The sequence below is a fragment of the Stenella coeruleoalba genome (assembly GCF_951394435.1).
Source record: "Stenella coeruleoalba genome assembly, chromosome: 14".
Taxonomy (NCBI): domain Eukaryota; kingdom Metazoa; phylum Chordata; class Mammalia; order Artiodactyla; family Delphinidae; genus Stenella; species Stenella coeruleoalba.
Window position 1 is genome coordinate 27,405,862 of NC_137160.1, and position 121,896 is coordinate 27,527,757.

Below are 121,896 nucleotides of genomic sequence, written 5' to 3' on the forward strand. Positions count from 1 at the left end.
ACTCTGCCTTCTTGAGATCCCTTTAAAAAATGAAGTTGAGAACATTTTCTTCTCAGTGAAATTATTATAAAAAGGAAGCTCTACCACTTTTTCGATTCAACTCTGGATTAGTCAAGAGTATCAAGAGGAGATAACACACTTGCTGGATTTTCTACCATAAATTTTATATCCCAGACTGGCTACCAAGCACCCTTCTAGGTCATCTTTCCCTCCATGTTGCCATCTGGGATTTTCCTCAAGGAATACTAAATAATTTTAAGATTAATTTATGCCAATTATTCTTGGAGAAAGTAGATCTGCTGCTCAAAAAAGTGACTTAACAGATCCTAAAGTCAATTTGAATTATGGAGGTCCCAAAGTCCTGTCTCCTAAATGTGACATGACACAGTGCTTTGCATATACATAGTCAATATTTGTTGGATAAATTTACACACCAGTAAATTACTTGTGCATACACATACTCCTGATCCCCAGCATCTAATCTCTGGGGCTACAGGGACCTAAAGAAGGTCCAAAGCATCAAGAGGGATACCAGAGCTCTAGTAAGAAAGGGCAACAAAATATAACATGACTTTAAGTTGCACCATAGTTTATAAGTAAAAAAAAAAAAAATTCACATACATTTTGAAAATTATAAACAGGTTATTTGTAAAACACAGAAAAAAGAAACTGTATAAAGTAGAAGGTAAAAATATGTACTCAACCACTCCTACCTTCACCCAAGTCATTTTCTACTTAAAAAAACATTTTATCTTCCCATTTCCTAATGTGTTGTTTTAAATCATATCTATGGCCCAAACTAATGTCCTGTTACTGCCTTTATAATAAAAATTGTCACCACTTCCAACTCAATTACTTACTCTTGTAGACATTTTTCTAATACTAAAGTTGCAGTTAGATTTTTCTCAAGTTTTGCCAATTCAAGCTTGATTTCTTCGTTTTTGGATTTGGTGCAAAAAAGATCAGAGGTCAAATCATTCACTGCAGGGATAAAACTAAAAGAAGAATCTAGTCACGTAAATGGACATTAAAGACAATAATTACAATTATTCCTCATTTCTAAAACTGATTTTATTTCTATGTGGATTCTTCTTTAACCATGCTGTTTCATACCTCTATACTATTTTACACGCTGTTCTCACTGTCTGGAATAACCTTCTTCAGCTGGCAAATTTCCATTTGTCCTTCAAAACTCAAATAAGATTTACTCCCATTCTGGAATTTACTACTCCTTCCTCTGTGCTTCCTAGCTACAGCTTGTACATTACTGTAGTATTGCAGCTGTCATACTCTGTTATAATTTTACATGTCCATCTCTGTTAATTTACCATGAGCAGAGACCGTACTTGCTGACACTCATTATTCTATTCATTTCTGCTTCCCCAGTGCCTATATGTATAGCTATACATATATATATACACACACACACATATATATAGGGAGGGAGGAAGGGAGAGGGAGACAGGTAGTTACATAAAGAGTTATATAGATTATATGCCTAGGATATAATTAGTATTTGGTGAATTGACTTAATTGACTGCTGAATTGACTTAATTCAAGTCTAGATTTCTGCTGCCATACGGCCCACATGATCTTATATCTAAAACTCTACTATTTAAGTGTGTGTGTGTATATATATTTATATATATATATTTGCATATATTCCAAGCTCTTATATTAGCAGTTAAGCAGAATGGCCACATAATTCTCTGATTATAAGTTGTAGCAGTAGTCCTAGCTAAGATGCAGCCAACAGTGATAGTCCTATGGACTTTTGAGTCAGACCGGGTTTGAATCCCAACCCTGCCATTTACTAGCTCAGAGAAATTATTTAACTCACCTCTCCTGAGCCTCAGTTTCCTCTTAAGGTTGTTAGAAGGATAATGTCATTATATAGGTGAAATGCCTGTCACAAAGAACTGAAGGTCTTTAACCTACTCTATCCAATAGGGTAGGGACATAACCAAAAATCACTACTCTATGCTCAACAGATGATTTAGCCTACTGCTCTTTTTACTGTTTATACGGAATGATGTGATACCTAATCCCTTTTCAAATATACATGAGAACCAGCCTTCACAAACCTAATCCTGAAAGAAGAAAACACTAAAATTTAACCAATACCAAGTTTATCTGAAGTAATTATACATACTCACTAGCAATGATAAGGAGTTAACTAAATTCAGTATTTCTGCATACACTGCTAATTTCCTATACAGAATTACCCTGAGAAACAAAAGCTCCTTAGGTCAAGGCCTTACAGTGTATATGACTGCAGAAATTAAAATTGTCACAAGAATTACCTAGCTAGTGAGGTATCCTTTGTTTCAAGGGCCACAGCACTGTCAACCAAAGCATTCAGATACCTGGAACCAGTGCTAGAGAGATTGGCAGGGGAAAAATTCACACTCTCCAGGAGAAGGTCTTGAAGATGCTTAGCTGAAAAGATGTAAGAGTTTTATGGTGACTAAGATCTTTGTTTTGCTTTAATTTTTAACAGCTTTATTGTAATCTTTCACATAACATATAATCCACTCACCTAAAGTATTTTAGAACATTTTCATCACCCCAAAAAGAAATCCCACACTCCTCAGTCATTATTTTCCAGCTACCCAACCCATGAAGCCCTAGCAACCACTGACCTACATTCTATCTCTATTCATTTGCCTAATTTGGACATTTCATATAAATGTTATCATATAATATGTGATCCTCTGTGACTGGTTTCTCTCACTTAGCATAACGCTTCAAGGTTCATCCGTTCTGTATCAGTCAGTACTTCATCCTTTTTTAATGGAAGAATAATATTCCATTGTACAGATTTACCATATTTTATTTATCCATTCATCCATTGATGAACATTTGGATTGCTCCCACATTTTGGCTATTATGAATAATGCTGCTATAAACACTCACGTATGGGTTTTTACATAAACATATGTTTCCATTTCTCTTGGGTATATAACTAGGAGTGGAACTACTGGTCATATGGTAACTCTATGTTTAACTATTTGAAGAACTGCTAGACTGTTTTCCAAAGCTACTAATTTTTACATTCCTGTCAGAAATGTATGAAGGTTCCAATTTCTCCACAGTGTCATCTTCACCAACAGCTGTATTATTTATTTTTTTTGCACAGTGATCATTCATAGAACTGAATAATGATCAGTAAAATGATAATCCAAGACCTTGTCTTTTTGATTATAGCCATCCTTGTAGGTGTGAAGTGGAATGTGGTTTTGATTTGCATTTCCCTGATGGCTAATGATGCTGTGCTTGCTGGCCATTTGTATATCTTCTTGGGAGAAATGTATATTCATATCGCTTAACCTTTCTTTTTGGCCGCAGCTTATGGGATCCTAGTTCCTTGACCAGGGATAGAACCTGGGCCCCTGCAGTGGAAGCGTGGGGTCCTAACCACTGGACTGCCAGGGAATTCCCTCCCTTATCCATTTTTAACTGGGTTGTCTATTATTCAGTTGTAAGAATTCTTCATTTATTGTAGATATAAGTCCCTTATCAGATATACAATTTGCAAATATTTTCTCCCACTCTGTGGGCTGTCTTTTCATCTACTTGATGGTATCCTTTGAGGACAAAAGTTTTTAATTCTGATGATGTCCAATTTACCTACTTTTCTTTTGTTGCTTGTGTTTTTGGTATCATTGCTAAGAAACCATTGCCAAATCCAAAGTTATGAAGATATACACATATGCTGTCTTCTGAGTTTTAGATTCAGCTCTTACTTTTAGGTTTTTCATTCATTTTGAGTTAATTCTTATATATGTTATGAGGCAGGGTCCAATTTCATTCTTGGACCCTGCCTCATAACATATATATATATGTTATATATATATAACATGTGGATATCCACCTATCCCAGCACTGTTCACTGAAAAGGCTATTCTTTCCTCCATTAAATTGTCTTGTCATCTTTGCCAAAAATCAATCCACCAGGAGTCTGACTTCCAACATAACAGTGTGAGGAACTCTGCTCACCTACACTCCAGTGAAACTGGTGAAAATTGTAAAAAAAAAACCAAAAAGCAAAACAAAGATATACCCCCCAAAACAAAACACAACCATTTAAAGCTTCTGGAAATGCTCCTAAGGACAAACAGCAAATGAAGAAACATCTGTTCAAGAAAATCTATTAAAATTCAGTGAGGGGGCTTCCCTGGTGGCATAGTGGTTAAGAATCTGCCTGCAAATGCAGGGGACACGGGTTCGAGCCCTGGTCCAGGAAGATCCCACATGTCACGGAGCAACTAAGCTCGTGTGCCACAACTACTGAGCCTGCACTCTAGAGCCTGTGAGCCACAACTACTGAGCCCGTGTGCCACAACTACTGAAGCCTGCACGCGTAGTGCCCATGCTCCGCAACAAGAGAAGCCACTGCAATAAGAAGCCCGTGCACTGCAACGAAGACTAGCCCCTGCTCACCGCAACTAGAGAAAGCCCGTGTGCAGCAACAAAGAGCCAACACAGCCAAAAATAAATAAATAAATAAATTTATTAAAAAAAAAAAGACAAGGAGAAAATCTTGAAAACAGCAAAAGAAAAATGACATATACTAGGAAACCTCAGTAAGATTAACAGTCAACTTCTTGACAGAAACAACGGAGCCCAAACGGCAACAGGATAACATATTCAAAGTGCTCAAAGAGCAAACTGTCAAGCAAGAATCCTACAGGTAGCAAAGCTTTCTTTCAAAAATAAATGCAAAATGAAGACTCCCAGATAGACAAAAACTGAGAGAATTTCATTGTCACCAGACCTTAAAGGTAAATGCAGAATTATAAAGAGCATAAATGCATTTTTTTCTTCATTTTTCTCTTAACTGACTTAAAAAGCAATTGGATAAAATAATATTTATATAAGGTATTGTTGGGTTATAGAAATGTATCAGCACAAAGGATGTGGTGGTAGTAAAGGTGTAAAGGGCTAAGGAAATGACTACAGATGGTTAAGTAATAATATAACAGTATACTGTTGAGTCCATAATATTATTAGATGTAATATGTGTAACAATAATACCACAAAAGCGGGGAAAAGAGGAACAGAGCTACACAGGAGCAACATTTCTCTATCTCACTGGAATTAAGCTAGTACAAATATGAAGCTGAGCTGGTAAGATTTATTTGCAAACCTCAGAGCAACACTAAAAAGAACTGAAAAAAAAGAAGTAAAAAATCACTTTAGAAATTTATGTGTTACGTTAGAAAATATTTACTTAATGCAAAAGAAAGCGATAAGGGAAAAATAGCGAAACAAAAAAAGATGTAATATATAGAAAATGAAAAGTAAATTGGCAGATATAAATACAACTATATCAATAATAACATTAAATGGGAATGCATTAAACAATCCAACCCAAAGGCAGATATTATAAGACTGAAAAAAACAATAGGATCCCACTACATGCTGTCTATAGGAGACACACTTCACATTCAGAGATACAAATTCAGGCATAACTCAGAGATACTGGGGTTCCAGAACACTGCAATAAAGCAAATATTGCAATAAAGAGAGTCACGTGAATTTTTTAGTTTCCCAGGACATATAAAAGTTATGTTTATATTATACTGTAGTCTATTAAGTGTGCAATAGCATTATGCCTAAAAAACAATGTACATACCTTAATTTAAAAATACCTTATTGCTAAAAAATGATAACCACATCTGAGTCTTCAGTGAGTTATAATCTTTTTGCTGGTGGAGGGTCTTGCCTCGATGTTGATGGCTGCTGACTGATCAAGGTGATGGTTGCTGAAGGCTGGGCAATTCTGTGGCAATTTCTTAAAATAGGACAACAGAGTTCGCCACATTGATTTGACTTTTCCTTTCACAGATGATTTCCCTGTAGCATGCAATGCTGTTTGACAGCATTCTACCCAAGAACTTCTTTCAAAACTGGACTCAATCCTCTGAAACTCTGCCACTGCTTTAATCAAGTAAGTTATGTAATATACTAAATCTTTTGTTGTCATTTCAACGATCGTCACAGCATCTTCACCAGAGTAGATTCCTTCTCAAGAAACCACTTTCTTCGCTCATCCATCAGAAGCAACTCCACATCCATGAAAGTCTTATCATGAGATGGCAGCAATTCAGTCACATCTTTAGGCTGCACTTCTAAGTCTAGTTCTCTTGCTATTGCCACCACACCTGCAGTTACTTCCTCCACTGGAGTCTTGAACCCCTCAAAGTCATCCATGAGGGCTGGAATCAACTTCTTCCAAACTCCTGCTAATGCTGATATTTTCACCTCTTCTCACGAATCACGAATGTTTTCAGTGGCATCTAGAATGGTGAATTCTTTCCAGAGGTTTTCAATTTACTTTGCCCAGATCCATTAGAGGAATCACTATCTATGCCAGCTATAGCCTTATGAAATGTATTTATTAAAGAATGACTTGAAAGTGGAAATGACTCACTGGAGTAGCACTTTTAATATCCTTCAAGAACTTTTCTTTTGCTTTCACAACTTGGCTAACTGTCTGGCATAAGAGCCCTAGCTTTCAGCCTGTCTTGGTTTCCAACATGCCTTCCTCACTAAGCTTCATCATTTCTAGCTTTTGATTTAGAGTGAGAGGCATGTGACTTCCTTTCACCTGAACACTTAGAGGCCACTGTAGGGTTATTAATAGGACTATTTTCAATTTGTTATGTTTCAGGGAATATGGAGGCCCAAGGAGAGGAAGAGAGAAATGGAAAAGTCTGAAACATTGTGAGAATTACCCAAATGTAAGAGATACGAAGTGAGCAAATGCTATTGGAAAAATGATAGATTTGCTCAACACAGGGTTGCCACAAAACTTCAATTTGTAAAAAAAGACCCCTCAATATCTGTGAAGTGCAATAGAGCAACGTGCAATGAAAATAAAGGATGGAAAAAGATATATAATGCGAACAGCAACCACAAGAAAGCTGAAGTGGCTATACTAATATCAGATAAAATAGACTTTTTAACAAAAAATGTTACTAGAGATAAACAGGGACATTTTATAATGATAATACCGTCATATGATACAAAGTATTCCCCCATTACAACGGAATGAAATTAGAAATTAGAAAGAAATTTGGGAAACTCATAAACATGTGGAATTAAACAACATACTCCCAATAACCAATGCATCAAAAAGAAATCAAATCCTTTGAGGTGAATGAAAATGAAGACATAACATACCAAAACTTAGGGGATGCACTTAAACCAGTGCTTAGAGGGAAATTTATACTTGTAAATTCCTAGGTTAAAAAAGAAGAAAGATCTCAAATCAATAGCCTAAGCTTAAAACATTTAAAAAAGAAGAGCAGACTAAACCTAAAGCAAGCCAAATGAACGAAATAATAAAGAACAGAGTGGAAGTTAATAAAATAGATTTAAAAAGAAGAAAAAAATCATTAAAACCAAAGGCTAGTTCTTTGAAAAGCTCAACATACTTCAAAAACCTTCACCTAGATTTAAAAACAAAAATTTTTTTTGTATTGGAATATAGTTGATTAACAATGTTGTGTTAGTTTCAGATGTACAGCAAAGTGATTCAGTTATACATGTAGAGTAACTATTCTTTTTCAAATTCTTTTCCCATTTAGGTTATTACAGAATATTGAGCAGAGGGACTTTCCTGATGGCACAGTGGTTAAGACTCCATGCTCCCAATGAGGGGGCCTGGGTTCGATTCCTGACTGGGGAACTAGATCCTACATGCATGCTGCAACTAAGAGTTTGCATGCCACAACTAAGGAGCCGGCAAGTCGCAACTAAGGAGCCCACAAGCCGCAACTAAGGAGCCTGCCTGCTGCAACTAAGACTCAACATGACCAAATAAATAAATATTAAAAAAATTAAAACAATGGCAATAAAATAAACTATAAAGCACACCACTATGAATATCAGGTGACTGTTATTTCCTTAAATATATATATAGAGAGAGAGAGAGCAGACTTTCCTGTGCTATAACCTTCACCTAGATTGACTAAGAAGAAAAAAGACTCAAATTACTAGCATCAGAAGACAGTACATTCCACTGATCTACCTACTTAATAAAAAGGATTATAAAGGAATACTATGAACAATTGTACCCAGAAATTTAGATAGATGAAATGGACAAATTCCAAAAAGGACACTAACTACTGAATCTAATTCAAGAACAAGTAGATAATCTAATAGACTTACAGTAAGCAAAGAGACTGAATTAGTAATCAAAATCTACCCACAAAAAAAGCTCAGGTCCAGATGGTTTTACCATTGAGTTCTATAGATTACATAAAGAATTAATACCAATTCTTCATCAACTATTCCAAAAAATAGGAAGGACGGAATAATTCTCAACTGTTTCTGTGAGGCCAGTATTATCCTGACACTAAAACCAGAAAAAGACATATTAAAAGGAAAGAAAACTACGGACCACTATCTGTTATAAATATGGATGCAAAAATTCTCAACAAAATACTAGCAATTGAATCCAGCAACCTATTAAAAAATTATACACCATGAGGACGTGGATTTATCTTATGGATAAATGTTGGATTAACGTCTGAAAGCCAATTCATGTAACACATCATATCGACAGAATAAAAAACTAAAGTCATATGATCATCTCAATAGACAGAAAAAGCATCTGACAAAATCCAGCACTCTTTCGTGATATGGACACTCAACAAAGTAGGAATAGAAAGAAACTTCCTCAACCGGAAAAAGGGCATCTACAAAAAACCCACAACTCACATTGTGCTCAACAGTAAAGACTAGATGCTTTCCCTCTAAGATGAGGAACAAGATAAGGATGTCTACTCTAATAGATGTCTACATCTATTCAACATTTTATTGGAGGTTCTAGCTAGGGAAATTTCTTTTAATTTTCCTCCTCAACTGAAGAATTGGCGGTATAAAGAATGAATGTTTTCAATAGTTTCATCTGTATTTGTCACGATTAAAAAGTCTTCATACAGGGCTTCCCTAGTGGCGCAGTGGTTGAGAGTCCGCCTGCCGATGCAGGGGACACGGGTTCGTGCCCTGGTCCGGGAAGATCCCACATGCCGCGGATCGGCTGGGCCCATGAGCCATGGCCGCTGAGACTGTGCGTCCAGAGCCTGTGCTCCGCAACGGGAGAGGCCACAACAGTGAGAGGCCCGCGTAACGGAAAAAAAAAAAAAAAAAAGGCTTCATACAAAACTTTTACATCCTTTCCCAATTCCTGAAAATATTTCCAAAATGTTCCCATCTTACGTGCTGCAAAGAACTGTACTGTGCAGAAATAAAAACTAAATCAAAGAAATGATTTTTTGCTCAAAAGTCATTCAAGTCCTGGGGGCTATAGAGTATCACTACTCAAAATTTAGAAACTCTGGAAGCAGGAGTTCCTTAACAGTGTATATGAATCTATATTTGTTACAAGGTTCCATAAATTTTCTGTTCTCTGCTTGACAGCTTTGCTGTCTAAAAGGAGGAAAAACTTAGAAAAGAGGAGTAACAATTAAAGGACGTGGTGGGGGATACTTCCCTGGTGGCGCAGTGGTTAAGAATCCGCCTGCCAATGCAGGGGACATGGGTTCAATCCCTGGTCCAGGAAGGTCCCACATGCCTCAGAGCAACTAAGCCCGTGCGCCACAACTACTGAGCCTGTGCTCCGTGAGCCACAACTACTGAAGCCTGCATGCCACAACTACTGAAGCCCACATGCCTAGAGGCCGTGCTCCTCAACAAGAGAAGCCACCGCAATGAGAGGCCCACACACCGCAACGAAGAGTAGCCCCCGCTCGCCGCAACTAGAGAAAGCCAGCACTCAGCAACAAAGACCCAACGCAGCCAAAAATAAAAATTTTTTTTTAAATAATAAAAATAATCTTAATATCTTAAAAAAAAAGAAAAAATAAAGTACATGGGGGGTTGGACTTCCCTGGTGGCACAGTGGTTAAGAATCCTCCCACCAATGCAGGGGACACAGGTTTGAGCCCTGGCCCAGGAAGATCAACATACCGCGGAGCAACTAAGCCCGTGTGCCACAACTACCGAGCCTGCGCTCGGAGCCGCTTGTTGCTCCGCAATAAGAGAAGCCACAGCAATGAGAAGCCCACACACTGCAACAAAGAATAGCCCCCGCTCAACGCAACTAGAGAAAGCCTACCCGCAGCAACAAAGACCCAACGCAGCCAAAAATAAATAAATTAATTAATTAAAAAAAAATAAAGTACATGGGGACTTCTCTAGTGGTCCAGTGGGTAAGAATCTGCGCTCCCAATGCAGGGGGCCCAGGTTCAATCCCTGGTCAAGGAACTAGATCCCACATGCGTGCGACAACTAAGAGTATGTCGCAACTAAGAAGTCCACATTCCGCAACTAAGAGCCCACATGCCACAACTAAGACCCATCGCAACCTAAATAAATAAATATTTTAAGAAAAAAATAAAGCACATGAAGTGTAGAGTTAAGATATCAATGGTGGCAGGGCTCTTCTGGATACTTTAGTACAGAAAATAGTCAAAATTTTGTATGTATTACTAGAAACATTTGCTACTTAATATATGCCACTCTAAAAAGTACTCAAGGAAAAAAAAAGTACTCAAGGACAGCCATGAATAATCTTACTTTTAAAATCATTCGAATTTTCATTACATAATAGTATAGACAAAAAGAAAGCTCTTGCAAAATAAGATTTTTCTGGACTCAAAGCCCCTTTCTCCATACTTTATTTTAATAACTACTAAAACAAAATCATTTAAAATTTAAACAAGTTTAAAGGCATACGGGAGAGTATGACTACAAAGGAGCATCACAGGGGAGGTGTTTGGGGGTGACAGAACTGTTCTGCATCTTAGCTGTGGGGGTGGTTCTCAGAATCCATGTGTGTTAAAACAGTACACCAAACAAAAAGTCACTTTACTGCATATTAATGTTTTAAAAGAAAACTGGAAAAAAGCACATATGCAATAGATTTACAATATAAATTGCTCTACATTCAAAACAACATATGTAACATATGCCATACACCTGCTTAAGTGTAGGCAAACGTAGATCTCACTTCTTTCCTCTTTTGTATATTCCCAATCTTTATTTTTGTGGTTTGTGTTATAAAAACAATGGATGTGTTGAATACACTTTTTTAAACTACATATGCACAGCAGAAAATTCTCATGCAGTCCCATGAATACATGGCAACAGAGTGATTTGTTCAAGTCACAGTTCATGGCTGCCACCTCAGGTGTCATGATGGCTCATTATAACTAAAGCATGGAGACTGGAAAGAGACCAAAAGATATGTAAGTGAAAAACCACAGGTATCGTATATGTCAGGCTAATAAGTTTAGACTCTTATCTTTTAGGGGTTACTGTTTCACCATCAGAGTATCAATAAAATATATACTATAATGAAATTTATGATAGTTACTATAACAACACAGTGTAAGACAAATCTGGGTAAAATAAAGAAGCAAAACTGGCAAGTAGTCTACACTAAATCAATCTTGTATACTTCAGTGTTAAACAATTTGGTTACCTCTAGTTATTATCTCATTCAACACTCTGGAATTAATCTCACCTTCTGATTCATATTCCCTTGCTTTTTGTTTCAAGTCCTCTATTACCAGGTAGACATCCCTGTCCCGGACCCTGCTGCGTTCTGAAAGGTGATGCAAAATCTGCGTTGTCCGCGGATTCACCTCATATTGTGGAATGGGATGATCTCCAAATATTTTTTTCAACCAGGCAGCAACCTAACCATTACAAGGGATACAAATTTTGTAAGCCTTGTTTTTTGCAATAGCATGAAGAAAATATGGCCAAGAAGTGATGAGTAGCAAAGGAAATGCTTCCCATGAATATTCTGGCATCCTACTTACTTCACATCCTAATTTGTCTTTAGGGAGAGAGATACCAGATGTCAGGAAATAAAAAGTGAGCAAGCACAATAGATAAAACTACCAGAAAACAATCTATCCTTTCCCAAAGCTACGAAAGCAGTATAGGCTAATATTTTACATCACTCGAATAACTTTAAACCTCAATATGCAGGTGCTAAGGCATTATTACAGTTGCAAAGTCTGAAAAAAGGGTTGTCCTCAACACACCACAAGACTCGCAATGCCAGGAAACTCCTAGAGCTGGGATGCGAGACACTGAAGCAGGTCTGGTGTGAAAATTCTGGTAGGAAGCAGCAGTGAACGGCTAGGCTTGGCTGGAAGTTGACTTTGGGTTCAGAAGTCCCCCTCCAGTCTCCAGGGGTAGGTTTCGTACCAGGGGGCTCTCCTCAACCCCTCTCCAAGCTCGAATCCTGGCAGGGAAGGCCGGGAAGGAAGGGAAACTCCCTTTCCAAGGGTGGGGGTGGGGGGCGATGGTCTAAGGAGGGTGGGGCGGGGAGGCTCACAGATCTTGAAGGCGGGGCTAGATATGGACCAGCAGAAAAACAAAGTAAAAGTGGCGTGCCCAGGAGATCCGCCGGCAGGGTGGGTGTATGAAAGACGCGGTTTCCGGGATGCCGCAAAGCCCCGCTCCCGCCCCATCACCTGCGCCTCTTTCTCCTCCAGCGCTTCCATAGCCGCCACTCCCGCCACTTCTCGAGCAGCTTCTCGCGGGACAAGCGCCCCGCTTGCTCTGACGACCCCGCCCGCACACCGTTGGGCACGCCCCCTTTGGGGCCCGGGATTTCTGGGAGTTGTAGTTTTTACTAGGACTCCAGGCGCTGAGCCCTTGGACTAGGCTGGTCCAAGGCTTCAGCACTGCAAGGCTCTCCTCCGTTACCACCTCGCAGCTCTCTGCGCTCTCCATGGTATCACCTCCAGAACGAGAACTAAAGCTGCCTAGAGCCAGGCTGTTTTTTCTTTCTAAATGTGCTGGAGACTGTTTTAAAACGGCATACAACTGCTGGCACTGGCACTGCCACTCAGCCATTCTTGCATTCATTTCTTGCGTTTCCTAAAGTTCTCTCCTTCCATCACTCTGTAGTTAACGCCATGAGAGGTTCTTTATATTTCTACGGGAATGTATAGTTTTCTGTGTTTTCCTATTTTTGTTTCATTCTCACAGGAATCCTGTAAAATAGATGGACACACATTATTTTACCTATTTTCACATTAAAACCACACACTCGGAGTATATGACTTGACCAAGATGAGGTGGTAGAGCTGGAATCTGACCACAGTGTTCTGACTCCTATTGGGTGTTTCAGTCTCCTCAGGTTATACCATGCTGCTGTCCACAACCTCCTGTAGTATACTGTTACATTAGGAAACGTAGACCATGTACTTAACTTTCTGTGATATGTGGTTTAACATCAAATTGTGGATAACTTAGTACCAAATATCTTTTTCCTAAGTCATATGCCTATTTTAAATGATTAAACTTTTCAACGAAATTCAACTAACTAGCCAGCACCATACTGTATGGCTTTCTTATTCTTTTTTTGTTTGTTTTGGTTAAATATGTATCTGCTCATTAACTAAATTCCAGATAAGTGGTGGGGAAAGTTATCTTTTTGCCCTTTGTCCACTTTCATCACTACAAGTTTTACAAAATATTCCTGAACTTTGTTTTTACAAACCAAAATTTTACCTGTTCCTACACCTAATTTCCAGGAGGACTGTCGTATGTATCCATGGCTCATCTTGAAAAGAAAGTAGAATATTAGAGAAAGGGATTGATGGCCATATAGTATTTGCAAGCTGTTTTAGGAGATGACTGTTATAACCCATATTTATATGCCCCACCCAAATTAAGGTTTTGTGTAAACCAGGATTTGGTGGATGAAGCTGAAAGATCCTTCTTAGTACAGCCGCAAGTGAAGGCAACGTTAATAGTCTCCACTATCACAAAATACCCAACATCCCCCCACCCACGCCAAATTCTCTACATATCACAAAAATCTCAATATCACCAAAAAATCTGTAGGAGGAACAAAAGTCCCGCCCTGATTTCATTGGGTTGGTATAGAAAGTTATTTTCATCATTTCCCTTTTACTTCAAATGAAAAAGTAAAGTCCCTACTGTCATGAAACTAGTTGCTTGTAGAGGAAAAATTGAGCCCTAGCCCACTCTCGAATGAGACTTTTGATTCTGGACCATTCTTCTCAGGATTGGCAACCACTCTATTAGAATTTGTGCTTGTTATACTTTTTTTTTTTAACCTATTTTCTTTTATTTATTTATATTAATTAATTTTTGGCTGCGTTGGATCATCGTTGCTGCAGGCGGGCTTTCTTTGGTTGAGGTGAGTGGGGGCTACTCTTTATTGTCGTGCGCGGGTTTCTCACTGCAGTAGTTTCTGTTGTTGCGGAGCACGGGCTCTAGGCACGTGGGCTTCAGTATTTGCAGCACGCCGGCTCAGTAGTTGTGGCTTGTGGGCTCTACAGCGCAGGCTCGGTAGTCATGGTGCAGGGGCTTAGTTGTTCCGTGGCATGTGGGATCTTCCTGGACCAGGGCTGGAATCCATGTCTCCTGCATTGGCAGGCAGATTCTTAACCACTGCGCCACCAGGGAGGTCCCCATGCTCGTTATACTTTTTTTTTTAAAACAATTTGCTCTAATTCGCAAACAGGATTCTTTTAGATCGAATCTAAAAGAACTGCGATTCTCCAATTTGAGTGCTTATCAGATCATCTAGCATGGTGTGGATGCTTTTCAAAGATTCAGATTGCCCCCAGTTTTTGACTCAGAGGGTCTGGAGTGTTAGCCAGCGATCTGCGGATTAATCCGCGTTAATTCTCCCAGCAGGAAACGCTCTGCTGCCAAACCGCCCAGTTGAAATTACTGTTTACTGCACCTACATCACCAAGGTTTAATAGCTGTAGCTTCGGACCCGCCACAATCAACCCCCCTGACGGTCAAGCTAGCCGCGCCCCAGGACGGGGTGACGCCAGCATCATTTCCCTGCCGGGATGCGGTCTGGTAACTGCTTCTTGGCCGGTTCCGCTACCCATGTGGTCGCCCAGGGCAACCATAAGGTCGACGCGAAAGATCAAAGTAAATGGGTAACCAATGCCTGGGCCGAGGCTGGCAAAAGGTCTAATTAATCATTTGGAGGTTCAAATCTAAAAACGATACTTAAAAAAAGTAATTACCGGCAGATTCGCGTCCGGGGGAGGGGCGGTACTTCCGGGTCACGTGTGCTGCCGCCTTGACCTTCCTCGCAGCTCGGCCATTTTGTCCCAGTCAGTCCAGAGGCTGCGGCTGCGGAGGAAGCACCTGAGGAAGAGCAGCGAAGATGCTATCCGTGCGCGTCGCCGCGGCCGTGGCCCGCGCCCTCCCTCGGCGGGCCGGGCTGGTGAGCGCGGGGTCCCGGCGGCAGGGAGGGGGCTCGGCGGCAGTAGGTGGTGATGCACGGGCTCGGCCGCTCTTTCTGCGCGGAGGGTGAGGGGCTGTGGCGGCCCTCGCCATCTTGCTCCGCTGGCCACTCGGGCTGTCTTGGGCTGGCAGCGGAAGGGCCCTTTGGTCGCCCCGTGCGGGAGGGTGCCGAGTGCTGCAGGGGAGGCAGTGACCTTCGTGTTATCCAGAGATGGCGCCTCCGGAGGATTCCAGTCTTTGTCTGAGAGAGGCCTTGAATGAAGGTCAGGACTGGGGCGCTAGTTTTCCGAGGCCTGCTGCGAAACGGCGAGGTTCGGTCCCGCTGGTTCTCCGGGACTTCCTCGTTGAAGGTCAGAGCACTGTTGTCAGGCCTGGTTGAAGCGAGCTTGGGGAGCCTGACATTGTATTGAAGGTCAGCAGGCCCCAGGCTTCCACCTCTTCCCCGAGGTCGGTTCAGAGGACATCAATAAATGAAGGTGGCTTTCTGAATGCTTCAGTAGGCGGTCTCTTAGTGCTGAATAGTGAGACGATCATGAAAACACCGTACAGGTGCAATTATGCATTTCACTGCGGCCGATACCTTGACAGCAGAGGAGCTGGCTTCTAAATTGTCCTAGTCAGGCAGATTTTCCTTTGTGGTGCTTTGACGTGTTTTAAGATTCCTTGAGGAATCGTTAGTGTTTGAGAAATCAAGTAAAATAAAATGGAACATAGGTTGGAAAAAACCTGTGGAGGTCAGTGCCCTTCATTACTAATATCACTTGGAGTTACGGAAATAACTTTTAGGTCCCGTGTAAACACTTTTACTTGTTCTTTCATTTTAAGAGTAATCTCAGTTTGGGAGGTGAAATAAATATATTGGTCATTTTACTACCCTAACCACCTTTGGTACCGTTTTGGATTTCTGTTAGCAAAAAAAAAAAAAAAAAACATTTTTAATGATTTTCATCCAGGTCCTATAGAAGGAAGTGTCTTCAGAATTGACATTGACCAACCACAGTGTTTCAACTTGAAAGAGGAGGGGTCCAGATTACTGCAAGCTTTGTTGACATTTGTTGGCATTTTTTTTTTAAAAAGTGCATGTGCCATATCTCTTAGTTTCTAATCAAACTCTAACATTTACAGGCTTTTTATTTTTAAGGTTGAAATAGAAAATCTATTGAGATTTGCCCCTTTTAGGAAGCAGTTTATCAAATTGAGAATTTCCACAACTCAATTGAAATATATCTAAAGTCAAAATAATATTATCTGATGCCTTTAAAAAGAAAGATATTTTGTTAGCTGTTGCTTTTTAAAATATGCTCTGCTTTTTTTAGCATATTTATTGTGTACCAGGAGCTGCATAATAAATTTTCACATAGATCAAAAGTGCTTTCTCAGGTGGTTAATATTTACGCTGATAATTTGATCAGGCCAAGCCTGCGTTTGTTTAAGCTTGCTAGTTTTATAAAGGCTTTTTAAAAAATTAAATTAAAAAAAAAATCCTTGCACTAGGTCTCCAAAAATGCTTTGGGGTCATCCTTCATTGCTGTAAGGAACCTCCATGCCTCTAACTCTCGTCTTCAGAAGACTGGTAAGTTGTTAATTCTGTGTCTACACCACACTTACTACCTTGCGATTAAGTGAAAAATGAAGTTACGTAGGTTACATACCTATTGTGGATGTTTTGGGTTTTTTCCATTAGTTAGTGTTTTCTTTCAATTTTAGTTACTATGGAATCTCAGATTCTTAACCCATAATGAGCCATTTAGCCCTGTCTTGGTAGGGTCTCTTGTTCTAGTGAAATGAACTATAATTATGTATTTCTCTTTTGATGTTAGTACAGGTTCTTTTTTTTCTCATAATGAATGCTCCTTTGGTGGAAACAAAGTATATGTCAGGTGGTGGGCACCGTTTCTGATCTATGAATCTTTTCCTCTCCTAAAAAACACTGAAAAAAAACAGGTAATTTTTACCTCTGTGTTTTTCAAAGACAATAATTGGTAAGCTATACCTGGCAGTCTGAATTTGCACATTGTAAATGCAATAGAGAGGTGAGGAGGTAAGTTTAGGAAGATGCTGTAGGTTGGGGAATTTCTTTTGAGATGTGCATTTGAAATAAAGTTAGGTATCTCCCACATGCTGAGATGAAGAATAGTACCTGTATCCTTTTAAAGGAAAAGTTACAGGTTTTCCCCACTATTTGAAAGTGGAACATTCTAATGAAACCTTTCCTTAGCTGAAATGGCTAAAGTGTGAAGAAACGATTACCCTTTTTTGTAAAAGTGAAATGGCATAAATGGAACTTTCAAAAAGAGGGGGATACCTGTACTTACACTTTGTTAAACAGTTGCCCTTTTTTTTTGGCTGCGAGGCGGGAACTTAGTTCCAAGACCAGAGATTGAGCCTGCGCCTTCAGCAGTGAAAGCACAGAGTCCTAACCACTGGATCACCAGAGAACTCCCAAAGAGTTGCTTTTTAAAATACACTGCATTTTAAAAATATGCTTTTTATAGAGTTTAGTTTGAGTTATATTCAAATTTTAACATAAATACAGATTTCCTAGAGAGTAAACCAAAGAATTACAAGATAGGAAATGTTTATTTTAAGGGTATTGCTTAATTTGATTAGCTCCTTAATCTGGTTTACATTTGTCTTGTGAAGTTTTCTCTCAGTCACTTGGATTCATTTTCATAGTGGTAGGTATCAAGCTTTTTTGAAAAAAATGTTGGACATTATGTTTTAGAATGCAATTTAATTATTATGATCACAACTCTAGTTTATATATTGTTAGGGAAATGAGTTTTGAAAAGGTCTTTGGCCCAGGCTCTTTTTGTAATGGAATTGTCCTCTCTTAATAGGCACTGCTGAGGTGTCGTCTATTCTTGAAGAGCGTATTCTTGGAGCTGATACCTCTGTTGACCTTGAAGAGACTGGGCGTGTTTTAAGTATTGGTGATGGTATTGCCCGTGTACATGGGCTGAGAAATGTTCAAGCAGAAGAAATGGTAGAGTTTTCTTCAGGTTTAAAGGTGAATTATAAAATGAGATTTTGATGTTTTAACATTGGTGTCTCCTCAGTTAATTCATTTAGTAATTCAGAGGTTGTGTAAGATTTTTTTTTTAACTTTGAATCTGAATCTGCTTCACTGTTTGTGTTTGTCATTATTATAGATTGTGAAAAAAATAAATTTTTTGTTAATCAAACTTTTTACCCTAAGGACTGATTTACACATAAGTTGTAAACATTAGCATTGAAATATAAAACTGAGTAAATCTTCACCCAGATTTTGAGAAGTTCAAGTCATCCTATACGAAAGCATTTGATAATTTTAATTAAATTCATTTCCGGTGAAAAGTTGAAAGCCACTGACTTTGTATTTCTAGTAAGAGTGGATCTATTGTTGAAAAGTGAGCTAGTGATGTAGCTATCAAGCTCTCTAATGATACAAGTCTACTTTTTTCTATTAGATTGAGCCTAGTTGGGCAGTAAGGTGAGAAAAGTTGTAGGAGTCACGGGTTCTCTGATGAAAGCAGAGCATGATATCCAGGTGGACCAGGGGCAGTAGGATTATCCACTAATCACACAGGGGGAAAGATCTTCTTGGTCTGCTTGGTAGTGTCCAGTGTGGAAAAAGAGCCTGTTGGTGTGGAAGACTAATTATGGAGCCGAAAGTTTTATCAGTAGCTCTCAGACCTTGGCTAAGAATTTAACCTCTCATCTATAGTGTATATATCTTTGAGAGGTTAGGCTGAAATAGATGAACTGAATTTCCTTTTAGCTTTTTTTTTTGGCTGTGTTGGGTCTTCGTTGCTGCACATCACATGGGCTTTCTCTAGTTGTGGCGAGCAGGGGCTACTCTTCATTGCGGTGCACTGGCTTCTTATTGCAGTGGCTTCTCTTGTTGCAGAGCACAGGCTCTAGCTGCGTGGGCTCAGTAGTTGTGACCTGTGCAGGCTGAGTAGTTATGGCGCACAGGCTTAGTTGCTCCGCGGCATGTGGGATCTTCCTGGACCAGGGCTCAAACCCGTGTCCCCTGCACTGGCAGACGGATTCCTAACCACTGTACCACCAGGGAGGTCCCAACAGGGCAATTATTAATTTAAATTTTAAATAGTCACATGTGATTAGTGACTACTCTGTTGAACATCAGATATTCAGACTAAAGATTTTGTACCTGTGATGATATTCCATGATATTCCTCTGTATTTAGTGTAAGTAATTCTCCAGAGCTTCATTTATTGACCAGAGTCAGTTCCTGGACTAGCCTTTTTGCTTTGGTTGTGATTTAGGGACCTAAAGTCTTACCATTTTGAAATATGATTGTAATGATGAGAGATGACCCAGCACTGTCATATTATATAGATTTGTTCTTGATTAAGTAGCTTTTAATCTAACTTTTTACTAACCTGATGGGTACAGGTTCTGACTAGATAGTTTTTAAAAATTGTTCATGGAGTTCTCACAGATGTGAATCAAGCATGTCTTAAAATTCCCAGTTGACCTGCATCGCTTTATTTCATACTGGCACCCAGTTCAAAAACCATAGGCAAAGGAAATGCAGTAGAAAAAGCTTAAACTGTTCAATTTCTTTGCTGCTTTTAGTTCTTAGAGGATGTGATAAGGTGCTTCTTAGGCTTATAATTCTAACCTATAATTATTCAAGGGAACGTGTTGCTGTTTTAGAAGTCTTAACTAAGGAAGATTTTTAGTTGGAAAAATACTCACGAGTAAACCAGATCTGAAAAGTCAATATTACTCTTTTCCTCTATTTTCATATGTAGTGTAGGTATATGGGAAGAAGTGCCACTCAAGCTTCATGGGTATTCAATTGTGTCTTTTGTATAGGGTATGTCTCTGAACTTGGAACCTGACAATGTTGGTGTTGTTGTGTTTGGAAATGATAAACTAATTAAGGAAGGAGATATTGTGAAGAGAACTGGGGCTATTGTGGATGTTCCGGTCGGCGAGGAGCTGTTGGGTCGTGTAGTAGATGCCCTTGGTAATGCCATTGATGGAAAGGTAGGTTTAACATTTATTAGATGTGGTTGTAGCTTCTAACAAAGAGCCAAACTGATTGGTCTGGGGTTTCTTTTTATCGTTTAACAGGGTCCAATTGGTTCCAAGACCCGAAGGCGAGTTGGTCTGAAAGCCCCTGGGATCATTCCTCGAATCTCTGTGCGGGAACCAATGCAGACTGGCATTAAGGCTGTGGACAGCTTAGTGCCAATTGGTCGTGGTCAGCGTGAGCTGATTATTGGTGACCGACAGACTGGGTAAAGACTTGATAGCTTGTTGAAAAGTTCTAACTAAAATTTGCTCTGTGGAAAGATTACTTTTAGGCTTGGAATGGTAAATACTTTGGATATCCAGGAGAGAGTAGAATGTGATGTGAGGAGGAAGAGGAAGAGGAGTGAAATTTAAGTTGGGGGATCCTTTGAAGTGTTTAGTAATATTTATGTTTATTTTCTCTTTTCAAAGCAAAACGTCAATTGCTATTGACACAATCATTAACCAGAAACGATTCAATGATGGAACTGATGAAAAGAAGAAGCTATACTGTATCTACGTTGCTATTGGTCAAAAGAGATCCACTGTTGCCCAGTTGGTGAAGAGACTTACAGATGCAGGTATTAAGGAACTGTAGTCTCGTTGTTATCTGGGATGCTGCTAATCTTAGGATAGCTTATGCTTAATGTAGGCTGATTTTAATTACTCCTTAATGAGCTGAAGTTTCTAATATAAATCAATACAAAAGTAATATGTAAAAAACTAGTAAAAAACAGCAGCTAACTTAAGGTTCTGTCAGTTTCTTTGAAGTAGAAGCTATTTGGATAATTTTAATAGTAAGTCACAGTAGTAAAGCAGTTAGATAATTTTTATTCTAGTCTCTAATCTAAAATCACAGTATTGATAACCATATAAAACTTAAAATTTATTTTCTTCTCAGATGCCATGAAGTACACCATTGTGGTTTCAGCTACTGCTTCGGATGCTGCCCCACTTCAGTACCTGGCTCCTTATTCTGGATGTTCTATGGGAGAATATTTTAGGGATAATGGCAAACATGCTTTGATCATTTATGACGACTTATCCAAACAGGTCAAATGAAATGTATTTTTAGACTCTGTATGTTAGTGCCCCAGTGGTAGTTGACAATGTAGCTTCTGTCTAATAGGTGAACTTCACAACCCTTTTCTATACCATAGGCTGTTGCTTACCGTCAGATGTCTCTGCTGCTCCGCCGACCCCCTGGTCGTGAGGCCTATCCTGGTGATGTGTTCTACCTACACTCCCGTCTGCTAGAGAGAGCAGCCAAAATGAACGATGCTTTTGGTGGTGGCTCCTTGACTGCTTTACCAGTCATAGAAACACAAGCTGGTGATGTGTCTGCTTACATTCCAACGAATGTCATTTCCATCACTGACGGACAGGTATTGATTTTATGATTAAATAAGTGTGAAAGCTTCGGATGATTTGAAGGCATTGGTTGAGATTAGTAGTTTTGAACTAATTTGTTAAATGCTTTTTAGTTTTCATTATGGAAAATCTCAAACGTAAAGAGAATAGTATAATGAAAGCCCACATATCGCACCCATTTATCAATTCGTGGTATAGTGTACTTCATTCTTGCTTTCTTTTTACCCACTGTTCTCTTCCCTGTATAATTTTGAAGCAAATCCTGGAGAAATCACACCACTTCACCTGTATAAGATTCAATATAGATATGATACCTGTTCTTTTCTCATCTCACTCACATTTCCTAATCTCAGCAATAGAATATGCAGGTTGATTGGGTTGTGAAAGATTTGAGGAGCTCTTTACTATAAGACATTTAGCATTCTTCCTGGCTTCAGCATTTGCTACAGTGACTTAATTTTGAAAATAGTTGATTTCTTTAGGCCTGCTAATAAGCGTGAGTATTTTCCTTACATTGTAGATTTTCTTGGAAACAGAATTGTTCTACAAAGGTATCCGTCCTGCCATTAATGTTGGTTTGTCTGTATCCCGTGTTGGATCTGCTGCCCAAACCAGGGCCATGAAACAGGTAATTTGCATCACTTTGTCATTAGGTTAAAAATCAAAGTGTATGGTGGTCTGTGTCATTGAGGTAAGTATTTTTGTATCGTGTGAATTAACCATTTCTGTATTTTAGGTGGCAGGTACCATGAAACTGGAATTGGCTCAGTATCGTGAGGTTGCTGCTTTTGCCCAATTTGGTTCTGACCTCGATGCTGCCACTCAACAACTCTTGAGTCGTGGTGTGCGTTTGACTGAGTTGCTGAAGCAAGGACAGTATTGTGAGTTGTACTTTTCCATTTGGTCAAGTTCCTACTGTGTGTTAGGACCTGGGAATATCGCATAGCTCCTTATAAGAATATGTGCTGTTAATCTTTGATCAGAGATATTGTCTTTTGAATGTGATTGATACCTGTGTTAATTAAAGTACAGTCCTTACCATTTGAATGTAAATGTGAGGAAAGGTGTACTAATACCCTTCTTTTGGGAGTTAAGACATAGTAGATTCCATTCCTCCCCACCATCGCCCTCTTGGCTATATGATTGTGGAATTTGGCAGATTTAAAAGAATGTTAGTGTCGGGAATTCCCTGGCAGTCCAGTGGTTAGGACTCTGCCAAGGGCCTGGGTTCGATCCCTGGTCAGGGAACTAAGGTCCTGCAAGCTGTGCGGGTGCGGCCTAAAAAAAAAATTAAAAAAAAAAAAAAGAATGTTAGTGTGTACTACCTTGCTATAAAATTTCAGCAAGTTATTTATACCCAAAAGAATATAAATGCTGCTGGATGATATACAGTGCTCATGGAATATGCTCAGAGGTTACACTTCAAGGCTTACCATTATGAGGAAAAAACTGATTCAGGGCGGGGAGGTGGGAAGGAGTACTGATGTGGAGTTTCCACTTGTGAAAGTAGGCAATCTGTAGACACGTGTTAATAATTTGTGGAAAAAGTAAGTTTCTCTGACTTTGGAAACATGGCATTTATTTGTTGAGCAACTCACTTATTTCTTTTCAGCTCCCATGGCTATTGAAGAGCAAGTGGCTGTTATCTACGCTGGTGTCAGGGGGTATCTTGATAAGCTGGAGCCCAGCAAGATCACAAAGTTTGAGAATGCTTTCTTGTCTCATGTTATCAGCCAACATCAAACCCTGTTGGGCAAAATCAGGTATGAACACAACTGATGTCTTCTTTTTTGTAAGCTTTAAAATGTAAAGTCTTGTTAAAATTCTTTTGAATTCTGTAATTAAGCTAGTCATTGAATTTTTATCCAGGTCAGAACTGATCTGCTTTTGTTTTCAAAATAGGGCTGATGGAAAGATCTCAGAAGAGTCAGATGCAAAGATGAAAGAGGTTGTAACAAACTTCTTGGCTGGGTTTGAAGCTTAAACTCCTGTGGATTCACATCAAATGCCAGATTGGTTTTGTCATTGTTTCTTCTTGTTCCATTTATAAAAGGATTATTGCAATACTTCAGATGTACAGTAATCACATTAAAATGAAGGTTCCATTATTGCTTGGTGGCTTTCTATAGATTGTTTTTGCGGTACGCGGGCCTCTCACTGCTGTGGCCTCTCCCGTGGTGGAGCACAGGCTCCGGACGCGCAGGCCCAGCGGCCATGGCTCACGGGCCCAGCCGCTCCGCAGCATGTGGGATCCTCCCGGACCGGGGCAAGAACCCATGTCCCCTGCATCGGCAGGTGGACTCAACCACTGCGCCACCAGGGAAGCCCTATAGATTCTTTAAAAAGAATGGAGATTATACTTTGAGGAATTGGTAAACATGTTTCTTAGCTTTTTTTACTTGATTATTATAAAGTTAGCAGGCCCACATAATATTCGAGACTGAGTTCTTTGTAAGATTCTAGAGTGCTTTGTGATTGATTAAAAAGAAATTCACTAACTGTATATATGTGGCAAAGTTCATATTTGATAATGTTGAAAAGTCTGATTGACTTCTCTTCCCAGAAGACTAATTTGCATAAAGAGGTACTGTAGGCAGGAAAAGAACAGGGCAACTAAAATTGTCAAGGAAATAAAAAGCTAAGTGAAGAGTGAAAGATTAGGACAAAAATTGAGAAAGGAGGTATCAGAGTAAAATTGTGAACATGTCAATATTTTCTCATTGTGTGCTTTAACGTACCTTTTATAAGCTGCAGTTCTTAAGTGATCAAGTTTTCATGGTTAGTATTTTTGGTCTTATTTAGGAAATTTTTACAGTCAGAAAGATAACTATATTTTCTACTAAGAGTTCTAAAGATTTGCTTTGTCATCTGAGCTTAATTCAGTATTAGAGTTCTCCAGAGAAATAAAACATAAACATAGCTGTATAGAGAGATTATGGGATTGGCAAGTTTGAAAGGGTAGATGGGCAGGTTGAAGACCCAGGGAACAGTTGCATCTGGGGGTAGAATTCCTTCTTCCATGGTGGACCTCAGGTTTTTCAACTGGATGAGACCCACCCACGTGGAGAGTAATCTGCTTTACTCAAAGTCTACTGCTTTTTAAGTGTTAATCATCTAAAAAAATACCTTCACATGGGACTTCTCTGGCGGTCCAGTGGTTAAGATTCTGTGCTTCCAATGCAGGAGGAGCAGGTTCGATCCCTGGTTGGGGGGGGAACTGAGAGCCCATGTGCTGAGTGGCACGTGGCCAAAAAAGAAAACCTTCACGGCAATGTCTAAACTGGTGTTTGACCAAAAACTGGATACCATAGCCCAGCTGAGCTGACATAAGAGATTGACCATCATCATCCATTTGGAGTTGTATTTTTGTGTAGAGGTCAGAAGTCGTTTTTTATTCTTTTCCATATGTATATCCAGTTTTTTCAGCTCCATTTATTAAATGGTTCTTCCCCACTTAAACTGCCATATGTGTGTTGTATTTAAATTTCACCCATGCCTGTGACTTTCTGGGCTCTATTCATTTTTAAATTAACACAGGTATATAATTTAATGAATCAAAAACTCAAGACAGGGCTGTTGATGAAAAATGGCAATCTCTTGCTTGTCTACCCCCAACTTTCTGCTCTCTTAAAGCAACTAACTTCATTTATTTCTTTTGTCAGTTACCTCCATATTGCAGTTTTTATTATGCCGCTTTTATATTATATGTGTGATCTATTGATCTCACCAAATAGATAAGAATTTTTCATGTGGACACTCACATTACCCACCCTACCATAATCCTCTGTCATTACAATATAAGCAGATTATGACTTGAGATAAAGAAATTTTGCTTATGTGACTTATTAGCTGATGAAAGCCAAAATGTTTATGTTCTTCTCAGTCTCGGTAGGCTCTCTGTATAAATAGAAGTACTAGTTTAATTTGTCTAACGATAGACAGATGATACTGATACTAAAAGAGCAGATGTGCCCTATGAAAAGTTTGGTGAGTCTGGTCATTTAGATTTTAGTTTCTACTGTCAATAAGCTGTATGAATTTGGTAAGTCATTTAAGTTTTTGTTCATGTAAATAAAGAGTTGTGCTAGAACATGTCAAGAATTCTAAGCTGTATGGCCCTTTCCCTGATTTTACTGAGCTAAAGCCCAGCCCATTCTATTGCAGCAGTGAACCAGGAGCAACAAATTCTAAGATTCAAATGTATTTTTTTTTAACCACTCAGAGACTAATGTGATGGGGCACTTCACCTGGCTGTTCTGAACAGGCAGGCCTGAATACTCTGATTAATGGCCTTCTTGTGCGGCAGCCAAATGGCCTATCATAAAATGGTTTTTGTACAGCTTATAGAGGAATGGTGAACGTCTGAAAAGGTACTTGAGCTTTGAAATTTGAGGTTTTATGGCTTTCAGATATGTATTTTAAGGTCTCTTGATAATAAAGTCTGTAATTCTAGAAATATTAAGATAGGCATATTTTTTATAAATTTTAAAATTTTGTTTTTGTTTGCATTGGGTCTTCGTTGTGGTGCACAGGCTTCTCATTGCGGTGGCTTCTCTTGTGGAGCAGGGGCTCTAGGTGCATGGACTTCAGTAGTTGGTGCGCGGGCTCAGTAGCTGTGACTTGTGGGCTTTAGAGTGCAGGCTCAGTAGCTGTGGTACAGGGGTGCTTAGTTGCTCTGTGGCATGTGGGATCTTCCTGGACCAGGGCTCAAACCCACGTCATCTGCATTGGCAGGCGGATTCTTAACTGCTGCGCCACCAGGGAAGCCCAAGATAGGCATATTTTAAATAGTGCTTAGTTTATTGAGCATCAACTATGAGATGAACACTAAAGAAAGGTACAAAGTGAGCAAGGCAGAAGGATCCTTTCAGTAACTTATCTAGGGTTAGGGAGTGGGACAAAAGACGTTTAATACAATGATGACTTTGTAAATACTGTGCAGCTACTACCTAGAAATACAAATAAGATGCAGTAAGTAACCAGTACAAAATGCCATTTGAATTAAAAATGACTACCTACTGGTAGAGCTGGAAAAGAGCTCGTATTGGCATTTGGCCAGAGGAAGACTTAAATTTTATCTATTTATTTTTGGCTGCATTGGGTCTTTGTTGCTGTGTGCGGGCTTTCTCTAGTTGTGGTGAGTGGGGGCTACTCTTCGTCGTGGTGCATGGACTTCTTGCGGTGGCTTCTGTTGTGGAGCACAGGCTGTAGGCATGCGGGCTCAGCAGTTGTGGTTTGTGGGCCTAGAGTGTAGGCTCAGTAGTTGTGGTGCATGGGCCCAGTTGCTCCATGGCATGTGGGATCTTCCCAGACCAGGGATCCATCCCGTGTCCCCTGCATTGGCAGGTGGATTCTTAACCACTATGCCACCAGGGAAGCCCATGTTTTTTAGTGGGTTGAAGTATAGTTGATACAATATTGTGTTAGTTTCAGGTATACAGCAGACTGATTCAGTTTTTTTTTTTTCAGATTTTTCCATTATAGGTTTTTAAAAGATACTGAATATAGTTTTCTATGCTATACAGTAAATCCTTGTTTATATACAGTAGTATATGCTATACAGTAAATCCTTGTTTATATACAGTAGTATATATCTGTTAATCCCATACTCCTAATTAATTCTCCTCCCTTTCCCCTTTGGTAGCCATAAGTTTGTTCTGTGAGTCTGTTTTGTAAATAAATTAATTTGTGTTATTTTTTAGATTCCACATATAAGTGATAATCATATAATATTTGTCTTTTTCTGACTTAGTATTTTTTTTAAATTTATTTTATTTTTTATTTTTGGCTGCATTGGGTCTTTGTTGCTGCGCGCAGGCTTTCTCTAGTTGCGGCAAGTGGGGACTACTCTGTGGTGGTGCACGGGCTTCTCATTGCAGTGGCTTCTCGTTGCGGAGCAGGGGCTCTAGGTGCCTGGGCTTCAGTAGCAGCACGCGGGCACAATAGTTGTGGCTCACAGGCTCTAGAGCGCAGGCTCAGTAGTTGGTGGTGCACGGGCTTAGTTGTTCCTCGGCATGTGGGATCTTCCTGGACCAGGGCTTGAACCTGTGTCCCCTGATTGGCAGGTGGATTCTTAACCACTGCGCCACCAGGGAAGTCCCTTCTTTACTTTCTTTTTAAATTATGAAGACCTAAGAAAAGTTGAAAAAATAGTACAATTAACACCCATTTACTCTTTATCCATATACACCAGTTGTTAATATTTTGATGCATTTGCTTTATTCATTCATTACTTCGTTTATTCATTTTTCTGGTGAACCATTTGAGAGTAAGTTGCAGGCATCCTGACAGTTTGGACACTTGAGCTAAAACATTTCAGCATCTATATCCTAAGAATAAAGATATTCATCTTTATAACCACAATACCACTATTACACCTAAGAAGACAAACATTGATTCACTAATATGCAGTCCTTAATAAAATTTCCCTAATTATCTCCCCAGCATCTTTCACTGAATGGTTTTGGGATCTGTTGATTCTTGCCTGAAATAGTTACAACATTGGGAGTTGTAAAGTGGTGGTTTTATAATTCTTTTCTACATTGACTAGCTGGCATTTTCTCAAGGAAAGCATTCCATCTCATATCAGTATGAACCAGAGATTGCAAAATCAGCAATGGGAAGATGCTCCTGGAGTAATGTATGGAGGAAACGAGGTGTAAGCTTTCTAGTCCTCTCCCAGTCCAAGGGTTTTATTGGGGCTAGTCACATGGGTACCTTCTGCCTAGCATGTACTAAAATTCCAGACTCCTGGAAGGAAACAGGTATTCAGCATAAGTCACATTGTACAAACAGTTTAGGCACAAAATTTTTATATCTGTGTTGGAACTGAATACCAGTCAGGTTCCTAGATGCTAGTCAAGGGCTAATCTTGCAAGCAGGCTTTTCTCAAGATAGCAGCAGTCCCAGGCCTGCCTCTTCTGCACAGGCATCTTTAAAACAATAATTATCGCAAGACCAACCTGCAATACTGACCTCACTTGTGCTCTCCAGGGGTCTTGCATTTAGCCAGTTAAAACAAATCCTATTAACCATAAAGATGTATTTTAGAAAGGTGGTTTATACAAGTTTCTGTCTGAACCTATTTTATTTGGCCAAGGTATCAACTCGAGCCCAGCACAGCTCTGGCCCCTGAACTGGAGCTGACCTGAATGCCTTTCTGAGCTGAGGCAGCATCATGATAGTACAGGAGTATGGTATATTGTCACAACTAATGAACCAATATTGATACATCATAATTGACTAAAGTTCATCCTTTATTCAGATTTCCTTAGGTGTTTTGTTTTTTACTCCCCCCCCCCCCACACCATGAATTTCTTTAGTTTTTACTTAATGTCCTTTTTCTGTTCCAGTTTCACATCCAGGATACTACATTGGTCATCATGCCTCCTTAGGTTCCTCTGGGCTGTGAGTTTCTTAGATTTCCTTGTTTGTAATGACCTTGAAAGTTTTGAGGAATAGTAATTAGGTATTTTATAGAATGTCTTTCACTTTGATATTTTCCTCATGATTAGACTAGGATTATAGGTTTTTAGGTGAAAGACCACAGAGGTAGATTACCAGTCTTATCACCTGATGTCAAGGGTACATACTGTCAATGTGAGTTATGACTGTTCATGTTAATCTTGATCACCTACCTGAGGTTTTGTTTATCAGGCTTCTCCACTGTAAGGTTACTCTCCCCTCACCTCCTTCCATATTGTATTCTTTGGGAGGAAGTGACTATTCATAGCTTCCACTGAAGGGATGGGAAGTTTTACTCACCTCCTTGAAGGTGGAGCATCAACATAAATTATTTGGAATTATGCACAGAAGATTTATATATCCTTTATGTATTCAGTCACCTATTTATATCAGTACGAATTCCTGGTCAGTTATTTTATACTTTGGGTTATAATGCAGTATTACATTACTTTTGTTCAAATTGTTCCAGCTTTGGCCATTGTGGCCTCTTTCAGTTGGCTCCGGTGCCCCTTTGTAATGCCCTCAATTGTGTATGTGTACGTGTGGGCTTTCTGGTACTGCAAAATGCTCCATGCTTACCTTATATTGTATATTTCCTGCCCCAGCCCTAGAAACAGTCCTGGTATTTCGGTTTTAGTTTTACAAGTTTTATATATATATATATATATATATATATATATATATATAAAAAAGCACACACACATATACATGTATATATACACATACTGGATATGAGTTCATTGTAGGATAAATGTATTAGAAATTTCATCTCCTATTCTTTAGCTTGCTTTTCACTCTTAAATGGTGGCTTTTGATGAAAAAGCCCCACATGCAGTAGGTTGTCTTTTGTGACAGTGAATATCAAAGTTTTTCCATCTTTACTTGGACCAGGAACAGATCCTCTGAGTTCCTTACCTCACTCACTTTCACTTACGAAAATTCCAATCTTAATTTAGGTGTTGAGTAGGGGGAATTTTCCCCTCCCCCACTTTGACTGGCCTACTAATAAAATTGACACCTGACAGATTAACAAGAGAAAAAGTAACAAATTTTAATTCGTGCACATGGAAGTCTCAGAAATGGGATATAAGAAGTGGCTAAAGCAGGCAACTTTTATACTTTTTATTTTTAAATATATTTATTTTTATATTTGGCTGCATTGGGTCTTTGTCGCTGCGCGTGGGCTTTCTCTAGCTGCAGTGAGTGGGGGCTACTCTTCATTGCAGTATGCGGACTTCTTGTAGTAGCTTCTCCTGTTGCGGAGCACGGGCTCTAGGCATGCGGGCTTCAGTAGTTGTGGCACACAGGCTCAACAGTTGTGGCTCATGGGCTCTAGAGCGCAGGCTCGGTATTTGTGGCACACGGGCTTAGTTGCTTTACGGCATGTGGGATCTTCCTCGACCAGGGCTCAAACCCGTGTCCCCGCATTGGCAGATGGATTCTTAACCACTGCACCACCAGGGGTGGTGTCTATAATTTTTAGACAAAGAATAAATTTGATAGGAATTGTCAGGACAAAGAAACTTAGGCTTTGGGTGCTTAATAAGTGAGTCTAAACAGAGTTTGGGCTTGGGGTAGTAGATGAAAGAATTACAGTAACAAGTTTTGTTTATACAGGCTTCTTGGCCCTGAATTCCATATCTCTGGTGATAAGGATGTATTTCAACCTCCTAGTACTGGGAGGGCACCTTTCAAATGGGAGATTTATTTCCTGCTTTCAGGGAGACAGGATGGTCAAGTGTCCCTCTTGCATTTGCAATTTAAATAACTTTAACTCAAAATCAGTATGCCACTGAGGCATACTTTGCGGGTGGTCTGCCTTGGGCCCCAACAATGGTATTCACCCTAACCCTTGCTTTGATCCATGCAGCTAGTAGCCCTTGGGCACTGAAGCCTCCTTCTGGAAGTTTTCCCTTTGTATTCTATTCCTGTCCTGTTCTGACTCTCTGTTCCATTCCTCAATCTACTCAGCTTCTAGTCCTGGTGACGAAATCCATCCTCTCTGCTTTTGACATTGACTTGGCAGACCTAATAACACAGCTTACTCCTGCCCTCTGTTGCTTTTGTACCATGGCCTCTGCTTGGCCAGGTCCTGGTCCTCAGATCCTGGCTTTACCTCCTTGGCCAGGTTTCCTCCCGTCTCCTGGAAGGAAGGGATCGGACTATGGGAACTGAAGTAAAAATTGGTTCTGCTGTTGATGATCAGAAAGAGCTTATTGAATTCCCTGGCTGGCTCCATCATTGTCTAATCCATGAGAGTACTTGAGAAAATATCCTTATCTTGAGGTGCTTTTCAGTGTTCTTGGGGAGGTAAGCTATCCAAGAGGAACAGAAATTAGAGAAGAACATAGGATATAAATTATATTTCATTAAGGGCTAGTTTGTGTGACAAGGATGACAATTTCTAGAAATGCAAGAAGTGAGAAGACACTGAGGGCTGGAGAAGGTGGGGAAGTGAGATGGAACTTGAGCAGAAAGAAGAGCAGCACCCAGGCAGCCTGCAAAAGAGGAGCAAAGTTGGGATGGCAGAAAAGCCTGACTGGCCTGGGGTGAGGAGAGGGGAGGAAGCCGGGGAGTGAAGTGGGAAAGGTCAGAGGGTCTTGACCACACAGGGGCATTTGGGACTTAATTGTGATAGGGAAATGTGGCTTTGTGAGGAGAGCAGAGACGAGAAGAAAGCAGTGTTTCAAGAAGGAACAGCTAAGAGGAATTGGTGGAGGGGAGGAAGAGGAATGCAGACCGGTTTTTTTTTTTTTTTTTTTTTTTTTTTTTTTTTTTTGCGGTACGTGGGCCTCTCCCACCGCGGAGCACAGGCTCCGGACGCGCAGGCTCAGCGGCCATGGCTCACAGGCCCAGCCGCTCCGCGGCACGTGGGATCCTCCCGGACCGGGGCACGAACCCGTGTCCCCTGCATCGGCAGGCGGACTCTCAACAACTGCACCACCAGGGAAGCCCATGACCGGTTTTTTTAAAGTGTGAAGGAAAATTGGTGATTTTAGTGGGCATTTGTTATTTTTGCCGCTCATCATCCATTTATCCTATTTCCGGGAAAAGATCCCTATTTCCTTCTGGGGAAGCCTCCTTTTTCTCCATAACTTCTGGAAAACAATTTGACAGTTTTATTTCAAAACCTTAAAAATGTTTATATTATTTAACCTGTAATGCAACTATGAGGAATTTTTTTTGAGGTATAGTTGATTTTCAGTGCTAATTTCTGCTGTACAGCAAAGTGATTCAGTTATACGTATATATACATTCTTTTTTAAAATATACTTTTCCATTATGGTTTATCATAGGATATTGAATATAGTTCCCTGTGCTACACAGTAGGACCTTGTTGTTTATCCATTCCATATATAACAGCTTACATCCACTAGCCCCAGCCTCCCACTCCATCCCTCCCCCAAACCCTTCCCCCTTGGCAACCACAAGTCTGTTCTCTATGTCCATGAGTCTGTTTCTGTTTCATAGATAGGTTCATTTGTGTCATTTAGATTCCACATATAAGTGATATCATATATTTGTCTTTTTCTGACGTATTTCACTTAGTATGATAATCTCTAGTTAGATCCACGTTGCTGAAAATGGCATTTATTTCATTCTTTTTTATGGCTGAGTCATATTCCATTGTATATATGTACCACATCTTCTTTATCCATTCATCTGTCCATGGACATTTAGGTTGTTTCCATATCTTGGCTATTGTGAACAGTGCTGCTATGAACATTCCATTATGAAGAATTTTAACAAAAATTTATATGAAAGATATTTATCACAGTAATATTTCTAAAAGCATTAAGAAAATGCTAAGGAAGTATTGATATATCCACTTGATAGGAAATTACGCAAAAGTTAAAAAATGACACTGAAGATTTTTCTTTTTAATTTTGGGGGGATTTGAAATAAACTCACCTTGTATAAATTCAGAGGTCCAGAGGGCATGAAGAAAAGTAGGTCTTCCCGCCTATGCCCCTCTGCCCCATCCCCCTATCAAAGAAACCCATTTAAAACGTGTGTCTATTCTTTTTCCTCCTCACCCAATGGCAGTTTGTTTTGCTTTTTTTTCCCACTTAATAGCTGTTGATTGTCCCATATCAAAACACAGCTTCCTCGCTTTTTTAATGCTTGAATATGATTTCATTGTATAGCAGTATCACAATCTATTGAGCTAGTTCTCCACTGATGACATTTAGTTCTTTAAAATCTTTGGCAGAATAACCATGCTGTTATAAATAACTGTACGTACTTCACTTGGCACACATAAGGATATTTGGAGGGTAAATTCTTCAACATGGAATTGTTGGGTCAAAACACAGGAGCATTTAGGGAATTCCCTGGCACTGCAGTGGTTAGGACTCTGCTTTCACTGCTGAGGGTGTAGGTTCAATTCCTGGTCAGGAACAATCCTGCAAGATCCTGCAAGCCTCGCGGCAAACAAACAAACAAACAAATAAATAAATCATACATACATACATACATACAAAAATTTGATGCCATGGCCAAATTTCTCTTCACAGAGACTTTCAATTTTTACATGAAAGAGTATCTGTCTTGTTTGGCCCGCACCAGGTGCTATCAAACTTTGTTAGGAAAAGTGTGTTAAAGGACTTTAGAAAATACTAATGAAATGTTGTTAAGTTACAAAAGCAAAACCCAAAATTTTATGTACAGTAAGAGCTCAATCATGCAAATGTATGTTATTGGAAGAGATGCCAAAACATTAATAGTGGTTTATCTTAAATGTATTGATCATTAAACTTCATCATTCCATTGTTGCTGTAGTAGTGTTATTTAATTTCATTAATAAAATGTCCCCAAGTTGTTATAGACCCTTGGATATAGTACAGATATTACTTGTCTTTTTACTCCCAACGCCTGTCCAGGTGATGAGGTTATTAATAAATGAATGAATGAGGAATATTTTCTGGCAGCGCGGACAACCATTTGCACTTTGCAATCTTGCCACCGGGTGGTGGAAGAGAGTTAAAATCCAGGGGACTGGGCTTGAGCCACGAAAATCAAGTACAATGTTCCGTGAGATGTTAAAAAAATGTTAAAAATGAAAACTTAGACAATTAGAATTGTATTTAAAGTATTTGTTGCAAAATATTCAAAACTCCCAGGAAAAAGCTTTGATGCTGCCTGTGGCACTGCAGCGTCTTTCATTTCCCTAGTTGTCACTATTTCTTACCCCTCCTGCTGTTTAGCCTGTCCCCCTGGTGCCCTCTGTGGCCTCTGCTGCCCTTTATGATGCTGTCAGGCTTCCCTTTCTTCCTTCTAACCTAACTGCTTTACAAAGAGATGAACAACAAGATGAATGAATGCATGTCCTCGGAGTGACCCAGGGTTGGAGGCCACCCCTCTATCCTTGTTGTTGCGATGACTCTACTGGTGGGATTTCATCACAGGGGAGGGGGCTAGGTATTACGAGGCAGAATCTTCCAGCTGTCCTTCATATCACCCCAGCAATTGTCCTTTCGCTCTGGACCAAGCTAGAACCTGCTCAGAGGCAAAGCTTGCCTCTCCAGGCATGAGGTTCTGGGCTGGCACCCTTGACCTTCATCCTTCCCTCCTTGAATGGATCTGTCCCAGAAATGGCCTCTATCCTGGGCTCTGATTCTGTTTGGAAGAGCTGTAACCGAGCTCTTCATACCTTAAATACGCTGTGATCTTGGTCAAGTCAATCAGCCTCTGGGCTTCAGTTTTGGTTCAGGGCATGTAGCACAGGGCAGTACTTTGTCCCAGAGTGCCGCATTACTACAAAGCCCGGATGGGTCTGACTTGCCCTGGGTTATGTTTGTGAGTGTGTGATGTTACGAAAGTGGAGGGAGAGGAAGGAAGTTCGGGCTCCTACTTCTGGAATGGGATTGGTGGAAAAGGGTATTGGGTCTGGGTCCTAAGATGCGGAAGGGTCGCGAGGAGCTGAGTTCCCGGATGCCTTGTAAGGACCCCATTGAGGGACCTAGAGTCAAGCGGAAACAGTATCAGTGATGTTTCCATGACTTTGAGACTAAACCGTGCTTGTCTGTCTGTGGCGGGCGCCTCTGGGGTCCTGCACTTGACTAGATGAAGCGTCCACACCTGACGCGGCCGCTAGCATTGTCAGTGCTCAGGCTTCACAGAGCCGACGCGCTGTCCCCGCGACCACCTCCGATCCGGCGGGGGCTCCTTCCACCACCGCGCAAGCCTGGATTTCTCCGTGAGGAATTGGGTCGAGGGAGGAGGGGGCTTGTGGGCAGGAACGGAGCCGAATTTGGGGAGGCGACAGGACCGGTTCCTTCCAATCCTTAAAGGCCTCCCGAAGGAGGGGGAATGTAGGGCTGACTAACTGAAGGCTGACGCCGCAGGGCTCTAACCCGCGGGCAGTCCCTCCGTTACGCGCGGGACGAGTGCGGCGTGCCGGGTGCTAGCGGCGCGGGGCGGGGCTGCGCGGGGCAGGCGCGGGGGCGGGACTCGGGGGCGGGACGCGCCGCTGGCCCTGACAGTCCGCGTCGCAGCGCGCCTGCTCTGGCTTTCTCCTCTCCTCGCGCGCCGGCCATGACGGGCTCACTGTTCAAGGGGAACTTTTGGGTAAGTCGGCGGGGTAAGCGACCCATCGCCGGGCTCGGGAACGGGGGCTCCGAGGGGAGACGTGGGCGCCTGCCCAGTGCTCCGGGGCAGAACGCGAGGGGAGGCACCGCCGCCGGCCCCTCTCTGCGCTTTCCCCAGCCCACCGCGCGCCCGCGGGTCCCCGGGATCCGGTTCCTAGGCTCCCCCTCGGCCGCCCGCGCCCCGGAACACTGCTGACGGGTGTACCCTTAGAGTCGGGACATTACCCCCTCATCTCATGGGGAAACCGAGACCCAAAAGGAGGAGTCACCCGTCCGGGGAGAGTCGCCGGTGGCCCCTGAGGCTGCGCTGTGAGCGGATTTGGGGGGACGTGGGGCGCAGAACGTGGGGTGAACTTCGCCAGGCTGATCGGCTTTTCCAGGTCCGCGGAAACGTACAGCCTGTCCGAGCCCCATTAGCTCCCGGCTCGCCCCGGCAGACAACCCTAGAGGTGTTATCTAGCAGAAGCTTTGCCGGGTTCTGCAGCTCCGCTTCCTGAGCCTCTCCCTGTCTTTGCCCCCGCCCAGGGGGAGGTTGGTGCGTGTGTGAGACCCTGCGAGGTGGTGGGGACATCTGAGCCCGAGGACGGGCCCAACCAGGAGGCAGCAGTTCTGCCTGCCCCTCTCCCTCTGTCCAGTCGTCTTCCCCCCGTCATCTGACTGCGCAGGTGCCCCTCAAGGGTCTGTACCCCCTCATTCGGAGGAACCGCCCTCATCCCTTTAAGGCAGGAGCAGAAAGTCAGCACGTCTCCAGACTGACCCACTGCTGCCAAGCCGCCCCAGCTCCTTACTTGAGACCCTGATTGTCCCCCATTCAGCCTCATAGCTGCTTAGCAGGTTCCTGGCCCCTATCTAGAGCTGCTGGGTAGAGAAACCTGGCCCTGTAACCTTCGGGACACAGTTTAGACCCTGCTTTGTGAAGTCCCTTTTCCTGGAGATTTTGAGGTTCTCCTGGGACACTGCCCACCTGTAGGGTGCAGCTCACCGCCCCCAACCCCCACCCCCCTCAGCTTCACAGAGAAGGTGAACAACCTCGCAGCTGTCCCCTTGAAGAGGCCTGGGAGTTCTTTGGGTAGAATAAAGGACTTCTGGGTCCCATGACAGGCATTGTGGGAAAAAGCAGGGTACAGAGACCTGCCTTTCTTCCCCTCAAAGTGTAACACTCTCCCGATTTGGATTCCTTTTATTTCCTTTTCTTCTCTGATTGCTGTGGCTAAAACTTCCAAAACTATGTTGAATAAGAGTGGTGAGAGTGGGTAACCTTGTCTTGTTCCTGATCTTAGTGGAAATGCTTTCAGTTTTTCACCATTGAAGATGATGTTGGCTGTGGGTTTGTCATATATGGCCTTTATTATGTTGAGGAAAGTTCCCTCTATGCTTACTTTCTGCAGGGTTTTTATCATAAATGGGTGTTGAATTTTGTTGAAAACTTTCTCTGCATCTATTGAGATGATCATATGGTTTTTCTCCTTCAATTTGTTAATATGGTTTATCACATTGATTGATTTGCATATATTGAAGAATCCTTGCATTCCTGGAATAAACCCCACTTGATCATGGTGTATGATCCTTTTAATGTGCTGTTGGATTCTGTTTGCTAGTATTTTGTTGAGGATTTTTGCATCTATGTTCATCAGTGATATTGGCCTGTAGTTTTCTTTCTTTGTGACATCCTTGTCTGGTTTTGGTAGCAAGATGATGGTGGCCTCGTAGAATGAGTTTGGGAGTGTTCCTCCCTCTGCTATATTTTGGAAGAGTTTGAGAAGGATAGGTGTTAGCTCTTACAAAAAAACAAACAACCCAATCCAAAAATGGGCAGAAGACCTAAATAGACATTTCTCCAAAGAAGATATACAGACTGCCAACAAACACATGAAAGAATGCTCAACATCATTAATCATTAGAGAAATGCAAATCAAAACTACAATGAGATATCATCTCACACCAGTCAGAATGGCCATCATCAAAAAATCTAGAAACAATAAATGCTGGAGAGGGTGTGGAGAAACGGGAACACTCTTGCACTGCTGGTGGGAATGTGAATTGGTACAGCCACTATGGAGAACAGTATGGAGGTTCCTTAAAAAACTACAAACAGAACTACCATATGACCCAGCAATCCCACTACTGGGCATATACCCTGAGAAAACCATAATTCAAAAAGAGTCATGTACCAAAATGTTCATTGCAGCTCTATTTACAATAGCCCGGAGATGGAAACAACCTAAGTGTCCATCATCGGATGAATGGATAAAGAAGATGTGGCACATATATGCAATGGAATATTACTCAGCCATAAAAAGAAACGAAATTGAGCTATTTGTAATGAGGTGGATAGACCTAGAGTCTGTCATACAGAGTGAAGTAAGTCAGAAAGAGAAAGACAAATACTGTATGCTAACACATATATATGGAATTTAAGAAAAAAGAAGTGTCATGAAGAACCTAGGGGTGAGACAGGAATAAAGACACAGACCTACTAGAGAATGGACATGAGGATATGGGGAGGGGGAAGGGTAAGCTGTGACAAAGTGAGAGAGAGGCATGGACATACATACAGTACCAAACGTAAGGTAGATAGCTAGTGGGAAGCAGCCGCATAGCACAGGGAGATCAGCTCAGTGCTTTGTGACCGCCTGGAGGGGTGGGATAGGGAGGGTGGGAGGGAGGGAGATGCAAGAGGGAAGAGATATGGGAACATATGTATATGTAAAACTGATTCACTTTGTTATAAAGTAGAAACTAACTCACCATTGTAAAGCAATTATATTCCAATAAAGATGTAAGAAAAAATAAAAAATTGAAAATTAAAAAAAATAATAATGTAACATGCAGTTTTCAGATCTCTGCTCAGTGTCTTCTCTTCAGGGAGGCCTTTCCTGACTGCACCCAATAGCACATGTTCTGTTCCTTCATAGCATTTGTCAGTTTATGGTTTTGAGTTTGGGGCCTACAAGCATGTGAGCACCTTGTGGACAGCTATTGTGCTGGCTTTCAATGCCACTGCCCCTTGCACAGGCTGATGCCAGTAGGTTCTCAGCAAATAGTGGTTGAATGAGTACAGTGGATCTGTAAGGCTGACAGGGTATGTAGTGGGGTGAGAGCTGCGGCCTCCATCCTCAGAGGTCTCCCAGGCCATAGGAAGGCAGCCCCCCAGCTCCTCCCAGTGCAGACTTGCAGGAGTGGTTAGGGGAGAGGGGAGACGTGAGATCTGTGTTGGGAGTTAGAGGTAGGATGAAGGTCCAAGGCAGAGAAATTTCTGGGTTTTTACTTTCTTTTTTTCCCCTCTGAGCTTTTACTTTCAGAAGATATGTGATCCTGAGAGATAGTTTGCAAAGATATCTTCCATCTCTAATTTCCTATACTTTATGTCAAATAATAAAAACAGTAATAGCTAATATTACTGTGTATAGAGTCTGTGGCAAGCACTGTTCTAAACACTTTACACATACCACTCATTAAGTCTCACAACTACCCTTACTGAGTATCCCATTTTACAGATAAGGAAACTGAGAGGCAGACAGGTTAAGCAACATTCCCCAAGTTTGTAGAGCTATTAAATAGTGGAGCAGGACTCTGCATAGACCTGCTCTCCTTCAGCTCCAACCATGAGCTCCTGGGAGGTTTGCACTGGCTCCCACCATCCACTGAGCCCCCAGAACTGCGATGGTGCTTTGCATGTGGGCTTAGGAATCAGGGAGATGGGACAGTCAGCCTGGATTTGGGAGAAAAGGGGCAGAAGGGAAACTGTTGGAGACCTCAGGGGCTGCCTGCGATGCTCTCACACTCTCAGGGGTGGGGGTGGGGAGCAAGGCTGTTGTTATCACTGAGGAGATGGCAATAACTTTCATGCTTCAAGGACAAGAAGGTTGTGATTACATAAGGTAGAAAACTTTGGAAACAAGGTGGGTATCAGTTGAGTGAATTTAATAAATATTTAAGAAAATACCTTCTCTGTATAGAGGTGGCATTTGCAGCGGTTAAGACCATACTCTTGGATTGAAGGTAGATTCCTCATTAGGAAGCCGGCAGGGAGGGTGGGCTTTGGTCTTGAATGCGTGTCCTCAGGGATGTAGAGGGCAAAGGGGTCAGGGGATGGGAGAGTCTAGCAGGAGTGAAGAAAACTGGGCCAGGGGTAGAAAGGGTCTGTTCCAGGATGGAAATCATAGGGAAGGGACAGGAGGAGACAGATGAGAGGAATGGCAGAGGGTAGAAGAAGTCAGAGCCACAGGACAGGGTCACCAATTGAAGCTGGGCAGTAGGAGAGAGGAAAGGAGAGCTTGAAGGAAGCTGTGTGTAAGGTGAACAGGAAAATGAGTTGCGGACCCCAGAAATAAGGAAGTCAGATGAGGAACTGGTTTGTGGGGAGGGAAGGAAGAGGAAGCAGAAGCGGTATTGACAATAGGCAGGCCAGGAGCATCCTGAACCCCCCCACCCGGCCCCCACCCTCCAGGACCATGCCAGGGTTGCTGGGTATGGGGAGGTCTTGGGGAAGGAACAGGGTGCCAGACAGCAAGGTTTGGGGGTATTTTAATATTTTAACAACCAGTACAAACACGTCAGTGAGTGTGCTCTGATGTCAACATTCTGGGTTTGAGGGGTTGGTGGAGATGGCCCCAGTACCCTGGAAAGGGTGTCCAAGCAAGAGAGTGCACGGAACAGCATAACGTGCAGAAGCAGAGACTATGAGGTGGCCTGGCCAGGTTTGAATCCCGGGTCTGCCCCTTGTAGCTGGGTGACCTTGGGCAGATTACTTCAACTCCCATACTCAGTTTTTCCATGTAGAAAAATGAGGACAATACCAATGTGTACGCTCTAGGACTGTTGTGAGGATTAAAGCAGAGTTTAGTACGTGCCTGGCGCATAGTGAGCACTTGTGATTGTCAACTATTATCAGCACAGAGGTGACAAAGGAAATGAGTGACAGTTACTTGAGGAGAAAGAATCAAGAGATAAGAGGTCCCCAGAGAAGCACTCTTGGTGACTACCTGTATTTTGGCAGGAAGAGAGAGGGGTCAGAGAAAGAGAGGCAGAGATGTAGGGATTCAACCCTCACAGGAGCCATCACAGGGCCAGGAGAGGAATGTTCCATGAAAGTTGAGAGATCCATGGTTACGTAGATGTTCCTGAAAAGGTATAAGTCAGCGCATACTTTACAAATAATCTTATTCAAATGCCCCATGGAGAGTTTAGTTAAAGGAACCTTTAGGTGGATTTGTTTGAAAAGAGAATACTCAAGTGTTCTTTAAAACTGGGATCGTCCCCAACCAAGTTTGCCTGACTCGGACACAACGCCTGTGTGCTGTTTCCCTCCCAGCAGTCATGTGGCTAAGTGGTGCTGTTATTTATTCTGGTTAATGTTGGTGGTACCTTGTCGGAATAAGACGGGGACCATGGATGTGGTTTCCAGGGCTCCAGGGAAGGAGGCCGCAGAGGGAAAGTCCCAGCCTTTGGCCTGTGATCCATGTAGCCATGCACAGGTGACTGTAGAACCTGCTCCAGAAGAGCAAGATGTCCTGCCACAGGAGAGCCCCACATTCCTCACAAGGGTGTGAGGCCCAGCCTGACCCTTATATTTTGACCTGGTCTTCCTGATTCTTACGGCTCTTGGCCCAGACCAGCTTCCTACTGTCTGTCCTGCACTCTTCCCACCCCAACACCTGCAGTGGGTGTGGCCTCTCTGCTCTGCCTGGTGAGTGACCAGGGGAAGGAGCTTGCTCATTGCCCCTGGCCACCCAGGGCTGTCCCTCTGCTTCAAACCTCTGGCCACTTTGGAATCTGGTCATTCTGGGTATAACCAGAGCTTGAGCTGGTACTGTATCTGGCTTTGCTCCTTGACTTTTCTCTATACAGTATGGGAGGGTGCTTTTTTTCTTAAATAAACAAAGAAGAAAACAGGTTATCACACCATGTGGTTTTTTTTTTTTTTTTTTTTGGCTGTACGCGGGCCTCTCACTGCTGTGGCCTCTCCCGTCGTGGAGCACAGGCTCCAGACGCGCAGGCTCAGAGGCCATGGCTCACGGGCCCAGCTGCTCCGCGGCATGTGGGATCTTCCCAGACTGGGACACGAACCCGTGTCCCCTGCATCGGCAGGCGGACTCTCAACCACTGCGCCACCAGGGAAGCCCCCCATGTGCTTTTCTTTTTTTTCTCATGTGCTATTTCATACAATGTATAGGCTGTTGCTTTTCTTTTTTAATCCTCTCCCTTGGAAACCAGTCCCTAGAAACACACCAGGAGGGCTATTGTCCTGCCTGGTGGCAAAATGCAAGGCAAAGTCATTGACGATTGCCCCCTCCAGTTCATTCTTCCTAGGGCAGCCACTGGGGTCTATCTTTAAAATAATTATCAAAATCCTTTTTTCTTGTTTTAGCTTCTTTAAAATTTAATAAGAGGCATGGGGCCTACCTTCTAAGGAAAATACGAAATTCTTATTGAAATATATAAAACAAAATCTGAACAAGTAAAGAGAAAACAAAAGTTTGTTAACAAGCCTTAAAAAAATCTAGATGATGCAAGCACATTCTTTAAATATCCAAATATTTCCAAAAGACTTATAATGAAAAACAATATAAACATTATTTATGTTGTCACAGCATGTAAAGATTGCTTTATTTTGTTTGTTTGTTTTTTGGCCGCACGGCTTGTGGGATCTTAGTTCCCCCCACCAGGGATTGAACCCTGACCCACAGCAGTGAAAGCATGGAGTCCTAACCACTGGACCACCAGGGAATTCCCACAGCATGTAAAGATTGTTTAGTTTAAAGCTAAGTAGTATATTATGATTAGACCTCCATTCTTATCCTTCCTGGACTTTTTTTTTTTAATTTAATTTAATTTATTTTTTTATAGAGCGGGTTCTTATTAGTCATCAATTTTATACACATCAGTGTATACATGTCAATCCCAATCGCCCAATTCAGCACACCACCATCCCCACCCACCCGCAGCTTTCCCCACTTGGTGTCCATACGTTTGTTCTCTACATCTGTGTCTCAGCTTCTGCCCTGTAAACCGGTTCATCTGTACCATTGTTCTAGGTTCCACATACATGCATTAATATATGATATTTGTTTTTCTCTTTCTGACTTCCTTCACTGTCTATGACAGTCTCTAGATCCATCCATGTCTCAACAAATGACTCAATTTCATTCCTTTTTATGGCTGAGTAATATTCCATTGTATATATGTACCACAACTTCTTTATCCATTCATCTGTCGATGGGCATTAAGGTTGCTTCCATGACCTGGCTGTTGTAAATAGTGCTGCAATGAACATTGGGGTGCATGTGTCTTTTTATATTATGGTTTTCTCTGGGTATATGCCCAGTAGTGGGATTGCTGGATCATATGGTAATTCCATTTTTAGTTTTTAAGGAACCTCCATACTGCTCTCCATAGTGGCTGTATCAATTTATATTCCCACCAGCAGTGCAAGAGGGTTCCCTTTTCTCCACACCCTCTCCAGCATTTGTTGTTTGTAGATTTTCTGATGATGCCCATTCTAACTGGTGTGAGGTGATACCTCATTGTAGGTTTGATTAGCGTTTCTCTAGTAATTAGTGATGTTGAGCAGCTTTTCATGTGCTTCTTGGCCATCTGTATGTCTTCTTTGGAGAAATGCCTATTTAGGTCTTCTGCCCATTTTTGCATTGGGTTGTTTGTTTCTTTAATATTGAGCTGCATGAGCTGTTTATATATTTGGGAGATTAATCCATTGTCCGTTGATTCGTTTGCAACTATTTTCTCCCATTCTGAGGGTTGTCTTTTCGTCTTGTTTATGGTTTCCTTTGCTGTGCAAAAGCTTTTAAGTTTCATTAGGTCCCATTTGTTTATTTTTGTTTTTATTTCCATTACTCTAGGAGGTGGATCATAAAAGATCTTGCTGTGATTTATGTCAAAGAGTGTTCTTCCTATGTTTTCCTCTAAGAGTTTTATAGTGTCCAATCTTACATTTAGGTCTCGAATCCATTTTGAGTTTATTTTTGTGTATGGTGTTAGGGAGTGTTCTAATTTCATTCTTTTCCATGTAGCTGTCCAGTTTTCCTAGCACCACTTACTGAAGAGACTGTCTTTTCTCCATTGTATATCCTTGCCTCCTTTGTCATAGATTAGTTGACCATAGGTAAGTGGGTTTATCTCTGGGCTTTCTATCTTGTTCCATTGATCTATCCTTCTGTTTTTGTGCCAGTACCATATTGTCTTGATTACTGTAGCTTTGTAGTATAGTCTGGAGCCAGGGAGTCTGATTCCTCCAGCTCCGTTTTTTTCCCTCAAGACTGTTTTGGCTATTCGGGGTCTTTTGTGTCTCCATACAAATTTTAAGATTTTTTGTTCTACTTCCGTAAAAAATGCCATTGGTAATTTGATAGGGATTGCATTGAATCTGTAGATTGCTTTGGGTAGTATAGTCATTATCACAATATTGATTCTTCCAATCCAAGAACATGGTATATCTCTCCATCTGTTGGTATCATCTTTAATTTCGTTCATCAGTGTCTTATAGTTTTCTGCATACAGGTCTTTTGTTTCCCTAGGTAGGTTTATTCCTAGGTATTTTATTCTTTTTGTTGCAATGGTAAATGGGAGTGTTTCCTTAATTTCTCTGTCAGATTTTTCATCATTAGTGTATAGGAATGCAAGAGATTTCTGTGCATTAATTCTGTATCCTGCAACTTCACCAAATCATTGATTAGCTCTAGTAGTTTTCTGGTGGCATTTTTAGGATTCTCTATGTATAGTATCATGTCATCTGCAAACAGTGACAGTTTTACTTCTTCTTTTCCAATTTGTATTCCTTTTATGTCTTTTTCTTCTCTGATTGCCGTGGCTAGGACTTCCAAAACTATGTTGAATACTAGTGGTGAGAGTGGACATCCTTGTCTTGTTCCTGATCTTAGAGGAAATGCTTTCAGTTTTTCACCATTGAGAATGATCTTTGCTGTGGGTTTGTCGTATATGGCCTTTATTATATTGAGGTAGGTTCCCTCTATGCCCACTTTCTGTAGAGCTTTTATCATAGATTGGTGTTGAATTTTGTCAACAGCTTTTTCTGCATCTATTGAGATGATCATATGGATTTTATTCTTCAATTTGTTAATATGGTATAGCACATTGATTGATTTGCACATATTGAAGAATCCCTGGGATAAATCCCACTTGATCATGGTGTATGATCCTTTTAATGTGTTGTTGGATTCTGTTTGCTAGTATTTTGTTGAGGATTTTTGCATCTATATTCATCAGTGATATTGGTCTGTAATTTTCTTTTTTTGTAGTATCTTTGTCTGGTTTTGGTATCAGGGTGATGGTGGCCTCATACAATGAGTTTGGGAGTGTTCCTTCCTCTGCAATTTTTTGGAAGAGTTTGAGAAGGATGGGTGTTAGCTCTTCTCTAAATGTTTGATAGAATTCACCTGTGAAGCCATGTGGTCATGGACTTTTGTTTGTTGGAAGATTTTTAATCACAGTTTCAGTTTCCTTTTCTGTGATTGGTCTGTTCATATTTTCTATTTCTTCCTGGTTCAGTCTTGGAAGGTTATACCTTTCTTAAGAATTTGTCCATTTCTTCTGGGTTGTCCAATTTATTGCCATAGAGTTGCTTGTAGTAGTGTCATCGGATGCTTTGCATTTCTGCAGTGTCTGTTGTAACTTCTCCTTTTTCATTTCTAATTTTATTGATTTGAGTTCTCTCCCTCTTTTTCTTGATGAATCTGGTTAATGGTTTATCAATTTTGTTTATCTTCTCAAAGAACGAACTTTTATTTTTATTGATCTTTGCTATTGTTTTCTTTGTTTCTATTTCATTTATTTCTGCCTGATCTTTATGATTTCTTTCCTTCTACTAACTTAGGGTTTTGTTTGTTCTTCTTTCTCTAGTCCCTTTAAGTGTAAGGTTAGATTGTTTATTTGAGATTTTTCTTGTTTCTTGAGGTAGGCTTGTATAGCTATAAACTTCCCTCTTAGAACTGCTTTTGCTGCATCCCATAGGTTTTGGATTATCGTGTTTTCATTGTCATTTGTCTCTAGGTATTTTTTGATTTCCCCTTTGGTTTCTTCAGTGATCTCTTGGTTATTTAGTAACGTATTGTTTAGCCTCCATGTGTTTGTGTTTTTTACATTGTTTTCCTTGTAATTCATTTCTAATCTCATAGTGTTGTGGTCAGAAAAGATGCTTGATATGATTTCAATTTTCTTAAATTTACTGAGGCTTGATTTTTGACCCAAGATGTTATCTATCCTGGAGAATGTTCCATGTGCACTTGAGAAGAAAGTGTAATCTGCTGTTTTTGGATGGAATGTCTTATAAATATCAATTAAATCTATCTGGTCTGTTGTGTCATTTAAAGCTTCTGTTTCCTTATATATTTTCATTTTGGTTGATCTGTCCATTGGTGTAAGTGAGGTGTTAAAATCCCCCATTATTATTGTGTTACTGTCGATTTCCTCTTGTATAGTTGTTAGCAGTTGCCTTATGTATTGAAGTGTTCCTATTTTGGGTGCATATATATTTACAATTGTTATATCTTCTTCTTGAATTGATCCCTTGATCATTATGTAGTGTCCTTCCTTGTTTTGTTCTTTATTTTAAAGTCTATTTTATCTGATATGAGTATTACTACTCCAGCTTCCTTTTGATTTCCGTTTGCATGGAATATCTTTTTCCATCCCCTCACTTTCAGTCTGTATATGTCCCTAGGTCTGAAGTGGGTCTCTTGGAGACAGCATATGTATGGGTCTTGTTTCTGTATCTATTCAGCAAGCCTGTGTCTTCTGGTTGGAGCATTTAATCCATTCACGTTTAAGGTAATTATTGATATGTATGTGCCTATGACCATTTTCTTAATTGTTTTGGGTTTGTTTTTGTAGGTTCTTTTCTTCTCTTGTGTTTCCCACTTAGAGAAGTTCCTTTAGCATTTGTTGTAGAGCTGGTTTGGTGGTGCTGATTTATCTTAGCTTTTGCTTGTCTGTAAAGCTTTTGATTTCTCTATCGAATCTGAATGAGATCCTTGCCGGGTAGAGTAATCTTGGTTGTAGGTTCTTCTCTTTCATCACTTTAAGTATATCATGCCACTCCCTCTGGCTTATAGAGTTTCTGCTGAGAAATCAGCTCTTAACCTTATGGGAGTTCCCTTGTATGTTATTTGTCATTTTTCCCTTGCTGCTTTCAATAATTTTTCTTTGTCTTTCATTTTTGCCAGTTTGATTAATATGTGTCTCGGCGTGTTTCTCCTTGGGTTTATCCTGTATGGGACTCGCTGTGCTTACTGGACTTGGGTGGCTATTTCGTTTCCCATGTTAGGGAAGTTTTCGACTATAATCTCTTCAAATATTTTCTCTGGTCCTTTCTCTCTCTCTTCTCCTTCTGGGACCCCTATAATGCAAATGTTGTTGCGTTCAGTGTTGTCCCAGAGGTCTCTTAGGCTGTCTTCATTTCTTTTCATTCTTTTTTCTTTATTCTGTTCCGTGGCAGTGAATTCCACAATTCTGTCTTCCAGGTCACTTGTCGGTTCTTCTGCCTCAGTTATTCTGCTATTGATTCCTTCTAGTGTAGTTTTCATTTCAGTTATTATATTGTTCATCTCTGTTTGTTCTTTCATTCTTCTAGGTCTTTGTTAAACATTTCTTGCATCTTCTCGATCTTTGCCTCCATTCTTTTTCCGAGGTCCTGGATCATCTTCACTATCATTATTCTGACTTCTTTTTCTGGAAGGTGCCTATCTCTGCTTCATTTAGTTGTTTTTCTGGGGTTTTATCTTGTTCCTTCATCTGGTACATATCCCTCTGCCTTTTCATCTTGTCTGTCTTTCTGTGAATGTGTTTTTTGTTCCACCGGCTGCAGGATTGTAGTTCTTCTTGCTTCTGCTGTCTGCTAGTGTTGGAGGGTCTCCTGCTGAGGCAGGGGATGGCTTTGGCTCACTGTGGGAACAAGGACACTGACAGCAGAAGTACTCTTCCTGGTCTTTCTAATTCCTGTTTTTGAGGGGACATTATTCATCTTTATCAGAGGCTTTTTTTTAATGCTCCACTATATCAGGTTTTTTTTTTTTCCCCACAAACAGTTTATTCAGATTGGACTTACACAGTGAATGTAGAATTCTGAGTTTGGTGTCTCAGATACCCATTATGGGAACACATGCACAGATAAATACACATAGTTAAAGTTAATTCTAAAGTCAGAAAGACTTGGTTTGTACAAACTTGGTATAAGTGTAAATGGTTGCATGTTAATTTATGGATTTTTCTGGTAAAGGCAACTATAGGTGTCATCAGCCAGTGAAAGCAAAATATTGTTACTTCCAAATATGTACAATATCCAAAGTACCTCTATTTGTACAGCTAATAGGTAATTTTGAAATTAATATTTGTAATTCTCATTTACTATCTCCTAAATGTAATCAGATTGTCCATTTTGGTACATGTTTTGTTACAGCATCAATATCATCTAAGTTTCAGTGTTAATGAAAAGGTCATCTGAGTAAGACGTGGCTAACATTTTTCTTTCCTCGCCTATGCTAGAAATCTCCAGCTTTGACAAAAAAGGAGCTTTAAGTAAGAGTAGGAACTGTTGGTTAGCTTCATAGAATGATAGCCATTGTAATTTTTAAAAATATAGAACTATTAGAATTTTCCATCTAGATAAATGAGAATAATTAAGATATGGTTGCCAGGAATTTTAAAACTCTTATATGTTGTGAAAATCCATGAAGACTGCAGAGCTATGTGATCTCACTCCAGAAAAGGCAGGCAGCAGGAAACCAGATACTTTGGACACCACTGTTCAAATAGTTGCTGTGAGTCTCACAGCCTCCAACAAGGGCTTCGGAACCTCCCTCAGAATCAGGGGCTTCTTGCTTCTCAAACAGCATGCGTGTGAGGAAAGTAGGCAGAGTAGGCTTTTTAAAGACACAGTAGACTGTTGGCTTGTTTGTTTAAACTTGCTTTCTGGGATTAGCTGTATTACTTTTGTGAGTTTTGGGCTGAAGGTTAGACAAAGGTTAAGCAGCGGATTTTAACACGTGTGATAGGGGTTTGTTCTTCATGAGAAGGGGAAAGCTTTTCCCCGGTCGACCCTAATGCTCTTGCCTTAAATGCTTTACACTATCTGTATGTGTAAGGAGGCTCAGGGCAGCACAGAGCAACTTAAACCCCAGTGCATGAACCCGTAACATTCATGAGAATCTCTCTTTGGGAACTGTTACATAGCCTCCCAGCTTACCGGTCAGATATGGCTGTTGCATTAGCACTAACCAAGTCACACTGGACTGCATTAGGGGATTAGAAACCAAGTGAAGACTTTCTTTTTTAACAGAAATGATCACAGCTAAATATTTGTGAAAGTAAAGCAAAAGAGTATTCTTAGGTGTTTAAATGCTATATTTCCTTACTGTTTTTTCTTCTTTTTTTAAAGGCTGCAATGATCTTAAATATTTTTTCATAGATCACTGTTCATTCTTTAAACATATTACTGTTTGTTTATAGGGGTAGTTTCCAGTTTCAAGTGCTTTTATAAATCCCCAAGAATGGTAGTAAGTGCCACATACCTCAGTGACATCACTGTTTTTACAACTATATTTTAGGAGAGGGAGATACACACACACAGAATAAAAAATAAGAAAAGTTGTAGTGACAGAGGATGGCTGACCCTTGCCTCACACCCTCAGCATTCACTCTGTGAGGTGCAGCCACACAAGACTACTTGCTGCACCCCAGGGGGATTGGGGGTCAGGGAGGTTGGTGGGAGGTGTTGCTTGGCTCCCTTCCCAAGCCTTTGCACTGACCTCTACTCCAGCCTCCAGGTCTTGGGGAGGAGACTTTCTCTGCAAGTCTGTTGCACATTTCTAACAATATACTTATCACTCTATGTTTAACCATCTTTCCTTGTTTGCCTTCCTTGGTGGACTACGGTCAACTTCTCTCTTATTTACCTCTGTGTCCCTAGAACTTGACACAGTTCCGAGAACAGAGTATGTGCTCAATAAATGTTTAACAAGTGAATAAATGAACACTGAAGCCTCAGCTACTTGATGTTTAAAGAGTCACCACCCCACCCTCCACCCCCTGTACAATACATAATATTCAGGGGCCAAGCAACTGAATTCCACATATTTAATTTTTGTTGCCTTTTTTAGTCTGCTACCACATTTTTCAAAAGTTGTGATAAAATACACATAACATAAAATTTACCACCTTAGCCTTTTTTGAGTGTACAGTTCAGTGGTATTAAATACATTCCCATTCTTGTGCAACCATTACCACCATCCATCCCCTAAACTCTTTTCATCTTGTAAAACTGAAAGTCTATACCCATTAAACAGTAACTCCCCATTTTCCCTTCCCCCAGCCCCTGGTAACCACCATTACATTTCTGTCTCTGTGATTTTGACTACTCTGAGTACCTCATGTGAGTGGAATCATAGAGTTTTTGTCTTTTTATGACTGGCTTATTTCGCTTAGTGTAATGTCCTCAAGGTTCACCTGTGTTGCAGCATATGTCAGAATTTCCTTACTTTTTTTTTTTTTGCTGTACACGGGCCTCTCACTGTTGTGGCCTCTCCCGTTGCGGAGCACAGGCTCCGGACGCGCGGGCTCAGCGGCCATGGCTCACGGGCCTAGCTGCTCCGCGGCATGTGGGATCTTCCCGGACCGGGGCACGAACCCGTGTCCCCTGCATCGGCAGGTGGACTCTCAACCACTGTACCACCAGGGAAGCCCAGAATTTCCTTACTTTTTAAGTTGAATATTATTCCATTGTATGTATATACCACATTTTGCTTATCCGTTCATCCATCAATAGACATTTGAATTGCTTCCATGTTTTAGTTATTGTGAATAATACTGCAATGAACGTGGGTATACAAATATTTCTTCAAGACCCTGCTTTCAATTCTTTTGGTATATACCCAGAAGTATAATTGCTGGATCATATAATAATGCTATTTTTAATTTTTTGAGGAACTGCCACATGTTTCCCACAGCAGCTGTATGGTTTCACATTCTCACCAACAGTGCAGAGGATTCCTGTTTCTTCACATCCTCACCAACACCTCTTACTTTCTTTTCCGTTTGTTTGCTTTTGTTTTCCTCTCTATTCAGACCTCCACTTACCTTCCACATTCTTCCTCTGTTTTTCTTTTGTTCTTTTTTTGCGGTATGCGGGCCTCTCACTGTTGTGGCCTCTCCTGTTGCGGAGCACAGGCTCCGGACGCGCAGGCCCAGCGGCCATGGCTCACGGGCCCAGCCGCTCCGCGGCTTGTGGGATCTTCCCAGACCGGGGCACGAACCCGTGTCCCCTGCATTGGCAGGCAGACTCCCAACCACTGCGCCACCAGGGAAGCCCTCTTCCTCTGTTTTGATGATCTTGCCTCCTACTCCATTAAGAAATCAGACACCGGCTGGTAAAAGCTCACTTACCTTCTATATAAAATTAGGTTCAACCATGAGTAACAGAAAAACCCAAAACAACAGTGGCCTCTACAAAGACAATGTTTATCTCGCACACGAAATCCCCAGCCATTCATTCCAGGGCTGGCACGGCCACCCACAGTGTCAGAGCCCACACGTCTGTCTGGCTCCTTGAGCAGTACCTGGGTTAATGCCTAGTACATAATGAGTTCACAGTAATAGTTGTTGAATGACTGAAAATAGGATTTATTAACAGACATTAAAAACGTTTAAAAACTTTTGATATATAGAACCAACCTGACTTCCTAAAGGGCAGACACATTCTCAGTGTCCCCAGTAATATGTGAAGATAATCAGTTTTACTACATCAGCCATGGCCAGTGTGGTTTTTTCCCTGCCCGTTTAATAAGCAAAAACAGATGCCTTATTAAACTTTCATTTGTGTTTTTATCAACAGGGAGAGTGAACATTGTTTATTTTCTTGTTGTATTTCCCCTCTACAAATGGTTTTATTTCCTTCCTCATGCTTTACTCATAAATCTACATAAGTTTTTTTAATGATAAAGATATTCTTTGTCATTTGCTACAAATATTTGTATGTATATTCTTATATATATGAGTATGTGTATACGCAGTTGTGTGTGTAATTCACACGTTCTAGCCTCCAGTAACTAGCATGCAGTAGTGAAGGGCGTTCCTCATGCACTCAAGCTTTTGCCGTGGACATTCCTGTGTTGGAATCCTGGCTCTGCTCCTTTAAAGCTGAGGGACGTACCCTTGTTCAAATTACTCAACCTTCCTAAGCTTAGTATCCTCATCTGTAAAATGATCATTGTACTTAAATATGTATATGTATTTTGAAAACACTTTATACAGTGAAGTTCGTGGAGCTAATCTTTTGTAATTTTATCTATTGCACGTCAAGGTTTAAAAACTCCTCTGCATGCTGAAAGCTTGATAAACATTCAGTTATTTTTTTTGATATTTTTTTAATGGTAGAGTTTTACTCAGTATTTAATTGTCTTTCTGTATGAACCCTTAGGTGTTAGAACATTGGCAGAAGCCAGAGATGTGTGTGGACTTGTAAAGTCAGGAGAAGATTGATCCCTGCCCTCGGGGGGCCTACACTTTTGTTAAGGGGCAAACACACTGATTGGAAACAGGTTCATCTATTTTCCTCATGCTGCAATGAGTGGGTTAGCAGGGCAGGATTATGGGGCAGGCTCAGTTGGGGTACCAGTCCCTAAAAAGTGGTGAGATGGTACCGGGTACGTGATAAGATGGGGAAATCTGTGGTTCTAGATCACCTCAAGGGAGGCTATGGCATGGCACAGGGCTAGAAGAAGTACTTGAATAAGCTGCTTAGGGTAGGTGGACTGAGACTCCACCTGTACCTGAAGATCTTGCTTGAGTGAAAACAGTTGATAGTCTGGCCACCTTCTGAGGGGCCGGAGCCTAGTTTATTTTCAGGCTTAGTTTTGCTGCGTGATGGATGCCAGCTGAAATGCTGAGAAAATAGTCACCACCATCTTTCCTCTCCACTCTTGCCCTGCACTGCTGAGTCTCCACTCCTGTTTGAACACTACTTTTTCTATTTAAAGAATAGCTGCTTAAAGTGATGGGTTCATAAATGGCCACAAATACAGTTCCTTCACTGCTCAAGGCCTTGGTTGCCCCACCTCTTAGAAGCTCCTCTGAGGCTACACCCTGTTGTCAAACACAGACATGGCTTTCTTGATCCTGAGAGTCAGGTCCTGAACTAAGGGTACAGAAAGACCTAAGCTCTCAGGCATTTGACAGCTTCTCTACTGATGGCTAGATCTGGACAGTTGACCAGTTCTGTGGGCTATCTGCCCCAGCTCAGGCTTCCTCATCCACCTGTCCTATGTTAGCACCTACCTGTTTAATCAGGATTCCCACATAATTCCTGCTCAGAAGAGTGGTCAGCTTTGATTCTGACCAGCCATGGCTCAGGGCTACTTCCTGGCCGGCAGGCCTCTCCCTGGAAGACCTAGGCTGTTGTTGCCCTTTCCTGGGGAGTCTGTGTATGAGGGACCCGCATGTTCCTCCTGGGCATCCTCAGCTCTCAGGGAGGAGACATGCTGCAGGTCCAGGCACCTGCCTGTGAGCCACACAGCCCCTTCTGCAGAAACTAAACAAAAGGTCCCAGAGCCCAAAGGCTCAGCAAGCTACGAGCCTGTCTGCTCTCTGAGGGCAAATAAATGAGTCCTGTGTGTGTGTGTGGGGGGGGGGGGCAGTTGCTGAAGGCGAAGCTGGAAGCCTGGAAAGGCAGGGGCCCCGAGAGAGGCTGAGTGAACAAGACTTCAGCTATTCAGATGGAATTGTTGTTGTTGTTTTAATTTATTTATTCATTTATTTAATTTTTGGCTGTTTTGGGTCTTTCCTGCTGCACGCGGGTTTTCTCTAGTTACTGAGGGCGGGGGTAGTCTTTGTTGCTGTGTGTGGGCTTCTCTTTGCTGTGGCTTCTCTTGTTGCAGAGCAAGGGCTCTAGGCGCGTGGGCTTCAGTAGTTGTGGCTCGCGGGGTCTAGAGCGCAGGCTCAGTAGTTGTGGCGCACGGGCTTAGTTGCTCCGCGGAATGTGGGATCTTCCCGGACCAGGGCTCAAACCCGTGTCCCCTGCATTAGCAGGCGGATTCATAACCACTGTGCCACCAGGGAAGCCCTGGAATTGTTATTGATTCGGAGAGAACAGGAAGTAGGGAGGGAGAGGCTGGCAGTCAAGGGTAGCCACATCCCTCCCGGCCGGGGCTACATATCATTTGGGGTCTGTACCCCACTCTGCCTCAGACTAAATGGGTTGCTGGAAGCCACCCACTAACCACCCTGGGCTTGAGCTTCCTATTGTGCAATGATGATAATACTATCTGGCCAGCCCAATCCTAGGGCCATTGTGTCTCAGATGGAAGAGGTGGAATTGTCAGTAATGTATTAGTATGGCAATATTGTAGTGTTTTTTGCAGTTAAATTAATATTTTAAATTGAGATCATTAATGAAAATGATGAGTGGAGATCACTTTAAAAAGTTTAAGGAATTGTTAGAACAAGTGAAATATAGTTCCTAATCCCTAAAAATTATGATTTAAAACAAGCAGCAAGAAAGGTATTTATAATACATTAAGTTAAAAAAGTTACTAATTTGTAAAATAAGACCTCATTTTTATTTAAAAAATATGAAAACATAGTCATGTGTCATTAGGAAAATATCTGGGAGTTGTACAGCAAAATGTTAACTATTGTTTTCTCTGGGATTTCATGTGACATGAAAAATATAATTATTTTCAAAAGTTTATCTGTACTTTTCCATTTTTATACAATAAGTGTAACTTTTAAAATAAAGAATTAAAAGGTTTTTAACAAGAAAAAAATTGTTAAAAGAAGAAGTACACCTGTTTAGGCCGTAGAATAAAAGTATCAAACCCAGAGGGACACGGACCAGCCTGCAGGGAAGGGGCCTCATTACCTGCCTGTGCCAAGGCCAAGGCTTTCCCCTTAGAGGGGAAGGGGGCCCCACCTGACTGGGGGGACTCAGGTCCAGGGGAGACCCCCTCCTGCTCCCACACACACTGGTGAAAGGATAAGACCCTCACCATCACCTCTCCTTGCCATCTGCCCTGTAAGCAGAGAACCAGTTGGCAGATACAATGAGTCATTTGTTTTTAATTTCTGTTGGTATTTTTTTTTTTTTGTGGTATGCGGGCCTCTCACTGTTGTGGCCTCTCCCGTTGCGGAGCACAGGCTCCGGATGCGCAGGCTTAGTGGCCATGGCTCGCGGGTCCAGCCGCTCCGCGGCATGTGGGATCTTCCTGGACCGGGGCACGAACCCATGTCCCCTGCATCGGCAGGCGGTCTCTCAACCACTGCGCCACCAGGGAAGCCCTCTGTTGGTATTTTTTAAAATTAAAAAAAAATTTTTTTTGCCTTGCCGCATGGCATGTGGGATCTTAGTTCCCCAACCAGGAATCAAACCCACACCCCCTGCGTTGGAAGCATGGAGTCCTAACAACTGGACCACCAGGAAAGTCCCTATTGGTATTCTTAAAAGTAGACATGTGACACATGCTCATTGTAAAATAGCAAAACAATACAGGTGCATATATAGTAAAAAAAAAAAAAAAAAAGAAAAGAAAACTTAAAACATCAGAGTCCTTCCCTCAGCGCCTCAAATCCCAACCTCCAGGGGTAAGTTATAGAGTAAGTTTCTGGAGGTTTTTGCAGTAGACATATGCTTGTATAGCTTGTCCACATAGCTGTTGAAGAAGCATATTTATGATCCTTGTAAGGAACAGCAGATTATAAAGCTGCTCCTCCCCTCAACTCAGCATTTTTGTGTTTTTTAAAAGCATGTAAATGGAAGTTATCTCTGGTTTTCAAGATTATGGGTGATTTTGATGTTCTTTTTTCCTAGTGTGTTCACTGTAGGATAATCAGATATTCTGTAAATTTACAACAGTTTTAAGTCTCCCCACCCAAGAAATGTAGTGGCTGAGTTCTTTGCACCTTAATGTGACTGAAGGAGGTCCTGGTTGGACAGAGGCATCCCTGCTGGTGGGAGGAAGGCAGGACCAGGATTAGAGTGAGGCACTTGCCTTGGGCATAACATTTAAGGGGATGCCAAAAAGCCCTAAACCCTCAGGAATCAAGATAAATAATACTTTAAAGCAGTATTTTTAAAAATCAAAATTAATGCAAAAAACCCCACAATGAACAAAATTTTAAAGAAAATCTTGTATTTGCATGGTCCTGTCATTATTTGCCTCACCCTAGTTGGAATGGGTCCTCCCTGGTAGGAGGGATCCTTTGGAAATGGTAAGCACTTTGGGAAAGGGCAGTTCACAGCAGAAGGGAGGCCCTGGCTCGGGGTGGGCTGGGAGTGATGGGAGAGGGAAGCTGGGAGAACATACGTGGGGCTCCATGGGAATTCCCTGACCAGCTACAAGCTTCATGTTGGTGAGGAGATAGAAAGTGGACCCAGCACAGCCTCGGGATTCTCTGTTCTCTCAGCTCCCTCATGGCTGCTGGAGCTGTGGGTTCACAGAAGGTCTCCTGAGCGTGGAGCACATCTCTGCTGCAGAGAGAGAAGGAGGAGGGGAAGGTGTGGGAGAGGGGGCTCCTGCAGAAGCCAGGCTTGGGAGGAAGCCCACCTAAGGCTCAGTTAGGTACTTATCCAACAAGAAAGATGTAGCCAAAAAAGATCAGGTTTTCCCTTGCAGTAGAAACTTGTTTATCTGTGTGCTTTCTCCACCTTTTGGCCTTGTACTGTTTTAATAGTGATCTTTCCAATTCATAAGTGAAGATCTAAAAGTGAAAATATTGTAAAAATATGGAAAATGTTCAACCTCACTAATAATAAAATATCCAAATTAAAACAGTACTGAGATTACATTTTTCACCTGTCACATTTAGCAAGTTAAAAAAAATATGTGTTAAGTGCAGTGCCTTCCTCTGGGGAAGATGCAGGGAGGTGAGCACTCCTAGTCATTGCTGGTGACAGGGAACACTGTAGAGTTTTTTGGAAAGAATTTGGCTGCATGTGTTATTAGTCTTAACAATCATAGGCTTTGGCACCATAATTCCTCTCCTGACAATCAAGCCTAAGGAAATACTCCAAATATGAAAAAAGTGCTGACGCAGAAAGGTGTACATTGCAGCAAAAGTTTGGAATAGTCTGATTTTATCTTATGACAGGGTAGTCAGCTGACAGCACAGGTTTAGGCATCCCATCCTGCAAGGTTCAGAGGAAGAAAGGGAAAGAAAGTCTGCTTCAAAGACCCATATGCCCCAAGGCCCTACACCCAGAGGGAGCTTGTTTTAGGGAACTTTTGCCCCAAACGAGCTTCTGTTAATGGTTTCTACATTTTAAACTTCTTCTTTCCTTATTCTCCCATTCCCATGGGTCCTAAATTTTACTTAATGGACAAAAAAATTTCAAATTACCTAAACAAAAATAACCACCTCCATCCCTGCTTTTCCACCTAGAAAATTCCTCCTCAAGTCTTCCAGAATGTCTCCCTTTCTGTGAGGCCTGGTCTTACCAGCCCTGACAGTGCTTCTCCTCTGTGCCCCCACAGGGATCTCTGTACTTCTCTCATGAGGCTAATTCCACAGTATTATCCTCAGGGCCCAGTGGCACCGGTTTTGGCACTGGGTGAATGTGGCTTTGAATCTCTGTTCGGCTATGTATGCTATTGCTGTGTGACTTTGGGCTAGTGATGTTACCTCTCTGAGTCTCTGTGTCTGCATCTGAAACATCTGGATGATGATACCTGTTAGGGTTGGGGTGAGAAATCTTGCCTTTAATGAGTGTTTGCTGAGCACCTATTCTGTGCTAGACATGACACGAGATTTTAGGAGTTTATATTCTAGTCTGTGAATCCCATGGTGGCCAAATACACGTATCATACAGTTAAGGATCTTGGTGACAGCAGTGAAGGAAATAGAGTGTATGAGTTTCCTATTGCTGCTACAACTAATTACCACAAACTCAGTGACTTAAAACAACACAAATTTATCATCTTACAGTTCTGGATGGCAGGAATCTCACTGGGCTAAAGTTGAGGTGTCTGCAGAGCTGCATTCCCTCTGGGGGCTCAAGAGGAAAATCTGTTCCTTGCCTTTTCCTGTGTCTAGAGACTGCCCTCATTTCTTGGCTACTGGCCCTCTTTTATTGTTAAAGCTAGCAATCACATCACTCTGCTTCTCTCTTTTAAGGACTCTTGTGATTAATGTTGGGTCCACCTGAATATCTTGCATTAGTGTGTACAATTGCTGCACCAGTATTATTGGCTAAAGTCCGTACTTTACATTAAGGTTCACTTTGCGTTTTCTATGGGTTTTGACAAATGTGTGATGCCATGTATCCACCATTACAGTATTATACAGAATAGTTTCACTAACTTGAAAAATCCTCTGTTCATCCTTCCTTGCCTCCCCTGAACCCCAGGTAACTGCCAACCTTTTTATTGTCTCCATAGTTTTGCTTTTTCCAGGATGTCATATAGTTGGAATCGTACGGTATGTAGGTTTTTCAAACTGACTTCTTTCATTTAGCAATATGCATTTAAGATTCTCCTATGTCTTTTTGTGGCTGGATAGCTCATTTCTTCTTATTGCTAAATAATATTCCATAGTATGCATGTACTACAGTTTGTTTATCATTCACCTATTATTGCAGGACATCTTGGTTGCTTCCAATTTTGTGCAGTTATGAGTAAAACTGCTATCAACATCTGTGTGTAGATTTGCATGGACATAAGTTTTAAACTTGATTTAGTTGAGATTTAGTTTCAGTGAGTCAGATCCAGCTCAGTTGAATGTCATTTTAACATGTGTTTCACATCTAATATGCCTGAATATCCTCTGTGCTCCAAATTCATGCAAGATGTTCACTGGATCAAGCTGGATGAGAAATCAGTGAGTTAGAAAAGGAGAAAAGGCAGTGGACTCAGATGAACATGTACTGGAAGAACTACTTTTTATTCGCTTCTAAAATCCTGACATTTAATTCACACATAAGTCTGAAATTTGAATATGAAAACATTCTCATTCCCAAATTTCATGGACAGGAAGTACAGAAAACCCTAAATATACTGAACTTGGGCTGGCCTCAGTGAAATGGCAGTGATGAAACTAAAAATAAACTAAACCTACAACTTAACTAAATTTAAATTAAAACTTTGAAAAAGCCTCAAGGTCAACCCAAATTGTCTATTTTATAGTCAGTAGAAACAAGTAGAACCAAGAGTCACATATTTCAGGGGTCAGGGAAAGCTGAATCACTGAGACAGAGGATGAGTGATTTCTGGAATGAAAAAAATGTTATTCCTCAGGATCAAAGTTAATCAGCCTGATGTGCAAATTTAGAGATTATTGCATTTATTTGCATGTTGCTGGTTGAGTAACACTTTTTGCATTTATGTATTTCTACTTGAGTTAAAAATGTTGGGGGCTTCCCTGGTGGCGCAATGGTTAAGAATTCGCCTGCCAGTGCAGGGGACATGGATTCGAGCCCTGGTCCGGGAAGATCCCACGTGCCATGGAGGAACTAAGTCCATGAGCCACAACTACTGAGCCTGTGCTCTAGAGCCCGCGCACCACAGCTACTGAAGCCCGTGTGCCTAGGGCCCGTGCTCCGCAACAAGACAAGCCACTGCAATGAGAAGCCCGCGCACCGCAACGAAGAGTAGCCCCCGCTCGCGGCAACTAGAGAAAGCCCGCGTGCAGCAACAAAGACCCAACGCAGCTGAAAATAAATTTATTTTTTTAAAAAAAGAAAAGAATGTTATGACTGGGCCTCAGTTCCTTCATTGGTTAAAGGACAGAGATTACTTGAGCTCTAAGATGTCTTCTGATACACCAGCATGCCAAGGCTGAAACACTGTGGGAGAGTAAACAGACTCTTCGATTACCTAGACTGTTTAGGAAATGGGATATTCTGATTAGCAATACTTTCTGATCAATTGATAATTGACCCTGATTCATTTTTGGTTCAAAATTTGTTAGAAATTATAAGTCTAATTTTGCTTTGGATAATCGAAGTCCAGAGAATATAAGGGAATTTTTCTTGAGGACTTTTCTGATTAAGCATTGGGGTTTCAGAGATGGAGATAGATAAGATGGAGGAAACTGAACAGGAATGAATGCACTGAGGCCAGGTTTTACCTTAAGGAAGTTATTAACAGTAAATATTTTCTATTAACTTGCAGTTCCTTTACTTCAGATAAATTGTCTCAGAAAAAGATCCAGGCAATTGAATATCTGGATTACTTGAGTACAGGATAAGGAGTTAAGTTGAGGTGTGCCAGTTAGCCACTGTGAAATGCATCCTAGCTGTGAATTTTGCAGGGATGAGACCACTTAAGAATCTTCACAGTTATGTATTGTCTTAAGACTTCAAAACTTACTGTCTTTGAGTACCCAGTTTGCCTGGTGGGTCAACCAGAAGGGTAGTAGATAGAGATTAAAGCCCTTTAAAATTGTATCGCAGTGGGGGTGTGATATGAAGCGTGTCAGAGGCTGTTGGGAATGTTTTTGGATTGGGCCCAAACTTCCCACCGGGAGTAGGAGGGGCTACGAGTCAGCTGGTGCAGTCACTGTGGCCATTCCCCTGGGTTTGACCTACTTTGGATTCCTGGCTGTATTTGCTTTGGGCAGGATTGGCAGTACATTTGGTTTTTGAACTGGCTTGCTTTCTTGCCTTTCCTGGCGGGACTGCTAGAGTTTGTCGTTCCCTTGGATTTTGTTGGTCCCATATTTGAGGACCTACTTTCAGTTTCAGGTGCAACCTCTTCCTGGTACTTGCTTGCCTCCCAGGCCTGGACAGTGTCCTGGGCATGTCTGGGAATTCTCTGGAATGCCGTGGACCAGGAAGAGGACTTTGGGGTCTGTATTTCTGGGCACTGACACATCACTGGTTTTTACCCTGTGATGTGTATAGTCATGCACCTCTCAGGGTAAACTACAAACCTTTAACTTATTTTTATTAACTAGAAAAGCCGTAGCACTAACATTAGCAGTGCTCTTGGGGGTGGTCTGGTGTTCCCTATGAATTAAAACACCTATCTTCAATTCTCATATTTTCTCTCCCAGGGGATTTGTAAGTCAAATGTCTCGTGGCCCTGAGGGTTGTGTGTGTGTGTGTCTGTGTGTGCGCGCACACATGTGTGTGAGATTTGGATCATGTTAAAGGTTAGATGAGTAATGTCAGACAGCCAACTTTCTGAACATTGATATCTTCTAAATCTTATGCCTTCTTTGTTAAATTTACAGGGATAATCGTCTTTCAAAAAGCCATGATCTCACCATGCATAATATGAATTAATCTGTATTTAGTAAAATATGAACTTTTTGTAGTTTTATGTCCAATTTTGTTATAGGAATCCAATCAGTTCAGAAATAGAGGTTGCCACTAGTAAATGTGAGGTATGTCTGCTTCTAGACTTTTCTCTTTGCTGTTATATATAATGAAGTTATACATTTTTCTTAACATATATAAGTTCACCTATTATGGGCTCATATATGCAACTTTCAGTTTTCTTGTAACAATATATTGTGAATATCTTCTTATGTTTCTATGTGTAATTCTGCTTTATTCTAATATCTATCCATTTATTTATTTATTTATTTGGCTGCTCTGGGTCTTAGTTGCAGCACACAGGATCTTGCTTGCCGCGTGTGAGATCTTCGTTGCATCATGCGGAATCTTTAGTTGCAGCATGCAGACTTCTTAGTTGTGGCATGCATGTGGGATCTAGTTCCCCGACCAGGGATTGAACACGGGCTCCCTGCATTGGGAGCGCAGAGTCTTAGACACTGGACCACCAGGGAAGTCCCTGTTTTTCTTTTTAAGAGCACTGTCTGTTTATATCTCTTAGCTATTTGAAAAAAATTGGTTGTTCATCTTTATATGATTGATTTTAGGTGCTCATTGTATACATTAATCCTTGATTAAATATTTCTGCTCTACTCTGCAACTTCCTTGGTGGTCCAGTGGTAAAGAATCCACCTTCCAATGCAGGGGACGTGGGTTCGATCCCTGGTCAGGGAACTAAGATCCTATGCGCCGCAGGGCAACTAATCCCGTGTGCCACAACTACTGAGCTCACTCGCCTCAGCTAGAGAGCTCACATGCCACGAACTACAGAGCCCACGAGCTCTGGAGCCTGTGCGCCACAACTAGAGAAGAGAAAACCCGCATGCCACAACTAGAGAGAAGCTCACACACCGCAACGAAGAGCCCATACACCACACCGAAAGATCCCACGTGCCACAACTAAGACCCGACGCAGCCATAAAAATTAAAAAAATTAATAAATAAATATTTATGTTCTTCTCAATTTGTCATTTTACTTTGTTTAGAGTGTCTTTTGTTATGGGAAGTTTTTAACTTTGAAAGAGAATTTTAGATTTACAGAAAAGTTGTAAAATTGTACAGGGAATTTCTATTTACTTTTCACTTGGATTCCTCAAATGTTAATACTTTGTTTTCTCTCTTTCTCTCTCTCTCTCTCTCTCTCTCACTCTCTCTCTCTCTCTCTCTCTATATATATATATAAAACACACACACATACATATACATATATATGTACACACACATACATATAGATGTTTGTGTATCTATCCACACATAAAATATATACACACACATTTATTTTTTCTGAACCACTTAAAAGTAAAGTTGCAGGCATGATCTCCCTTTATCCACAAATACTTCATTGTATATTTCCTAATATAAGGATATTTTCCTGCTTAATCACAGTATGATGATAATATAATACTATTAGCTAGCATATAGACCCTATTTAAATTGTCCCAGTAATGTCCTTATAACTAAAGAAGAAAACATTTCGTTTGATCCAGGACTCTGTGTTGCATTTAGTCCGGTCTCTTCAGTCTTCTTTAATCTGGAACAGTTCCTCAGTCTTTGTTCTTTATGACTGACATTTTTGAAGAGCATAGGACAGTTATTTTGTAGAATGTCCTTCAATTTGAGTTTGCCTGTTTCCTTATGATTAGATTCAAGCTGTTTTTGGCATGAGCTACACAGAAGTGATGCTGTGTTATTCTCAATATCAGGGGCATGTGATATTTATGTGTCCTGTTACTGGTTGTGTTAACTTTGACCCTTTGGTTAAGGTTGTTGTGTTAGTTTCCTGTTGCTGCTGTAGCAAATTACCACAAGTTTAGAGGTTTGAAACAGCACAAATTTATGATCTTATAGTTCTGGAGGTCAGAAGTCTGAAATGAGTTTCACTTGGCTAAAATCAAGGTGTCAGCAAGGCTGGTTCCCTCTGGAGGCTCTAGAGCCTCTGCCTTGTGCAGCTTCTTGAGGCTGCCTGCACTCACTGGCTTGTGGTCCCTTCCTCTAAGCCAGCGGCACAGCAGCTTCAAATCTCTCTCTCTGACCTCTGCACCTTTCTTCACATTTCTGACTGACTCTCCTGCCTCCTTCTTATGATGAGCCCTGTGATTACACTGGGCCCACCTGGATAATCTAGGATAATCTCCACATCTCAAGATCCTTAATTTAATCACACCTGTAAAGTCCTTTTTGTCACGTAGGGAAACGTACTCACAGGTTTGGGGATTAGGCTGTAGACGTCTGTAGGGGGTCATTATTCAGCCTACTCCAAGTGGTGTTTTCTAGGTTTCTCCACTGTAAAATTACTGCTTTCCTCTTTGTAATTACAGGAAAATACTTGAAAATATGTAAACATACCACTTTGCTCAAACTTTCATCCATTAGTTTTAACATCCATTGATTATTCTTTTTTTTTTTTTTTTTTTTTGCGGTACGTGGTCCTCTCACTGTTGTGGCCTCTCCCATTGCGGAGCACAGGCTCCGGACGCGCAGGCCCAGCGGCCACGGCTCACGGGCCCAGCCGCTCCGCGGCATGTGGGATCTTCCCAGACCGGGGCACGAACCCGTGTCCCCTGCATTGGCAGGCGGACTCTCAACCTCTGCACCGCCACGGAAGCCCCAATTATTACTCTTAATCAACTATTTAGGATGGTTCCTAAATAGTGATTTTCGAATATTAGCAATTTTATGGAAGAATAATTTACATATAATAAACTGCTAATGTTTAAAGTATACACTTTAATAAGTTTTGACATGTGTGTTCCACCCATGAAACTGTCACCACAGTTAAGATAGTGGATAGTAAACATATCCATCACCCCCAAACTTTCCTTTGCCCCTTTGAAATGCCTCCTACCTCATCAGTCCTCTTCCAGGCAACCACTGATCTGCTTTCTGTCACTGTAGGTTAGTTGTATTTTCTGTTATTTATGTAATTGGAACACAACAAGTACTCTTTTTTTGCCTTCGTTTATCATAATTATTTTGAGATTCGTCCATGTTGCCGTGTGTAAATAGTCTGTTTTTTTTAATTACTGAGTAGTACTCCATTTTATGGACATATCACAGTTTGTATATTCATTGACCTTTAAGGGACTTTTGGGTTATTTCCAGTTTTTGGCTATTACAAATAAAGCTACTGTGAACATTCATGTACAAGTCCTTGTGTGGTGATTTTCTAATTCCATCTACATAATAAAGTTGGCATTCTACTGGAAGGAAGAGCCTCTCTCTCTCTTTCTGTCTCTCTCTGTCCCTCTCTGTCTCTCTCTTTCTCTGTTAGTATGGATTTATGGATTCTTATTTTGTTCAATGGATTATGTTACTATTATACAATAATTTATCTTGATGCTCAGATTGTCCTAGATTTGGACAGTGGGGATCCCCTTTAAACTGGATCCTCTTATCCTGGATCCTGTGTCCTTTTGAAATATCCCCATCATTCTTTGAGCACTTCCATGCTTTCTGGCACAGGATGTTACAGGCTTAGTATGACATTTTTTTGCCCCAGTCCTGGAATCTTCCATTTCTCCAAAGAGCCCAGGTTCCTTTTCATAGAGAATAGTATTTAGAAACCAGGATTTGTGCTCTAGTTATGCTCATTGACCCTACATGTCATATTTCTAGGCTCTCTCAGCAGACAGAGTAAGGAAATATATGTATGTATGCATAATGATACCTCCAGTTCCATTCCAATGTCACAAGATTATTCTAGCCTTACCCTGCTTGCTATATTTCCCAATCCCTTCAGGTGGTGTGCTGCTAAATGGTTAACAACTGGGTCTCCAGTGGATAAAAACTGGGATTTGCAACCTTTGCCAATTTCTATGGTATAAAAACTTGCCCTTTGCTTTTTTCACTTTAAAATATAGACTGGAAATCATGCTATATCTGTTCTTAGAGATATTCCTCATTCTTTTTCATAGGTGCATAAAACTTCATTGTGTGGATGTACCATATTTTATCAAGCACTCTCCTATATATGAGCACTTAGGTTGTTTCCAAAATTTCCCAGTTACAAACAGTACTGCAGTGAATAACCTGTGCATATGTATTTTGGTTTTGCTGGAGGTGTATCTTTAGGGGTACATTCCTAGAAGTGGGATAGCTGGATCAAAAGGTAAACACAGGGACTTCCCTGGTGATCCAGTGGTTAAGACCTTGCCTTCCAATGCAGGGGGTGTGGGCTCCATCCCTAGTCGAGAGCTAGGATCCCACGTGCGCCGAGGCCAAAAAACTGAGACACAGAACAGAGGCAATACTGTAACAAATTCAAGAAAGACTTTAAAAATTGTCTACATAAAAAAAAAATCTTAAAAAAAAGATAAAGGTAAATACATACGTGGTTTGGTTAGATATTGTTGAACTTCCTCTCCTAAAGTTTGAACCAATTTTCATTCTCACCAGCAATATAAGAGAGTGGCTGTTTCCCACAGTCTTGTCAACACAATGTGTTGTCACACTTGTTAATTTTGTCATTCTGATGGATGAGAAATGGTATTTAAGTTGTTTTCATTTGCACTTCTCTTTTTTATGGGTGAGCTTGTATATTTTTCTATATATTTAAGGTACACATACACCCAAAGTAAATCATCTGTTCATATTTCTTGCCCATTTTTGGGTTCTTTTCAATCAGTTTCAAAGAATTATTTATATATTAGTACTTTAACTGTTATTCTGCTACATTTTATATTCTCTAACTTTTTCAATTATGTTTATGTTGTTAATTTTATTCTTTTTTTATAGGATCATGCTGCATATAGTTCAACTTACTTTTTTTTCTTTTTAATTTTTGAATTTTATTTTATTTATTTTTTTATAGAGCAGGTTCTTATTAGTCATCAATTTTATACACATCAGTGTATCCATGTCAATCCAAATCACCCATTCAACACACCACCATCCCCATCCCCCCGCGGCTTTCCCCCCTTGGTGTCCATACGTTTGTTCTCTACATCTGTGTCTCACCTTGTGCCCTGCAAACTGGTTCATCTGTACCATTTTTCTAGGTTCCACAAACATGCGTTAATATACGATATTTGTTTTTCTCTTTCTGACTTACTTCACTCTGTATGACAGTCTCTAGATCCATCCACGGCTCAACAAATGACCCAATTTCGTTCTTTTTTATGGCTGAGTAATATTCCATTGTATATATGTACCACAACTTCTTTATCCATTCATCTGTTGATGGACATTTAGGTTGCTTCCATGACCTGGCTATTGTAAATAGTGCTGCAATGAACATTGGGGTGTATGCGTCCTTTTGAATTATGGTTTTCTCTGGGTATTTGCCTAGTAGTGGGATTGCTGGATCATATGGTAATTCTGTTTTTAGTTTTTTAAGGAACCTCCATACTGTTCTCCATAGTGGCTGTATCAATTTATATTCCCACTAACAGTGCAAGAGGGTTCCCTTTTCTCCACACCCTCCCCAGCATTTGTTGTTTGTAGATTTTCTGATGATGCCCATTCTAACTGGTGTGAGGTGATACCTCATTGTAGTTTTGATTTACATTTCTCTAGTAATTAGTGATGTTGAGCAGCTTTTCATGTGCTTCTTGGCCATCTGTATGTCTTCTTTGGAGAAATGTCTATTTAGGTCTTCTGCCCATTTTTGCATTGGGTTGTTTGTTTCTTTAATATTGAGCTGCATGAGCTGTTTATATATTTTGGAGATTAACCCATTGTCCGTTGATTCGTTTGCAACTATTTTCTCCCATTCTGAGGGTTGTCTTTCATCTTGTTTATGGTTTCCTTTGCTGTGCAAAAGCTTTTAAGTTTCGTTAGGTCCCATTTGTTTATTTTTGTTTTTATTTCCATTACTCTAGGAGGTGGATCAAAAAAGATCTTGCTGTGATTTATGTCAAAGAGTGTTCTTCCTATGTTTTCCTCTAAGAGTTTTATAGTGTCTGGTCTTATATTTAGGTATTGAATCCATTTTGAGTTTATTTTTGTGTATGGTGTTAGGGGGTGTTCTAATTTCATTCTTTTCCATGTAGCTGTCCAGTTTTCCCAGCACCACTTATTAAAGAGACTGTCTTTTCTCCATTGTATATCTTTGCCTCCTTTGTCATAGATTAGTTGACCATATAGGTGTGTGGATTTATCTCTGGGCTTTCTATCTTGTTCCATTGATCTGTGTTTCTGTTTTTGTGCCAGTACCATATTGTGTTGATTACTGTAGCTTTGTAGTATAGTCTGAAGTCAGGGAGTCTGATTCCTCCAGCCCCATTTTTTTCCCTCAAGACTGCTTTGGCTATTCAGGGTCTTTTGTGTCTCCATACAAATTTTAAGATTTTTGTTCTACTTCCGTAAAAAATGCCATTGGTAATTTGATAGGGATTGCATTGAATCTGTAGATTGCTTTGGGTAGTATAGTCATTATCACAATATTGATTCTTCCAATCCAAGAACATGGTATATCTCTCCATCTGTTGGTATCATCTTTAATTTCGTTCATCAGTGTCTTATAGTTTTCTGCATACAGGTCTTTTGTTTCCCTAGGTAGGTTTATTCCTAGGTATTTTATTCTTTTTGTTGCAATGGTAAATGGGAGTGTTTCCTTAATTTCTCTGTCAGATTTTTCATCATTAGTGTATAGGAATGCAAGAGATTTCTGTGCATTAATTCTGTATCCTGCAACTTCACCAAATCATTGATTAGCTCTAGTAGTTTTCTGGTGGCATTTTTAGGATTCTCTATGTATAGTATCATGTCATCTGCAAACAGTGACAGTTTTACTTCTTCTTTTCCAATTTGTATTCCTTTTATGTCTTTTTCTTCTCTGATTGCCGTGGCTAGGACTTCCAAAACTATGTTGAATACTAGTGGTGAGAGTGGACATCCTTGTCTTGTTCCTGATCTTAGAGGAAATGCTTTCAGTTTTTCACCATTGAGAATGATCTTTGCTGTGGGTTTGTCATATATGGCCTTTATTATATTGAGGTAGGTTCCCTCTATGCCCACTTTCTGTAGAGCTTTTATCATAGATTGGTGTTGAATTTTGTCAACAGCTTTTTCTGCATCTATTGAGATGATCATATGGATTTTATTCTTCAATTTGTTAATATGGTATAGCACATTGATTGATTTGCACATATTGAAGAATCCCTGGGATAAATCCCACTTGATCATGGTGTATGATCCTTTTAATGTGTTGTTGGATTCTGTTTGCTAGTATTTTGTTGAGGATTTTTGCATCTATATTCCTCAGTGATATTGGTCTGTAATTTTCTTTTTTGTAGTATCTTTGTCTGGTTTTGGTATCAGGGTGATGGTGGCCTCATAGAATGAGTTTGGGAGTGCTCCTTCCTCTGCAATTTTTTGGAAGAGTTTGAGAGGATGGGTGTTAGCTCTTCTCTAAATGTTTGATAGAATTCACCTGTGAAGCCATGTGGTCATGGACTTTTGTTTGTTGGAAGATTTTTAATCACAGTTTCAATTTCTTCTTCTGTGATTGGTCTGTTCATATTTTCTATTTCTTCCTGGTTCAGTCTTGGAAGGTTATACCTTTCTTAAGAATTTGTCCATTTCTTCTGGGTTGTCCAATTTATTGGCATAGAGTTGCTTGTAGTCATCTCTTAGGATGCTTTGTATTTCTGTAGTGTCTGTTGTAACTTCTCCTTTTTCATTTCTAATTTTATTGATTTGAGTCCTCTCTCTCTTTTTCTTGATGAGTCTGGCTAATGGTTTATCAATTTTGTTTATCTTCTCAAAGAACCAGCTTTTAGTTTTATTGATCTTTGGTATTGTTTTCTTTGTTTCTATTTCATTTATTTCTGCCTGATCTCTATGAGTTCTTTTCTTCTACGAACTTTGGGTTTTGTTTGTTCTTCTTTCTCTAGTCCCTTTAAGTGTAAGGTTAGATTGTTTATTTGAGATTTTTCTTGTTTCTTGACGTAGACTTGTATAGCTATAAACTTCCCTCTTAGAGCTGCTTTTGCTGCATCCCATAGGTTTTGGATCATCGTGTTTTCATTGTCATTTGTCTCTAGGTAATTTTTGATTTCCTCTTTGATTTCTTCAGTGATCTCTTGGTTATTTAGTAACATATTGTTTAACCTCCATGTGTTTGTGTTTTTTATGTTTTTTTCCTTGTAATTCATTTCTAATCTCATAGTGTTGTGGTCAGAAAAGATGCTTGATATGATTTCAATTTTCTTAAATTTACTGAGGCTTGATTTGTGACCCAAGATATGATCTATCCTGGAGAATGTTCCATGTGCACTTGAGAAGAAAGTGTAATCTGTTTTTGGATGGAATGTCCTATAAATATCAATTAAATCTATCTGGTCTGTTGTGTCATTTAAAGCTTCTGTTTCCTTATATATTTTCATTTTGGTTGATCTGTCCATTGGTGTAAGTGAGGTGTTAAAATCCCCCACTATTATTGTGTTACTGTCAATTTCCTCTTGTATAGCTGTTAGCAGTTGCCTTATGTATTGAGGTGTTCCTATGTTGGGTGCATATATATTTATAATTGTTATATCTTCTTCTTGGATTGATCCCTTTATCATTATGTAGTGTCCTTCCTTGCCTCTTGTAACGTTCTTTATTTTAAAGTCTATTTTATCTGATATGAGTATTGCTACTCCAGCTTTCTTTTGATTTCCATTTGCATGGAATATCTTTTTCCATCCCCTCACTTTCAGTCTGTATGTGTCCCTAGGTCTGAAGTGGGTCCTTGTAGACAGCATATATATGGGTCTTGTTTCTGTATCCATTCAGCAAGCCTATGTCTTTTGGTTGGAGCATTTAATCCATTCACGTTTAAGGTAATTATTGATATATATGTTCCTATGACCATTTTCTTAATTGTTTTGGGTTTGTTTTTGTAGGTCCTTTTCTTCTCTTGTGTTTCCCACTTAGAGAAGTTCCTTTAGCATTGGTTGTAGAGCTGGCTTGGTGGTGCTGAATTTTCTTAGCTTTTGCTTTTGTCTGTAAAGCTTTTGATTTCTCTATCAAATGTGAATGAGACCCTTGCCGGGTAGAGTAATCTTGGTTGTAGGTTCTTCCCTTTCATCACTTTAAGTATATCATGCCACTCCCTTCTGGCTTGTAGAGTTTCTGCTGAGAAATCAGCTGTTAACCTTATGGGAGTTCCCTTGTATGTTATTTGTCATTTTTCCATTGCTGCTTTCAATAATTTTTCTTTGTCTTTCATTTTTGCTAATTTGATTAATATGTGTCTCAGCGTGTTTCTCCTTGGGTTCATCCTGTATGGGACTTGCTGTGCTTCCTGGACTTGGGTGGCTATTTCGTTTCCCATGTTAGGGAAGTTTTCGACCCTAATCTCTTCAGATATTTTCTCTAGTCCTTTCTCTCTCTCTTCTCCTTCTGGGACCTCTATAATGCGAATGTTGTTGCGTTTAATGTTGTCCCAGAGGTCTCTCAGGCTGTCTTCATTTCTTTTTTTTTTTTTGCGCGGGCCTCTCACTGTTGTGGCCTCTCCCATTGCGGACCACAGGCTCTGGACACGCAGGCTCAGTGGCCATGGCTCGCAGGCCCAGCTGCTCCGTGGCATGTGGCATCTTCCCGGACCGGGGCACGAACCCACGTCCCCTGCATTGGCAGGCAGACTCTCAACGACTGCGCCACCAGGGAAGCCCTGTCTTCATTTCTTTTCATTTTTTTTTTTTTTTTTCTGTTCCATGGCAGTGAATTCCACCATTCTGTCTTCCAGGTCACTTATCCATTCTTCTGCCTCAGTTATACTGCTATTGATTCCTTGTAGTGTAGTTTCATTTCAGATATTGTATTGTTCATCTCTGTTTGTTTGTTCTTTCATTCTTCTAGGACTTTGTTAAACATTTCTTGCATCCTCTCGATCTTTGCCTCCATTCTTTTTCTGAGATCCTGGATCATCTTCACTATCATTATTCTGAATTCTTTTTCTGGAAGGTTGCCTATCTCTGCTTCATTTAGTTGTGTATCTGGGGTTTTATCTTGTTCCTTCATCTGGTACATAGCCCTCTGCCTTTTCATCTTGTTTATCTTTCTGTGAATGTGGTTTTAGTTCCACAGGCTGCAGGATTGTAGTTCTTCTTGCTTCTGCTGTCTGCCCTCTGGTGGATGAGGCTATCTAAGAGGTGTGTCTTAATTGTTATTTTTACTATGAAAAGTTTTTCTTTTTAGGTGATCAAGTTTTTTTTTTTTTTGGTCCATGCTGCAGCATGCGGGATCTTTGTTTCCCGTCCAGAGATCAAACCCATGCCCCCTGCAGTGGACGTGTGTAGTCCTAACTACTGGACTGCCAGGGAATTCCGTAGGTGATAAAATTTATGAAACTTTTATTGCAGTTGGATTTTGTTATGATTAGAAAACCTTTTTGAATGTTTACTTCTAGTACTTGTGTGGTTTCATGTTTTTCCATTAAGATCTCTGATCTATTTTGAATTTCTTGTATATAGTTTGGGGTTTGGATCTATTTTTATCATTTTCTAAGTGGCTAACAGTTGTCCCAGAACCACTTATGAAAAATTCCATTTTTGCCCCAGTGATGTGAGAAGCTACCTTTAGCATATATTAAATTTCTCTGTGTACTTGGGTCTATTTCTGGATTTTATATTCCATTCCACTGGTCTGTGTGGCTATTTATGCACCAATACCACACTGTTTTAATTATATAGCATTATAATATGTTTAAATGTCTGGTAGGGCTGGCTTCCCTAATAACTTTTGTCAGTTTTTTCCTTGCTATTTTTGTATTTTTATGTTTTCCATGTGAACTTTGTTTACTATGTAAAAAATTACTTGTTGGGGCTTCTCTGGTGGCGCAGTGGTTGAGAGTCTGCCTGCCGATGCAGGGGACACTGGTTCGTGCCCCGGTCTGGGAAGATCCCACATGCCGCGGAGAGGCTAGGCCTGTGAGCCATGGCTGCTGAGCCTGTGCGTCCGGAGCCTGTGTTCTGCAATGGGAGAGGCCACAACAGTGAGAGACCCGTGTACTGCAAAAAAAAAAAAAAAAAAAAATTACTTGTTGGTATTTTTATTGGGATAATATTATGTTGTGTTTCTTTGGCTGCACTGCGTGGCTCGAGGGTTCTTAGTTCCCGGACCAGGGCCCCTGCAATGAAAGTGCCAAGTGCTAACCGCTGGACCACCAGGAAATTCCCCAGCATTGCGTTTTAAAATTAACTAAGAACTGACATTTTAATGACAGAATCTTTCTATTTGTATTATATTATCTGCAAGTAAAGATGGTTTTATTTCTTTTCCTACTCTTATGCTTCTAATTGATTTACCTTCTCAAACTGTATTGGTTAATACCTCCAGTATAAAGTAGTGGAGATATGGGCATGAATATATATTCAGTATATTCATCTTAAGAGAGTACCATCAATTCCTATTTTCTTGACTTTCTTTTAAAATCAGAAATGGGTGTTGAATACTGTCAAAATCTTTTTTGGCCTTACATTACTTTCCTGCGACTGCTGTAACAAATCACCACAAACTTGGTGGCTTAAAACAACAGAAATGTATTCTCTTACAGTCCTGGAGTTCAGAAGTCCCAAATCAGTTTCACTGAGATGGAATCAAAGTGTCAGCAGGGCCACACTCCCTCTGGAAGTTTTAGGAGAGAATCAATTCCTCATCTTTTCCAGCTTCTGGTGGCTGTTGGGGTTTCTTGGCTTGTGGTCACATTACTCAATCTTGCCTCCATGGTCACATGCTTTTTCCTTTTCTGTGTCAAATCTCCCTCTACTTGTCTCTTAGAAGAACATTTGTGATTGCATTTAGGGCCCACCCAGCTAATCCAGGATAATCTCCCTATTTCAATATCCTTAACTTAATCATATCTGCAAAGACTCTTTTTCCATAAAAGATAAAATTCATGGAGTCCAGGGATTAAGACCTAGGTATCTTTGGGGTCCATTATTCAGTCTACGTCTGTGGAGAAAGTCATGATTTTCTTTTTTTTTTAATTTTATTTTTTAGAAGTATAGATGTTGCATAATGCCATACAATTTACAGATGCACAACATAGTTATCCACAATTCCCAAAGGTTACATTGCATCTATAGCCATTGCAAAATATTGGCTATAGGGCTTCCCTGGTGGCGCAGTGGTTGAGAGTCCACCTGCCGATGCAGGGGACACAGGTTTGTGCCCCGGTCTGGGAAGATCCCACATGCCATGGAGCAGCTGGGCCCGTGAGCCATGGCTGCTGAGCCTGCATGTCCGGAGCCTGTGCTCCACAACGGGAGAGGCCACAACAGTGAGAGACCCACGTACTGCAAAAGAAAAAAAAAATATTGGCTATATTCCCCGGGCTGCACAGCACATCCCTGCAACCCGTTCTATACCTAATAATTTGTACCTCCCAACCCCCATCTCTGTATTGCCACTCTCCTGTTCCTGCTCCGCACTGGTAACCACTAGTTTGTTCTCTGTATCTGTGAGTCTGCTTTTTTGTTATATTAACTAGTTTATTGTATTTTTTAGATTCCACATATAAGTGTATAAGTGATATCATACAGTATTTGTCTTTCTCTGACTTATTTCACTTAGCATAATGCCCTCCAAGTCCATCCACATTGCTGCACATGGAAAGTTTTCATTCTTTTTTATGGCCGAATAATATTTTGTTGTGTGTGTGTGTGTGTGTGTGTGTGTATCACATCATCTTTATCCATTCATCTGTTGATGGACACTTAGGTTGCATCCATATCTTGGCAATTGTAAATAATGCTGCTAGAAACAATGGGGTGTGTGTATCTTTTCGACTTAGTGTTTTTGTTTTTTTTTCATATATATACCTAGGAGTGGAATTGCTGGGTCAATTTTTGGTTTCTTGAGAAATCTCCATACTGTTTTCCACAGTAGCTGCACCAATTTGTGTTCCCACCAACAGTGTACAAGTGTTCCCTTTTCTCCACATCCTTGCCAACATTTGTTATTTGTGTTCTTTTTGATGATGGCCGTTCTGACAGGTGTGAGGTGATATCTCATTGTGGTTTTGATTTGCATTTCCCTGATGATTAGCAATGTTGAGCATCTTTTCACGTAGGCCATCTGCATTTCCTCTTTGGAAAAATGTCTATTCAGTTCTTCTGCCCATTTTTTAATCGGGTTTTTTTTTTTTGATGTTGAGTTGTATGAACTGTTCATATATGTTGGATATTGACCCCTTATTGGTCATATCATTTACAAATATTTTCTCCCATTCAGTAGGTTGTCTTTTGGTTTTGTTGATGGTTTCCTTTGCCATGCAAAGGAAAGTTAGGTCCCATTTGTTTATTTTTATATTTTTCATGATATCAAATTTAATGCCAAATACATATATAAGATAATAAAAGAACAAAAGAACCATTGTGATGTTCTGTAAAGTAGGACTAACAAATATACAGCATGTGAACAGTATAATAGGGCACCCTTTAAGATGACAGACAAGATGACAAATTACTGAGGAAGAATTGTGGTGTTGGCATTTGCTGTCTTCCTTGTATTTCTTTTTTTTTTTTTTCTTATTTTCTTTTTTTTTAACATCTTTATTGGAGTATGATTGCTTTCCAGTGGTGTGTTAGTTTCTGCTTTATAACAAAGTGAATCAGCTATACATATACATATATCCCCATATCTCTTCCTCTTGTGTCTCCCTCCCTCCCACCCTCCTCTAGGAGTTTTATAGTTTCCAGTCTTACATTTAGGTCTTCAATCCATCTTAAGTTTATTTTTGTATCTGGTGTTAGAGAATGTTCTAATTTTATTCTTTTACATGTAGCTATCCAGATGATTTTTCTTTTTGATTTATTAAAATGACTTATTAGGTTAATAAATTTCCTCATATTCAACCAACTTTTCATTCTTGGAATAAGTCCCACTCAGTCATGGTATAGTCTCTTCTTAATGTGGTAATGGATTATTTTTGCTAATATTTTATTTAGTACTTTTTGATTAATATTCATAAATGATATTAGTAAGTTTCTTTTTTATACTCTATCGAGCTTAAGTATTGTTTTATACTTGCTTTATAAAGTGAACTAATACATTGTCTTTCATTCCCGATCAATTTATGGACCTTAGAAATATGTTTTTTTTCCTGAAGATTCGGTAGAGTTCCATTCTCCTGTAAAAACATCCAGTTATGTTGCTTTTTTCTGCTCCTTGATTACTTTCTCTGTTTCTTCTAAGGAAATTGGCCTTTCTCAGCTTTCTATCTCAAATGGTGTCAATTTTGGTAAACCCTATTTTCAGAATAGGCTAATCTGTTAGTCTTTTCTTCTAAGTTTGGAGTCATACTTAGAAAAAAATCTCTTACCTCAATATTTTAAAAATATATACATTCTATATTTTCTTTTTACACGTTTGTGATTTCCATGTTTAGATCTTTAATTCATCAGATACTTATTTTAGAGTGCTGTGTTAGAAAGGGCTCTATATTTAGTTTTTGGCAAAATGAACAGTCATTGTTACAATAATATTTATTGAACAAGGCATCATTTTCTTTCTGGTTGTAAATGCTTCCTTTATCATATATTAAATCCCCATACATACATAAGGCCATTCCTGGACTGTTGTTTGTATTTTACTTACCTGATTATCAGTTCTCAATGTCATAACATAGTACTTTGAAAATTTTTGATTACTTATACTCGTTTTTGCATGGTAGGGTAAGTCTTCACTTATTCATCTTTTCAACATTTTAGGGTCTATTTTCATTCACTTATTCTTTTTAGGTTGTTTTTAAATTTTTTCCCCAAAAAATTCTTCTTTGCTTTATTTATTTTTTTAACATCTTTATTGGAGTATAATTGTTTTACAATGTTGTGTTTGTTCCTGCTGTATGACAAAGTGAGTCAGCTATATGTATACGTATATCCCCATATCTCCTCCCTCTTGCGTCTCCCTCCCACCCTCCCTATCCCACCCCTCTAGGTGGTCACAAAGCACCAAGCTGATCTCCCTGTACTATGTGGCTGCTTCCCACTACTAGCTATTTTGCATTTGGTAGTGTATATATGTCCATGCCACGCTCTCACTTCGTCCCAGCTTACCCTTCCCCCTCCCTGTGTCCTCAAGTCCATTCTCTACATCTGAGTCTTTATACCTGTCCTGCCCCTAGGTTCTTCAGAACCTTTTTTTTTTTTTTACTTTTAGATTCCATATATATGTGTTAGCATACGGTATTTGTTTTTTATCCATTCATCTGTTGATGGACACTTAGGTTGCTTCCATGTCCTGGCTATTGTAAATAGAGCTGCAATGAACATTGTGGTACCTGACTCTTTGAATTATGGTTTTCTCAGGGTATATACCCAGTAGTGGGATTGCTGGGTCATATTAGGTTGGTTTTAGAATGAACTTAAATTTAAAAAGAAATTCCATTAAGATTTTGACTGAAATTATCGTTATTTAGAAATGTATTTATTTATTTTCGACTGCATTGGGTCTTCGTTGCTGTGTGTGGGCTTATCTCTAGATGCAGTGAGTGGGGGCTACTCTTCATTGTGGTGTACAGTCTTCTCACTGTGGTGGCTTCTCCTGTTGAGGAGCACAGGCTCTAGGGGCGCGGGCTTCAGTAGTCGTGGCACGTGGGCTCAGTAGTTGTGGCGCACGGGCTTAGTTGCTCCGTGACATGTGGGATCTTCCTGGACCAGGGCTCAAACCTGTGTCCTCTGCATTGGCAGGCGGATTCTTAACCACTGCGCCACCAGGGAAGTCCCTTGATTGAAGTTATTTTAACTTGATAGGTTATGTGGGGAGAATTGAATCTTTCCAATATTGGACTTTCCCATCTTGGACTAGGATATATTTCTAAATGTTTTGAGATCTTTGTATTTTTTTAGTAATGTTTTATATTTTTCCTTCAAAAAGGCTTATTCCTAGGTATTTTATAGGTTTTATTGGCATTATGAATAGGATTTTGTGTTTTAAACTACATTTTAAGTGGTTATTATTGATATATAAGAAAACTGTTGATTTTTTAAAAAATATTTAATTCAGTTCCTAGCTTTTCACTTGATAATCTCTGGTTTCCAAGTAGATAATTATATAATCTAAAAATAATGACAATTTCTGATATTTTTGCCTCTGTCTGGAGTAAGAAAGTGGGAAAGGTGTTACCCTGGAAGTGAAGGGTATTTACAGGACTTGATAATGGTACAGAACCTTTTTTTCCTTCAATTTTTAGTGTGCAAGCTTTGATGGTGCCTAGGGACAGTGCCCCATTGCCGTTCTGGTCTTTGTGCCCTTGCGAGGAGCCTGCTGCAGGGTGGAGTCCTCACCAGCTGTGGCTCTGGTACAAAATTCAGAGTTAGCTGCTCTGGGGCAGGGCACTGGCTGGGTTCTCGGTGTCCTACAGACACCCTCCCGGTATTTCCATGGCTGCTCCAGTTTCAGCCCCTGCTGATTTGAGCTTGGGATTTTCTAGGGCTTTGCTGGGAATGTTTGTGGACTTTCTTCTGTTTTGTGTAGTTTGGAATACTGGCTTCTGACCCTGCCCATCTAGTCCTATCTGTTTTTTATATTACAGAAATTCCTACAAGTGTGCACCTTCCTCATTGGGCCCTTTCCTATTTTCTGCTGTTGCTGTGGATCATTTGTTATTTTAGTGGGGCCTGGGAACAGACGAGAGAGAAACAAGACTTCAATTTGCCATCTTTAAGGGATGGACGTAGGGAGAAAGACTTCAGGTTATAAAAGCAATGTAAGGATATTATAGAAAATGTAGAAAATATGGAAGCATGCTAAGAAGAGAATTGCTTTCAACATTTGGGTGCACATCCTTCTAGTCATTTTTTTTCCCTATGTGGAGTTTTTGCATTGCACACTTTCTCCGGTTTATCTTTCACTTAAAGTATTTTCAGTTGAGTAGAGTTGCCTTTGTAATTGACCTGCTGACTTGACAGGAGGGACACTTAGACATGTGAAAATGTCAAGTGTGGATCCAGTCTAGACAGAGCTGGGGCTGTGGGCTCGTAGAACAAGGCTGGCATGGGAACTGGGGTGGGGTCTTATTCTTGCCTTCACAATCCATTATTATTGCTTAAGAGAAGGCTTAAGGGCACAACCACTGTAATGACTTTGACTTTAGGTTTTTCATGCCTGAAAATGGCAGTTTCCATATCCTTTGCTGAGGTATCCCTGACATCTTTCCAGCTGCTTCCTCAGATGGCGACATACTTACTTTTGAATAGCTAACAGCTACATTTATTTCACTGTTGTCTGCTTTCAGTGAAAAAAAAAATTGTATTGTTCAAACACATATGCTTTTTTGTTTATGTGGCCTGGTCTTGAAAAATCTTGATGTGTCTGCCTTAATTCCTTTAGTTTGTGAAGCACTTGATAAACTCAAAGTACATTATCTCATTTGGTCCTTCCAATACCCCCATTTTATAGTCTAGTAAGGAGGGATTGAGCTACTTAGCTCCAAGTCACATAGCTTGTGTGTGGTAGAACCAGGGCTCACACCCAAGTGTGGCGTTAAAGCCTGCGTATGTCCCATTTAGAACTGTAGGGAAGTAGGCTGACTGGCAAAAAGTTAGATTTGGTTCTTATCCTCAAACAAGAGAAGCTGTGTGGTCGAGTGGTTTCAGAGTACAGAGCCACAGTTTCTTGTCCTGTAAAATGAAGATAATAATTATACTTAGGTCATAGGATTGTTACAAGAATTAAACAAAATGTCCCATGCAAAATACTTGGTATGCTATTTGGAACACAGCAAACATTCACTGTATATTGGCCTGAATTATTAATATTAATTAACAATAATCAATCCATATTTGCAGACAAGGTGAGTTTGATCCATTTAGTTTTACCTCTTCTAGTAAAAGAGATAGGAAAGAAAGATCAAGGTTGAGAACAGAGGGAGGTAAAATGAAGTCCTCGGTCTTTATCCCAAGTCTTCTGTTGCCATATAGCTTTTAATAAATAATGGAGATTTGAATAATATTGTTGGTTGAGAGTTCAGATCTTTCATTGTGGCTGGAGGAAGTGATAAGGAGAACTCCTTTTCCTTGTGTCTTATTTTCTCCAGCTGTAAACGTGGAAATAGCTCCTGTCTCACTGTGTTTATATGGAGCATACTGTGGTCCTTTAATGCAAAGTATAGTACATTAACACATCCCATGGCCAGTCTTCAAACAAACTCAACCTTTGTGTGTAATGCAAAGTCAGTGCCTTCTCCCCATTCTAATGGGGCTCTCTCGGCTTCCAAAGGGCACCAATGCCAATTTGCATTTTTTACTCAAAATTGGAGGTTATAAAATAAAATGCAAACCATGGAGAGTCTTCCCTGGCCTCTTCTCCTTTGCATTTACTAACAGTCATTCTTTCCTGCCCCATTCTGCTGTGTTCTCTAGTTTCACATGCAAGTATCCTGCTTTCCTCAAGGCAGGAGCCATGATTGTTCTATCGTCTTTTGTAATTTCTATGGCAGCAGTTCTCAAACGGCATTACAGTCCTTGGAAGAGTGTAAGAAGTGGCGACTCCCCCACCCAAGGTTCAGAATCAGCAGGTCTGGGGTGAGAACTGGGGGACTGCCCGTTTACCAAGCTGCTTGGGTGATTCTGGCACAGGTGGTCCTTGGAGCCCACATCTAGAGAAACTGAAACCGTGTAGCAGATGCCATGATAGGATGGACGTGAGGTGCAGCACAGAACTGGATGTGGGGACGCTCTGGTGGTAGCACCATAATTCTGATGGTGGCTTTGGAGGCTGCAGGTATCTTTTGCTTCCCCTCTGCCTTCCCCTTCTGCCTAGTGGCCACATGGTAGAAAAGGTCTCTGGAAACAAGTTCTCAGAGGCCCCTGCAACATGAGCCTCAGGGCTGGGCAGGAAGGAGGAGTACATGTGCCTGGATTGAGGGAGACCAGACCTGAGTGTTAGGGGTGGGTTGGGGGAGCTGGCGGCAGTGGAGTTATCCTCCACCAGGCAGCCCACGGAGATTTCCTTCTCTGAACCCACACCACCACCTGGTCTGGACTGGCCGCTGGCATCACAGCAAGACTGTTTTTATTATTCTTTGGATCACACATCTCCTGGATGCGGCACACATGTGCTCATTGCTGGACCTGGCAAAATTTTTGTCTTAAAGAAATTTAAGTGGCTTTATTTATTTTTTTCAATTAATTTATTTATTTGGCTGCATTGGGTCTTAGTTGCGGCACCCAGGATCTTCGCTGCAGTGTGCAGCCTTCTCTCTAGCTGCGGGCATGAGGGCTCCAGAGTGCGTGGGCTCAGTAGTTGTGGTGCGCGGGCTCAGTAGTTGCGGCACATGGGCTTAGTTGCCCCACGGCATGTGGGATCTTAGTTCCCTGACCAGGGATTGAACCTGCGTCCCTTGCATTGAAAGGCGGATTCTTAACCACTGGACCACCAGGGAAGTCCCTTAAGTGGCTTTATGATTAAAATACTAATCCACTGATTAAAACTTGAATGCAAAAAAAACCAAACAAACAAAAAACTTGAATGCTATTTACCTCTTTATAATTTGAGCATTATTAAACCTTACATTCTGGGTCTTTGGGAGGTTGCTGTGTGGTTGGATCTGCCCCTCCTTCTTTTTCATCTCCCTGCCTCACCCGGGACTCCAAGACCGGATCAATTTTCAAGGCTTATCTACCTCTGTTCCTTCTAGTGACTGCCTCCCTCCCATTATTCTTCTGACTCCTAATGAATTTTTTTTGGGCTTTTAATTTTTTGAGGTGTAATTTACATAAGATGAAGCACACAGATCGAGTTTTGAAAACTGCATATTCCTGTACAACTCACACCTCTATGGAAAGATCTTGATTGGATGTGTTTCCATCATTCCAGGAAGTTCCCTCATGGCTCTTCCCAGTCCACCGTCAATTTCTCCCCTGACTCAGGCAGTCACTGTTCTTACTTCTTTTACCATAGAAGTAAGTCCTAGAACTGCTTTCCTGTCCTAGAACTTCATATAAACGGGATCATGCAGTAAGTACTTTTTGCATCTAGCATCTTTCATTAGCATAATGTTTTTGAGATTCATCCATGTTGTTTCAGTGTCAGTAGTTCTTTCCTTTTTATTGCTGTGTAGTATTCCATTGTATGAATATACCACACATTGTTTATCATCCATCGACTGTTAGGCATTGGGTTGTTTCCAGTTTGGGGCTATTGTGAGTAAAAGTCCTATGAACCTTCTTGTAGAGGTCTTTTTGTGGACATATGTTTTTCTTTCACTTGGATAAATGTTTTGGAGTAGAACTTTGGGTCATATGATATGTGCATGTTTAGCTTTTTGAGAAATTCCCATTTTTTTCAAAATGATTGTACCATTTTCACACTCCCAGAATAAGAGTTCTGATAGTTCAACATCCTTGCCTACATTCAGTGTTGACTTTTTAATTTCAGCTGTTCTAGTGGGCATGAAGTAGATATCATTGTGACTTTAATTTGAATTTCCCTGTCATGTTAAGCAACTTTTCATGAGTTTTTTGGCCAAAGAAATATCTTTTATGAAGTGTTTATGAAGTTCAAGTATTATGCCCAGTTTTTATTGGGTTGCTTATATTTTTATTAATTTGAAGTTCTTTATATGTTCTGGTTACAAGTCCTTTGACAGACATATGTATTGTGAATATCTTCTCCCAGCATGTGGCTTGCCATTTAATTTTCTTAATAATCTCCTTTGATGAGCAGAGGTTTTTAATTTTGATGAAGTCCAGTTTTTCAGTTTTTTCTTTAGCAGTTCGTATTTTTTGTGTCCTCTCTAGGAAATCTTTTCCTGCCTCAAGGCCTCAAAGGTACTTGCCTATACTAATAAACCAAAACTTTATATTTTGCTTTTGCATCTGAGTCTGTGACCCATAGCACATTAATTGTGTGTGCTTTGTGTGCAGTGGGAGCAGTGGGGGCAGTGAGCAAAGACTCTTCTCTCCCCAGCTTTATGCAGTTGTCCCAGGACCACTTGTGGAAAAGACTGTCATTTCTCCCACTGAGTGGCTTTGACACCTTTTGGAAAGTCAATTGACATGTGAGTCTATTCCTAGGTTGTATTCTGTTCCATTGATCTACTTGTCTGTCCTCAGATCAGTACTGTACTGTTTTGATTACTATAACTTCCCTGCAAGTTTTGAAGTCAGGTGGTATGTAAAAAAACTGTTTGTTCTAGGTCCTTTAATTCCATATAAATTTTAGGCTAACTGGCAAATTTCTACAGAAAAGACTTTTGGGATTTTCATGGGATTGTGTTGAATCTGTAGATCAATTTGGAGAAAACTGATGTTTTAACAATATTTACTCTTTCAATCGACAAACATGGTCTACCTTTATTTTCATTTCTTTCAGCAAAACATTGTAATTTTCAGTGAAGAAATCTTGTATTGTATAACCGTTTAAGCATTTATTCCTGAATTTATTTAAGCATTTATTCCTGAATATTTTATATCCTGAATATTTTATTCCTGAATAAATATTTATATCCTGAATATTTAATATTCCTGAATATTTTATATCCTTAATGCCATTTAAATGATTTTGCTACTGGTATATAGAAATATAATTGATTTCTGTGTATTGACTTTGTGCCCTGCAATGCTGTTACATTTATTAGTTCTAGTCATTTTGGGGAGTAAATTTCTGTGAATACAATCATGTTGTCTGAAAATAAAGGCAGTTTTACTATTTCCTTTCCAACAAGTATGTTCTTTATCTTTTTCTTGCTTTATTTCCTCCTTGTTAGGAGGAAAGTATTCAGTCTTTTCACCATTAAGTTGTTAGCTCTAGGTTTCTGTAGATGTCCTTTGTCAGACTGAGGACATTGATAATTTGTGTTTTTTCTTTCTGTCTCTCTTGTTTTTTGATCAACCCAGCTATAGGTTTTCCGATTTTATTAAGCTTTTCAAGGGACTAACTTTTGGTTTCATTAATTTTCTTTATTGTTTGTCCATTTATCTTTTTTAAAAAAATTAATTTATTTTTATTTATTTGGCTGCGCTGGGTCTTGGTTGTGGCACATGGGATCTTTGTTGCAGCATGTGAGATCTTTAGTTGTGGTATGTGGAATCTTTAGTTGTGGCATGCGGAATCTTTAGCTGTGTCATGCGAACTCTTAGTTGTGTCATGTGGGATCTAGTTCCCTGAGCAGGGATCGAACCCGGGCCCCCTGCATTGGGAGCATGAAGCCTTAGCCACTGGACCACCAGGGAAGTCCCTGTTTGGCCATTTCTATTGTATTTCATTGTGTTCTACTATTTTTATTTCCTTTCTTCTAGTTACTGCAAATTTAAATTTGTTCTTCTTTTTGTAGTTCCATAAAGTGAAAGCTTAGGTCGTTAATTTTAAAAACTTTTTTTCTTGTCTAATATTAGCATTTGGAGCTACAAGTTTCCCTATACGAAGATTTTCCCTAGAGGAAAATTCCCTGTAGAAAAAGCACTGTTTTTCTGCATCTCATAAATTTTGATGTGTTGTTTTCTTCACTGTCAGTTGGTTTGAAATGTCTTCTGATTTCTCGTGTGAATTCCAGTCACTTTAAAAGATTCAATTTAAATCTTACGTCTTCTCTTTTCTGATGACTCTAGCCTATTTTCCTCTTTTCCACCTCATTCATTATATGTTTTCTCTGTATACTTTTATACTCTGTTTTAGTCTCTCATTTTTTTTTATGCATACACATTTGTTTTATGTGTGTGTCTTTTACTGACTCCCAAAATGAATGATAGTCTCTTTGATTACAGGAACTCCATCGTATGCTGACTCTGTAAACTTTTTAGTACCTTGTCTGTAGTTGGCATACAATTAACAGACATTTCTTAAGCACCATTAATGTAGGAGCTATTGTGGATGATAAAGGTTGGGTATAATCCAGATACGCTTTAACTAATTTTTAAAAGATATTAACTAACGACACAAAATAATATATAATAAAAACCAAATGAGAGGAGATGTCATTAAACACTCCAGGTTCTCTGAAGAGGAAGAGGAGACTGTAGGACAAATTATTTGAGGAGGATTTCAGAGAGGACTTGGGATTTGAAGTGGCCCTGAAACAGAGGTGGGATTTAAGTGAAGATGGAGGAAATGCCATTCCCACTGTGGGAAAATCATGTGCAATGGTCCTGAGGTATAAATGTACACTGCCCATTTGGAGGATGGGGAGAGACCAGCATGGGAAAACTAGGGGACAGAAGTCAGGGCTACTGTGAAGCAGGATATGGAGGTATGTGTTTGGCATACTCTTTTTTTTTTTTTTTTTTTGCGGTACGCGGGCCTCTCACTGTTGTGGCCTCTCCCATTGCGGAGCACAGGCTCTGGATGCGCAGGCTCAGCGGCCATGGCTCACGGGCCCAGCTGCTCCGCAGCATGTGGGATCTTCCCGGACCGGGGCACGAACCCGTGTCCCCTGCATCGGCAGGCGGACTCTCAACCACTGCGCCACCAGGGAAGCCCTGGCATACTCATTTTTGGTGGCAAATCTGCTGTGCCACCTTGGTGCTCACAGTTTTCTTTCCTGCTTGGCCCTCTTACTCTGCATCTGCCAGTCAGAGCTCCTCAGCAGTGCTTTCTGAGTAGCGTGGGAAGGAGTTTCCAGGCCAAATCCCCTGCCTCTTGGCACTTGGACTTAGGCACTCTTTGTTGCCTCTTGGCTCTTGGACTTAGGCACTCTTTGTTTTCTCTTGGAGATTTTCTTTCTTGGTTGCCTCTGGAGTCCAGTCACTCCTCTGAAGCAGCAGGTGTGGTTTTTCAAGGCTGGTGGCCAGGAGGAGGCCTGGTGATTTGGTTCGTTTCCAGGAAATCTTGTTCTAGCTCCACCCTCCCTGCCCAGTTCAAAGAGTGTCCACACCCTTAATTAAGAAAAAGGAAACCACCTTTTCCAAATGAATATCAAAAAACAGAGAACCTAAGTGTACTTCTCTGGGAAGATCAAAGCACTTCCGTCCACAAACCAATATTGACATTGACCCTTTGTACCCGTTCATTCACTCAGGAGCCTTTGTTTTCATCATTCTCTTCTAATGCATCTGGCTGGGAACACAATAGACATTTACATCCCACAGAATTTTACTGTAGACCTTTGGTTTGCATAATCTTAAGCTAAATGTTTTGGATGTGTGTGTGTGTGTGTGCAGGACTGGTCTGAGACTTGGGAGAAGCTGCAGGCTCTTGCAGTAGTGTTGGGCCAACAAGGCTACTCACAAGGTGGGTAGCAAACAGCAAATTCAGAAGCTGGACAGTCTGAGAGTCCAGAAGAGGGAGCATTAGGGCTACTCAGGAAAGGCTTCCAGAAACCTCGGGGGTGGAGGGACTGAATTTAGATTCAGGAGGGGATAATGTAAGCATCGTCTTAGAGTTGCCACTGAACACCGCATTTCAGGGGGGCAGTTAGAAGCCTACCCCGCTGAGACAGAAGGGCGTGTGTGGAGGGGGTGGGTGGAGAAATGAAGCTTTGGTGGAGGCTATTTCTCTAGGCTTCCCGAGGCCGAAATCGATCCTCAAACAGTAGCCAGAACCCGTAGAATTAAATGTATTTCTAACTAAGATTTATTTGTATGCCCATGTGTAAAATTTATTATACTTATAATAATCCACTTTTTAAAATGCAGTGTGAGTTATGGCTAGTTAAGTTTCTGAGGTTGAAATCAGCCTCAGGCCTTGGTCCTGCTGGGTCTCTCTGGGACCCCTGTCTGCTCAGCCAGGCCATGAGGAGTGGCAGCAAATGGAAGAGAGAAATCCTGCTTCTCTAGTGTCCAGGGCTGGGCAGAGAGGTATCTTCAGGGGGTCCCACCCCCACTCAATGGCACAGAAGAACCTTCTTCAGCAGATGGAGTGTAGGGAGGCTAGGCTGGGGCTGGGTCAGTTCAAAGCTCCGCAGGGCACACCCAGTGGCAGCCTAACCAACCTCCCTAAGGGACTGGAGTCTGGATCAGACCACCTATTATATGCATTTGGAGGGTAGAAACCAGGAAACCAGCCGCATTAGGGGACACTTTAGGGGTATTCTTTAAAGCTCCTGATTTGTTGGTTTGGGGAGCTGAGGGCACTTTGATTTTTAAAATATACTGCATCCGGGACTACTGCTTTGGGAGACTCAGGCAGCTTCCTCCAACTCCAGAGCACGTAGTAGAATAAAATAGGAATAAATGGCTGCTTAAAATTTTAAAAAAATTCCTTTCCCCCAAAGTGGGGCCAGCCCATCGGGGCCTGCTGGCTGCTGGGCTTAGCTTCCTGCTGCAGCGGGAAGCCGGCCTCCCTCTCGCAATGCTGGGGCGTGGCTCAACAGTGCCCTCGACCCTCACACCAGGCTTCTTGGCTTTGGGAAGAGATGTCAGGGTCAAGCTCTGTGACAGGTGTGAGGACACAGTGAACACTGTGTATCCCTGGTTAAAATGGACCTGTGGTGTAACTGAGTTTCCCCCCGTGGGATAGAGGGTCACTCAGCAGAAGGCTGGACGGGGGCTCAGTTCCTGCTCCCTGCCTGGCCTGATCAGGGCATGTGGGGACCCAGGGAGGGGCCCCAAGCCCAGCCAGCTCCCTCGTCCATGTGCCTCTCAGTCCTCTGTCACTTCCTTCCTGTTTCGTGGCCCCATGGTTTCATAATTTTAAAAACTCTTCCATAGCTACATGCACTCTGAACTTCTTCTATTTTGTCCTTTTTGGTCACATGTGCCTTGGAGGTAAGTGTTTCAGCAACTCCCCATGGCCAGCTTCCCTGTGCCCTGCCCTGTCCACGCTTCAGGCCTCGGGGCTGCCGTCACCGCACTCCCCGTCTCACACAGTGTTGTTTTTCTCACCAGAGTTCAGACATCCTCAGCAGCATTGGCTATGAGACCATCATCCAGCATCTGAACACTGGCCGCAAGAACTGCAAAGAGTTTGAAGACTTTTTAAAAGAAAGGTACATGTTGTTTCTCTCTGAAGACAGAGGGTGGACAAAACACTCCCACACAGACAAGGACAGTTTACTGGTTTTGTTTGTTTTTAATGGTCCACAAAACCCTCTGTTGTAAAGTTATGGAAGGATCCCCAAGAAGTAAATGATATCTTTGTCCTAAAGCTTTTAGGAAGCTGTTCAAGAGATAAGATTTATGAATGAAACAGCAAACAAAATATAATAAAATACTAAGTTTTGTGATACGTATGATACTGAAAGACCTCACGGGAGAGGAGAGCTTGGGACGACTGGCAAAAACGGAGGGCCAGCGTCATGGACGAGGAGATCTTGAAGTGTCCCTTAACTCGAGGAAGAGATGGCTTTGGTCTGTGGAGGAACACCCAGGTGTCTATGGGAGGGCGGCAAGCAGGGCCTGTGCAGTGACAGGGAGGCAGAGCCTGGCTCAGAGACCACTGAGCTGCGGTGGTGGGAAAGATGCAGGTGCCAGTGGTGGTGCTCCGCAGGGTGGTGGGCTTGGTGGCCTGAGGGGATCTGGCATGCTTTAGAGGATTCCCTCCGCTCCCCTTCTCTTCCCTTCCTTTCCTTTTTTTTTTTTTTTTGCGGTACGCAGGCCTCTCACTGTTGTGGCCTCTCCCGTTGCGGAGCACAGGCTCTGGACGTGCAGGCTCAGCAGCTATGGCTCACGGGCCCTGCCGCTCCGCGGCATGTGGGATCCTCCCAGACTGGGACACGAACCCGTGTCCCCTGCATCAGCAGGCGGACTCTCAACCACTGCGCCACCAGGGAAGCCCAAAATGCATCCTTTTTTACAACTAGAGTCAGTTTCAGGTGTGTTTCACTCTACATTATCAGGAGTGGGCAAAAAGTTTAGAAATAGAATCCAAGAGTAGAGGCCCAAGAAAACACAGGATTCTTGCTCAAGCTATGGTAGTGAGGGGAAGGTATTGTATAAGATCAGAAGGGCAGAAAAGAATTCGCGCGCATGGTTTCAGAGCAAGTAGATAGGGTTGCCCACAGTACCAGGAGCAAGGTAAACCCAAATGACGCAACAGCCGTGCAAATTACCTCGGCCAAAAAAAAGGAGGGAGAGAAGAAGGGAGAGAGGGAGGAAGGAAGATATGAAGTCAAAAAGAGCAAAAGAACCAGGGCCCCAAACTCAAGAACAGATAGACAAAGCCACTCCAAAATCTGGGTAACTGATCCCAAGTAGAAAATTTACCAAAAGGGAATAATAAAAGTATTCAGAGAGAGAATCCAGGAAAAATTTCATGGAATGTAGAAGAACTAAATAGATCTGAAGGACACACACTATAAACCAGGAAACATTGATACACAGTAATCAATATTGATTATGATTATTTAAGAGTCAACATTAACATTCATCCTGGTTAAGTTATTTAGTTAAAGAAAGAATACTTCAAGTATCTAGGAAAGAAATGAACCAAGTTTTTGAAATAGGAATGAGCAGCAGGGAATCTGGATGGCCTTGGGTTTCTCTTCAATGACGGAAGCCAATGGAACAAGTTCAGCAGAGTTCTGAGGGAAAGTTTAAGAACATTCATTACACCAGTGAGGTTGTCATTCAGATATAAAGGCCACACCATCATCAAAAAATCTACAAATAATAAATGTTGGAGAGGGTGTGGAGAAAAGGGAACCCTCCTACACTGTTGGTAAGGATGTAAATTGGTGCAGCCACTGTGGAGAACAGTATGGGGGTTCCTCAAAAAACTAAAAATTGAGTTACCGTATGATCCAGCAGTCCCATTCTGGAGCATATATCTGGAAGAGACGAAGACTCTAATTTGAAAAGATACATGCACCCCAGGGTTCATTGCAGCACTATTTACAAGAGCCAAGACATGGAAGCAACCTAAATGTCCATCAACAGATGAATGGATAAAGAACCTGTGGTACATATATATACAATGGAACACTACTCAGTCGTAGAAAAGAATAAAATAGTGCCATTTGCGGCAACATGGATCAACCTAGAGATTATCATACTAAGTGAAGTAAGACAGAGAAAGACAAATATCCTATGATAACACTTACAGGTGGAATCTAGAAAAGATAAAAATAAACTTATTTACAAAACAGAAACAGACTCACAGACATAGAAAACAAACTTATTATGGTTACCAAAGGAGAAAGGTGGGGGGAGGATAAATTAGGTGTGTGAGGTTAACAGATACACACTACTATATATAAAATAGATAAACAACAAGTACCTACTGTATAGCACTGGGAACTATATTAGATATCTTGTAATAACCTGTAATGGAAAAGAAACTGAAAAATAACATATATAGATATATGTATATGTATAACTGAATCACTTCGCTGTACGCCTGAAAGTAACACAACCTGGTAAATCAACTATACTTCAATAAAAAGTAAAAAATAATAATTTCAAATGTGAAGGCCACAGGTAAATGGTTTCAAATATGAAAGAACTCAGGAAATACTGATGCCCTCCCTTCTGAGCCATTTTGGCAAAAGGTCACAAAGTGATGAAATTCAGCCAAAAGATCACAAAGTGAAGAAATGAACCAAAATACAAATCTTAGGGATGGAAAAGCTATGGTAATAGGACTGGTAGTGAGCATCACATCCATTTTAATAAATAGTTAAGACTACACAACTGGGGGAATTATGATTGGAGAACAAAGTGTGTTATAGACACAAATGAAGTAAAAATAATGTAAACATTATCAAGGAGGAGGTGGAGGTACGATAGTGCTAATCATCTCATCCTTTCACGGGCGGGCTGTCAAACATCTGAAACTGTCAAAAACTGAAGTAGGTCATTAAAATATTTTAATGTCTCAATCCCCTTAATTATTTTCATAAACTCCTTTTTAGCTTTAGAAGGATATTTTAGGAATTAATTTTTCCTGTGGCAAAGAAACAATTATTTGAAATTCAGCAATTCCTTCAGCTTCCTTTCAGTTTTCTTTTCTTCTGTGAAATTTAAATAAAATCAGGCTTAATACTTTATTTTTAAATAGCATGTAGAATATAGTCTCATTCTTTTAAAATTACTCATGCCTGTCTGTCCATCCTTCCTGCCTGCATATCTGCATAAAGAAATGTCCATTACAATCATCACCTGGTGTTAATACTAATTATTTTTAGTTGGTGGAATTTTGGACAGTTTGTTGCTTTCTTCTATGTATTTTTCTTTTTCCTTATTTTTGAATAATGAGCATGTATCATTTTAATAAAATGGATAAGGTCATTATTTAGAAAGGACAGATGAGAGTGGGAGAAACTTTATAACATGTAAGAATAAGTATTGATATTCATAATAAAGAACTTCTACAAAATAATAGGAAAAAGGCAAAACACTCAGTTAAAAAATTGCGATAGGGCTTCCCTGGTGGCGCAGTGGTTGAGAGTCCACCTGCCGATGCAGGGGACGCGGGTTCGTGCCCCTGTCCAGGAGGATCCCACATGCCGCAGAGCGGCTGGGCCCGTGAGCCATGGCCACTGAGCCTGCGCGTCCGGAGCCTGTCCTCCACAACGGGAGAGGCCACAACAGTGATAGGCCCGCGTACAGAAAAAAAAAAAAAAAAAAAATTGGGATAATGTGAGTAGGTAACTCATAGAAGAATATATACAAATGTCCAATAAATATATAAAATGCATAATCACACTAGAACTCAAGGAAAAGCAAATTAAAATGAGAGTTTTTTTTAACGTCTGTCACTAAAGACTGGTAATAATTAAAAAGGAATTATAATATCCAGTGTGGGGGAGGGTTTCTGGGAATGGGACTCTTACACACTTTTGGTGGGAATATAAATTGAGAAGGCTTTTTTGGAGGGCGATTTGGCACTATTTTCCAAAATTTAAAACACATATTCCTCTGATCTAGTAAATCCACTTTCTCAGAAGTCCTAGCCTAGAGAAACATTCTCAGAGATGCCCATGAATGTCTGTCTGAGGATGTTCATTTAGCTTTTTTTGGCAGTAATGAAAAAACAAATAGGTGACCCTGAACTGTGGAAAACTCCATATTATGAACACGGTGGTTAGCATGTACTGATAAGGAAAGATCTATATGATGTATTTATTACTAGGTGAAAAACAGAACAGCAAATAATAGAATGATCTCAATTATGTAACCGTTGTGTATTTGTGAGATACAGTTATGTAAATGCAGAAAAAGAACTGGAAAGGTACATACCAAGCTTAGCAGTGGCTCCCTCTGGGGAGAGGAGTGGGATTGGGGGATAGCGTGAAGGGGGACTTTTTGTGTTTTATTCCATATGACTTTGTGTTGTGTGAATCTTTTGCAGTGAGAATGTATTCATAATATACTTTTTTTTTTTTAATTTGAAGAAAGTGGGGTAGATGAGCTTAAAGGGTTTAGATAAGGCTGGGGCTGGGACACAAAGTGGAGATGGTGACAGAGGGCCATGAGGCTAGGGGAAGGGGGGAAGTGAGGGATGTTTTGTGCTTTACACAGACCTGTGCCACACCGAGTAACAAGCAGATGTTCTTGTGAGACATGCCAACTTCAGGGTTTATATTCTGAAATTCCCCTCTCTTTGGTATGGTTTAGCTGTGTATTTGAATTGACTATGAATGAGGAACTCTATAGGTTGGTTAAAGGATACTCTTAGAGAAGATGGGAGGGGTGGGCCTTAGGATTGCAGCGTTTCGTGGAAATATCTTTTACTCCACTTATAAAAGGTATGTTTTATATCTATATAGATTTATATAGATTATTTATATAAATTATGGATCATAGTTTTGAAAATTATTCTGTAATGTGCTAGCCAGTATTGGTCAAGGGGCCATGCTTGGTCTGGCTTTAATATTCAAGCTAGAGACTTTTTGCTGGAGAAGAACACCTTAGAGATGAAGGCCACTGTTCTTTTACAGTTCCTCCTGGTTCTGTAGAGGAGAGTTTCACATTTTAGAGAAATGTGTCATATCTGAGCTTCTACTGTCAAGGGTACAGTTTTGCCTTCAAGGGAAGTGCCATGTGTCTGAAATAAGAATCAGCCCTGAGAAGGACTCATAACCCTCTTTTATGTTCCTTTTAGGGCATCAATTGAAGAGAAATATGGCAAAGATCTGCTCGGCCTCTCTAGGAAGAAGCCATGTGGACAGTCTGAGACCAAGTAGGTGCCACATTTCTTTCTGGTTTCTAGGTTGGCTGATACCACTCAGAGCCCCCAGCACTTCAGCAGGCAGAGCTGGCCAGTAGGGTGAAGTGTGTTGGGTGAAAAAAAAATTTTAATTTTTTTTTATTTCTAGTTGTGAAAAATATATAGAAAAATAGAAAGAAAGCTGAAATGAATTATGAAGCCATAACCCATTAATATTTTCTAAATTTTCCTTGAAGACCTTTCCTATATATACTTTTTATAGGTAGAATTATACATAATTTTATGCTAGAAGTTTAATAGAGAGGGTATTCTTGTTTTATTTATATGTATATATATGTGTGTGTGTGTGTGTGTGTGTGTGTGTGTATAAAACACACCCATAGTTTGTGATAGCTACAAGAGACTCTCTTTGCACTATTTCATAGTTCTCACCACCAGTGTGAGATTTCTTTACCACAATTATTTATTCTTCCATCATTCATTGAATACTCTGAGGATACAGAGATGGCCAGACATGGTGCCTACTTTAGGAACACACTCCCTCGTATACAGGGCTGGCTTCCTGGGCAGTCGTATAGGATCTCACACATAGATAGGCTTCGTAATTGGTTTAATGCTCTTTGCCGTCACTATTTGAAATTCTTAGTGATTTATAAACAAGGGGTCCTACATTTTCATTTTGCAGTGGGCCTCACAAATTATGTAGCCAGTCCTACTCACATGGAAGTTTCTAAATTCCTTCTCTAACATAGCATACTGAGGGAGACTAGGGGGAAATTGTTTAGGCAGACCTTTGAAGATCTCTGCAGATGTAATCACACCTCATGCTGACATGCACACTGCTTTGGCTGTGCTGTAGACAGCTGCAGAGACACCCTGAGGTCTGTGTCCCCTCAGAGGTAGTACAGGGAGCAGACAAGACATTGCCCTTCCCCTTCTCTTCTCTTGATCCTAAGACGCACACACACACACACACACACACACACTCACTTATCCCAGACTACAAAGTACTGGATTATTGAGGAGGAGGAAAACATTGGGAGATATTTAAAATATTAACAGTTACATAAACCTTAAAAACTTGTTACCCTCAGACAGAGGAAATTAGTACAAGGAGAATTTGTTTGTTGATTATATTCTATATATTTTTGATGTTTTAAATGAAAAAATTTAAAACACACTGAAAAGTAAAAAGACAAACGTAATGAATGGCTGTGAATCCATCACCCAGATTTAACAATTATTCATACTTGTCATATTTTCTTAATGTAGTTTTTTGGTGTTTAAACCTGGAGTCAGCTATTTTTCCACATATTTCTCCAGGTTTTCCTTTCATGATTAATCATATTTAGAGATGAAACTCTGAGTTCTAGAGTTGGTCATTGTCACAGAGGTGTCACTGTTTCTAGGCTGTTTCAGGGGACAGATTTTAAAAGCCTGAGTTCATATTGATATTTCCAATTCTAATTAACTTTACAGTTCACTTAACTTCTTTCATTTTATATTTATTTCCTCTTGCACTGAAAAATCTTGGTTCCTGACAATATTAGCAGAATTATTTGCTTTATATGACAATATATAGTAAAATGTTTCAAAATAATAATATTAAACTGCTACTAACAATAAAACTTCTGAATGAAACTTAACATTTCTTTGCAGTTCTTTTCGCAGTTCTTCTTGACCTTATATCCCTCTAAGAACACTGTGTTCTAAGGTCATGTAAAATACTATTTTCTGTGTGATTATGTAAACAGTTTTATATATAGTTAAGTTTGTTTGTTTTAAATTTTAAGGATTAATTTCTTTTCCTGCTTGGTTTAGTTTCTTTTTTGAATATGTAAAACATTTCTATGTTAGAGGTCAGAATTGCATAGTATTAGGTAGGTTTCACTGTTATTCAAGGAGGGTTTAGATACTTTCAAGGAAGATTAGTGGGTCAGTTGATCCAAAAACTTGTTTATTCATAAAGAAGCATAAGCCATTTGGGAAGATATCCAAAAAAATTTTAGGTGATGTGATGGAAAATAGCCATATTCTCTCACATAGTACTTCTTGAAAAATATATTTGGCAGAATGAGTCTGATCCAAAGTGATATTTCTTGCACATTTGACTTAAACTTGGTAAATTCATTAAGAGACTATAGCGCCATTCTCTTCTGTGACAAAAGCCCGTCAGTTTTCCTTCTAAGAATTCCTCAGAGAGGAAGGTGCAACAGGATATGAGACCTGGGGACTGTGTTTCCAAGGTGGAAGTGAAAGGCCATTCAGGTACTTCTGTTTTTGTCACCTCCAGGGTGATCTTTAGGAAGGTGCCCTAGATGAGAGTGCACGACTTTGTTTGTCCAGGGACTAAATAGGATTTTTTCACCTCATCGACCACTTTGAGAGACTTCGGCTTTCTGATGGGCCCTGTTAGGGTTTAAGGCCAAAGTGCTTATTAAAAGGTGGCAGAATATTTTCTTTTCCCACAGTTAAGGAGAACACCAGGGAGAAGAGGGCATGGACGTTGAGAGAACACCATCCCCAAGGTTCAGATTCTATCCTCAGATTGTCGTCAGTTTTGGACATGGGAAACAGCAATAAAGTGATGGTGTGGGACAACAAAGCTGATGACAAACTAAAGGGAGTTTGGGGCTTCTATCTTAGTGGTGTTTTAGGCAGTCACTTAGGGTAGGAGAAAAATTTTGGACCCTGAACAGACTTTATCTCTAAGTCACTTTCCAACTCCACAGCTCACTATGGGGAAGACTTCTAGTTGTATCTGCAGCCATAGCCATCTTTCTCCCTCACTAATTCCAGTCATAAGTCTGCTCCCCAGTGGGGCTCATTCATCCTTCTGGGCCACTTGTGCCTTTGTTTGGATATGGACACTTTTCTAGTGCATTGCATGCCTTGAAAAATTGTATCATAAGATGGATAAAGTGTATGGAGACTGTGCAGTTATGTTTTTCTGCTTAGTGTGTTTGTAATAACTGGGAATGTTTATGTGAGAAAAGGCAGGGAGAAATAAGAACGCTTTGTTTTGGGACAAATAAACAGAGTGAGAAAAATGAGGTGTAGCTAAAAGAAGGGGCCAGCTGGAAGATACAAGTGTTATTAGTTTGCAAAATAGCAGAACTTTCCACCTACATATATACATATAGAATATGATCCATGATCCCATGCTGTTGTGGCTGGGGGCTGGGGGACCATGACTTCACTAAGTCCCATTCCTTCTTGAGTGGCTGGAGTGAGCCCAGTGAGATATGCTTCCATGAAAGCGGCAGTGAGCAAGAAAATCCCCAGGGCCACTTCACCTTAAAAGGAGGCTTTTTTTTTTAAATTTTTTTTTTTGTGTGTGATAAGTGAGCCTCTCACTGTTGTGGCCTATCCCGTTGCGGAGCACAGGCTCCAGACGCGCAGGCTCAGCGGTCATGGCTCTCGGGCCCAGCCACTCCGCGGCATGTGGGGTCTTCCCGGACCGGGGCACGAACCTGTGCCCCCTGCATTGGCAGGCGGACTCTCAACCACTGCACCACCAGGGAAGCCCTAAAAGGAGGCTTACTAAGGAAGTGTAGGATGGGGGTGAACTAAAACCATGGGCAAGGGCGAGCTATAAGGGAGGAGGAGCCATGGGTTATGAGGGAAAGGCGCAGGGAGACGGAGAGAAGGTATGAAAAATGAGTTTGGTCTTCTCCACAGAAACTGTGAGGTAAGAAATGTGTCTTGTTTTAAGCTGCTAAATTTGTGGTAGTTTGTTCATCAGTGGTGGAACACTAAATCGATGTGTTTAATGTCTGTCTCCTCTGTTAAGACTCTTAAGTCTGGGACAATATCTGTCTTGTACTGTTGAATCACCAACATCTATTGCAATGCCTTGGCCCATAGTTTATGTGCAGTAAGTATGTGTTGATTGAAGAATGGATGAAAAAGGAGGTGATCAGGAGCCACAGTTTGAATCCTTCCTTTATGTATTCATATTTCTAATTACCATACTTTAAAGAATGACTGGTATTCTTATGAGAAAGGGACCATAACTCCCATATTATTGTTGGGAGAAATGAAGCATAAAGAATTTTGGCATCTGGCTCCACCCAGGTAGACAGTGAAGCATTTATGATGCTTGTGCCTGGGACTGAAAGGGTAAGAGAGAGGAAACTGGACTGAAGAAGTCTTGATCTTTTGGTGTCTTCTCAAGCTCCCAGGCAAAGATCAGACCGTAGGCTATCAGTTAAGATGTGGGCTGGGAGAAACACACAATGGCATTATAATAAGGTTATACAGCCAATTTCCAGAACCGAAATTATAAATGTGCTTTTTTTTTAAGCACCCTGAAGCGGGCCCTTGACGTCTTCAAGCTACGTAAGTGATTCTTTAAAAATGTATTTGCTGTCTTTGGCAAGCTCTGTGTCTGTCGTCAAAGGTGCGTTTTAATTTGAACAGCAATCTCATACTGGGTGAAAAAAAAAAAAATCAGAGCAACTCCTAAGGTGAGGAATAGCCCTTCAGAGTTGAAATGAGCTGGAGAACGGTCCACACTTGCACGTTATGATGTACATTTGACTTACGTAGGGCAGTGGTTCTCACACTGCAAACTCAGGGTGAGGCCCTGGCACTGATCTTCCAGGGGTCCTGTCCAGTTCTAGTATTCCCTGGGCCTGTTACTCAGAATTTAAGACTTTAAGTCCTTCTGTTCTTCATGCTTCCAAGCTAAGGGCTTTAATGTGGCACAGTATGTGCTTAACATGTTTCTGTAGCTAGTTGAGTGGTTCTAGACATCTTTCCGTTTCAGTTCATGCAGATCTGTCTCACTCTTACATTTAAAATATTTTTATTCTACAAAATGCCACATTTCCTCCAGAAAGGTGATACTGATTTTTTCCCCACCAACAATGCTGTTTTTCCCCATGCTTGCCAATACCAAGAATTTTTACACTTTAAAAATTTTGCCAAACTGAAAGGTAAAAAGTGATAGTTTTCAGGGTTTTAAAGCTTTGTGTTTTTTCAGTAGTTTTAAGGCTGAATACATTTTCAAATGTTTACTGGCTATTTGGCCAATCTTTTTAAAAATTTCATGTTTTTTAACCATTTAAAAAATACTGGAGTATATATATTTATTTTGATTTGTGAAAGCCCTTTGTTACATAAATTGCAAATATTTTTTCCAGTTTGTCATGTACCTTCTAACCTTGTTCAAGGTTATTTGACACACACGCAAGTTTAAAATTTTTTCTTAGGTCAGATCTGTCAGTCTTTCTAGCTTTAATGCCATCTTCAGTTTGTTTTCTTAGAACAAGAAAGGTAAGCATTTCGGTTTTTCTATTAAAAAAGTAAGCCGTGCTTATTACAAAGAAAATAAAGGGGAAAACACCAATAATCTTTCTATCCAGAGATAAATTTCTTATGGGCTCATGAGATTTTAGAGATGGAAAGAACCTCAGAGTCATGTAATGAGAAATAGGATCGAATTTGAAATTGTAATGGGTTTAGTAATGTGTGCTAGCGTGCAAGCTCCATGAGCTTCTCCCTGGCCCTGGGCATATGCACTAGGTTAGTAGCAGTTAGTGGTAGGAAGCTAAGCTAAAGGTTTGCCAGCTCGGTCTTGGTGGCCAGGGCAATGCTGGGCACATGGAGGGGCTCAATAAATGTTGGTGACCAAGTGAAGCAGGTTAACTTTACCACTTGCCCTAGCGTTTTGTATGTATTTAAACTTTTTGTATAGTTTCTTTGGTTTGAAATCAGACATGTGTAGATCTTTTTTTTTTTTTTAATTCTTTTTGCAGAAATAGACAGTGTGGCACAAAGTCACATTCAGCTTGCACAGACTCTAAGAGAAGAGGCCAGGAAGATGGAAGAATTCAGGGAAAAGCAAAAGTTACAGCGAAAAAAGGTTGGGTTTACGTATGTGTTAAGATGTTGCCATTCTTCCAGCAGAAAATTCCAGGCTTGTTTGTTCATTAAACTCCTTGACCCATTTCCTACCCTCAAGCACCCACACTCTTCTTTTAACCTATGAGATTATTTACTGGGAACCATACGGGCACTCAGTCTAGATGGTGATGCCTCTGTGCCCATTTGCACGTTAGGGCAGTTCTTTTTTAATTGCTGTAAGAGTCAGGGATCCAGCCTGCTTTCCTCTTCTTTTTATATCTGCTGCCACTGTTTAAACTATGACTGGAAGGGGGAACCCCTCTGTCTTCATAAGGGTCTAGCATGTGCTACCAAGGTGGTAGGTTCTCAGACGACACTCCTCCTCCTGGACAAGGCAGTAAGGGGAGGATAAGAAGTAGAGGGGACCCATGTTCTCCCTGGAGACCATAATGTCGTCCAACCACCCTATTTTACAAATAGGGAAACTGAGGCCCTGGGAAATTCAAGTCTTTTTGGCCTCAAAGCAGATGTTTACAGGCTCTTTTTCATTTATAGGGTTTAATCTGGCCAATTATATGGAAGGAGATGGGAGTGAACAAGAGTTAATAAAACTGGTAAACATTTGGGAAGTTATAGGCATCAAGAAAAGAAGTCCAGATTTATATTAAAGTGTTCCTTAGACTAGACCACTGTTCTGACTTCCTTCTGTTTTGTTCCTTAAAGACTTGTACATTCAGGTTGGCCTGGCAGCCAGATAGGGCCCTTCCAGAACTTTTACATTTAATTAATTAATTATTTAAATTTGTTGGCCACACCAGAAGCACAGAGTCTTAACCTCTGGACTGCCAACCTCTGGACTGGTCTCCAGGGTTGGAATGAACTTCACATGGGGGATAAGCTCTTCCCTATTTGGCATCCAAACATTCCCACCCAGGTCTCTCCATACAGCTCTGCATGGACTTTTTGGACATCTTTCTTCATCTTGGCCCTTTAGTGTCTGGAAGTCTGCAGTGTGTATTCAGTAAACAGCTGGCTCTACCCCTACCTCAATCTCAGCAACTTTGCCTGTGGTTCTAAATCAGAGTCTAATTCCAGCTTCCTTGGTGGCCACTTGGCATTCAGAGTGGGTGGCACTATCTTAAGAGCCTGACTGCCTTACATATATTGTCATTTCATGAGCCGCTCTTAACTGCTATACCTCTTATAGGAAGGAAGGGTAGAAACCAACAGTTAAGGAACATCATGTCAGGTGTTTTCACACAAACTCAAGCTTCATGTATGAGGTTTGAGGGGGTGCATCTGACCTAAAGTACTTTTCAGAGCAAAAATAATATGTATATTACACCCATCTACTGGACGGTCAAACTCTTTTTGGCTGACATTGCCAGCCCTGCCTGCCTCTCCAAAGGATTTACAATTTTTCAGAAGCAAAATGCCTTAGACAACCAGAGTCTCTGCACACATGATTTCCCCTAAGAGGAGAAGAGGGTCATTTCCTCACATTATTAAGTGCCCTCGGTTGCCTTAGTTATTTCAGGGAGAGTTTTGTTAATTTTGCAAGGCTTCTGAAACTTCCCTTCCTAGCAGGTTACAAAGACCAAGTTCTCACAGCTAGAAGAACTGTTCTGAATTCTCTTAAGCAACAGAGGCGCCTGGGCTCCTTCCACCACTGTCACCCAAATTCCCTATATTGTGTGCTCTCAAGAGCAGGAAAATACCTTCTGAGCTTTCTTTGCAGAGTCCGAAGTTCATTAATAAATTTGTAATTACTTGTGTCGCAATGAACTCTGGGTTGTTCCACTTTTGTATTGATACCTTTTTTTTAAAAAAAAGCAAACTTTTGCAGAAAATGTGTTAGTGTTAACTTCTCATTTTCACTGGTCAAACCCTGCATGCGCTGGTCTCTCAATTCTTGGAAATTAAGCCATTTCCAGGAAATCCATCAGTTAGTTTCTTTTAGCAAACTGGGACGGGGGAGGTACAGATGGAATGGCTGGTAGAAGTTTTGGTGAACTCACTTACAGAACTACTGTTTTCTGAGGGTGGTAACCAATGCGGCCATGGCCATCTCTCCCACACAGCATAGAGCATGGCTAGAGAGACTGACGTGACAATAATCATGACAAAGTGTGATGAGCCTTAAAAGGTAGGGAAGTGAAGGTGCCAGCTGAACATGAAGTGGGGACACTTAACCTAATTTATAGGTCTGGGGAGGCCTTCTGGAGGCAGCGACCTTGAAGCTAAAGCCAGCAGAGTGAAAGGCAGTGTGGGTGAGGGCAGAGAGAGAGGAGTCTCTCACCCCTGGAGGTTGGCAGGCAGAGAGGGATCTTCGGAGCCACTCTCAGGAGGCTTGACTTTTTAGGTGCTGGAGTTCCTTCCCAGCCCAGAACGTCCTAAGCCTGACAAAGGCAGCATGTGGTCAGTCATCCTCTCCTTTGGTGCCCATATTAAGATAGGGACGATCACAGCAGAATGTTCTGCCTGTGTCGAGAGCAGTCTCCAAAGGCAACCTCTTTGGTCACGCAGGTTTTCACTTCCAGTTTTCAGAGTACAGTCTGAATGTATGTAGACAAACAGACCACTCAGCAGCTCTGTCAGTAATTTACTGCAGGGTCACTTGGGTCATTTATAAATCTCTTCTTCCTTTTCCCCTCCCTCTTGCTTCTCCCCACTTGATAGCATAGAGGATTGTGTTTTTGCACTATTTTGTGTTATTGATAACAAAACATAATCAAATTTCTACTGGAGTTGGTCTAAGCAGAAAGAATGAGTCCTAGAAGGAAAACTCCCCCAAGGAGTTCTGAAAGAGGGGACCTCCCTGGCAGTCCAGTGGTTAAGACTTTGCACTTCCACTGCAGGGGACACGGGTTTGATCCCTGGTTGGGAAACTAAGATCCCACGTACTGCATGGTGCGGTCAAAAAAAAGGAGTCCTGAAAGAGAACTTGTGACTTTCTGGGGTCACCATGAATAGACCACCTTACAAGTGAGTATGGACATGAGGAGACTTAAATCAAGGTGGTATAGCAGACAGAGCTGGACTGGGTGTCACTGAGTGGCCTTGAGCAATATCACCTCATGGGCCCTGGGGATCATACCTGTCAGATGAGAGCTGGACTGCTGCTTTCTAAGATCCTGCCGACATACAAGTGCCAGGAATCTTTGAAGGCAGAGAGAAGAATGGTGTGAAGTAGAACTTTGTAGACACGCGAGAGGTGCTTGAAGCAGGTGTTACGTAGAACTTGGAGATAAGGAGGCCTGGCTTGGGCCATAAACTATAAATTAATAGCAGCTCCCAAACAGGAAGAATGGCAGTGTGTATATTCGGAGTAGAAAGGACCACGGATGGACCGACGTTGCTAATTGATCTGCTCTGTGGAGCCTGGGAAAATCAGGGTTTATTATTATGAATAAACCCTGCCCCTCCTGGCAGAGGCACATAGATGCTCACGTGAGCCACACAGCTCCCTGTCTTTGATGGCAGGAAGCTGCCCATGAGTCTTTCCCTGTCGGGTCACGTTGGAGCCCTGTCTGTTCTCATGTCCTTGGAGCCTCCTTGGGACCATTAGCTACCTCCTGGTCCCTCAATTTCATCTGGGCTGGAAGATGGCTGTTCTGTTCCCTGAGGGGCCCTTGGGGCTCCCCCAAGGGAGTTTCGTGTATTCCACATAGTTCATATTTGAAGTGAGACCATCCCAAACCTTCCATCCAGATATCTTGAAAATCCATCCATGTTTGTGTGCTATGGTAACAGACAAAATCTTAGTTTTCCAGAAGAAAGAGAAATCTTTTGATATCATTTTCAACATTATTTTGGATTATATAGTTTTGTATAAGAGCAATGCCATAGCTCATTTTGAATTATTGCATTTCTTGGCCTTTTGGTTTTAAAGAGCTATCATAAGGATAATGATAGTTTTGGATAATGATTAGGAACAAGGGCACAGGAGTCTGGCTGTGCCCAAATCCCAACTCTGCTACTTGTTGAGAGTCTTACCTTGGGTGAGTTAATCCATCTCAGTTTACTGTCAAGAAAATGGGGATGAGTGCTCACAGTTGTTGTGATGCATGAAAGTTACTTAGCACGTAATAGTGCTTAATAAATGGGAGCTACTATTATGTCTGAGAGCTACATTTTTATTATTAGCTCCATTATTTTGACTAATAAAAGTATTAACATCACAGCCACAACAAAGAAGTTGCTCCCAAGTGAACTTGAAGAGTAGCTTACCTTTCCTGGATTAGATGGGGTAAAGAGTAGGGGAACAGCTTCTTTTAGCTGTCCCGCAAGCATTTCTTCCCTTCATACTGCTTGGGCTCCTTGCTGGTGAAGGACGTGCCATTGACAGATGCCACAGAAGTGAATGTTTCTGAGTCTTTAACTGTGCTGACATAGGCTTACAGAATAAAGACCCCTTTTAAAATATAAATGGTGCTTTAACAAAGTTTTAAAATCTAAGTTCCTTGATTCCAGATTTACTGATGAGGATACTCTAAGATGATCAGTGATTCTCAATAGTGGCTAGTGGCCACCCAGGCTCAAAGGTGGGCAAATTGTTCAGCTTTTCTGTGCTGCAGTCTCCTTACTTGTGAAATGGGAGTAATAATAAATAGCACATCTACCCTCTGGGTTGTGTGAGGACTAATTGAGATAAGCCACGTTGAACACTGAGCCCTCAAGATAAGCTGGTGTTAACAATTGGTTTTGATTATTAATAGTGCCTGTTCTCTCTGCACAGACGGAGCTTATAATGGATGCTGCCCATAAACAAAAGAGCTTACAATTCAAGAAAACCATGGATGTGAGTCTCACTATGTTGCCTTTTTTTTTTTTTTTGTAATGGTGATATTTTCTGATATCCTGTGCTATGTATCAACATATTCCTGAAAATAACATTAGTGAGGTGTTTTAGGGAAAACAGCCTTTGGTGGTTTGACTTTCTATTTAAGGCCTTGGAAAGGTTGAGGATGAAATCAGACAGAAGAAATACAATGATGTTATCTTTCTGGCAACCTGGGAAGGTATAGCAAGTCAACTTAAATATTTCAGACCAGGACATGTATACTTTATGATGTCTTTTATCTTGTTGGGTTTGAGCTTCTTCCCTGTTAAGACTGTTTTGAATCTTCTTCCCTGTTAAGACTGTTTTGAATCTTGATTTCTTACCTATTTTTATTGAGTTTTAAGATATCTGCAAATAGTAAAAGCCTCCTTTACTTTAAGTAATTTATTTTAAAAATGCTTAACAAGATAGAACTAAGAGAAGTTGCTGGGGACCTTACTCTAGCTTTTCATGAATCTCTTAAAAATGAAACTTTGTTACTGGAACATCTGTGACTCCATCTTTGTACAGAAGTATCATCATGATATTCTATGACTATGACATCATATCTGGTAACTTTGTCAAAAAAGAAAATGTCACCAATGTTGATGGCGTATGCAGTCTGTTCTGCATTTTTTATTCTTTGATGCAGAGCACCTGAAAAGCGATTGATAAATAGGGAATGATGTCAGTGTAATGCAGAAATGGTGTTGGTTGATATATGATTACTCCCAGAACTTTTATGTTTTGAGCAATCTGGGGAAAGCTCTCTCACAATTAAAGAGAAAGCCTTATTGAAATATAATTTTCCTATTTCCTCTACCTACATTTAGAGCCATAACAGTGTTAAAATTTTTCCTTCAACTGTCAAAAGTAATTTAGAAAACTCAGAAGAGAAAGGAAGACTATTGTATTTACGGATTTTTTGCTTGGTGTGTGTTTTTTCTTGTGCTGTTCTAAGGTTTCTTCTTTTATAATTTTCTTTTGCTTGGAGAACTTCTTTAGCCATTCTTCAGGGTAGGTCTGCTAGTGATAACTACTCTTAGTTTTCCTTTAGTGATTTCCTCTTCATTCTTAAAGGATATCTTCACTGGGTATAGGATTGTGTGTTGACAGTTCTTTTCTTTCAGTACTTGAAAAATGTTGTGCCACTTCCTCGTGGCCTCCATAGTTTCGGATAAGAAAGCTGCTGTAATTCAAACTGATTTTCTCTTATGGATAAGGTGTCATTTCTGCTTTAAGATATGATATTTTCTTTTTTTAGTTCTCAGAAGTTCACCTCTGTGTCTTGTCATGGATTTCTTTGGCTTTATCTTGTTAGGGGTTTGATCAGCTTCTGGAATCTGTAGGTTTATATCTTTTGCCAAATTTGGAAAGTTTTCAGCTATTCTTTCTTTCTTTTTCTTAAACTTTTTATTTTATATTGGAGTATAGCCAATTAACAATGTTGGGATAGTTTCAGGTGTACAGCAAAGGGACTCAGCCATACATATACATGTATCCATTCTTCCCCAAGCTCCCCTCCCATCCAGGCTGCCACATAACATTGAGCAGAGTTCCCTGTGCTCTACAGTAGGTCCTTGTTGGTTATCCATTTTATTTTCTTAAAAAATATTTATTTATTTAGGCTGCGCCAGGTCTTGGTTGCAGCACGTGGAATCTTCATTGCAGCATGCGGGATCTTTAGTTGTGGCATGTGGACTCTTAGTTGCAGCATGCATGTGGGATCTAGTTCCCCAACCAGGGATTGAACCCAGGCCCCCTGCATTGGGAGCGAGGAGTCTTACCCCCTGGACCACCAGGGAAGTCCCAGTTATCCATTTTAAATATAGCAGTGTGTTCATGTTGATCCCAAACTCCCTAACTATCCTTCCCCCCGGTAACCATAAATTCATTCTCTAAGTCTGTGAGTCTGTTTCTGTTTTGTAAATAAGTTCATTTGTATCATTTCTTTTTAGATTCCGCATGTAAGGGATATCATATAATATTTATCTTTCTCTGTCTGGTCTTTTGGCTAGAGAGGGGAGGTTTTCATTGGGGCTTTTTTTATTTGTTTATGTCCACTGGCATTTCTTGGTTGTCTGCTGCTTTGGCATTCATTCTGTGATATAAGAGGCCCAAAGAAAACCCAGGGCACTCACTTCTAGGTTTCTCTCTGAGATCAAGGACATCAGCTAATCTGCCTTCTTCTCTCCACCTTTCAGAATCTTATGTTTGTTTTATGTAGACTGTCCAGGGGTTTTAGTTATACTTGTGTGGAGGAATAAGGTAGAGTACATCTGCTCCATTTTCTCTGGAGCCCATATAACCTTTTAAAACGATATTTTACGATATGCTTTTAGAGCCATAAATATGATCATAGCCCATCAATCTTACACTAAGAATCTAAGACTCTATCTTTAGGAAATCATCCAAAATAAGAAAAACAAAATGCACTACCGTGTTCACTACCTATAATGAAAACTACAATGTACATGATTTAGTGACAAAAATGGAGAAAGATTAAATTGTGTAACCTTTAAAAATATTATTATGAGGACTATGTAACAACAGAGAAAAAGTGCTTAATATGTCATATTAAAAAAACAATGCACGAAAGAGAAAGATTGATAACTGACATTAAAATTTAAGACTTTTTGGGACTTCCCTGGTGGTCCCGTGACTAAGACTGAGCACTCCCAGTGCAGGGGGGCCCAGGTTTGATCCCTGGTCAGGGAACTAGATCCCACGTGCCACAACTAAGAGTTCTCAGGCCACAATTAAGAGTTCGCAAGCTGCAACTAAAAAATCATGTGTGCGGCAACTAAGACCCAGTGCAGTCAAAAAAAAAAAGTATAAAAAAATTTAAGACTGCTTTAGAGCAAAAGAAAAAAATATCATCTTATACATGATAACAAATGGGAAAAAATATTAGTAACTTATATAATTTATAACCAGTTAGTGTTCCTAGTATAGACTGAACTCTTAAAAATCAATTAAAATGAAGAATGCTCCAAAAAAAAGTAGGTAAAAGACATGAAGTAGAAATGACATATCACCTTAGTAATGAAATAAATACAAATAAAACAAGGCATATGCCAACATTCTCAACTCTAGTATTAGAAAAGGTTAAAAACATTGTCTTATTTTGGTGTTGGTAAGAGCATGAGGCCATATACCCTCACGTACGTGTTTATAGGAGTATGAATTAGTGAAAACAATTACACTTCTAGGAATCTGACCTGTAAATTCACACTACCCAAAATAAAAATCGGAGTATTTTTATGTTATACAAAATGGGAGATAAGGTAAATGTCCACCAGTAGAGAGTTGGTTAAGAAAATTATGGCATTTATATATGTATGTGTGTGTATTTACAACCATTAAAAGTGTTCAGCTACAGCAAAGCAAAGGAAACCAGAAACAAAAAGAAAAGATAACCCATAGAATGGGAGAAAATACTTGCAAATGAAGTGACCAACAAGGGATTAATCTCCAAAATATCCAAACAGCTCATACAGCTCAATAACAAAAAAAACAAACAACCCAGTCATAAAATGGGCAGAAGATCTAAATAGAAGAAGACATACAGGTGGCCAGAAAGCTCATGAAAAGATGCTCAACATCACTAATTATTAGAGAAATGCAAACCAAAACTACAATGAGGTATCACTTCACACCAGTCAGAATGGCCATCATCAAAAAATCTACAAACAATAAATGCTGGAGAAGGCTTCCCTGGTGGCGCAGTGGTTGAGAGCCCGCCTGCCGATGCAGGGGACACGAGTTCGTGCTCCGGTCTGGGAAGATCCCACATGCCGCGGAGCAGCTGGGCCCGTGAGCCATGGCCGCTGAGCCTGCGCGTCCGGAGCCTGTGCTCCACAACGGGAGAGGCCATGACAGTGAGACGCCCGCGTACCCCCCCACCAAAAAAAAAAAAAAGAAAAAAAAATTGCTGGAGAAGATGTGGAGAAAAAAAGGAATCCTCCTACACTGTTGGTGGGAATGTATGTATGGAGGTTCCTTAAAAAACTAAAAATAGAACTACCATATCATCCAGCAATCCCACTCCTGGGCATATATCTGGAGAAAACCATAATTTGAAAAGATACATGCACCCCAATGCTCATTGTAGCACTATTTACAAATAGCCAGGACATGGAAACAACCAAATGTCCATCAGTAGAGGAATGGATAAAAAAGATGTGGTACATATATACAATGGAATATTACTCAGCCATAAAAAAGAACTAAATAATGCCATTTGCAGCAACATGGATGGACCTAGAGATTGTCATACTGAGTGAAGTAAGTCAGACACAGAAAGACAAATATATGATATTGCTTATATGTGGAATCTAAAAAAAGGGCACAAATGAACTTATTTACAAAACAGAAACAGACTTAACAGATATTGAAAACAAACTTATGATTACCAACAGGGAGAGGAGGGGAGGGATAAATTGGAAGATTGGGACTGACATACACATACTACTATATATAAAATAGATAACTAATAAGGACCTACTGTATGGCACGGGGAACTCTACTCAATACTCTGTAATGACCTATATGGGAAAAGAATCTAAAAAATAGCGGATATACATGTATATTTATAACTGATTCACTTTGCTGTACAGCAGAAACTAACACAACATTGTAAATCAACAATACTCCAATAAAAATTTTTTTAAAAAGTGTTCAGCTGCAGGCTTCATGCTTGATACAGAGAAGTGTGTATAAGATATTGTTGCATAAGAAAAGAATTGTTGCATGAATATCTTATGTGCTTGTAATTAAGAAAAGTTATCAACTTTTGTTTCTATGTGTGTGTAGCAGAGAGAATTATAAGGTTGTTTACTGAAAGGTTAACCCCAACTGAACTGCAAGGGATGCTGAGAAATGTAGGAAAGCACGTCAGATATTTGATGAGCACAAACCATCTCTGCAAAGGTGTCTTGATTCTTAGTCAAGCATTTTTTGGGGGGAGTATCATTTTTATTTATTAGCCAACTGATTCACAGCTTTGCTTTGTTTGAACAAGTTAAGTCTTTGCTTCAAGAGTTGAAACAGAAAATTATTTGATTCACTAACTGTAGTTTGTGAACTATTTTCATACTGCTGATAGTAATGGTAGCACAGGAGAGACCACGGCCTACTTTTAAACTGGCTAAAACAGAATTCTATAAATCAAGAAGGAACATGACTACCCTTGAGCTACAGAAATGATGGGATTGATGCCCTCCCCACTGTCCACATGCTATGAGGAGGCACGTTAGAATACTGAAACATAGTTATAGTTACCAGGACCAAGTGATTGCATCTAAGTTCTGAGGTTATGAATATTACATATTCACATCCTATAGTTACATAAGTGTTTGATTTTGCCTATTTCAAATTCCATCTTTTGTTTCAGTAAATTTTTAAAGCTCATGTACTTTGTTTTTGCCAAATAGGAGTCGTTACTTCCTTGATCAGGTTACCACTACATACATGATTTGGAAAAGGGCTGGAGAGACCTTCCAAAGATAGACAAGAAAGAGCATGTCCTCTGAGTGCCCCCAGTCTAGTGGTGATCAGAGCCCTAATCAGTGAGCCCTCTTCTCTCCTGGGCGTGGGGGGCTAGGGTCACCGTCTGCTTATCTGTTTTGATCCTCTTTTGACTCATAACTACAAAGGCAAAGAAGAACTACGAGCAGAAATGCCGAGACAAAGATGAAGCAGAGCAGGCTGTCCACCGGAGTGCCAATGTGGCGAACCCGAAGCAACAAGAAAAGGTACCTGGGAGAGCAGACAGCCTGAAAAATCTGAGATTTACATATATCAAGCTAAAGCCAATTAATAGTCTTAATAAAAAATGGACTTGCACTCTGAGCTCCTGGCAATACCCTCCTTCAGGCAATTAGAGTCCTCGGAGCCAGAAAAACCCTTGTCCTATTTTGGGGGTCGGGGAAGAGCTAGAGGAGCATAGCCACAGGGGAGGGGGTTCTGATGTTTTCATCTTTTTTTCAAAACTCAGCTCATGTATTCTTTATAGCTAGGCTGCCTCCTGCTTGGGTGTTTTATAAATTTAATTTTATAAAATCTGGATATAAGATCATCAGCAATCAGAAGGTAGGGAGGGATATGTTTTTAGGAAGATGTAGGGCAAGATGCTCGATGGCTATTTTCCAATGGTGTTAAGATTAGAGGGCAAGTTGAATGACTAACTCATGAGAGAAATATAGGTTAGACTTGAACTACAACTTGTCTCTTCTCAGTCATTGCTTTAAAATCTGTTTTGCCTTTAGAAGCCTAGCCCAGCATTCCTGACCTCTTTTTTTGTTTGTTTGTTTTTGTTTCTGTTTTGTCCTCACAGCTTTTTGTGAAACTGGCAACTTCAAAGACTGCAGTAGAAGACTCAGGTGACGGGTCTGCTCCCAAGGATGGGGGAGGATTGTGGTGGGGCTTATGTTATCCTAAATCTGTCTGAGAAAGGCAGTTTTATATACCATACAATAGTGAATGTATACATCTACCGTAGGATTAACAAGGTATGAGAAGGGACGGAGGGGGAAACAGGGAAGGAAGAGAGAGGGGAAGGGAGAGTATATGGGAACCTGGGAGAGTGGGAGGAAGCAAGTGAGGCAGCGGTTTCTGGCCATTGCTGCCTTAGGTCTTGCCGCCTGACAGGTGACTGAAGGGTGGGGGTGGGGGGGGAGGGGGGGGTCAAGTGGCAGCTGCTTTGGACCAGGTGCTCACTCCGATTTATTGGGAACATCTATCTTAAAACCCCTTTTCAGCCCTGATAACTCTTCTCTGCTGTGAAAGAAACAACCAAGTCGTGAGGCCTTGTCATCACTGAAGTCTAAAATCCAAACCAAGCGTTTGCAAAGGCTTCTAATTCCCAGCCACAGTTTCTTGCCGGAGACAAGCCTCTCACAACCGTGGTTGCTTAAGTTTCTGAATCCAAAACTGAAGTAACTTGGTAGTTCACTTTTCTGCACCCCTCATTGTTTGTTTAATTTTCCTGAAAATGGTAAGAGGTGGAAGGAAACCCTGGCTGAGGTTCCTTGTCAGCTTTCACTTTTCCTTCCTTGGAGCATTTCTGGCTAATTGCTTGGTTTTTCTTTATAAAGAACGTGATGCCCACCTTTGCTTACTTTTCATGGGTCTGCGAGCCCCCTCCCATCCAGTTTCCAGACCCAGGCCCCTCCCCTCCATTGCAGACAAGGCGTACATGCTGCACATCAACACTCTGGATAAGGTCCGTGAAGAGTGGCAGAGCGAACACATCAAGGCCTGCGAGGTACCTGGAACCCGAAGGGCGGGTCTTCCTTCCTCTACTTCTGTAGAATTACTTGAGGGCAAATTAGAAATCTGGAATTTAAGTGGAGAGTGGAAGGAATTGGAATGCTTTCCCCTAAACCTTGTCTTTCTGCTTCTTCCCGATCCTGACCATGCTGTCCCACTCTGTTCATGGCCTTGCTCTGATGTTTGATTCGCACGGGTATGAAGCAGCTGAATCAATTAACAGTTAATTCATTGATTTCCTATCGAGAGCCTCACCTGTACTTGCTCTGTGACAGAGGAATGCAGATGGCAGGAGAGCTGAGCTAGAGTTTTTTATTCTCACACCTTTTGTTTCACCATTGCCCCCCTCATTTTCAGCACATGCCTCACAATGACCCAGAGGAAATAAAGACACAACCTGGAAACTTCCTCAAGTTTCTGTCACCCTGTCTACACATTTTCCTTACCAGTGGTTCTCAAAGGGAGGTCCCAGGACCTGTACAAACATCATTGCCTTGTTAGATGCAGATCTTGTTAGAGATGCAGAGATGCAGGTTCTCAGACCAACTCCAGGCCTCTGGAATCAGAAACCCTGGGCATGGGCGCAGCAGTCTCCATGTTAATAAGTCCTGCAGGTGACTCTGCTGTGAATTCAAGCACGAGAACTACTGATCTTTACCACCCTCCCTTCTCCTGTGATAGTGGTAAAGGGCTGCTCTGCCACCACTGGGCTCAGGATCCTCCAGCTGGCTTTCCCCACCCCCTTGCACACAGCTCCCTTTCACAGTGGACTTTTATTATCATTCACACCTCAGCTCCTTCCAGCTTTCAAGCCTGCCACTGCTGCTTCTCCCTTCTCTTCACAGCCAGGCTTCCTGGGGGAATTGCCTGCACATCCTCATTGTCCTGCCTGTCCCAGTGGCTGTGTCTGGGGTCTGCTCCCCTGCAGCTGTTCTCCCAGAGGAACCAGTGGTCCCCTTGGTGTGAGGTCCAGCATGCCTTTGCAGTTTCTAATTTTATTTGACCGGTCTTTAGCACCTGAAACTGTGGGTCCCTCCTAAAACACTCTTTTCTGCTTTACTTCCTTAATTCCACAATCTAATGGAAAAGCCTGAAATAAGAGCATTTTTATATGGTTTTAAAACATGCAAAGCAATATCATATACATCTTATGGATACATATATATTGTCAAAATCTGCATAAGAATGATAAAATTTAGGATAATGGTTATCTCTGGGGGAGGAGGAACATAGTAGAGATTGAAGAAAGCACACAGAGGCTTTAACAGAATCTGAAGCAAATATGGCCAAAAGTTTTGACAAAGCTGGGTGGTTGGTATGTGGGTCTTCCTAATGTCAGTCTCTATGATTCTGTCTACGTGAAATAGTCTATAATAAAAATAATGTAATATTCGTATGTAGTACTTATATACTGTATATGAATAATAAAATATTTATAGATGAAATAGTGTATTTGCTTCAAAATACTCCAGGGAGTAGGTGCATTGGTAGGGAAATAGGTAAAACAGTCAGTTGTGAGTGGATAAGTGTTTCAGCTGGTGATGGGTACATGGGGATTCATTATGCTATTCTCTCTCCTCTTATATATGTATACAGTTTTACATTATAAGAAGCTTTAAAATGTAATAGTTTTGTAGTCAACCTTTAAAAAATACATTAATATATAACATCCACTGTTGAATACTATAGCATCCACTTTATAGAATAGTTTGATTTTCCATAAGTTGTATTTGCTTATATCCAAAAACTATTGTTCAGGCAGTGACTTTTTAAACAACTTTTTTATTAAGGAAATTTCAAACATACACAAGGATAAAAGACAAGTGCAAGGGCCCCCATGTACTCATCAACTAGCTTCAACAATTGTGACCGTCTTGCCAGTTGAATTCACTCATTCTGGGAGGGGGTGAGAAGGAGGGCAACTCTGAATTGGAGGCTCTGGCAGGCTGCCCAGGTACAGATGCCCATTAGGCAGTTGGAAATGTGAGCTGGAATTCAGGTTAGAACATTGACGTTTAGGTTCATCATCACCTCTTACCTTCAGAACTATATCCAGTCCTATTTGTGTTAATATGTTATTAGAATCCATTTGCATTCTTTGCCTGAGTAAGAGTTTATGAGCTTCCTCGGTGGGTGGGAGTACGCTAAATGGGACAATAAGCTTACAGATAATTCAAGGTTGAAATTGTTTCTTAAGTCATAGCCAGTCTAGACAAATGGCCCCTTTCTCTGCATATGTACGTGTAGTTTTGTTTCTGTAGGTGTTTGAGACTCAAGAATGTGAACGAATAAACTTCTTTCGGAATGCACTGTGGTTACACATGAATCAGCTGTCACAACAATGTGTCACAAGCGATAACGTAAGTCAGAGGCATCCACGGAGGATGCTTTGCATATTAGATTCATTAGAGTGGAAGGAACCATAAACATTTATTAGTTCACCCCCCTCATTTGAGGCCCAGGTAGGTACAGTGACTGGCCCAAGTCCACACGGTGAGTATGGACCCAGATAAACACCTAACCTGCCTGACTCTTGTTTCACTTTACCACTATGACTTTCTCTCTAAGAAATAAAGGGTCAGAGCAGGAGAGCAGAGAAGGGAGACCCAAATGCAGTTTAATTTATGGAAAACAGAGATGTCACAAAATGAATGTGAGTCCCAGAGACTGCTCCGGTCTGAAATGAGGTCACTCCAGGACAGCACCAAGGACTAGCAGACTGAGCCATGCCCGGGCTAACGGTCACTCCAGGGCTCAGGATTTACTTCAGCAGTGTTCCAGGGCCATTAGTGATCCAGATTTAACTTGTACACAGCAATTGTCATGGGTTCCCAGGTCTCAGGGGGACATGAATCAAATTATCACCACTTTCTTTCCTAAGAAATAGCCACCCTCGCTTAGATGGGACATTCACTTTAGAAGAATAATTAAACACCCAGAAAACAAGTAGGATTGACTGGAAGAACTTTTCTCCAATTGTCTTTGCATTTGTGTGTAGAATTGGTCATGGGACTTGGTATCTATTTTCTTTGTCCCATCAGTAGTTAAAAAAAAAAATCTTCCCACCAAGGTTTCTGTGCTGCTACAAAAAAAAAAAATCTATATTTTTTTGTCATCTTTAAAAAAAATTTAAATGCAGATATGCATCAGAGAAATCCCTTTATTTGAGTCCAGGACTTGGGAATGTCTTCTTTTTTCTTTTCAAAGCAAAATTTGGAAAACAGCCATTCATCAAACCTCCTATTTTAATAAGCTGTGTCACCATTTTTATGGACATATACCTCTACCTTGATTTATCTTCTTTTTGTTAGATGTATGAAGAAGTCCGTAAGAGTTTAGAAATGTGCAGCATTGAGAAGGACATTGAGTACTTTGTGAATCAGCGCAAAACTGGACAGACTCCACCAGGTGAATGGAGCTGTAGGGTGGGGGGTTAATTAAGCAATTCTATTAGTCTTTCTTGTCACAGATCATTGAGAATGGAAGTCATCAGCCTCTTAATGTTTTACGTCTTGATCATTCCTAGCACCCATCATGTATGAGAATTTCTACTGCCCCCAGAAGAATGCTGCCCCACCAGGAAAGGCTACAGGGTCTGACTTGGCAAGGTAATATCCAGCTTTCTTTCACATGTAGAAAAGTACTTTTGGGGACTTCCCTGGCAGACCAGTGGTTAAGACTTTGTTCTTCCACTGCAGGGGGCGCGGGTTCGATCCCTGGTCAGGGAACTAAGATCCCACATGCCGCAGTGTGGCCAAAAAAAAAAAAAAAGAAAAGAAAAGTACTTCTAAAGAACATTTTTATTTTTAGTGTTCCAATTCTAATACGGACGTATTAGAATCAGAACATATCTCTACCATTGCATTTGCTTAGTGAGTGCTAGGTTTTTGGCAATAGCATTTTTAGGACAAATGTTAAATGGGTTGTACTAGTCATAGTTCGAGGGGGATTGTATCATGCTTGAGTGTAATTATTATTACTCATGCATGAATCCTATACCTTTCTTGTAGAAAGCAAGAGTTGGAAAACTCTGGCCCCCTGTGAGTCAAATCTGACCTACCTGTTTTGGTAGGGCCTGCAAGTTAAGAATAGTTTTCATGTTTTTAAATGGTTGAAAAGAATTGAAAGGATACTATTTTGTGACATGTGAAAATTACATGAAATGCAAACATCAGTGTTCATATGTAGAGCTTTGTTAGAAGATGACTGCACTCATCTGTTTCCATTCTGTCTACGGCTGCTTTCTCATTGGAGCTGAGTAGTGATGAGATAGAAATGCTGTGTGGCCAGAAAAGCCTAAATCATTTGCTATCTGGCCCTTTACAGAAAAAGTTTGCTGCCTTGATATAAAGGATCCTGAGGGAAGAGAAACTTCTGTTTCACATACAGTCACCTCGGAGTCTAAGCTGTTGAATTTTCAGTCCAGTTTTTAAAAAGATAAGGGAGTGTTTGACGGGGAAGTGCAAGTTCATCACCACTGTTTAAGAATGCCAAGCGCTGCTCAAAGCAGTAACTTTGAGTTAGTTCCTTTAACCCTGACAGCAAGGTAGGAACTGTTTGACTTCCCATTTTTCTATCAAGGTGATCAGGAACTCTTGCCCACATGACTGAGATTTCTGGGCTGCGGGGCAGGGCTCTGTGCGTCCCGCTCCCCAGAATAATGTAACGTCTGCAGCCTGGATCCAGGAGGTCAGCGCTGCAGAGCTTTTGCTTCCTCTGAACTTTTCTTAACCCTCCAGAGCAGAAACCCCATCTGATTAGCATGCAGTGTTTGTAGAGTGAAGTAGAAAATTAGAAAAATAACAAGAACTTATCTGAAAGATTTTGGTTTTCATTTCTTACAGGAGAAGACCTCTCCCAATTCCTAAAAGTTTACCAGGTAAAGACTGTTTGAAATCTTAGGTCAGCTTTTATTTAAGGTTGAGTAGCTAGAATTTTGAAATAAAAGGAAAGAAGGGAATAAATAGAATCAAATTTCCAAGAGAATGAACCTATTATTAGAAACTATAATACTGTTTGTCACAGAGTGGAATTTGGTAATTCGTGGTCTATTTTATAGCTTATCTAAGAGATTTCAGCTACTCAAGTACCAAAAGAAACTTATAAGGCATTCTTACTAAGAGATTATTTCAACTTGGACCATGAGAACAGCAAAACTGGGATACAGTTTCCTTTGGATTACACAGAAATGTAATTTATAGAAGATGTCTGGAAACATGTAACCTAATATTATGTATTTTGTACACTGCCTATAATTGGATCTTTCACTGAGCACCCTGGTCTCTTTTTCTCTCTGAACTCCTATGATACCTCTGGGAGAACCACACACTTAGTGCTTTTTGTTAATTTGTATTCCCTGGATAATTACAAGATCCTTGAGGGCAGGCACTTTGTTTTCTCCTGAATCAGTCACAAAACATAACACAGTATTGGGCACATAGTAGGTGCTCAACAAATACCTATTATTTGAATAAAAGAAAGATATGCCTATCTATGTTCAAAGGAAGAGGGAAGAGATATCTTGGGCTGCATTTAGCATCTTGGCAAAAATTTAGTGACTGAAAAATTTAGTGGCTGAAATTACATCTTTGAACTAGATAAGGATTTAAGTTAATTGATTTCTTATTACCTTATAATTACCACTTGGTACTGTGGGACTTACTTTTGTCCATTTTTGAAGGTGATTTTACTGTGGGGACTGCTATCTGGGCATGGTTGAAAAATGGCAAAGAAATCATAATAGGGATTTCCAATATGTTTTCTGACTTGTAGTTATGACTATTATTTGTAGGTTTTGTTGCCAGATATATTTTCTTCTTACAAAATGGCAGTCACCAGACTCTGAGTGGGATGCCTTGATTTGAAAAGGGCTAATATATTATCATGAAAAAATGTTAACTAATGTTGCTCTGTGTTTTGCCCTTTGCAGATGACCCTGATTATTCTTTGCCTGATAACTACAGTTTGATCTATCAGTAACATCAATGGTAAGAACCTTTCATCTTCACAGAATCAAGTTGTGTTTAGACTGGTGATTGTATTTTTGAAGTCTTTGAAGCTTCTTTATAACATCACTGCAGGCAAACAATGCCAGTGCTTGGAAGTGGGCACATCAAACATTACTTGCCTGCACTCCTCTAAAACCACCCACTTTGTGACTTACGGCCAATTAGCTGTTAGGACAGAAACCATGGTTTTCTTGATTAGACAGAAATAATCAGAAAGTATGATTTACATTTGCATGTAAGTCTTCAAATTGCTTAAGAAGTGTGTTTATAATATTTAAGGAACTTTGCTGCAAAAGATAGTGGATACTGAAGACGTAAAAAACCTCATCCTCTAACTATATATACCTTTCTGACCAACAAACAAATTGTAGTCTTTACAGCTAGTCATCACGTCTGCTTCATTTCATAAGCCTCTCTCTTTCTCATGGAAAGAGGCCCGGCTCATTTTGGAGGTAGAGCAAGAACGTGGGAAATCAAGTGACGTGGTGTTCAAAGGTAGAACCTGCTCTCCAGAACACCATGCAGTGATGGCTATGTGGTGGGGCATCAGCAGCTCCAAGAGTTTATTTTTATTTTTTACCTTCCTTTTTTCCTCTCTCTCTTCTTCCTTCCCTCCCTCCCTCCCTTCATTTCCCTCCCTTCCTTTCTTCCTCCCTTCCTTTCTCTCTTTCTCATTCCTCCCCACCTGTTCCTCCTCTCTTTTCCCTTCTTCCCTCCCCACTTTCTTCCTTCTCTTCTCTTCTTTTCGTTTCTCTTTTCCTTCCTTTCTTTCCCTCACCCATTTGGGTAAAGCATATATTCTAGTTGCTTAATAATAGCATTTGAGCCAGGAACTGTAGTTCCTCAGAGCCCAAGAATCTGCTGTTTGAATGTAAGATGCCAATACCAACACATTTACTGAAGTTTGGTCATTTCATTGGGCCTCATTAGTGTCTGTGCCAGCTCAAGGAGTAGGAATCGAGCATGTATAATTGACTGAATTTAAGAGAATTTTAAAGAGGGAGTCTACCTTTATTAGTAACTTTGTTAAGCGACATCACAGCACTTAAAATAGTTTGAACCTTTGGAATTGACATTTAAATAGGAATCTTTAGGAATTTGTGATTTGTTCTGCAATTGTTGATTTTAGCTGCTATTCTTGTTTTTAATTCTAACATGTTTAGGTAAAGATAGATTATGACTTTTGAATTAAAAATATGTATATAAAAATATAAATGTATGTGTTATTTATCATAAAGCAACATTTTTATTCCATTTTTCATCAATTGGAATACCCATTTCTCACTGTTTGTTTTCCTTGGACAAGCACATTGTTCTTGTTGAATAAAATCTCAATGTAGGAGCAGGGTGCTGATATGAATAGTTAATTCAAATGAAATTTCTTTATTATTTTCTTTCAGAAAACAAAGCTTTCTGTGGTTGGCGCTTCTGTGGCATGGAAGGAGACACTTAAAGCAGCAGAATCTGTAGAAATTATGTCAATCATGAAGACTTTGAAGTGAACCCTTGCTATAATTTTTTGATGTTTTAAAATTTATGGTAGACATTTAGTTCAACTTAACCTAGTAGAGTTCTCCAGTTTTTAAAAGAAGTTTGCAAATTGCCCAACACTGAAGAATTATCCTTTTCCAATCAAGTTACTAAAGTTGTGAATGAATTGTGTTTTCTGCTTGATTCAAGAAAGTCTGTGGATTTGAAGCCTTGACTCTTGGGAGTTGGGGCAGGGATGGCTGCAGAGAAGTCTGAGCCAGCAACTCAGCAACTCAAGAAGCTCCTTTGCCTTTTGGGGGCAGCGTGGCACATACTCAGTGGTGTAAGATTTAAAATCACCTTCCTTTTTGGCTGGAAGATTTAGAGGCCATCTGATAACACTTTCTCATTTTACAGATGAGGAATTGAGTCCCAGAAGTGTGAAATCGATTTCCTTATAGTTCTCTCAGCCGACTAGGGACAGACGCAGAGGCAGAGTACAAGCTCATCCCACATCACCATCCTTCTAACCCTTCCTGAGACCGTGATGCGCATGTTGAAATTTAAGACGCCAAATGTTTTTGCCAGCATCTTTTCACTTGGGAAAGTTACCAGGGTTAAAATGTCAGATTTATTTTTATATGGCTCACTGTGTGTACTGAACTACAGAGCACCATATTTAATCTAATCTAAGAAACCATTCGTTGTAAAACATCCCCTTACTTTATATACCACTAAGAAAGTCAGTGGGGGAGTTGACACTTGTGACAATTAATGGCCAAACCCATTGGAATCTGAGATGCTAAAGTGTGGGGGAAAAAGTATATCCTAGAATCAATGAAACATGGTATTTTGACTTTATCCCTGAAGAGAATTTTAGACCTACAAAGCCACTACTCAATCTTTGGTCTTCACAGAGAATCTTTCCCTTGCTAGGTCCTGGAATTTTTAAAGTGTCAATCTTACCCTTTCACAAATATTTGGGTCTTCCTTTGGTCACCCACAAACAGCAGAGAGATTGGTCTAATATTCGCACACTGAGCAAATGGTACATTTTAGTTAATGACAAGTTAAAATAGCACTGGCATTTATTTGGGATGTTGTGAAATTCTGGTACCACAAAGAGCAGATACCTTCCTTTTCTGCTCTGTGCATAGCTTCCCCAGAACTATGGACAAAGTGACTGAAGGAAGATCGATTGTTTCCCCTTTTCATATAAGGTGCTGCTGAAAGTGGCAGCTTCTTGTCATAACCAGCAGCTTGCATCAGTTGGATAGCCTTTTGAAAAACTGGAGTTTGCAAAGGGTCATTGACTTCCCCAGATTGAACAGGCTCAGGAAATTTTCCTTTGAACTCAGAACATTCTATTTTTAAGTATTTTATTTATTGTTAGCAATTCCATAGGGATTTCAATTTTCTCTCTACTGGTCAGTGTAACTGATGTAAAAATGTCTTAAGAATTGAAAATATCTTTATTTTATTGCTCTTCCAGTTCAATATGAAGTAAAATAAAGGTTCCTGGTGATTTGGGATTTATTTTGCATTTTTGTGTTAATTGTATCTCTCTTCCAAGCTCTATTTGACCCCTTGTTACATTTGCTATCATTAGACCACCATAGAAGGACAAACTGCCGGTCAGGGAAGCCAGGAGGAGACTGGCACCAAGCCACTTCCTACTAACTCTTCAGGTGCCAGATGCAGGGTCCCTTCCTCGGGGAAGCATGTTCCCTGCCTCCAGGCTTGGTGGGATTCTGCTGCTGTCTCCTTCCCCACTCTCACATTTTCCTTGTTATTACAGGATTCACTCTTGAAATTAATTGTTCAAAGTCTGGCTTCCCTCCTAGACTGTAATCTCCATGAGAGCAGGGTCCCTCTTATCGTTTTTCCTGCTACATCCCCAGAACTTGACACATAGTAGTAAATATGAAAGAACTAGTGGCCTAGAAGAAGATAACGTAGCTAGAGAAACAACCAGTTGAGAGAGAAGTAGGAGTGTAAAGGGAAGCCAGTCAAATAAGTTTACATGATGAATTTAGTAAGTATGAGCTGTTCTGCAGACTGTCAGCACCTTAATTTGGGTTCCAGCAGAAGGAGACCCTGGGATAAAGATTTGAATGCAGGTACTTTTTCTGGGGTGTGATCCCAGAATGCACCAGTATGGAAGTGGGGAAGTAAGACAGCGAAGGGAAGGAAAGCAAAAAAAAATGTTCATTATCAAGCAAGTTACCACTGTGGGCAATAAACTTCAGCTGCTGGGACTCTTGGGTGACAGTGTGGGACCCACACCTCAGAAATAGCTCACCTGAGGGGAGAGAGCTGGGATAGTCATTCACCAACTCCCACCAGTCACAGGTAGAGGGCTGCTCCTAGGAGGTGTTGGTTCCCTGGCATTTCTGTCTTTCCATGAACACCAGCAGAGTGGGTTCCAGCAGGCCGAGAGTCCTCACATGGTTCCTGGCAGTTGCAAGTTGGGCTGGCATGTGAGGAAGTGATAGGTAGTGAGGGGAAGTGGATGGGGTGCTGGCAGTGCTGATCCCTGCACGGCTCAGGTCCACCCATGCCCACCTGCACTTTACTGCATCCTGTCACCACTTGTCCCAGTTTCCAAAAGACACACACACACACCCCAGGAAGTTTAGTAGGACGAGCTCTAGTCCCTGCTGCTACAGATGGTCCTGAGTCTATAACTGATATTCATCATCTCCTTCCTCTACCACCCTGTTATGGAGTGAGTTGTATTCCCCCAAATTCATATGTTCAAGTCCTAGCCCTCAGCACCCCAGTGACCGTTTTGGAGATAGGGCTTTTAAAGAGGTGATTAAGTTGAAGTAAGGCCGTTGGGGTGGGGCTCTGATCCAGTGTGATTGGTGTCCTTGTAGGAAAAGAAGAGACACTGGGAGTGAGTGTGCACAAAGGGACGACCGTGTGAAGAGGCAGCAAGAGGGTGAACATCTGCAACCCAAAGAGAGAGGCCTCAGAGGAAACCAATTCTGCTGGCACTGTCATCTTGGACTTCCAGCCTCTAGAACTGCAGGAAAATTAATTTCTATTGTTTAAGCCACTCAGTCTGTGGTATTTTGCTATGGCAGCCTCATCAAACTAATACACACATATTCTATAGTCCCTTCACAATTGGCTAGTCTTCTGCTTGTCTAGGTTGCTTGACTGGTGGGGTAACCCAGACCCTCATCCCTGAGGGGTCTTAGCCCCTGGTTAACAGGCTCTTGTCAGATTCTGCTGAAATTGGCAATTTATGTTTATTACCAGGCATGGCAACACCAAGAGGCATCTCATTGAAACTCCTGAGTTCCAGATACATTCTTCCTTGCCCACCTTTCCTCATGGTAATCACCTTCTCCTGCCGAGATAGTTACTCCTTTCCTTGCTTGCTGGTCTACTGGCATGAGGACCCCCAAATGACCAGGTATCAGCCGTACTTTTGGTGGAACTCTTTTTATGACCATTGATAGATGTATCCCCTGCCAACCACCTAGAGCCAGGTGCTCTGGTCCAGCAGAGCGTAATGTTGAAAGGATGGGGACACAAATTCCCCAAGTGGGTCAGTGTAAGCTATGGTGACAGAGGCCAGTCTTACCTCTTGGTTCCCAGGCCTGTGTTTTCTATCTTATGGAGTCAGAACATGTAGTACCATATTGTGACAATATAAGCACCGTATAAAACCATACCTCACAATAAAAATAAATGGAAAAATAAACAAATGAGACCTAATCAAACTTATGAGTTTTGCAGAGCAAAGGAACCAATAAACAAAACAAAGGGACACCCTACAGGCTAGGAGAAAATATTTGCAAACGATGTGACTGACAAGGCCTTAATTTCCAAAACACAGAAACAACTCCTACAGTTCAATAGCAAAAAAACAAACAACCCAATCAAAAAATGGGCAGAAGACTGAAATAAACATTTCTCCAAAGAAGACGTACAGATGGCCAATAGGCACATGAAAAGACGCTTATCGTTGCTAATTATTAGAGAAAAACAAACCAAAACAACAATGAGGTACCACCTCACACCAGTTAGAATGGCCATCATTACAAAGTCTACAAATAGAGGGCAGACAGCAGAAGCAAGAAGAACTACAATCCTGCTGCCTGTGAAATGAAAACCACATTCATAGAAAGATAGACAAAATGAAAAGGCAGAGGACTATGTACCAGTTGAAGGAACAAGATAAACCTCCAGATAAACAACTAAATGAAGTGGAGATAGGCAACCTTCCAGAAAAAGAATTCAGAATAATGATAGTGAAGATGATCCAGGACCTCGGAAAAAGAATGGAGGCAAAGATCGAGAAGATGCCAGAAATGTTTAACAAAGTCCTAGAAGAATGAAAGAACAAACAAACAGAGATGAACAATACAATAACTGAAATGGAAATTACACAAGAAGGAATCAATAGCAGAATAACTGAGACAGAAGAACGGATAAGTGACCTGGAAGACAGAATGGTGGAATTCACTGCCACGGAACAGAATAAAGAAAAAAGAATGAAAAGAAATGAAGACAGCCTAAGCGACC

At 40.7% G+C, this 121,896-nt stretch overlaps 3 protein-coding genes across 5 annotated transcripts in view; 2 read left to right on the forward strand and 1 right to left on the reverse strand.

The window, feature by feature from the left end:
• Nucleotides 1–12,542, reverse strand: part of HAUS1 (HAUS augmin like complex subunit 1) — a 15,697-nt gene extending 3,155 nt beyond the window's left edge. Inside the window, exons 1-5 of the mRNA XM_079943188.1 lie at nucleotides 12,504–12,542; nucleotides 11,540–11,714; nucleotides 2,304–2,439; nucleotides 861–995; nucleotides 1–20 (exon numbers count right to left, since the gene is read on the reverse strand). The exon at nucleotides 1–20 is cut by the window's left edge and continues 104 nt beyond it. Of these exons, the coding sequence (XP_079799314.1) occupies nucleotides 1–20; nucleotides 861–995; nucleotides 2,304–2,439; nucleotides 11,540–11,714; nucleotides 12,504–12,533 (496 nt within the window). The 5' untranslated portion in view covers nucleotides 12,534–12,542. The remainder of the gene's footprint in view (nucleotides 21–860; nucleotides 996–2,303; nucleotides 2,440–11,539; nucleotides 11,715–12,503) is intronic.
• A 2,574-nt stretch (nucleotides 12,543–15,116) lies between these two features.
• ATP5F1A (ATP synthase F1 subunit alpha) lies at nucleotides 15,117–25,134 on the forward strand. Its single transcript, XM_079942533.1, has 12 exons — nucleotides 15,117–15,256; nucleotides 16,771–16,849; nucleotides 18,117–18,286; nucleotides 20,104–20,277; nucleotides 20,365–20,531; nucleotides 20,737–20,885; nucleotides 21,206–21,357; nucleotides 21,465–21,689; nucleotides 22,196–22,303; nucleotides 22,412–22,556; nucleotides 23,288–23,438; nucleotides 23,578–25,134. Exons 1-12 carry the CDS (start codon nucleotides 15,197–15,199, stop codon nucleotides 23,657–23,659), a joined length of 1,662 nt encoding a protein of 553 aa, XP_079798659.1. The 5' UTR covers nucleotides 15,117–15,196; the 3' UTR covers nucleotides 23,660–25,134.
• Nucleotides 25,135–35,625: 10,491 nt separating this feature from the next.
• Nucleotides 35,626–118,876, forward strand: PSTPIP2 (proline-serine-threonine phosphatase interacting protein 2). Of its 3 annotated transcripts, XM_079942753.1 has the most exons (15): nucleotides 35,626–35,709; nucleotides 86,715–86,815; nucleotides 91,870–91,947; nucleotides 96,242–96,276; nucleotides 97,698–97,804; nucleotides 102,524–102,586; nucleotides 108,265–108,363; nucleotides 108,945–108,990; nucleotides 109,795–109,874; nucleotides 112,141–112,239; nucleotides 113,191–113,287; nucleotides 113,406–113,487; nucleotides 114,724–114,758; nucleotides 115,809–115,866; nucleotides 117,288–118,876. In XM_079942753.1, exons 1-14 carry the CDS (start codon nucleotides 35,677–35,679, stop codon nucleotides 115,856–115,858), a joined length of 1,005 nt encoding a protein of 334 aa, XP_079798879.1. In that variant the 5' UTR covers nucleotides 35,626–35,676; the 3' UTR covers nucleotides 115,859–115,866; nucleotides 117,288–118,876. The 3 variants fall into 3 exon arrangements, with proteins under 3 accessions (XP_079798879.1, XP_079798881.1, XP_079798880.1); XM_079942755.1 differs by lacking the exon at nucleotides 96,242–96,276 and having other exon boundaries at nucleotides 35,674–35,709; XM_079942754.1 differs by lacking the exons at nucleotides 35,626–35,709; nucleotides 86,715–86,815; nucleotides 96,242–96,276 and adding an exon at nucleotides 87,115–87,176.
• Nucleotides 118,877–121,896: the final 3,020 nt, after the last annotated feature.

Coding starts and splice junctions, on each gene's coding strand:
- ATP5F1A (XM_079942533.1), top strand. CDS start 15,197: ATGCTATCCGTGCGCGTCGCCGCGGCCGTGGCCCGCGCCCTCCCTCGG. Junction 21,690..22,195: donor TTTCCATCACTGACGGACAG/GTATTGATTTTA, acceptor CTTACATTGTAG/ATTTTCTTGGAAACAGAATT. Junction 22,304..22,411: donor AAACCAGGGCCATGAAACAG/GTAATTTGCATC, acceptor TCTGTATTTTAG/GTGGCAGGTACCATGAAACT.
- PSTPIP2 (XM_079942753.1), top strand. CDS start 35,677: ATGACGGGCTCACTGTTCAAGGGGAACTTTTGG. Junction 86,816..91,869: donor GAAGACTTTTTAAAAGAAAG/GTACATGTTGTT, acceptor TGTTCCTTTTAG/GGCATCAATTGAAGAGAAAT. Junction 96,277..97,697: donor CCTTGACGTCTTCAAGCTAC/GTAAGTGATTCT, acceptor TTCTTTTTGCAG/AAATAGACAGTGTGGCACAA.